At 38.5% G+C, this 131199-nt stretch overlaps 3 protein-coding genes across 3 annotated transcripts; 1 reads left to right on the top strand and 2 right to left on the bottom strand.

The window, feature by feature from the left end:
- The first annotated feature begins 38274 nt into the window (after positions 1-38274).
- On the top strand, positions 38275-63430 carry tgm3l.3.L (transglutaminase 3 like, gene 3 L homeolog). The gene is made up of 13 exons (XM_041576937.1): positions 38275-38314; positions 47561-47734; positions 48143-48391; positions 48480-48598; positions 50595-50723; positions 51458-51635; positions 52762-52897; positions 53385-53488; positions 55202-55444; positions 58699-58992; positions 60272-60432; positions 61637-61770; positions 62654-63430. The coding sequence occupies exons 1-13, from the start codon at positions 38308-38310 to the stop codon at positions 62832-62834; spliced, it is 2109 nt and encodes a 702-aa protein (XP_041432871.1). The 5' UTR covers positions 38275-38307; the 3' UTR covers positions 62835-63430.
- A 6984-nt stretch (positions 63431-70414) lies between these two features.
- LOC108701794 (protein-glutamine gamma-glutamyltransferase E) lies at positions 70415-91545 on the bottom strand. The gene is made up of 13 exons (XM_041576397.1): positions 91470-91545; positions 85008-85196; positions 83562-83777; positions 82850-82968; positions 82245-82373; positions 80922-81096; positions 78277-78412; positions 76745-76848; positions 75011-75253; positions 73743-74033; positions 72763-72920; positions 71606-71739; positions 70415-70742 (listed from the first exon to the last, which is right to left on the bottom strand). The coding sequence occupies exons 1-13, from the start codon at positions 91477-91479 to the stop codon at positions 70565-70567; spliced, it is 2082 nt and encodes a 693-aa protein (XP_041432331.1). The 5' UTR covers positions 91480-91545; the 3' UTR covers positions 70415-70564.
- A 9223-nt stretch (positions 91546-100768) lies between these two features.
- tgm3l.1.L (transglutaminase 3 like, gene 1 L homeolog) lies at positions 100769-114436 on the bottom strand. The gene is made up of 13 exons (XM_018235184.2): positions 114289-114436; positions 112879-113058; positions 112552-112794; positions 111119-111237; positions 110044-110172; positions 109562-109739; positions 109193-109328; positions 107949-108052; positions 106047-106286; positions 104711-105001; positions 102894-103054; positions 102243-102379; positions 100769-101221 (listed from the first exon to the last, which is right to left on the bottom strand). The coding sequence occupies exons 1-13, from the start codon at positions 114296-114298 to the stop codon at positions 101071-101073; spliced, it is 2079 nt and encodes a 692-aa protein (XP_018090673.1). The 5' UTR covers positions 114299-114436; the 3' UTR covers positions 100769-101070.
- Positions 114437-131199: the final 16763 nt, after the last annotated feature.

The following is a 131199-nucleotide window of genomic DNA, read 5'->3' as shown; positions in this document are numbered from 1 at the left end:
TTATGATAAGCTCACAGAACTTGGACAGAAGTCTCAATGTATATTTTTATTTGCCACTAAGTAATATATATATATATATATATATAGGCAGTGATTCAACGGCACTCACCACTCCAAAGTTAAGGCTGGGTGCTAACCAGAGTATAATAACAAATTGGCAGTCATGAAAGCACTCACAGCAGTTTTCTTCAATACTTAGTTAAAAGTTCTTTATTCCACGTTCTTATCTACGCGTTTCAACCCACACAGGGCCGTCATCAGGATCCTGATGACGGCCCTGTGTGGGTTGAAACGCGTAGATAAGAACGTGGAATAAAGAACTTTTAACTAAGTATTGAAGAAAACTGCTGTGAGTGCTTTCATGACTGCCAATTTATATATATATATATATATATATATATATATATATATATATATATATATATATATATATATATATATATATATATATATATATATATATATATTATATATACTGGGGTTTGCAAATAATGCAAAACTATACTGGCCAAATAATTCCATATAGAATGTGCCATCCATGCCGTGAGATCTGGACAAACTGGCAATCTGCGTGTCTAAATGGCGGATGAGATTTTGGGGATTATTTATGAAAATACGAAAATATTTGAGTATTTTCTAAAAACGACTCCAACCAAATTGGGACCCCTCCCATTGACCTCTACATGAACTTGGCAAGTCTGAGTTGGAGTACTTTTTCATTCGAAATTTCAACACACTCGGGGTTTGATAAACTCCCAAAAATACGATTTTTTTTCCACTATAAATTTGGAATTTATAGTTAAAAAAAATCTCGGATTTTTCAAGTTTTTGCCATTCAGACTTTAATAAATAAATAATGTTAATAAGTGTAAGTGTCTGCGCCAAAGACATAAAAATATGCAGCCACTTATACGCTTAAAGGAGAAGGAATAGCATTTTACAATTGGGGTGCAAAAAGTGACTATTTTTACTTTTTCTAGCGAGCACCACGGAGATATCCTCTTCTTGCTTCATCGGTTTTCAAATTTCCGGGGGCAAACGTATGCGCAGTAATATCTGGCTTTTTCGTTAAAGTCCAGCTTTCCGCTTTACTGCGCATGCGCAACTGCGTAAAGACCTGAAGAAGCAGGAAGAGGGTCTCTCCATGGTGGTCCTTTGAATTAACTTTTAGTATGATGTAGAGCGAGAGTGATATGCTGAGAGAATTTCCAACTGGTTTTCATTTTTTATTATTTGTGGTTTTTGAGTTATTTAGCTTTTTTATTCAGCAGCTCTCCAGTTTGCAATTTCAGCAATCTGGTTCTAGGGTTCAAATTACCCTAGCAACAACAAATTGATTTGAATGAGAGACTGGAATATGAATAGGAGAGGGCCTGAACAGAAAGATGAGTAATAAAAAGTAGAGAATAACATATAGGGGCCGATTCATCAAGGGTCGAATATCGAGGGTTAATTAACCCTCGATATTCGACTGTGAACTAAAATCGTTCGACTTCGAATATCGAAGTCGAACGATTTTGCGCAAATCCTGCGATCGATCGATCGAAGGATTTTTCGTTCGATCGAACGATTAAATCCTTCGAATCGAACGATTCGAAGGATTTTAATCCAACGATCGAAGGAAAATCCTTCGATCAAAAAATCACAGGCAAGCCTATGGGGACCTTCCCCATAGGCTAACATTGACTTCGGTAGCTTTTAGCTGCCGAAGTAGGGGGTCGAAGTTTTTTTTAAAGGGAAAGTACTTCGACTATCGAATGGTCGAATAGTCGAACGATTTTTAGTTCGAATCGTTCGAATCGAAGTCGAAGGTCGTAGTCGAAGGTCGAAGTAGCCCATTCGATGGTCGAAGTACCCAAAAAATACTTCGAAATTCGAAGTATTTTTCATTCGAATCCTTCACTCGAGCTGAGTGAATCGGCCCCATAATCTGTAGACTTACAAGGCATTTGTTTTTTAGATGGGGTCAGTGACCCCCGTTTGAAAGTTGGAAATATTCCAAGAAGAAGGCAAATAATTTAATTATTTAAGAAGAAAACATGAACTCCAGTTGAAAAGTTGCTTAGAATCCACCATTCTATAACATACTAAAAGTTAACTTGAAGGTGAACCAGCCCTTTAATGGCACTACATTAGGCAAATCCTTAGGACAGTGATCCCCAACCAGTAGCTCGTGAGCAACATGTTGCTCTTCAACCCATTGGATGTTGCTCTCAGTGGCCTCAAAGCAGGTGCTTATTTTTGAATTCCTGGCTTGGAGGCAAGTTTTGGTTGCACAAAACCAGGTGTACTGCCAAACAGAGCCTCAATGTAGGTTTACAATCTACATAGGGACTACCAAATGGCCAATCACAGCACTTATATGGCACCCCAGGAATATTTTTCATGCTACTGTTGCTCCCAAACTCCTTTTACTTCTGAATGTTGCTCATGAGTTCAAAAGGTTGGGGATTCCTGCCTTAGGAGAAGGACCTTGTAGATAATACACTTGATTTTAGAGAGCAATGTCAGTCAGCAGCTGCAAGACAAACAAGGTTTTGAGCTGTATGAAAATAGGTATAACATAGCAGAATGAGAGGGCACTTATCCTTTACAAAGCACTGGTAAGGCCCCATCTGGAATGTCTGAAAGACCAGCAACATAGGGAAAAGGAGAGGGGTAGCCTAAAGGCCCTACCACCACTCATAACTACAGTTTGTTGAATGCAGGCAGCACTGTATTCATCATGAAACCCCTGTTGTTGTTCCTTTGTAAACTCACAGCAGGAAAAGTGCAAAGTATTGAAAGTGCTTTAAAAATGTTTGCACCCCTCCTGGGAGTAGTTAATGATCTCAAATGTGTTTCCATCTCCTGTATAATATTGATGAACAGTGAACTTTAAGAAGGCTGTATATTTGAATATGATTTACTTGTATGCTTGTTTGGTGTGTGTCATCCCACAAACGTGTGATTGGAGGGCCCATCATGATAATATGTTCCCAGGGCCTATCAAATACAAGCATTCTTGTTACAATCATTTTTTTTATCAAAACTCTGTTACCTCCATAACAGATTGCTGATTCTAAATATTTTCGGTGTGCACGATCATCTGAACATTAATATAAAATACTTTTCCTCAATTAGATAGTATTATTATTATTATATTGTTCCTATTGCTCTTGTAATGTAATTGCACTGATCAGCATTCCAAATATCCGATAATTAATTAACATACCAGACTCAACTATCACTTCATTTTGGTGATCATTTAGCCACAGTCTGCTGTTCTTATGCCAGGGATATGGTCATTTATGTTATGTTTTTTCATTGTTGTCAAATTAAAACAAAAGAATATCCACAAGAGATGACCCTGTTATCCGCCTGTCTGCTTGAATAAAAAATGTAATATTAAAGGGGCACCATGGTTAAAAATAGTTATTCTTCATAACAGTAAAATCATTACAAAATAATTCTCATGGTTCAATGCCCTTTATTCTATGCACCTTGCTACATGTCTTCAATATCATTGCTATACATTCCAGGATGAATCCTCCATTCCTATTATAGTCATCATCTGGCCACACTACCTCATTCCTATTATAGTCATCATCTGGCCACACTACCTCATTCCTCTTATAGCCATCATCTGGACACACTACCTTCTTCCACCAGTGTGTCCCACCTTGCACCTTTCTGTCTTTTCGCTCCTTACCTCTGACTACACCTGAATATATAATTAGAGAATCCCCTATCAGTCTCCTCAAAACTAAAATCAGAGACCACCTCTTTGAGCACTGGCATAACATCTGATTAAATAAGGCAATATAACCAGTCCAACAGTATCCAGAATAATGGTTGGAATAAGACTCCAGCAAATGCCAATAATAGAAACATGCAGCAACACAAATACCATCTGATTAAGTCTTGGTGCTTATGAAGCTATGCTTCAACTGCATTAAGCTGCAGCACTGGCTAGCTTGATTTTGGCTCTGGTTGAGGATCCACCCAGATATACTGAATCTAGTGATCTCTAACTAGATCAACAAAGAATGCAAAGATAGTTGTCAGCTAAAAACACAGGCCAGAAATGGTTGTCTCATCAAATTATTACTGTTGTCAATTTATTCCATTAAGAAAGAAATTTAAAAGCACTGAGAACCACCTTATCTTACTCAGAATTTAATATGAATGAAGAAAAACTACAAGCCAGAGGAGACTAACACTTTTAACACTTTTAAAGTGTTGTAAAGCAGCAATCGAGAAAGCAAAAATAGAAAATGAGGAACTGATGTGGCACATGTGAAAACTAATCCACAAATATATAATAGTAAAAATATATACATTAATAGGACAAGGAAAAGTCTAGTAATCAGTATATCTCCTTGGGTGGGAATACTTCCAGTGTGCTTTGCAGTGCTCTTGAAAAAAATGCTGCGTTAATGAAAAAAATCCCATAAAATAGTGCTCCTCCACTGAGACCAAGACCAGGAACATGTGTATTATCCATAAGTAGTGCTTTTTACTTTTATCAGTGGGCAGAGAAACTTCAACACATGTGCATAACAGTTACAATGCCACTTGAAGGAGAATTCGACCATAAAGTAAAAAAAACCCTACCCCCTACCCTACAAAGACCCACCCTCCCTCCTCCCCCCAGCCTTGCTGCTACCCTGGGCAAATGCCCCAAAGTCTTTACTTACTCTTCGGTGCAGATTCTGTCCAGCGGAGTTCTCCTCCTGGGGGGAGGAGAGAGGAAGGTCTATGTAGGGTAGGGGGTATTTTTTTTTACTTAATGGTTGAATTCTCCTTTAAGGTCTGTTGGTCTAAACCAGGGATCCACAACCTTTCGAACCTCTGAGCAACATTCAGAAGTAAAAGGAGTTGGGGAGCAACTAGGGTTGCCACCTAGCCGGTATTTTGCCAGCATGGCCGCTAAAAATTATGGTTGATCCCAATATTATTAATAGGGAAATAAGACAAAAATATAGGAAGGCCGGTATTTTTTTCCAGAAAAGGTGGCAACCCTATGAGCAACACTAGCATGAAAAATGTTTTTGGGTTGCCAGATAAATACTGTGATTGGTCATTTAGTAGCCCCTATGTGGATTGTCAACCTACATTGAGGCTCTGTTGGCAATGCACCTGGTTTTAATACAACCAAAACTTGCCTCCAAGCCAGGAATTCAAAAAAGCACCTGCTTTGAGGCCACTGGGAGCTACAATCTAGGGATTGGAGAGCAACATGTTGTTCACAAGCTACTGGTTGGGGATCACTGGTCTAAACTAAGGCCTTTTGCTCTTGGTAATGTTGTTGTACATGGATGACCCATTGATCAGAGTGTGGTTGTTAATGGTAATTTCTCTTCTTGGAGTACAGTTCTTAGTGGGGTCCCACAAGGTACACTTTATTTAATTTGTTCATAAGTGGCTTGAGGAGGGAATTGTAAGCAATGTATCTGTTTTTGCAGATGACACAAAACTACAAAGGCCACTTAATTTCATCCAGGTGGCTAAATAGCAGATTAGATTCAATCTGATAAATATAAGGTTATGCGTCCACTTCTACCCTAATTGGGAGTAAGTTAGACAAAACCATGATATAGAAGTGCCTTGGAGTACTTGTGGATAATACATTTACCTGCCAGTCTGCAGCAGAAAGGGCCAGCAATATGTTGAGCTGTTTTCAAAGGGCTATACATTAAAAGGAGGATAGAGTAATTCTACCTTTATAAAATTATTGAATTTGCTGTGCACTTTTGGTCTCCAGTGTTAAAAGAGATGTTACTGGAATAGAGAGAGAGTCCAAAAAAGAGCAACTCAGCTGATAAGAGGAATGGAAGGTCTCGGTTATAAAGAAACACCATCTTTAATGTTTCAATGCTTATTTAGGGGACATGATAGGCTATTTGCCCCTGATAAAACAATGAAACCTATTCCTAGCCATCTAAAAGTTGCATGTGCTAATCATCAGTGTGACATAAGCCTAAAGCTTATTACAATTTTCTAATTATCATAAAATAATCTTCCCACAGACTAGCAATCAATCAAATACAGATTACAATGATAATGTATATATTTAAGTCTATAAGGAGTATGTAAACAAAGAAATTAAAAGCAGGGTGTCTAGCCTTCACTGACCTGCTGCTATAGATCAAACTAACCTGCACTTGGAAGTTGTCTATGAACAATATACTTCCATGATTTGCACACAAAAAGAAAAAAATATGATTTTAAGCACAATATTTCATCCCAAATTCTACAAAGAAAAAGATATGTTAGTATCATACTTTGGCCAAAATATGTAAGCTCAGGTGGCACTTTTAAGGATCTTCATTTTATTTATTTATTTTAAGTCCTACACTGACAGTTGGTGTACTACACTTGATGCTTCATTTAAAATGATTAAAATCAATGCAATGACATTGTATAAATCAGAAGTAAAATTATATACAGTTGCTCCAGAGCGCAAGTAAGCAAAACCCCAGCTATAGTGATGGGCGAATTTGCAGCGTTTCGCTACGGCGAAAAATGTGCGAAACGGCGCCTAGTTTTTGACACCACGTCCGTTTTTGATGCTGGCATCCATTTTTTTGACGAAAATGCGCCAACGCCCAAAAACTGACAAATTTTCGGCAGTGAATTTTTGCGGCCATTTCGGAATTTATTCACCGGCGGCAAATCGAGCAAATAAATTAGCCCATCACTACCCAGCTATGTAGGTTACACCTATGAGAGAATACATATATCAAAGGTCGACTGGAAGCTAAAGGCAATATTAGGCTATAATAAGTACACAGAACAAAGAAGGAAATATGTGTGTCACTCCCTAAGCCCAGTACCTGAGCACCCAAAACACTTTTTTTGCTGGTCTGTGAATTTGTGATTCGGTATCCAGTTACCTTCACGGCAATCAGGAACTCAACCAGGAAATCAATTACATGGCCAGTTAGCTTGCTGACAGTAATGGAGCTGAATACTGCATGATACTCTCCCAGCATGTGTCTACAGACTAATACATGACTGTCACACTAACTGCATAGTCTGACTGATCTGCACAGTGGGTCCTTTGTTTATATAAATTGGAATGGTGTGGAATAATTCATGACCCAAGGTGGGAGAATTCAGGGCTATACAGTATTATAAATAATAAGAATACCAGACTATTGCTTGGACTGCAGCCAAAGGTTAATGATGATGACAGCTCTATATAGATTTTACAGGTGTACAATACTTATTCTAGAACATGTAATTAGCTAAATCTTTTCTTAAACATGAGTCATAAATTTGTGTCCCAGTTTAAACAGGGGCTTTGAACAGGGAAGGCTTTTGCTATCTGTGCAATTGGGGGCACAACTGGAAAGAGCAAGTGGTGCCGTGTGGACCATGTAGACTGAAAGGTCGGGGGATAGGGGTTGGGTGTGTAGACCCAGCAGTAGTTGACGTGCAGACCAATTAGTGGGAGGGTTAAGTGTGTGCATGCAGCATTAAGGTAGGGCGCTAGGCAAAATAGTATTGTCTTGGGCAGCAAAGCTATTTGGCCCAGCTCTGGCTGTGAAGCTTGAACCCTGAGATGGGACCTTTGGATGGGTCATTTTCTTTGATAATGTATAATGCTAAAGGCCTACGAACCACTGCCTTCTGCACCTTTTATGGGTGTGCACTAAATTCACTCTGTAATGGACCATATCCAATATGGTCTACATGTCAAAAGGGTTGGCCTGCCTTTGTATGGTGCCACTGCTTGACTGCCCAGTTAATGAAGTCACCACTGACCACCCTTCATTTTTAACCTGCCCTCTGTCCTCGTGACCTCCTTCCTACATGTGTCCTATCTCCCCTGTCTTCCCATTTATGCCCCACTTCCACCCACCTGGTTTCAAGGGGCTTCTTCGGGAAGTGCTGCTTCTGGACTGCCTAGTTAAAGAAGAGGTATTCAGCAATGACCATCCATTCTTAAGTAAACTGCTCCCCCTCCCCATCATCTCCAGGTGACCCCTTCCTACCTGTGTCCTTTCTCCCCTGTCTTCTCATTCATGTCCCCTCCCACTCATCTGGTTCCATGGGGCTTCTTTATGTGCATAAAATATTCTTTCAGTTAGTATTTCCAGGTAAAGGGGCTGCAATATTGTTTTCCACCATAAAAAGAACTGGATGAGTGCTGTGAAAAATCCCATTAAGCAAAATGGAAACTCCCTTGTACAGCTATAAATGAAAATATGTTGCAATGGGAAGTAAAACACACTGCATTAGCTATGGTCTTACTCGCTATGGCAAAATAATCTAAACATATCCAGAAGAATTTAGCTTTTGAAGGGATGGGCTAGCCTGACAATACTGCGGGAAGAGCAAGGTGGAGAAGGATTTGAGTGTTAGTGCAAGAGGATGAAAGAGGAGTACTGTGGCTATGAAGCTTAGGCGGGTATAATTGAGGGGTGGAATTGGAAATAAGGATTATGATAGACGAGCTGAGAGTGTAATTAAAAAAATGTATGCTGTTATTTATGCTGAATTAATCTCCAGCAATACTTCAAGTCACTTATGCAAGCTGCTCAGAGTAATGGGATAAGGGGGGATAAGGGGTGGTAAGTAAATTTGAAGAATTTCTCGATGTACTTCTCAATCAACAAAAATATCCAAAAGTTACTTTTAAAAAACTTCAACAGGTTCATCATCATCATCATCATGTCAAACCACAATAGAAATGGAGATCACATGCATCCATTAATTTCAAAGAGGCTGTAAAATCTCAAGTATTTCTAAAATCTTTATAACAAAAAGCACAGACAAGTTTTAGGTTGTAACGTTTTTCATTCTTATGTGTGCAATACATTTGATAAATCATGATTTGAAATCAAACTATACTGTATTTACTATGGCACGGTGACTGGAAAAAAAAAAACTTAGGGCAAGGTATGTCTCTTTCACAATGACACAGCAGATGGGGAGAATTATAAAATAAAAAATCCATTACAGGTGATGAAATGAATGAACCCTAGCAAGGGGAGAGGCGGCGCATGAACAGTTGTAGGGAAGCAGGGCCTTTATCAAGGTCCTTGATAAAGGCTCTAATTAGGGCCGAAATGTTGGATACACAAGCATGAATGAAAATTAAATATTTCACCAATTTTGGCAGTAGCGGAACTAGGTGGTGCGGGGCCCGGGTGAACGCAAGTGCACAGACATATACAATATTTTAAATAATATGTCATTACAGGTATGGAATCTATTATCAGGAATTCCCAGGACCTGGACTTTTCCAGATAAGTGGGTCTTTCCATACTTGGAATCACCATTCATGCATCAAGTGCAAGGTACTGTTTTATTATTACAGAGAAAAAGGAAAACAATTTGAAAACATTTTTGATTATTTTGTTAAATAGAGTCTATAGGGCAAATTTACTAAAGGGCGAAAGGAGATAAGACTGTAGCACTACTACGCACTAATGCCAGGCAAATTTCCGCTCTGGCGAATGGACATAACTACGCAACTTCACTAAGATGCGGATTTTACTGAACGTTACCTCTTGCGCCAGACTTGCCTTCGCCACCTCAGACCAGGCGAAGTGCAATAGAGTAGATGGGAGTTCCTCAAAAAAGTCCCAAAAAACGCTGGCGATTTTTCCGTTTTTCAGGGTGATAGGCTGCAAAAGATCTTACATTTTTTTTAGGGTACCCGGCTTCCCCCCTACATTTCCTAACATATGGCACATAAACTATACACTGGGCTCATGTGTAGGGCAATATACCAACTTTATTTTACTTTATTAAGGTTTCCCGGGCTTGTGTAGTGTAATGTATTGGCTGCAACATCATTGCCTCTGATGAAGTGATTTGATCACGAAACGCGTTAGGCCTGGACTGATAATTTTAATGTAAGTGCACACTATAGATTTGTATTAATTAAATTCCTATCATTTGAGCTTTGGCTCTGTTGTCCGACTGATTTCCCAGCCTGCAGCGCCAGCTCTCACACTATCAGCTCCAGCCGTAGTCGGGAGAACAGGAGCCTGTGAGGAACAAAGCGGAGGTGCCAAAGTAGTGGAACACGAGGACGCCGATTAGGTTATTAAAACAACAGCAAGCAGGACTTTGTTACCTGTAACAGAAGTGCAGAGAGGCGGAATCACTAAGAACATCAGAGCCGGCTATAACTACATGCGATGAGACACCAGAGATCCTGTAAGTAAAGATTGAGCAGGGACCGGGTGTTAAAAGTACATAGTAGCGCACATTGGTCTCTCTCTCTTTATATCTTTATTTGAGGTGAAGTACGGAGGTGTTTCGGTGCGTCTGAAAAAAGAACAGACTACAGCCTACCTGCCTCCTATAACACGCAAATATAGGAGATATCTACGGCACACTTTAAATTACAAGTTATTTTCCCTGCGAAGAGCATTCGGATGGTGGTAGATTATTTAATATAGGAAGAGCATACCAATTGTACTGGCTGCAACATATACGTCCATTCAGCTTTAACTTCCCACCATATGCAAATTAGCCAACTCTAGCGCAACTTCTTTGCTTTGCTTGCCGAATTAACGCAAGCGAAACTTCGCCATCGTTCGGCGCCCTGGATGCAAATTCGCATTTAAGTGAATTAGCGTTGTCCTGGCGAATTTTCGTCTGGCGAAGTGTGGCGATATGAGCGAAGCCGTCGCTGGCGAATTTCCGGATGGTTAGTGAATTTGCCCCTATGAGAGATAGCCTTTCTGTAATTGGGAGTTCTCTTGATAATGGGTTTCTGGATAAGGGATCCCATTACCTGCAAATACAATTGTAAAAATCTGTTTCCTGGTTACCAGGCCCCAACTACAAATCAGTACTCTAAATGAATACATTTCAGGGAGAGAGACAGGACACAGAAAGACAAATGAAACAGTAAACATATAATTAACATTATTATTGAAATCGTTTGTCATTTTGACAAGGAATTTCTATGGGTAATTAACAAAAAAAAAGTAGATAAAAAGACAGGACACTTGTGTATGATGAATTGCTTTCATTTTGTAATATTATAAATACTTACTCCTATATTAAACAGACACGTTTGTCTGGATATGTGACAAAATAATTACTGAGGCATTAACTATTTAGACAAGTAAAACATAATCATTTATTGAAGAGGAACTGAATGCCCTTGATTTTATTTCTAAGGGAGGTTCTCAGAAATATTAAACACTTTATATTTTGTCTTTTGCCAAAAGCAGTGGCGTTCTCTTAGAATGTAGAGTGATATTCTGATACAGTTTGCAGTTGGTTTTCATTTTTGTATTATTTGTGTTTTTTTATTACTTAGCTTTTTATTCAGCAGCTCTCTAGTTTACATTGTCAGCAATCTGGTTGCTAGGGTCCAAATTACTCTAGTAACAATGTTTTGATTTGAATAAGAGACTGGAATATGAATAGGAGAGGCCTGAATAGAATGATAATTAATAAAAAGTAGCAATAACAATAAATGTTTAGCTTTACAAAGTATTTGTGTTGAGATGAGGGTCAGTGACCCCCCCAACTGAAATTTGGAAAGAGTCAGAAGGCAAATAATAATAAAAAAAAACTATTAAAAAATTAAAAATGCAGCCCAATTGAAAAGATACTTACAATTGACTATTCTATAACAAGGGGCTGATTTATCAAGGGTCGAATTGGAAAGTCAAAATTCTATTTTTCTAGTTATTTTATGGTCAAAACTATCAAATTAAACTAGTGAGTTATTCAATTTTGAGTTTTTAAAAAAGTTTGAATTCATTTTTTCTTGATTTATCATACTCTGGCCCTTTAAGAACTCAAATTTGACTATTCTCCACCTAAAACCTGTCAAATTGCTGTTTAAGTCAATGGGAGCGTTCCGGGGATCAATTTTGAGTTGTTTGCAGCAACCTGAGAAAAAAAAAGCAAATCAAGTTTTAAAATTCCAATTAATTTTCAGTCGATTCTATTAATCCGAGTTTTAAAAATTAGATTTTATTAACACATTGGTCGAATTTCAAATTCATGGGAGTTTATGGGAGTTTTAAAAAACTCACATGAATTCGAAATTTGACCCTTGATAAATGTGCCTTTAAAAGTTAACTTTAATGAAAAAAAAAAGCCTGACAGCAGAAACAAGGATATGATGCAAGATGATATAAGTATAGAGGTATAGCATGCATTGCTATAATGAATATACTCTGGTTATTTGTGAATTACCTGATTATTGATATTTCTGGCCAGATTCTGTTCTGGGTATTTCAATTTGACTTCTGCCTTTACTGATTCTGCCTTCTGATTGGCCCTTCATTAAAGCCTATATCTATCCAGATCTCTTGGATCACTGCTCTTGGCTTATAGGTAGGCCAAGACAGTGGGGAATATATATATATATGTGACCGTATTCCTTGTAAAATTGCAAAAAATCCCATTTACAAACAACTTGGGGAATAATAATATATGGGCAGTAAATACTAAATAATTTGCACACTGGTAACTACAGCCCCTGCCTGGACTTTAATTGGCCATACCTGGGCAGATATAAGCTGCTGATTGGGCCCCTTCCGACCGAATTTGAATTTTTTGAGATTTATTATAAAGCCTGATGCTGAAAAAAGCCCAAATCCGGAAATCCGCCAACTCAGACCTGCCGAGGTTGTGTATAAATCAATGGCAGAGGTCCCTAACCAATTTTGAAGTTTCTGTGGTTTTGGCATTAGCCCAAAAATCCGAAGATTTTTGGTTTTTCGGGCAAAATCGATTTTATCAGGTTTTTACCCAAACAGATTAAATCAAGATTTTTTAATAATAAATACGGTAAAATTGGGTATGGGAGTTTGGGTGTGTTTTTTTTAATTTAAAAAATGAGATAAATTCAAATTTTAGTAAATAACTACCAATGCCGGAACACATCAGACAGGTTATTGTAGAAGTTCTACAAGGTATAAGTTTTTTTTAAAATTAATTATATTAATTTTGTCTCTGTTTACAGTACAATACAGCAATGAATTCCTTGGAAAAGATGCATGTCAAACACAGTCACCTCCTCTATGATCTGCTGAACCAAGGAGTGATATATATATATTCACTCATCGATATAAAACTTCAGAGCAGGTATGAATACAGACACTCCACCCTACATATTAAAAATGATTGGTCTCTCACTCAATACTAGCATGCAGACACAGAGCCCTATAAAATATGTACAAATATATAAATACAAAACACACAATGTACTCCTTCCTTGCATACAAAATTAATCAACATAAATCAAGTTCAACCTCTCCCAATGAACCTCAGTGTTCATATATACACATCCTTATACCTCACTCACATATATAAACTATATACACCAACACTTATACTAAACTAGCTGTAGATCTTAATATCACAATAGGGGTGGCCTCTGGTTCTTTTCTATGGGGAAAAAAGATTCCCCAACTAATTATCTATAATACCCTCTAATGTACTTATTGTAAATATTAATTGTGTCTCTTTGCAAGTACCTTTTCTCCAGAGAAAACAACCAAAACTGTAACAGTCTACTCTAATAGTTTAAATCTTCCATCCCTTTTTCCATTCCACCATTGTGTGGTTGTTTGCTCTAGGTCACGGAACTGTAAAAATGTAGCAGGTAATACTACATGACCCCTGCCTAGTAGTAAAACATACTTTATCTCTTAGTCATTAACGTCTTAAAGAATTGGTTGACCTTTAAATTTATAGTAATAGTATGGTGAAGGCATGGGGTCCTTTAGTAACATTGGGCAAATTTTCACCTGGGCAATAACCCATGACAACTAATCAGATGATTGCTTTCAGTGCTCATCCTGCAGCTGGCCGAAAAACACTGTATTGCAATTGGTCACCTAGAATACCTTTTCTCATGATTGGACACACCTGCTTATGAAGTTCAAGGCTTAACAAACTAATCCAACCAATATGATGTTGCCAGTAATCAGTATTGAGCAGTTACATACATTCAAATTAGCAAAATTACAAGGGTACCCAAATATTTGCACAGCCAGTTTTTCACATTTGATTTCATTTCATACAACTGAATACTTCGTCACTAAAAAATCTTTGTTCAGAAAACACCCCAGTACTCAGATGTTCCTGGGAAATGAAAGACATACCACTGTTATCTTTTTTGTTGAAAGTGGAATAAATTATTATGCAGGCTGAGAGGGGTTCCCAAACGTTTTCATATGACTGTGTATATCTATCTATCTATCTATCTATCTATCTATCTATCTATCTATCTATCTATCTATCTATCTATATATATATATATACTGTATATATAGTAGGATGTCTTCCAACTATACTTATGTCTTACAACTTTGAATTCAATTTTAATAACAAACATATGATTCCATGGTCGGTTGTCCCCCCCCCCCCTTTTTAATTTTGTTCTCCACCCTCTTTGAACCCCAGGTCAAATAGTATACTCATTGGCTTTAATAATTTATTTATGTTCAAAAGAATCCTGTGCCACAATTATGAAGGCAGAGATTGTATTGTAAATATATACAGTAATATACTGTATATAAATAATGCATTGTTACTATGAGGAAGGGCAGTGTAATTGATTACATTTTCATGAAACTTGATGGGTAAATAGCAATTGATTTATACTAATTAAAACTTTCCATTGATAGTAAAATACAATGAAATCAATTCAAATGAAAATGGACAAGAGTCCACATGTCAGTGGTTGGTCTGGTGTTATGGGGCTTGGAAAATCTGCTAAGTATATAGTGGTGTATAAGTATCTAACACCAGCTATACTAGAAACATTGCTTCCTATGTTACGAGGTAGTTGTCAAGCTTAAATATGACATTAACAAAGAAGGTAGAACTGTTGTACATTATGTTTTGGATTTTTGTACCAGCCCAAGGCAACCACGGCCCTTTATCAGTGAATATCTGTGCCTCCAAGCCTCCAAAGATGCCCCAGTAGCTCCCCATCTTCTTTTCTGCTGATTCACTGCACATGCTCTGTGTTGCTGTCACTTAGGGAATGACTTACAATATATTGTATATATATAGAATATAAATTTCACAATACAAGGCTGGTTAGTAATTAATGCAGATTCTCATTACATGACTACATAGGTAGATTTGCATCACTAACCAGCGGAGTTGCGCTAGTGCAGGCTTCGCCACACTTCGCCAGGGCACGCTAATTCACTAAAATCCGAAGTTGCGCTCAGGGAAGCGAACGGTAGCGAAGTTGCGCTAGCGTTAATTCATCAAGGAAAGCGAGGTTAGGCTAGCGATGCCTAATTTGCATACGGCGCCAAGTTAAAGTACAATGGACATATATGTAGCAGCAAATACATTACACTACACAAGCCTGGGAAAGCTTCATAAGATAAAATAGAGTTATTATATTGCCCTATACATGTGCCCACTGTATAGTTAAGGTGCCATATGTTAGGAAATGTAGGGGGGAAGGAGGGTACCCTCAAAAAAAATTATGATCTTTTTCAGCCTATCACCCTCAAAAAAGGAAAAGACGCCAGCGTTTTTTGGGACTTAGAAAAAATTTCAACTTTTTTTGAAGCAAGCCCTATCCACTCTATTGCACTTCACCTGGTCTGAGGTGGCGAAGGCAAGTTTGGCGCAAGAGGTAACGTTCAGTAAAATGCGCAAGTTAGTGAATTAGCGTACCTATAAATGAGCCCCTAAAAGTTACCCATAGGTCATATAGAAGTTCCTAAATCTGACTGTTTTGTCAAACTGACTGTCCCTTCTCAACATGTCAGAGTTTCTAATCCCAACCGGCATCCTGCTGCACAAATATGGCAGCCCCCTCATAGAGGAACATAGGGGATCAGATAGGTTATGTACTAGCATTGGGAAAATACTTTTATGGCAAAATTATAAATATCATGCTAAGACAATGTTATTAAAGATGTATAAAAGGTTTCATTTCTGGTGTCCGTATCTCTTTAAGTCTCTGATGCCAAGTTCAGACCTATGTAATATAACATATTCAGGATGCAATGAGCTGTCGATGAAAGAAACCAAACATACTTGGAGCCAGGTTTCACTTTGAAACTCCAGTTCTACCTTCTGTTGTACATACATGTAAGTGAATACAGCATGCTAAAATGTTTGCATGCAATATAACTACTAACTTGACTCATTTATCAGCAATAACTGTCTGAATAATACTGTAAATCATCCACTGCATTGTTACGTTTATGTGATGAAAAGGTGACCAAAAGGCGAAATACAAGAAAACCATCAGTGTCTCTGATATGGTGCCAAATCCAGTACTGACCCACCCATAGAGCTCAGTTTAGCCAACCCGTCAATGCCGTGTGCTGAATGGCTGCTATGAGTTTCAAGACTATTCCCATTTGGGTCAGATTCAGATCAATGAGAAAATGTTATTTTATTGTTTATCATCAAATTGAATCTGGCCCTTTGTCTGCTATATATTTTAGATGAATCCGTGATTTTTATAGCACAACATCAAATCAACTACATTATATATATTACTCTCACTGCAGATCCTAATCTCAAGTATCTGACAATTTGAAAGCTGGTAAAATAAGTATAATGTATAGCTCATAGGAAGGCATTGCAATACCAGTACCTTTTCAAGTGAAATAAAAAAAAAAAAAAAAATACAAGTGATACCCGCACTCCGTCACCTGATCCACTTTCCAGGTGCTTGGTCAAAACGATATATAAATGAGTTTTGCAAAGGACCAGCACACTGTTTTCTCAAATATCCAAAGTGTTTTTCTTTTTCACATCACAGTGCCTCCAAATTTTCGGCCCGCCTAGGGCCTTTAACAAGGATAAAGTCCTTGGGGCGAATTCACTAAGCGCCGAAGCGCCGAACGCTAGCGTTAATTCGCTAGCATTTGGCATTTTCAGTACTCCGCAAATTCACTAACGAACGCTGGCATAATTTCGCTAGTGTAACTTCGCACCCTTACGCCTGGCGAATTTGCGCAACGAACGAAACTACGCAAATTCACTAACATGCGCATTGTTCTTTACGCCACCTTTTACGCTAGACTTCCTTCGCCACCTCAGACCAGGCGATAGGGATTGCTTCAAAAAAAGTCAAAATTTTTTCTAAGTCACAAAAAACGCTTGCGTGTTTTCTACATTATGGGTGATAGGCTGAAAAAGTTCGAAAAAATTTTTGGGGCTCCCCTCCTTCCCCCCTACATTTCCTGACTCATGGCAACTTACCTAGACAGTGGGCACATGTGTAGGGCAAAATAAAATTTTTATTTGATGTTTTGAAGGTTTTCTAGGCATTTGTAGTGCTGATACGTATTCCTCCATTGAAATTTGAATTTGGCGCCGTATGCAAGCGAAACTTCGCTTCGCTTGACGAATTAACGCTAGCGCAACTTCGCAAACTTACGTTACACCTGTGCGCAACTTCGGATTTTAGTGAATTTGCGGAGCGCTTGCGAAACTACGCCTGGCGAAGTGTGGCGAAGTGCGGCGAAGCGCGGCAAAGTTGCGCCTGGCGCAACTACGAATCTTAGTGAATTTGCCCCCTTGTATCTATCTATCTCTATATATATATATCTATATCTATCTATATATACTGTAAGTAATGATTTGAGTAGTGATGGGCGAATTTGCGCCGTTTTGCTTCGCCGAAAAATTTGTGAATTTTGCATGAAATTCGCGAAACGGCGAAAAGTTTGCGAAACGGCGCCGGCGTCTCGTTTTTGACGCCAGCGTCCGTTTTTTGACGCCGGCGTCCGTTTTTGACGAATTTTTGCTGCAAATTTTTGCGGGCGTTTCGCGAATTTATTCGCTGGCGGCGAATCGCGCAAATTCGCACCTGGCGAATAAATTCGCCCATCACTAGATTTCAGTACTTGAACATGGATGTAAAAGAGCTTAATTGAATTTGACGGAATCTGAACTCCACTATGAAAGAGGCAACTAGGGGTCGTTCACTTTAGTTTTTTAAGTTTGCATTTTAAACATTTAACAATGGTGGTAAATGGTGAGAAAATAAGTAGAGGGAAGATATGAAAGTATTAGAGAGAAGGGACCAAATGGGCCATTTTACAATTATACATTCACAAAAAAGATTTAGGCAGGGCCGAAACTAGGGGTAGGCAGAAGAGGCAACTGCCTAGGGCGCAAAATTAGGGGGGTGCAATAACAGCGGAGTGCTGGGCAGCTGCCTCTAAAATTGTCTTCTGCCTACCCCTAGTCCACACAGTCCCCTTCCTTCCCTCCTGACACCCTCCCCTCTGTTGCTGTTCCTCCCTCCCTCGCTCTTCCCCCCTCCCCCCCTCCCCCCTCCCCCCCTCATTCGGTCGCTCACCCCTCTCCTACGCACAGGGACGGGGCTTGCCGGATGGTTTGTCTAGGGTGTCCTGCCCTGGATTTAGGGCGTTGTGAAAGGACACCCATGGGCCCCATTTCACTTCAAATTTTTGTGGACAATTGCTTGTGAGGTAGATCAGCTTCTGGTTAGTAAGGGAGCTTCAAGTTTCTCCAGAAAGGAAGAGATGGAGGTAGATTTTCATGGTAGATGCAGGGTTTTTTAGTATAATAAAGAAGCTGGAGATAGCTAGCATGGTGATTGAGTCCCAGGTCCTCTGCCACTCCTAGCAGGCAATTAGAAACTCTATTTGACAGTTTGAGAAGGCACAGTCAGGTTGGCAAAACAGATTTAGGAATTTCAACATGACCTATAGGTAACTTTTTAGAGGCCCATTTATTATACCTCAGTTTTTTTCAAGTCAAGGTTTTTAGGAGGAAAACTTGAATTTTTGGTGAAAAAAAAACCATGAATTTTTATAGATTTATCATACCCCAAAACTGCTAAAAATCCAAATCTGAAAATACGCTCAAAACCTGTCGAGGTCATGTAGAAGTCAGTGGCAGATGTCCCTGAAGTTGTTTCTTGACATCGTGCTCTTCGATGGATAATCTGAAAAATTCAGAGTTTTCATCCTATAATCCGAAAAAATTTAGTGTACACAGCCAAAACTCAATTCTTTTGAGTTTTCTGAGCATCAATCGTTCGATTGAAATTGACTTTGCTGAGACGTATTGTCACTCTGTTTTTTTCAAGAAAAATTATTTATAAATGAGTTCAAATCGTGGTTGGATTTGTTTTCATTAAAAAATTAGATAAATTCGAGTTTTAATAAATGTGCCCCCTTATGTACATTAATATTTTGAAGATTGCTTTTTAGTGTCAGTGTCATTTTAAGAAAGCAGTGCGCAAAGTGCAAAAATAGGCTGCATTTGGCTTCCATCTGACCTGGGGTCACACAAGTGTTGGGCCGACCCACCTACTTTGCACCCAAATCACTCCGTACCATCTGATGCCATTGCCCCACTCACACAATATCATCCCTCCTCCTCCTTAAATGCTAGCTGGGAGGTTTTGGACAAAAAAAGCAGCAACCACTAGTGATGGGCGAATTTGGTGCATTTCGCTTCGCTGAAAAATTCGCGAATTTCCTGCGAAATTCACGAAACGGGGAAAAATTAGAGAAGCGCCACAGACGTCTCGTTTTTGATGCTGGTGTCAGTTTTTTTACGCCAGTGCAAATTCGTTTTCACAAATTTATTTGCCTGCTTCGAATCGCAGGAATTGGCAGCTAATTCACGCCTGGCGAATAAATTCGCCCATCACTAGCAACCATAGGTGCAAGTGCCTATTAGATGAGCACGGAGGGGTGCATACTTGTGCCTGTAGCACTTTAGCATTCTAGTACTAAATATAAATGGCCCTACTGTCTAATTTGCATTATAGGATTGATCAATTGGGACACTGGAGGTGTCAACCTCACCTTTTTAAATGTACACTGCATTCTATACCTTCATACACTTGATATATATGTCCTAGAACACTTTGGTAGCATTCAATAAACACTTACTAAACTTGCTAGCCAATCTATTGATTTCCACTTTTCCAGTAAAGGCGAGTGCTAATGTCTTATCGAGGCTTGATGCAAATGGCCTGGCCAAGGCAGAGTGGCTGATCTTCTATCTTTTGATATTTGTCAGGGGTCAAGATGATGCCTAAGGAGGCCGAATGAAATCCAAATACAGCTGATACCTGATCCTGACCTCTGAGTGTGGGCTACAATATAGGGTCTGAAAGCAGCAAATCTGTATTTTGGTTCTAAAAAGCTTATAGAAATACATTTTACTTATAGTAGGATATTGCTTTGATTTTACTTGGCAAACAAAGTTATTAACTCAAATTAATTTTCGATAATGGTTTTTTCCACCACGTAAATCACTGTTCACTGCTTTGTGAACCTGCAGGTGTGGCCTCTGCACCGTGACAATGAATAATTATTAATAAGAGCTATAATAATTATCATACATGTAAAAGCACATCATTAAATCAATACAAAAAGCACATATCATTATATCAATTAGAATACTCCTATACTATTTTGAGATCAATTACTTAGCCCAGAATTATCCATGGAAAATCATATAATCAATCGGTTGATGTACTGTATACATGGTTACATGTGTATAGCAGTGTAATAGAGCAGCTAATTTGAGTTTGTGTTTGCGTGTCACGTGACTTTTTGAGACCTTTCATGCAGTTGCTCTCATTAAACTGCTAGATATTGGGGGGTTTCACTAGATTTCCATGCCTTAAGTTAGAGAACCCAGTTACTTTAGAAAAAATGAATACTTTGTGCCAAATACTAGAAATAAAATACCTTGTCCTGATGGCCTTCCGGCTGAGTGATACAGGTCAAATTTATTGTCTTATATTCTAAATATGTTCAATAAGGCAGCCAAGCATGATATAATTCGTCCATCTCTATATTCTTAACTCTAAACATTAAGGGGTAGATTTATCAAGGGTCGAATTTTGAAGTTAAAAATACTTCGAAATTCGACCATCGAATTAAAATACTTTGAATTCGAATATCGTATTCTAACTTTTTTCATCGAATTTGTGTATTCTGCGGTCGAAGTAAAATTGTTTGATCGAATGATTAAATACTTCGAATCTAATGATTCGAAGATTTGTAACGTACGATTGAACGATTATACTTCGACCGCAGAATACACAAATTATATGAAAAAAACTTAAAAAAAACTTAGAAAAATGCTGTAGATGGTCCCCATAGGCTAACATAGCACTTCGGCAGGTTTAATTTGGCAAAGTATTTTTTTTAAAGAGACAGTACTTCGATTATCAAATGGTCGAATATTCAAACTATTTTACTTGGAATCTAATTCGAAGTCGTAGTATCCTATTCGATGGTCGAAGTATCCAAAAAATTACTTCGAATTTCGAATTTTTTTACTTCGAAAATTCCCTCGAATTCACTTCGACCCTTGATAAATCTGCCCCTATGTGTATATTGTTAAGTAAAACTGATGCTAAAATACTGGCAAAAGCTTTGGCTAATCGACTGCATCATAACATCTACAGTGCGACCAGACCTGTTTTTATACCTAACAAATCTAAGGAGGCTATTAACTATAATACATATAATTCATGATAATACTGGATCACATATTATAATGTCATTGGATAACACTAAGGTTTTTGACATTATTGAATGGCCTTTTCTATGGGATATTATTAAATATTTTGACCAAAATTCTTGTCCTGGGCATAGCTAATATATGCAGCTCCAGCCGCACAGGAATGGGCCAATAATTCCATATCTCCACCTTTTCAGCTGTACAGGAGCACTGGCAAAGGGGTTTCTTTGTCCCCATTATTTTTTAAGATGGCAATTGAGCCATTAGTAATAGTACATAGACATGCAAATAATGTACAATACTTTGGATTGGATTCCAGATTAATGATAAATTGGGCCAAATCCATTATGGTACTTATTGACACTATTGCTCTACACTTTAGATCAGTAAGTAATATACTACCCTGTCTTAATCAGATTAAACAATAAGGGATAAATATGACTTATTTTCTGACAAAAAACTCAGATCCTATGCTGGCTGATTTTGTTTCGATGTTGACATCCTGGAGGGAACTGCCACTGACTTTGTGGGGAAGGATTAAGTTATTTCAAATGAGTTTTCTTCCTAAATATTTGTGCTTTTGTCTAAATTCATTGGGCCTTTTTATTTTTGCAGGGTCAGTGGTTCCATACTCTCCTTTCTATGGTCAGGTAAACAACCCAGTGTAATGACTCACCCTGGTGGTCTAGTGGGCTGGTGGGGACGCCCGCTGGGTGGTGCTGCTGCTGCCTCTTCCTTGCCGGTTTCTCCTATGGCAGCACGTCGAGCACTTCCGGGGTTTTACACGCCACGCGCATTGTGACATCATCGCATTGTGGCGTGAACTTTGAATATTTAAAGAGGCCTTGGGCTGGAGATCATTGCCCGTTGTCAGGTCTAACTTGTTGTGTATCTGGTGCGATTTCTGTCTGTTTGATTCCAGTTTTTATCCTTGCCTGCCTGACTATTCTGAATTCTGCCAATCCTGACCTTTCCCTGCCTAAATATTGTGAACTTCACCTTGCTTGAACTCCGCCTGTATCAACCACTGCCTGTCTGACCTTGCTTGAACTTCGCCTGTATTGTCCCGGCTTGACGATTTTCGTCTATTCCCTGAACTGATGCCTTCTGCAAAAAAAATTGGAAACGCATTTGCCCATTTGCTAATTCACTTGCTTTCCTCCTCTCAAAGATAAGACCTGGTGGCATCTGAGTAGCTGATGGCTCCTCCCGAGGTCAAAGGCGGCTGCTACAGGCGGAAGATTGAGTCGTGACCAGGGAGCTTAGCACTTGTTCTGAATTAAGGGAGCCGTATGTGACCAGTGTCGGACTGGGACACCAGGGGCCCACCCAAAAACCTTTGACTAGGGGCCCACCAATTAATCTTAGACCAGGGGCCCACTCTTATCTAATTAATCTATTATTCCATCTATTTAGCCACTTTGTTCTCAAAGAAATAGGGAATGGCCATGAAATAGGCCAAATGTCTAGCAGCATGAGGACCACTGACACCTGGGCCCACTGGGACTTTTCCTGCTATCCCGGTGGGCTATTCCGACACTGTATGTGACACCCTGCCTGTCCTGGAAATCACTTACAGCGCTGTTGGATTGTGGAGGACTGAGCCTTTCCAATTTATGGATATATTAAATAGTGATGCAACACATATTCATGTTGGTTTGTCCGTAACCTTGAAAGATCCCAATGTTCAGTGCGATAGTTCTGCACTGGCTGTTGCCATCAGCAGCCCTGCTATTGGATGAATCCAAATGCTGTTGAAAAAGGCCGAATCCTTTCAAATTTTGACGAATCCTTGCAAATTAGGGATGGGAAGGGGAAAATATATTTTCAGGATCAGAACCAGTGCTCTTTAGGACAAAAAAGATCAAGTACACTTTACTTAAAATGTTTGTTTCCATTTACAGCACTGCTTATCTGATACAGAGTATACAGCCCCCCCGTCCGTCCGTCTTGTTCCAATCAATGGTATAAAAAGATGTTAATTAATAGTGAATGGAGGGCACACCAAATCTTTAAGTAATCAGAGGTGCAAGAACAAATGTTACCACTACTTAACGTAACCTATAACAATGTACTTTATCCGTATGTTCGTACACTCAAAACAGACACAATTTAGAGAATAAGAGTGGTTCAAAAAAATTTGGTTTTTACTTTTATGCAGAAAAAAATATTTTACATGAGCAACGCCATAAGACACATGGCATAATTTATACAATATTAAAAACAGCATACGATATCAACCACCCATTGATTATACATAGCAAGCAAGATATCAACAAGGAGCGGATACACCTACCAGCAAAATGAGAATGGCCCCTAAAAAAAAATAAAAAGATGTTAAAACATTCCAAAGTTAGGCACTGAAGTTGGACAGTAAGGCCTGGGTTGCAGCTGGTGTTCTACATCCCTCAGTCATATAGAAGGGTTGGGTCAGGACTCTCCTTTCTCAGCAAAGTCAGTGGTTGCTATGGGTTACAAGAACAGAAGCAATTGCCATTGTTAAATCACCCATGAGAAGCCCAGAGCTGCAGTTTTAACATGTCATGGGCTTTATGGAAAGACCTAATAGTTTCACTATGTAAACTATGAAAGTGTTACTGAAGTCACAACTTGGGAATCTTACACTGCAGCTCTCCTAGGATTAGTCAGCCCTCAAGTATGCCTTTAAAAGTACGTGTAGCTTAATTGTTACATAGGCTCACACTAAAAGCAATGTCCTATAAAAGATGAATCACAATTCTTCAGCCCCGGCTTCCACATCTCATATACCAAGCAAATATTCTGCAGTTGCATCTCATGTGCCTTTATATTTGATCCATTATGCAACAAGGGGCGTGTGTCAGCTTGTGGGTTTCCTCAAATGTCACATACATTTCAAGAATGCAGAGTAGAACATTCTTGTGTACATTTTGTATCTAATTTGGTAACTGAATTGGTTCTTCGGTGCATTATCTTGCCAACAGAGGACATTATAGACAAATAGCAGGGTTATTTTTTCCCCACAGAAAAGATCAAATAACAAGAGACCACCCATTTAGACTTGAGTAATAGCAAGGCGCGAATTCCCGTGATTCACGAAACTGCCGCGAAAATTCGCCGGCTTAATAAAAAAGGTCTGTTTTTTTGGACGCCGGCACATTTGCGCCAGCGTATTTGCACTGGCGTCTAAAAAACGGATGCCGGTGTCAAAAATGAGACGCTTTTTTGGCTAAACGAAACGCCCCAAATTCGCCTATCACTATTGAGTAACTGAAATTTCACTTGAAGCAGTGCTTATATATATATAAGTCCAGCAATGAAAGGAAGCACTCACGGCATAAAGGTTTTTTTTTGGAAGTCCTTTACTAAATCATATAAACATCTACGCGTTTCAGTACCTCAGGGGACTGTCATCAGGTACCGAAACGCGTAGATGTTTATATGGTTTAGTAAAGGACTTCTTAAAAAAAACCTTTATGCCGTGAGTGCTTCCTTTCATTGCTGGACTTTATATTAAATTTGGCTAGCACCCGGTGAAATTGTCTAATGGCGGAGGTGAGTGCCGGTAACCAATGGTTCTATATATATCTAAACAAAAAACACAAGAGGACTTCACCCCCAAAAGCCAGGTAATAAGATACTTACTTGGTAATATTGAATATAATTATAATGGCGATGTTTATTAGTAAACCATGCCAACACATACATATTAAAAACACATTAAAATCCTAGACTCCTGTAAGAAGAGGGACCCTCCCTTCTGTGACACAAACAATTATATTACAAAGTAATAATGTTATCACATTACTGTAAATAAATGTTGTTAATATTGAACAAAAAAAATTCCAAAATGTAATACAATATCCGCAAAATATTGTCACTCCTACTTGTAAGCTTGATTTATGTATGTTGAAAAGGTTTCAAGGAGAGATACATCAGCTGCAGACTAATTATATATGCACCATAGTGATTAAAGGGAGCAAACAGATTTTTTTATATTCAGTTTTGAAATCTGACATGGGGCTAGACATATTGTCAATTTCCCAGCTGCCTCCAAGGCCAACGGAGCGGGGGCAGTGGGGACTTAACATTGCAGGGGGTTTAGTTCTCCTTTAAAGGGGGAAGCACTGTGATGTAATATTGGCTATTGTGGTAACCCAAATTCAATGTGTAAATCCGATAAAGGTTAAATAACTACATTACTTTACACTCTTCTACAAAAAGTCTTTTAACAAAATAAAAATCATATTAGTAAATAATCTAATATCCAGATAATCTAATATCCAGATTCTATTAGGTAACATAATAGTGTGAGTTATAGGACACAAAAACACCAAAAAAAACCACTTTGATAGTTAATTTAACAATTGCTGCTATCCTTATTTTTGGACGAAGTAATTTCCGTGCAAATAAATATAAATCTTTATTTGCTGAAAAGCGATCAGTTGATTTGGAGGGCACAAAAGGAAAACCCCTTTTTTTGAAATGTATTAATAAATAATAAATTGTGACATATTAAATAAATTATTAATTTACAATTGTTCTAACTACCATTGTGATGTGTGTCATATTATGGTAATTTAAGTAATGACACCCTCTAATATAGCCAATTATCTTTGCTCAGTTATTTTAGCAGTTTATAAGAAGCTACTAGTGATGGGCGAATTTGTGGCGTTTCGCTTCACAGAAATTTTTTTCGTTTTTCATGGCACTGGCGTCTCGTTTTTTTGACTCTGCAAATTTTCGCAAATTTGCCCATCACTAGGAGCTACTGTACTTCCATTCAAGTCTGGAATTTCAACAAGTATGCAAAATTGCACCATACTGTATGCACACTATGGGATTCCAGAGGCACCATGTCTTTTGGACTCAATGCAAAAATAGATCCGTGCCTATGGCAATAGAGAAATCAGGAGCTCATAAAGTGTAGTAATTTCAACCACTTAAATCAACCCCAGGGGGTTATTTACTAAAATCCGAATTTATCTCATAATTGAAATAAAAAAAGCTCAATCAAACTCCCATGCTCAATTTTGCCTTATTTATTAATAAAATAATGCTAATAAATCAGATTGGGTAAAAACCCAAAAACATTTGGATGCAGATCAGGTGTAAATTGCATCTATCATTTGAGATTAGGGGATGAGTGACCATCGCAGCTCTCCTTCCAAACTGTGCTTACATCTGATTTCCTAGCTGCAAGGCTGGTGCACATATTGATACAAACTACTGTGAGAACCCTAGAGCTATGGGAAGGTTGAGGGTGGCAGTAGTTCCAGGATTACCCAGTATACATTGCCGCCGTTACATGCCATTTATCAGAAGAGACAGGGTGGACACAATGGCAAGGGAAGTGCAACATATTTGGATGGCAGTACATTAATGTATTGCATTAATATGAGCTTTCCATTGCATGCTTTTTAAAGGAGAATTCAACCCCCCATATAATCAAACCCACTACCCCCTACCCTACATAGTCCTTCCTGCTCCTGCCCGCACAGGTGATAACTCCAGTCACTGCCCCTAATCCTGTAATAACCCCTCGTTGCAGAGTAAGCGCAGCGGAGCTCACAGGCGCCATCTTCTTCTCTTTGATAATCTTCTGGTCTTCCTCCTTCCTGTACTTTCAGCACGTGCGCAGTTGTCTGGAACCGGAAGATTGATGATACGGCACTTACTTTCCGAAGATTACTGAAGAGAAGAAGATGGCACCCATGGGCTTCGCTGTGTTTACTCTGTAACGAGGGGTAATTACATGATATGGGGCAATTACTGGAGTTATCACCTGTGCGGGTGGGAGCAGGGAGGGGGGGGACTTTATAGGGTAGGGGGTAGTGGGTTTTATTATATGGGGGTTTAATTCTCCTTTAAAGTAGCCATTTAACCTAGAAATAGCAGGACACATTGGGGGTCATTAATCAGCACTGGGCAAATTTGCCCATGGGCAGTAACCCATAGCAACCAATCAAATTGCTGCATTCATTGTTGTACTTGCAGCTGGCTTCAAAAAGCTAATCACTGATTGGCTGCTATAGGTAACTGCCCATGGGCAAATTTGCCCAGTGTTGGTAAATGAGCCCCACTGTATTCATTATTTAACCATAGAGGTGAACTAGTGGCCAAAACAAAGATCCATTTTGTTTCTGAGTGTAGCAGTCTTTTCATAATATCAGCACCTCTCTGATCAGGGGTGACCTCGTATAGTAAACAAGTCTTAACTACAGTCTCTGATTAGTTCATGTTCCTGTGCGCGTTCGTGTAGTGTCCTACTTGTCCAACATATTGTTTACCACATCTTCCACATAAGATAAACGACATACCGGTATAACAATTACTGAATTGTTTCATTTTAAAACATTTATTGGTGGAGTGAGAGTAAAAAGTATCTCCCACTGTAAAAAAAGTACAGGTTATACACCTACTGGGCCCACATTTAAAGGAACCTTTCTGTTCCAACCAAGTAGGTTTTTTACAACTACTAATTCTACTAGAGTGCATTCCTCAGAGTTCTGGATTTTCTAGAAACAAAACGGCATCCTTTCTGTACAATCTCTTCAAGTATGGGATCGGTATTGCATTTTACTTGATCATTTTAACTAGTTCCTTATATTGGGAGCTGTATGTTAGTATTAGTGATGGGCAAATTTATTCATGAGGCACGAATTTGCGGTGAATTCCCGCGGTGAATAAATTCGCGAATCCGCAGCGAAAATTTGCCGGCGTCCAAAAAATGGACACTGGCGTCAGAAACGAGACGCTGGTGTCGTTTCGTGAATTTTTTGCCGTTTCATGAATTTCGCAGGAAATTCGCCAATTTTTTGGCAAAGCAAAATGCCCCAAATTCGCCCATCACTAGTTAGTATACAGGTGGTGAGATGAGAAGAGGTGGTCTGACTGTATCTAATGGTAGATGCATAATTTTTTTCACCAGATCTATATTTAGTAAATAATGCATCTCATGGACGATGTAGGGCTCTACTAAAGGCTTTGGTCAGTACAGACATTATGTAACCCCGTGACAAGATCCTGTCTTAAGAATTGGGCTTACAGTATATTGCGAAATAAATGAAGGGGATGAGAAGATGATGTCTTCAATATGGTACATTCCGTATTCTGGGAATTATATTTTTCAAATGTAGCCAACTCCCAGAGATGCACTAAATTTGTCATTCTTGGATTTGGTCAAACACTTTTCTTGAATACCAGCCAATTCATGTTTCAAATTTGAGACCCCCCCCCCACAAAAAAATATATATATTTTTCAGTTGTAAGTCACATGATTTTAGAAGTTCAGATTTGGGTTGGCCAAGCACATTAGATTTTGCAAAATCCAAATGTTGATCAATGTGGGAGGATAAGTATGAAATGTCATACAATGTATTAATATTTCAACATTTGTTTTAATTATAATGCTGATTTAAGAAACAATTAATATTTCAGCACAAGAAATGAGAATAGGAACCTCTCACATTAAGACAGTGGGCCTGTGTTTTGCCTCACTGTACAGACAGGAACTAATAGTTATGTTAATAATGAGTGCTCTTACCTTCCATATATTAAGTTCCTGTCAGCACAATGTAATACAGAATAAAACATCACATGGGCTGATTGCGCTTACATTAGACAAGCTGAAATTACATTTAGAACCATACCCATCAATTTGTCAAGGTACAAGCCCACGTTGCTATCAGCTATGTGTTGCCATTGACCTCATTCCTACCCACATGAAGCAATGTCAACCTCTCTTTTGTGTCAATAAAACTAAGTATCTTAAATAATACTTTACTGCAAATAATATATAGATACATATTTTTCCAATGTCCTCTATTGTCACTGTAATGTCACTATTATTTGTAATATCAGAAATACTGTTTGTACAGTCCTCTTAGGTCTCCAGGTATCCTTGCATAAGGGGGGTTATTTACTAAACTCTGAATGCAAAAATCACGAAAAATGTGTGATTTCTTTTTTTATAAAATTGGACTTTTAAAAATTAATCACAATTTTTTCGGAATTTATTAAACCCCAAGGATGGGAAAAGTCTGAATATGAAAATCCGGCATCTCAGACCTGTCGAGGTTGCATATAAGTCAATGGGAGAATTCCCAATGATTTTTTTGTTGTGTGCTGGGTTTTTGGCAATACCCTGAAGTTTTCGGAGTTTTCTGGTAAAATTCTGAGTTTTCGGTGAGAAATCCAAAAAAATTGTGAAAATTGGATGAAAAATCCAAAAAAATCGTGAAAATCTCATTTTTCACGATTTTTTCCCTGCAAACAAAATTTTTGGGAAAGTCTATTAATAAATAAGCCCAAAAAACCCGTGCGGATTTGGTCGGAGTTTTATTCTGAAAATATTGAGATAAATTCAGACTTTGATAAATAACCCCCAAGGTGTCTGCCCATCTGTCCCTTCATGGAGTCTCTGTCTCTACATGAAGGAGCAGATTTATCAAGGGTTGAAGTGAAAATTCAAAGTAAAAAAATTCAAATTTCAAGCTATTTTTGTGTTCTTCGAGTATCGAATAGGCCAAAATTCGATTCGAATTTGAAAAAAATTTGAATATTGAAATGTATTATGTACTGTCTCTTTAAAACTTAAACGTCGACCATTCGCCATCTAAAACCTGCTGAATTGCTGTTTTAGCCTATGGGGACCTCCTATAACCTATTTGGAGTAATTTGGTGGGCAAATACGTTGTTTCTAATTCGATCGAATGCGCTAAAGCTTTGATTCAAACGGTTCGAATACAGCCTATTCACCCAAAGTTAAAACAAGATTCTTTATTAAATTGGTCTTTTTTTATTTGAATTTCGAAGGTATGGGAGTTCATTTACTTCAAAATGCGACCCTTGATAAATCTGCCCCAAAGTCTCTGTCTATCTGTCCCTACATTTGGTCTCTGTCCATCTGTCCCTACACGAGTTCAAACCTAGAGTAGAACTGTAAAATGTAATCAGCCTTCAAATGTGATTTTCCTGATCACATAGTCCTATAGTCTCATTCCATATTATAGCTAGATCCATTTGATGTACCTTTGCACCCCCTACTTGTAGTTAAGAACATTACAGCCATTTCCTTATGCGTTACTACTTCTTTTTAAGTGTGGTTACTCAAGCTTTTGCAAGTCACACAGTTCCAAAATCCTGGCCACTTGTCCTATATCTAGTGGCCTATTTACTAAAACTCAAATCTCATTCTTTTTCTTAAAACAAAGTTAGAAGCCAAAAAAAAAAACACTACAATAAAATTGAGCGTCAATACGAATCATGCGATTGACTCTCCTAATACTCAACTCAATTAAATTTTATTGAATTGTCTCTGACTTTATCGGATTATCGGACGAAAACAGGACTTTATCGGATTATCCAGCTCAGATCACGATGTCAAGAAACAACTTCAGGGACATCTGCCATTTACTTCTACGTGACATCGACAGGATGGCGTATTTTTGGATTCGAATTATTAGCAGCTTTGGAGTATAATAAATGTGTAAATATTCAAGTTTTTATTTGTACCACAAAAAAAATTCGAAATATTCCTCTAAAAAAACTCGACCAGAAAAATCGATTTTTAATAAATGGCCGTACTAATGTATAGATGCTTATGTGAGACGGGTTTCTGGATAACAGATCCCATACCTGCTAAAAAAAAATTATTTAAACATTAAGGGGCAGATTTATCAAGGGTCGAATTTCAAAGTAAAGAATACTTTGAAATTCGACCATCGAATTAAAATACTTCGAATTTGAATATATAAATTCAAACTTTTTTCATTGAATTTGGGTATTCTGTGCTCAAAGTAAAATCGTTCGATCTAACGATTAAATCCTTTGAATCGAACGATTCGAATGATTTTAACGTACGATCGAACGATTTTACTTCGACTTCAAAAAACTTGCTGTAAAATGCTGTAAAAGGTCACCATAGGCTAACATAACACTTCTCCAGGTTTAATTTGGTGAAGTATTGAAGTCGAAGTTTTTTTAAAGAGACAGTACTTCGATTATCGTAAGGTGGAATATTCAAAGTATTTTACTTCGAATCGAATTCGAAGTCGAAGTCGTAGTATCCTATTCGATGGTCGAAGTATCCAAAAAATTACTTTGAGTTTCAATTTTTTTTTACTTCGAAAATTCCATCGAATTTTCTTCGACCCTTGATAAATCTGCCCCTAAATGAATCCAATAGTATTATTTTATCTCCAAAAAGGATTAATTATATCTTAGGTGGCATCAAGTATAATGCACTGTTTTATTATTACAGAGAAAAAGGAAATAATAAAAATTTCAATTATTTGCTTAACACGGAGTCTATATGTGAGACGAGTTTCTGAACAACGGACCTCATACCTGTATATTTAAACATCAGTTATTTTTAGATTATGAGGGTCTGCAATGAAACATTGTGCTACAACAGCAGGCGCAGGTGTGGGCGCATGTTTGGGCAGCATGCTGTACTAATTTAATTTGCCACCATTACCTGTATCACATCTGCTGAACGTTGCACTGTGGTGTAAAGAGGCCATGTTAGTGTACCAAACTGACCATAAGTATCAGTGCAAGAGAGTAAGGATCAGGGAATTTCTGACATGCAATACGATGGAAGAAATGGGATTGATAGGGAAGGTATATCAGGTGTAAATGGTGTTCAGATCATACAGCAAATACTTACTGGAGGTCATCTCCGGCACACCCTGTTCTCTTGTGCTCAGCTAGGGTAGGGGAGTCATCATTATTTAGCTCTATGGCGCCAAAGTATTAGGATGGCACAACATATCAATCCAACGTGGGCAGCTTCCCTGCTTTTATCCAGTCAAAACACAATGTTTTGTAGCCCCCTTCATCTGGGATAGCTATGTTGTGCATAACTAGATGTTACTGGGCCCGCAACAAATTAATTTTAGGGCCCCCCAACACATACAGAGGTTGTCCTGTTTAACCAATATATGTTGAAATTGATTAATTAGGGCTTCATAGGACCCCATTAGTCTCCATTAGATTGGTTTTTAGAAACAGTTTATTTTTCTCAAGTTATTTAGTACGTCAATATAGTGATGATGTTCAACAGGAAATTTACTGTACAATTTATTCTCAAAATGACCTTCATAGTTCTGCATACAATTACACTACAATATGATAAATTAATCAATTCTAGGGATGCACCGAATCCACTTTTTTGGATTTGGCCGAACCCCCAAATCCTTTGCGAAAAATTCGGCCGAATACCGAACCGAAACCGAAGGGGAAAACATTTTTAATTCCTTGTTTTGTGACAAAAAGTCACGTGATTTCCCTTGCCGTCCCAATTTGCATATGCAAATTAGGATTCAGATTCGGTTCGGCCAGGCAGAAGGATTTGACCGAGGAGTGGGAAGGAATAGGGAATGTCTGAATCCGAATCCTGCTGAAAATCCCGAACCGAATCCTGGATTCGGTACATCCCTAATCAATTCTAAACATAGAATCTTTTAATGGTTGAAATTAGTGATGGGCGAATTTCTCCTGTTTTGCTTCGTCGAAAAATTCGCAAATTTCCCGCAAAATTCTGGAAGCGGCGAAAAATTGTGAAATCGGAACATTCACGAAAAAATTGTGAAATTCGAACGGTTTCACTAAAAAATCGTGACAAAGAAATCATGACATTTGAAGGTTTTCACAAAAAAATGGTGACATTTGAAGGTTTTCACAAAAAAATCATGAAAATCAAAATTTTCACGAAAAATCATGAAAATCAGAAATTGACGCCGGCGAATTTTCACAGGTGAATTTTTCACAGGAGACTTGCGAATTTATTTGCTGCAAATTCGCTATGTATATCATTTTGAATAAATGTATGAATAAATAAAGATCTAATACAAAATATATTTGAATACCATTATCATAACAAAATTTAATTTCAAGGTGACATGCAGCTATAATTCATCATGCTGTAGGGGCAGCCTTATACAGTTGGGCAAAAATATTAGAATGGTGCAACTTGCTTTCCGATACTTCTGCAAGTAACTCTTATAATCGTTTTGGTAAAACTGTATGCATAATGGCCTTTATTAAATCTAGCTCAAAGTACTTACCAGCACACCCAGACCCTGAGAACTATGGTTCCACGTTGTGCTCAATGTCTCCTGAAGGATTGGCAGGCACCCTCCAATTTGTAGCAAGTAGATTGGAAACCGGCACAACAAGGTTGTTACAAGGTTTATTGTTGACCAAAAAAAATACCCTTGAAAACTCAAATGTTTCGTGGAAAACTTGACCTTTGATAAATAACCCCCTAAAAGTTAACCTGAAGGTGAACTGCCGCTTTAAAATGTAAAGCTAAACATGCAATTAAATGTTTCATCACAGAAGATGGGGTGGTTCTCCTAAATGCCACTTTCTGATTATGTTCTAATTCAGCTTCCACCAGAGACTGGGTGTAACGTTTCTGTGCCGCTCAGTATTTTCTGGCCCCACCCTAGACATTAGAGAGATATTTAAATAAGATGTAATTTAGCAACTAGGTTGTCATCCTCTTTGTTCTGTTTCTGTAACCTTTTCCTTTCTGACAGTCAAGCTCATGGCATTACATGGCCAAACCTATTTTAAATATATGACCATCTCTTCTCAAACCAAGTATATTATATGATGATGGTCCTCCCTTTGCTTCTTTAACAGCCTCTACTCTTCTTTAGATTTTGGAACATTGTTGATGGGTTTTGCTACCCTTCAGCCATTGTAATGGGTCATCCCTCAGGTGTTCAGTTGGGTTACAGATCAGCGCTTATGTTTTCCCACTGCATCTCAGTAAAGTCCTTCTGTAGAGACCTTGCTTTGTGCATTGGGCATTAAAACAGGACAGAGCAGTCCCCAAAGTCCTATGTAAAAACCTCTACACCACCACTTGCCATTGCATTTGGTGTTGCTTGCTTCTGATGACCCACATGCTACCTACAAATATGGCTTGTGATGACATTGCTTCTGGCAACAGTTTGAAAGAATGTTCTAACTGAGGTCATTTTAGAAGAAGATATGTTTTTCTACTTCTGGCTAAAAATGTGTCCTGAAAGTTTATCCAGAAAGCTCTAAATTATGGGAAGGCCGTAGACTCCATTTTAATCAAGTAATTCAAATTTGATTTCCTTTTTCTCTGTAATAATAATAAAACAGTTGATCCCAACTAAGACACAATTAATGCTTATTGGAGGCAAACCAATCCTTTTGGGTTTATTTAATGTTTAAATTATTTTTTTTTTTAGCAGAGTTAAGGTATGGAGATTTCGTAAAGATTTGAAAAACAAAAGTCCTGAGCATCTTAGATAACATGTCCCATACCAGTTGTATATAACATAGGAGCTCATTCTGGTAACAGTAATACATTGTAACATAGTAATATAGTAAGTTGAAAAAAACACACGTTCATCAAGTTCAACCTTTTAAGTCTGTATATAACTGCCAGTTGATGCAGAGGAAGGCAAAAAAAACCCATCTGAAGCCTTGTACTATGAGCTATCTTCCATAACCCTGTATTCCCTCACTTGCTAAAAAGTCATTGAACCCCTTCTCTAATCAAATGTATCAGCCAGTAAAACTGATTCAGGGAGAGAATTCCACATCTTCACAGCCCTCACTTCTGAATATTTAGATGAAACCTCCTATCTTCTAATCGGAATGAGTGTAGAGTCAAACTACCCTTCCTTGGGTCAGATATTGCTCCTCTTTGATAAGGAGAGCACTGAATCTAAAGAATCCACCTTGTTAACATGGAATATTACTTTCTAATTGATACGGAACACCACCTGCCATTCATCTGCTGACTGGAGAAGTACTTCACTGTTGTGTATCTTATGTTGTGTAATGTAGAAATGTTATAAGGATTGACTCAAAGGATCAGATTACAAATATCCTTGTTAGTTATAGGTGAATCTGACCTGTTTCGCTTTGCCGAAAATTTGTGAAACGGCAAAAATTCACCAAAATGCATTGAAGTCTATGGGCGACAACATTTTTTTTTTTGACGCGTGACAATTTTTTCACATATTGGTGTCTATGGGCATCATTTTTGCAGCGAAACTTGGCAAAATATTTTGCTCATCACTGCTTGTGACGTTTGAATGATTTTTAAGTCACTATGCACTGTGGAAATGAGTGTTCAAATTAAAGTTTTTTTTAAAGATACCAAACAATTAGAGACAGAATAGTGCACAGGAGTTTTGTGACTGCTGGAAACTTACAATTAGTGATGTTGTGGTTAATGAAGAGAAACTTTAGAGGTGTGGTGCCAATGCATGGAGATGAGGTCAATTATATTATCCTGGGATCCCTTATCCAGAAGCTCGTTCTACAGAAAGCTCCGAATTATGGAAAGCCTGTCTCCCATAGACCCCATTTTATCCAAACAAGTCAAATTTTTGTTATAATATATTCAATTCTGTAATAATAAAACAGTACCTTGTACTTGATCCAAACTAAGATATAATTATTTGAAAAACCCCAAGTCCTGAGCAGGTCCCATACCTATACTTAAGCATTATATTTAATAGAAGGCAATTTAAGACAATTTATAAAGCTTTGCGAACCCACATATATTTATTGGCACTGCTATATTAAGTATGGTTATAGTGCCAATAACTATTTTATTCAGTTCATTACTCATAGTAAACTTTCTTTTAAATAATATAGCCTGAGACGTTGATCTTGATTCACTCAGTGGGATTTACATACAGAACAGATTATTGTCATTGCAATAGGCTTGAAATATAATCAACAACCTAAACATTCTTTGGTTTTCCTAAGAAGATCTTGAACTTACCCCACATTTTTTTTATTACACCCCGGACTAGGTGTAAAAGGTGGCCATTGACACACAAATCCTATCATACAAATTGAGGATTCATACGATTTTCGGATCGTGTGTGGCGTGTGCCGACATATTTTGTCCTTTTTCATTTTTTGTTTATTTTGTGCCCCTGAGGAAGGTCTAAACGCATTGGGCTCACTTTATTATTTGATTTTTTATATTATTTTTGCCAAATTTTTTCCTTTTTTTCTTTTTTGTAATAAATTTATTTGCTTTTCAAATTGGGTGTGCTATCCATTATTTTTGTATTTGTAATTCATATGGAGACCCTTATGGGGAGTCACCTATGGATCAGCACCCTGTAGTTTAACTTTAGGGTGTGCACCTTCTACCTTTAATTTGGACATATTTCGTCCGGCGGATCCCGCCGGAGCCCATGGCACATCGTAATCGGATCGTTCGGCCATACGGCCGAACAATCAGATTACCCCCGATATAGCCATGCTCGTTAATGGCATATCGGGGAAAGATCCGCTCATTTGACGATGTTGCCAAACGAGTTGATCTTTGCGTCTATGGCCACCTTAAGGTAGTACAGAGAGGGCATTGGCCTTGGGTCTTCACATCTATGAGGCATGGAAAGGCACTTTCCATAATTTGGATCACCATACTTTTATGTAATTTGTGGCTGTACATATTGTATGTTCTAAAACAAAATATACAGGATACTCAATGATCTTAGAGCATGGTAATAGGTGGCATTTTTACATTCCTTTTTTAAAAAAAACCTGCAGCCAAGCATAAATACGTGCAAAATGAACCCCTTTTAAAGATAATGGCATATGCACTATAGCAATTCCCACGGGAAGCTTGTGAGCCAACATTCGCCACGCAATGCTAGCATTTGCATTATTTAGCAGAAACACCAATACGCCAAGGAAACTCCATACTATTGAACTATATGGGATCTGCAGGTTTGGAAATAAACTTTGCTGAAATACGCCACATATTTTCGATATGGTGGCCAAACTCTCACAAGATGGATTGCGCATATATGTATTTACGGCGTTGTCTGCTCCTGCAGTAATTATGTTGCGTATTGAAGATTTCACAAAAGTCTTCAGAGTGGAATTTTGGGGAATGACAAAAAACAGAAATGCATGTTGGGAAAAGGAAACTATATGCTGAAAACGCCATAAAACGCTTCATTGGCGTATTTATGCTCGACCGCACATTTTTAAATACACAATGTAAAAACGCCATGTGTGACCTTACCCTTACAGAGATCATTAACATTTCACAGCTCCAGCAGAATTCTGCACTGAAATCCGGTTCTCAAAAGAGCAAACAGATTTTTTTTTTATTTAATTCATATTTTAATTTTTTATTTATTTTAATTTTGAAATCAGACATGGGGATAGACTTATTGTTAGTTTCCCAGCTGCCCCAGTCATGTGACTTGTGCTCTCATAAACATCAGTCACTCTTTACTGCTGTACTTGAAGTTGGAGTGATATCACCCCCACTTTCTCCCCCCAGCACCCCCCCATCAGTAGAACAATGGGAACGTAACAAGATAGCAGCTCCCAAACACAAGATATAAGAACATCACTCAATAGTAAAAAACCAAGTCCCACTGCGACACATTCAGTTACATTGAATAGCCTGCTAGAGAGCAGTTCCATCCTAAAGTGCTGGCTCTTTCTGAAAGCACATGACCAGGCAAAATGACCTGAGATGGAGTCTACACACCAATACTACAAATAAAAAATAAACTTGTTGGTTCAGGAATCAAATGTTATATGGTAGGGTGCATTATTTGCAGTGTAAACAGTGTAATTTAGAAATAAAACTTCACCATAAAATCATGACAGAATCCCTTTAACTTTACATTTTGACACTGACTTTCCTTCTTCAGCAATATCTGCTTTCTGTGCTGTATATTCTGTAGATGAGATGAGTGCACATTGCAAGTGTGTATATTTAGCCTCACCCAACTCATTTAAATTGTAATTGAACTAAATAGGAGGAGAAAATGAAATGAGTCTTATAAATGGAACATGAAATATTGGTTACTGTCATTCACAGGACTTTTCTGAATCACAGGAACAAGATAGGAAGCAATGGCAGGTTGGTATTCACTGAGTGTGTGGGTAATGAAAGCCACAGAAGGTGGATGTACACTGGGTATAATATGGATTTAATAGAAGTGAGGAAAGTCAGTTTACAGTGAGAGTATGTGTAATGAAGGCAATGCAAGTCAATGTACAGTAAACATATGGGAAACTCAAGCCAGGGCATATGGTTGTATGGTGGGCGTATGGAAATGAAATCTGTTGCACAGTATATATGTGGGTAATGCAAGCTCATGCTCATGAGGATTATGGGTAATGGATGCAAAGGCATGCAACTGTACTGTATGGGAATGAAAGCATTGGCATGTGGTTATGAATTCGCTTATGGGTAATAAAAACCATAATCCTAAATGGCAGTCACACAACAGTTCGAGACTTTTATTGAGAGCTCAACAAAGGTTTAGGGGACAATTCACTTCAAGCACAAGTTGTCACACAAGGCAGTCATGTTTGCAGTATTGATACTCTTCTACAAGCAGCAAGGGTACCAAATAGAGCACCAGTACCATAAAAGTAATCTATACGATTTATAACTGCATAAGTAAGTCTTTATAGCATCAAGCTCATGAGAAGCAATGTACTGTATTCTGTAGGCAACTCTTTAAAGAGGGTTGTTATGAGATGGACAAAGGATGGACCCCATAAATAGACATCGCCAATAGTTCCAGTGTTTTTTTGAATATCAGAAAAATATGATTACTCCAAAAATGATATTGATCCAATCCTTGGTGATCATGGAATTTGCTTTCAAGCCAACATTTATTTAGCATACTATATTTATGAAATTTAGTTTACACATATTTAATTGTTTCTTGATTCCAAGAGCATTATCTTCAGCACCTGAGAGAGACTGAGGGCCCTTTTATGAGTGCACTTTTTTGTCTCACTAAAATGGACGCAGTCGTTGTGCAACTTGATGTCATCCAAAGCCACTGCTAGTTGGTATTGTCGCCAGTGTGTGCATCCTCAGCAGCTTGGGCTTAAAATCATGTGCAGATGTAATTTTGACACCAAGTAGCAGAAATTAGGTCATAGGGGCATTAGCACCAAAACACAAGTGCAATTACACAAATTTATATGCACAGACCACAATTACATTTGAAGCAGATCCAACTTGAGGACAAAACAAGGCAAATTGCATCCTAGTAAAACACTGCATAGTAACTCACATATGTTTTAGTGATGTGTGCGTTGACCCAAAACCCGTGGTAACCTGTGGGTTCACCACCGGTTGGGCGGGTTGACCAACGGTTGGGCAGGTTTGGGTTGTAATTTGGACAACCAATGTGGGTTAGGGTTAGAGGTGTGGGTCAGAGTGGAAAGAACACTCCTCCACTGCTCCCAAAGATTCCATGTTTCGGAAGCAGAATTGTGCACAGAAATAGTGCATGGTGAGATGACAAGGATGGTGGATGGTTGTGTTGGTACTGCATTATACTATTCTACTTGATTGCTTTATTTGAAGTTTCTTAGGTACTAGACTACAGCAGACAGAGGAGCAGGCTGGGTTTTAAAGTACAGCCAAAACAATTTATAATTATATCCCAACTATAGACAGGTTTAGCTTCCTATAGCATCCAGGTAGTATTTACTGATCACAAGCATCTTGGTTTGTTAGTGGTTACGGCAGGTGAGCATGCTTTGTGGCTTTTATTTCACATGAAATAAAATGGAAAAAATACTGTGTTGCTTAATACATCTGATCTGTTGATGATTTTGGAAATCTGTGTTTATTCATAGTCATGCCAGAATTCTGGATTCAAAGCATTCACTTTAATGTTACTTGCTCAAAAGTATTTCAGGTAAAAAGTGTACAGGTACGGGATCTGTTATCCCGAAGTCCATTATCCAGAAATCTCTGAAGTACAGAAAGGCCCTCTCCCATGGATTCCATTGTATTCAAATAATCCAATTTTTTAAAAATGATTTCCCTTTTCTCTGTAATAATAACACAATATCTTGTCTTTGATACCAACTAAGATATAAATTGGAAGCAAAACCAGCCTGTTGGGTTTATTTAATGTTTACATGATTTTCCAAATTACGGAAAGATCCATTTTCCAGAAACGACCAGGTCCCGAGCATTCTAGATAACAGGTTCCATACCTGTACCATGAGCCAGCCAAATAGTTATAACTGTTGATATGAAGCATAACAAGAATGGTGTTACCATTTATTGACTAAGATGTTTTTGTTTCTTGAGTATGGTAATTTGGGGGGTGTGGCTGTAAAATGACTATGATCAAAATTGCTATTGCCATACTATGAGGGGCGGGTTCATTGTGTCACTGCAACTTGAGCACACATTTTAATTTCAATGTTTTTTATTGGGCAATTTTTAAATTTTACAACACAGACTTTGCATAAAAGTCAATATATATATAATGTACATAGCCTTGTTTACTTAAATGCTTAATAACATATACGGCATTTTAACATAACATAGTTAAAGATACAGTATTTCTTGTATAAAGAAAGAAACTAGGCCTAGGTTTATATAAAGCAAATTGTCTCCTTGCAGGCCTTTTCGAACCATAAAAACTAAGAAGTCCAAGTAGAATATAATAATCAAAAATAAAACATTGTAATAGTCTTTAAGCTAAAGTATCATCTCAGAATACATTTCACTCTATTTCCGGTATCACCTTCTTTGTATCAATCCTTATATAAAGTATTCCAGAGAAATAAATTTAAGTTTTAAGTGAACCAGAGCTTTTTCTTATACTTATTTTGTGAATTACCCAAAGTGACATACAATACAAAAAAAAAAAAAAGGACTACATCTACAACTAAACTACACTAAAACTACACTTAATTTGCTGTAAACCATATTTGTTGCATTAGTAACTTATAACACAACCATTGTGAGAAAGTATCTTCTTCTTTCTAGCAGTATCATCCAGAGTCGGCGAATATACATGCATACATATGTAAGAGGATAGTAGATAGAACAACTAACCAATTAAATCTATGAATAATTTTGTTTCAGGATAAACCAATGACCACATTCTAATTTTAGCCATAAATGAATCTAGAGATCCAATTTTTGTTGCCCACGCCTTTTCTGCAGAAAGATTAAATTCTACCCTTTTTATTATCTCCTCAATTTTTGGGATATAATTCAGTTTCCAATTTTCTGCTAATAGGATTCTAGTGGAGACATAAACATGGTTATGAATAAATCTTTCTCTTGGTGGTAAGTCAATGACTTTCAGGTGTAACAAAGCCATGTGAGGAGGAATATGAGATAGGTTAACTGGAAGTCTTTTTAGTATGTTCTCCACTTCCTTCCACATGTCCTGAATCTTAGGACACTCCCAAAACACATGTTCCAGTGTTCCTTCCATACCACAGTCTCTCCAGCATAGTGGGGAAGCACTGGGGTCAAACCTGGTGATCTTGTCTGGGGTCATATACCACCTCCATAACATTTTAAGCAGATTCTCATGGTGAGAGACACAGCGGGACGACCTTTTTAATGTCCTCATAGCAAGTTCCCAATCCTCTTGTGTTATATCTTCTTTAAGATATTCCTGCCATCTATCTAATTGCTTATGGGGTATTCCTTTTGGATTATTTAGTAATGTTCGGTAAAAGAGAGCAGTACCTTTCAGGTGTGAATTCTCAGGTGATAATAACTTTTTTATCTGAGGGGGAAGTTTAATTGATATAGGATTGTGCGTTTTAAAGTATTTTTGGATTTTGTTGTATTTATGTACATCTGAACTAGGTAGACCATATTGCCGAACAAGTTCATCAAAAGGCCTAAGCTCCGAGTCCTGGAATAATTTATCAACTGAGCTAAGTCCCAGTTCAGTCCAGTTATCTAAAGAGACTTTTTTCATTACATACATTAAGTTATTTAAAGGAACCGAGACTTCAGATGCCAGTGGTTCATCTGAGCACTTCTTAACTAATTCTTGCCATGTTTTTATAGTATTAGCTATTACTGTATTTGAAACTTTAGTATTAGTCTTCCATGTTAGTTTTGTTTCTAGTAGATTCTTATAAGGAACACTAGGGTTGTGTCTCTGCTCCAACTCAATCCACTGTTTGCTCAACTCACCTGTCCAAATCCCTCTGGACTGTTCCAGGACTGTAGCTTTGTAATATAGTTCTAGGTTTGGTACTCCAAAACCCAGATTAGAGGCATGTAGTGTCAGAACTTTGTAAGAAAACCTAGGGGCCTTGTTAAAAAGAACAAATTTGTTAAGTAAATTTTGTAATGGGGGAAAAAATCTTGGGGGTACTTTGATGGGGAGATTCCTAAATAGATATAAGCACACATTTTAAAGGGATTCTGTCATAAATTTTATGGTGTAATTTTTATTGCTAAATTACACTGTTTACACTGCAAATAACTACCATATAAAATGTAATTCACAACAAGTATATATTTTTTTAGTTGTAATATTGGTGTGTAGGCAGCCATCTCAGGTCATTTTGCCTGGTCATGTGCTTTCAGAAAGAGCCAGTGCTGCACTATGGAACTGCTTTCTGACAGGCTATTGTTTCTCCTACTGAATGTAACTAAATGGGGTCACAGTGGTACTTGGGTTTACTATTGAGGGGCTGTTCTGAGATCTACCAGGGAGCTGTTATCTGGTTACCTTCCCATTGTTCTTTTGTTTGGCTGCTGGGGGGGGGAGGGAGGGGTGATGTCACTCCATCTTGCAGTACAGCAGAAAAATTGACTGAAGTTTATCATAGCACAAGTATCATGACTGGGGGCACCTGGAAAACTGATGATATGTATAGCTTCCATGTCAGATTTCAAAATTAAATATAAAAAAAATCTGTTTGCTCTTTTGAAAAACGGATTTCAGTGCAGAAGTCTGCTGGAGCAGCACTATTAACTGATGCATTTTGAAAAAAACATATTTTTTCACGTCAGTATTTAGAACCAGAGGCGAGCCAGGCCGGCCGGGTGCCGGAGGCAACCCAGCCAGCTTGCCCCGCTCCTTCTCCTGTGGCTCCGGTGTCATTGCACGTGCTTTAGTGCGCATGCACATTGGCGTTGTGCACATATGTGCTTGGTAGTGGAGCGTGCAAGCTTGGTGGAAGGTGCGTCCAGTCTAGTGGTAAGCAGAAGAGGTAGCTGACCAGTACCCCTTAATCATTGCTGCCTCATCTGCCTGCCTCTAGTTTCGGCCCTGTTTTGAACAGACTAAAATGCATCACAATTATTTTTTGAATCATTCCTTCCGTGGTGGTGGGTTGACTGTATTGCCAATATCACTGTACATTGAGTTGTTGCTCAATGTATTTAAATGTTCTTAATTGATTACCATATATATATTTTTTGTATCACGGGTTCCGTATGGTTGACAAAGGGGCATGGCCCGAAATGTTGCACTTCCGCACAGATACTAAAAGCAAGGGTTTCCCTGCAAGCAAATGCCTTGAGGATCTCTGTTCAAAACGCTATACAGGAGGCTGCTGAATCCTCCATTACTGAGCACCAGACTGCACTCTTCAAAGGGTTATTGATGGTGTGGGTCTGCTCTAACCTGCTCTACTTTCCATGACAATATCCCTTTAAGCACTGGCAACTGTCACATGTATACTTAGGTTTTGTAGCTCTGTGGTGTATCAAGTAGGGAAATAGGTACACATTCAGCCCTTAATATTTCAATTAGTCAAACCCAAAGGGGAAAAACTTTACTGGTATTTTAGCTATATAACTTTCTACTCTATTAAAGTTAATTATGCTTCCTTTGCAATGTTTTTCTCTGTATTCACCTACTTTGACTACTAAAGAATTACTGGGTGGGGAACTGTTACCAATCAGGTTGATAAGCCCCAAGTTACACTAGATATCAGAAAACAAGATGTCTGTTTAAAAATAACAAACCATAAAATGAGAGGAGAAAACAAAGTATGTGATATAGTAAGACAACAGTGTACAACACATTTTATAGTCACCAAATGTCAATCAGTTAAATGAAAACTCACTGTAACAGAAATATCATAGCTAAAAAAATACCCCCCTTTTTGATGCAAGCTCATTCAATTGGGCTTTAAAATGGTGCATAAGCACTAAACTACATGTAAAACTCTTTCCAGAGAATCTTCTGCCAAGGAAAGCACAGGCACTAGGACTATTGACCCCAGGGTACTAATATAGCTTAGCTTTGTGCCAAACCACTTTACTTAAGTTTCCAGGATTCTTTGAGGTCTGTCATGGTGCCAATAGATTGGTTAATTGCTAATGTGGTGCCATTATTCAAAATAAAGATCTGTCTCTCAGTCTGAAAACTGTAGGCATAATAAGGGATAAAATAGTATTAGGAGTTTGTGTCAGCATGGTTTAATGCACAAGAGAGTTTGCTAGACATATTTAATTGCTTTCTATGAGAACATGAGCAGAAGTCTAGACATTGGGGTGGCAGTGGATGTGAGGTTAAAAAACCTCATTAAGCAGTAAAGAGGGCCCTGCTCAAAAGTGCTTAGGAACATTTTCTAATTGGACCAATATGTTAATGGAGTACCACAGGGGTCTGTCCATGTCCTTATTAATGACCCTGTGGGCATTGTAGCTACTGTCTCAAGTACTGTCTCTATTTTTGCCAATGATACTACATTGTAGATGTTGCCACTTTGCAGAGCGATTTGACTTGATTGAAAAACTGGGCAGATTAGGTTCAATGTTCATACATGCAAGGTTATACAATTCAGTAGAAAAAAGATGAATTTGAGTACAATACATGGTAGTGTGTTGGAGGTATCCTTAAATATGAAGGACTTGAGTATTTTTGCACATAAATATATATTGTTTATATATGGAATGGTTGAACTTTCAAGTCAAGTTAACTGTGTAACTATAATTTTAAGGCCTAAAAATTCATAAACAGGTTTAGTTGTTTTTTCTTAAAATATTTTGTAAATGTAAATAGTTTATTAGTGTGCTCTCGCAAACTAACTTTTTTATGGGACAAACAACTCAGCCAAGCATTTGCACATACCAAAATCTCTGACTCATCATGGAATAAGCAAATTACTATTTATAAATCAGTCTCTAATTAACAACATTTTTACAATAGGTAAACAGTAAGGTTGAAAATAGAATATGAAATATCCCTGATGAATTAACAGATGAGTAACACCATGAGGGCTATAGATCATAGAATTTATTCCCCTTTAACTTATTAAAGGAAATCTAAAAAAACTCAAAATGCTTCTCAAAGAGCCAGCAAACGGTAAAACCACTATAATAGAGAATTCATATAAAATTTTAAAGTTTTCAAGTTTAGTTCAACTATGGACCTCCCTATAAGCATTAAAAGTTGTTTTCTGCTGGTCAAAATGTTTTTTCCCCAGTGTCACAAATATTACTCCAGGAGGTATGTGTTGACTCACGCAAATATTGCTGTATCACCTTATTAATACACATTATATTACCATTGCTAAAAGCTTATTCTATATAAAGTACAATATGTCACAACACAGGCTATAGGGCAGGGCAGCATTTTGTGCTTATGAATACTGGTATCACAGTCATTGGTCACAAATTCATTCCAGTTGTTTTAATGAATATTGCCCTGTCATTCAATCACATGCAACCTCTCAGTCCTTCAGATTGCATTATTAGTAACAATTATTTATATAATGCCAATAGATTCCCTATCATGTTCACACAAATTTACCAAGAGTCACTTAACCTGTCTGCATGTTTTGAGTGTTGGTGGAAACCATAGAACCTGATCACTATGCATGCATTAATAGGCCAGCGTTTTCAACATTTTTTCAAGACATGTTTAAAATACGTATATACTCGAGTATAAGCCGTCCCGAGTATAAGCCGAGGTACCTAATTTTACCTCCAAAAACTGGGAAAGCTTATTGACTCGAGTATAAGCCAAGGGTGAGAAAGGCAGCAGCTTCTGGTAAGTTTCAATCAAAAAATTGAGGGTTTCTGCTCCCATTGGAGTTGCCGGCGTCTCATTTTTGGATGCCGACGACCATTCTTGGATGCCGGCGAATATTCTTGGAGACTATTCTTGGATGCCAGCGACTATTCTTGGACGCCGGTGACTATTCTTAGACGCCGGCGACTATTCTTAGACGCCGGCGACTATTCTTAGACGCCGGTGACCGTTTTTCCGTTTGACCCGAGTATAAGCTGATGTAGAGTTTTTCAGCCTATTTTGGGGGCTGGAAAACTCGGCTGATACTTGAGTATATACGGTTAGCTTTATAAGCTAAAATCTAGTTTCTGGATACTGTCGTCACATAACCAAATCCCATTTCAATTGTTACAGAAGCTTAAATAGTGCTGTGTTATTTCAGACCCACCATAATCCTTGCTGGGAGAACTGAAGTGTTTTTCCATTCCACACCTCTTTTCTAATAACATTAATTAGGTTGGTTTGGGAGGGCTCACCAGTATTCCTGAGCAGCCCTGTTTAGAGTCACTAGGGTCTGTGCTCTGCAACTTAAATAAATCACTTGAAAAGACTGCTCTCCAGTGAACCTTTTTTCCCATATGATACGTTCTTCTGGAAGTGGCGAAACCAGATCACGGTTGGATTGAGCAACTAACAACACTACACATGGTTTGTGGATTCAAATATTTATTATTTTTATCACTAGGGTCTGGCATAGTGTGTTTCACATTCATTTGATTTGAAACCAAGTGCAAGAGGAGAAGGGAGATTTCAGTGCCCTACCAGTCTCTGAAAGCACATCGGTGGTGATGCCTTGTTTTCTATACTGTTCAGCTCTTTCCTCTTCTATTCTCTAGATTGGAGGTCCCCAACTTTTTATACTTGTGAACCACATTCAAATGTAAAAATGTAAAAAGAGTCAGGGAGCAACACAAGCATGAAATTAGTTCCGGGAGGGTTCCAAATAAGGGATGTGGTTGGCTATTTGGTGCCTCTAATATGGCTGGTGGACTATAGGATGTTCTGTTTGGCAGTACACCTAGTTTTTATGCAAGTAAACCTTGTCTTCAAGCCAAGAATTCAAAAATAAGCACCTTCTTTGAGGCCACTTGGAGCAACATATTGCTGTTTGGAGAACCCTCCCCAAACCATTAAGTTAAAGGGTAATTTGGTTCCTAAGCCATATGATATATTCTTATCGCGGTTCACCTAAGATTGATGGACACTTTCTCGCCTGTGGTACTATATTTTACTTCTAGCAGTTTTGCTACCAGTATAGTTCATTTTTAGAGAAGCAACATTTATGGGTTGTAACACAAGAGAAGAAAAATGTTCTCAAAAAAACTTTTTTTTAGACCCGCAGGTCATCGCCTGTGACTGGTATTATACAGTCAATGAAAAGGCCCATCATACAGATGTCTATGAGAGTGATGATCTGGTGCTCAGGAGAGGACAACCTTTCAAGCTCACACTCATCCTCAACAGACCTCTACAACCAGAGGAAAATATTTTTTTTACCATTGAAACAGGTAACGCCTACCAATAGTCACTTACAATGCAGAACATAGTGTGCAAAATGCAGTCAACCCCTTTGCATACTGAAGGCCCCCTGTATTTTGTTTCAGAGCACAGAGACTTGAAGCTAGCCCTTGAATAGATGTTCACCTACATTAGGTAGCACTCTATCCAAGAGGGATGGGCAGGGTGAAACATGTAGTAATCAATTATGCCTGTCCCCTAACTTGCACATCATTTTGGCACACAAGTTAGGGAGCTGCAGCCCACAACAGGGATGTGTTCTTACCACCTGCCCTATGACAATATTGATTTGGGCCTAAAAATGCTCCATAAATAACAGCCCAGTGCTATTGTTAATGCATAATATTGTAGCATCATCATAACATGTTACAAGATGGTTTTCTTATCTCTCAAAAAAGGTCCATCCCCATCTGAGACTTCGAAAACAAAAGTTGTGTTCCCATTGTTTAGGGCCGAAATTCAACAATCGTGGGGAGCCATTTTGACAGGCCTAAAGTCAACGTCAATAACAGTGACCATCAACAGTCATCCGGATGCTGTGATTGGGCGCTATTTTCTAAGCGTAGCCATTCTAGGCCGGGGATCAAGCAAGCAACCTCCACAGTCAATTGGGGCATTTAATCTTCTCTTCAATCCATGGTTACAAGGTAGAGTCCCACAATCATGAAACAAATATGTTAAGGTGAAGCTGGATGATATATGCAATATCACTTTACTTCTCCTTAAATATTTCAGGGGATGCGGTGTTCATGGCTGAAGAGGATCAGCGACAGGAATACGTTATTAATGAACAGGGAGTTATCTTCCAAGGAAGTGATGAAGACATTACATCTATTAACTGGGAATATAATCAGGTGCCTTTATAAATATTGTGCAAAGAGTAAAAGATTCTGTTCTACAAAACATATATTAAGACTGCTAAGTTAAAAGGTCTAATTTACCATCAATAAGTTCTAATCACTTTGAATTTGCAGCAGAAGTCCAGTGCAATGTGTGCTCTTTAGCTTGCACCTCTTACTCCATTGTTAGTTCATGTGTGCAGAACAGAATCTGTAAGATGTGCCATATGCCCCATACCTATTAATGACATGCAGGTTAGGGGTGTATAAGGCGACACCCATGTGTTACCCCTTATATAGAATTGCCAGCACACCATGCATGATTGAAAGCAGATTGTTGTATCTATACCAGACTAGCAAACATAGTACTGTGTGACTGTGGAAAAGTGCATTGTTGGCAAAATACAATACATGAACCTGTTTGTGCCCTTTGCACCGTGTGTCCCATTTTTCAGTCAATTTTTTTATTTAAAGAAGAACTAAACACTAAAAATTAATATGGCTAGAAATGTCTTATTTTATATATTAAACATATGGAACCAGCCTAAAGGTTCAGCATCTTTATATTAGTAATCATCCAGGCCTTCAAAATTGTCACATCTTGGATATTTTTAGGAGTGTCAGTGACTAGCACATGCTCAGTGGGCTCTGAAGCTAAGCTTAGCGGTCGCCGAAAATCATCAAGCAGAAAATAAGGTTGGCCTGTAATCAAAGCTGATGCTACAGGGATGATTATTAAATTCTGATGCTGATTGTGCTGGTTTCTGAGCTATAATGCCTTATATTGTGGCATTGATATTCTATATATTTAGTATATTGTTAATCGGACCATAAGCTCAGTAAATCACAGCAGCCCAGAGCACGTGCAGTAAATTTAGCAGAAAAGAAGACGGGGAGATACTGGGGGCATCTTTGGGGGCACAGATCTATACTTCTAAAGAGCTGTCGTTGCCTTGTGCTGGTACAGAAGCCCAGAACATAATGTATAACATTTCTAGCTACTTCTTTAGTTAAGCTTTAGTTCTCCTTTAAGGCACCTTAAACATTTAAGGGGTTAATTACAGATCCATATCACCATGTTTTTTTTACTGATAATGCAGCTTTTCCGCCACTATTGCAGTGTCATCATGGTCATGTGGGGAGCTGGGTACAATACAAGACAATAGCACTTGAATTTTACTCAAATTGGGTGCAAGTTGCAGTTAAAATTTTGGTAGTGGGGATAGCATCACTTAATGAATTAAAACAGCATTAGCATATGTTTTTTGGGTGAAGTATGTGCCTATTCAAGCAACACCCCAAGGAACCATGACATTGCTGCCATATTCAAAGTGCCAGTAGATTTAATTTTGCCCAGAGTCATTAGATTCACTTGTACTTGACTCCACAGTGGGGGCAGGTGCAGCTATATAAACACAAGCAGCATGTTTAATAAATAACCTCATTAAACGTAATAATTTGCATGCATTTTAACTCGACCACACATGAGCCCTTATCATAAAGTATAAGGTTGTGGCTTATTGTGGTCATTATTACTCTGCATATATTCTTGACTTGACTCAATAGCACATAATTATTTAGTATAAAAATAATCATTCACAGATCATCTCTGAAATTACCAACATACTTCACACAGACCTCCGTTGAGGCAAGAAATATGGCTGCCTCCTCTCATAGTCATGAATGCAAATCTGTAGCAAAGATGTTGGGGCATGTATTGAACTATGTTCCTAAATCAAATACCAGGCTGATGCAGGAGCCTCAAAATACTAATTAAACGCTAGATAAATTATAGTGGCATGATCTGTATATATGCAATTCTATTTCACACAAAATTATGTTCTATTTTCATCTTTAGTAAGTAGTGTCTCTTGTAATTAGATTTGATGACTGCACCTAGACAATTAGCTGGGTTGCAACCACATGGCCTGTATGATTGATTGTATTATTGTTGAGGAATCCCTCATGTATTTTAAGACACTCAAGTCTCTCTCTCTTCTCCAAACTGTAGTTTGAAAAAGACATACTTGATATTTGCTTGATTATACTTGACCGAAGCTCAAGCTATAAAAGAGACCCTGCGCTGGATGTGTCAAAGAGGAATGACCCACTCTACGTGTGCAGAGTTCTCAGTGCTATGGTGAGTTGAGGTATTCATTTTACAGAGGAGCTGAAAAGACTAACTTATTTCTCCTGCTGCTACCTAACCTGCACGTCCAAATAATGTGCAAAGTTATGGGACTTAGGTTTATGTGCCTATAGGTGGCCATACACTTTAAGATCCACTTGTTTGGCAAGGTTGCTAAACTAGAGGATCTTTTAGTGATATTCCCACCAAAGGGTGAAATCGAGCTAGTCTGATCGTTCACCCATAGGGCCAAACGATCAGATTACAATGAAGGGAATTGGCGCCAACGGGACGCATCAACTAGTCTATGTGGTCCTCGATGTCAGCATAAAATCAAACCAGCCCAATCGATATCTGGCAGATTCTTGGCGAGTTATCGGTCAGGGAGGACTGCCAGAAAGCCCCATACACGAGCATATAAACTGCCGAATCTGTCTAAATGACCTGAATTGGCATCTTAAATCTGCCCGTGTATGGTCAAGATGCGAATCTGTCTAAATGACCCGAATTGGCAGCTTAAATCTGCCCGTGTATGGTCTAGGGGCTAGTCACAGGTCTCTGTCCCCCGAAATGGCATATGGCTATTTTGCACAGTGCACTCTTCTTTGTAAACAATTCCTTTTCTGTACATGATTCTTCATCTTTTAATTCTATTTTATCTGGATTATATATATGATTTTATTCAGAACTATTTTAGCACAATATCATCAAAACCATTTGTTGCATTTTTTTTTTTTTTTTGCTAGTTGAATAGTAAGGATGACGATGGTGTCCTGGAGGAGAACTGGAGTGATGACTATAAGAACGGGGTGAGCCCATTCAGTTGGAATGGCAGTATCAACATTCTGAAAAGCTGGTATTACAGTAAATTCAAACCTGTAAAGTATGGTCAGTGCTGGGTATATGCAGGAGTGCTTTGCACAGGTGAGAATTTTCTATTTTATTACAGGTCTTGGAATATATTGTTGTAACTATATGGTAAACGAGACTACCAGTAAAACCGAATTACCATGAGCTTTACAAATATTTGCCCAGATCAAACTCTCTGTCCCAGGAGTGAGTCCTCACTTGTATTGGAGGCAGGGTATATGTTAAAGTGTAATCTCTCAGTATTTCACAAAAGTGGGTGCCAGTGGTTCTTATAACTTAACCAGAATTTGTTTATTGAGAACAATCCATAAAGGAGATCACAGAGGCACACAAATGTCAATATTATAGGTCATGTTATATTCTCTTCTCTAGGAACTCTTCTGAGTGAAACACTGGTAGAACTATCTGGCCTATAATATAAGGCCCACAAACTGGTTCACTATTCTAGGCAACAATGCCACCAGGGACTTAGCCCTTTAACTCTCCTTAGTGGAGCTCAAAACTGCTCTGCTAAACAGACATGAGCTAACTGTCTGTCCTACAGAGACCTATAACAGAAGATAGCTCACTACTCACTAGATCCTGCACTTTCTACTCTTGACTCCCATCCCCTTATCAGGGTATTTCCAGCAAAAATCCCTTTGAACCACGTGGTTTCTAAATATATATCTTTACACACTGTCAATTTGTGGTTAAATTAGGGAACTCTAGAGGTTATGATTTGACCAAGGAAAATGAGACTATATCCTTTATAAACTATGGGACCTCGTAGTGGCCAAACATTAGGGAACTGCACAATGAAAAATGGGAAATATCTACCAGCCCCCTACATAGTTTTATATGCAAGTGTTTAGATCTGTATAGGTATGTGTATATACAATGTGTGCACTGGGGGTCATTTGGAAGAGTTGAACTTGATGGACTATGGTCTTTTTTTAAACTCAAATGAACTAGGTAAGATGGTATTATTGGGGAATTTAAATTGAGCAAGTATGTTATCCCAGGAGACCACACTGGCTCTCTATCACTTAACTCTTTACTGGTTTGCCAGGAACATCAATGGTTTTTCAGTAATAGCTGTACAATTTGTGGATTGTAAAGGATAAAGTTGGCTATTTATTGAAAGCCATAGCATGTAGATGCCAATAGTAGGTTACTCATATGTGCTTTCCTATGCTAGTACTACGAAGCTTGGGGATTCCAACCAGGGTCGTCACACACTTCAACTCAGGCCAAGACAAGAATGGGAATCTGTTCATTGATTTACAATACAAAAGCCAAGGAAGTAGACAAAATGATCAAGAGGACCAGCTCTGGTAAAGGATTGTTTCTTATCAAAAGTCACAATGCTGGAGTAACTTAATTTGGGTAAAATAAAAAAGACAACAAATGACATTTAATAATTGCACCCCACTAACATAACTTTTGCCTATACTAGGGGTCAATAGAAATGTGGAAATTGAGCTGATGCTCCCCTAGAAAAAATGTTACTCCCTTTTCTGGACAAACTAGTAAATGTGCTGCATAAGTCATATAAGCAACACCTTCTAATTTCAGCCTTTTTCTTTTACCCTACTTTCTTCTATCTTGCCCTTTCATTTCCAAACTCATTATTTTAAAAAGGGCATCTAATCAATCTATCATCTATTATTTGTAATTTGTGGCAGTGACAGTTTACTATATGTACTGTAGTTCTCTAGAACTAATAACTTTTAATGATCCCCTTTACTCTCTCACATAATTCTAATGTGCTGAATCTCTACACATGGAACCCTTATCTAAAAGATTTCTCCTTTTCTACAGGAATTTCCATGTTTGGAATGAGGCCTATTTCAAACGCAGAGATGTAGGGAAATTGTATAATGGGTGGCAGGTGATAGATTCAACTCCCCTTAAAAGGAGCGACGGTAAAGGAATACAACATATTCAATAGAGTGATATGTACAGTCTGTCTATGTTGACAATTGGATCCTGAAATGTATCCATGATTAATATGGGATATATCCATGAGATACTGTGTGTGTGTGTGTGTGTGTATATATCAGTCAATCTAGGACCGGTGCACTCGGCAAATGTGCCTACAAATGCCTGTGTGCTGGTTCAAAACAATAATATTTATAATTAAAAAAGAAACCGCACCAAACAGGACTTAACATAGTGTCAAAAAATCAAAAATGTATTTTCAACGTTTCGGCTCTACTTCTTGAGCCGTCTTCAGGAATTCCTGAAGACAGCTCAAGAAGTAGAGCCGAAACGTTGAAAATAAATTTTAGATTTTTTGACACTATGGTGCAGTTTTATCAAGGGTCGAATTTCGAAGTAAAAAATACTTGGAAATTCGACCATCCAATTGAAATACTTCAAATTCGAATATCGAATTCAAACTTTTTTCATCAAATTTGGGTATTCTGCGGTCGAAGTAAAATCGTTTGTTCAAATGATTAAATCCTTTGAATTGAACGATTTGAATGATTTTATCGTACGATATTACTTCGACTTCAAAAAACTTAGAAAAATGCTGTAGAAGGTCCCCATAGGCTAACATAGCACTTCGGCAGGTTTAATTTGGCGAAGTATTGAAGTCGAAGTTTTTTTTAAAGAGACAGTACTTTGATTATCGAATGGTCGAATATTCAAATTATTTAACTTCGAATCGAATTTGAAGTTGAAGTCGTAGTATCCTATTTGATGGTCGAAGTATCCAAAAAATTACTTCGAATTTCTAATTTTTTTACTTTGAAAATTCTCTCTAATTCACATCGACCCTTGATAAATCTGCCCCTATGTAAAGTCCTGTTTGGTGCATTATTTTTTGGTGATGTGTGTATATATATATATATATATATATATATATATATATATATATATATATATATATATATATATATATATATATATATATAAAATTACCAATTAGAAAGCACTCATGGCGAATCGCTCACATCAGCCTTAGAGTAAATTTGCATATTTTATTTTAATCACTCATTAAGATATATCAACGCGACGTCTTCAGGATAGTAAAACGGAAGTGAGATACTCATTTAACACCCACACCACCAATTGTCGTGAAAATCACCTCTTACATCATCCACCAAGTGTTCAAAAAACCACATACATGAAAATTAATTAAAAACTATCTGCAAAAAATCTTTACCTAACACACAGCTCCTCAATTGGCTTCGTACGGCGCTCACTCTGCGCTTCTCAGGTACAAGAGCGTAGAACCTTTATCCGCTAATTGCCTAGACATACCGCCTGTGATCTCTACAGTATATATCTAAATATGGAGTCATTGTAGCAAATGCTTTAGAGATCGCAATATTGTATCATCATTTGTGATCAAAATCGGAAGTGACTTCCAGTTCACTATTCAGACAATTGTACTCAAGACTTCAGATCTTATTAGTTTATAATTTAAATTTAGTCTCTATCCAGTCAGTCTTTCGTTGTAAAATATACATGGATAGCAATTATTTTGTTTTCTATTTCTATATATATCTATATTTATAATTTTATACCCATTTTTTAAATTCTGTTCTCTGTTATTAGTTACTTATATATATTAGTATATAATTTTTTTAATTTTTTTTATACATCTTTTTTTTTTTTTGATGTGCCAGGAATGTATCAATGTGGCCCAGCTCCTCTAACTGCCATCAAAGAAGGGGATATCAATCTCAACTATGATGTAAAATACATGTTTGCATCAGTCAATGCCGATGTTGCCTGCTGGATCCACTACATTAATGGGACAAAGAAACAGGTTTCCAACAACCGCAAAGAGACTGGCAAATTTATCAGTACAAAGGCTGTAGGGAGTAACGACAGAATGGACGTCACACATAATTACAAATATGCCACAGGTAGCCAAATTCATTTTCATTCTATACAGGTATAGAACCCGTTATCCAAAATTCTCAGGACCTGGGGTATTCAGGATAAGGGATCTTTCCTGGGTTTGGACTGGGCTGGCGGGACACCGGGAAAAAACCTGGTAGGCCCCTGGCTCTTTTGGGCCCAGCCAGCCCAGATCCGCACCCAGATGTGAAATTTACAGGCTCCGTCCTGCTGCACGGAAAACACAGCGCGCGTGGACGCCTGCGCACATGACGGCAGTGCGGTGGGGGGGGCAGATGGATCTGGAGGGGGACCCTGGACATCAGCCCGGTGGGCCCTCCAGTCTGACCCTGGATCTTTCCATAATTTGTATCAATATTATTAAGCATTCAGCATCAGCAGGTATAGCAAGGCAAGATTGCCTCCAGTGCTCCTGTCCAAAGCACCAAAAATACAATAGTAATATGAAGAAGATGGTGGAAGCAGGACAGCAGTATTATTCTGCAAAATTGAATTTATTGACAGGGCAAGCCAGAAACATGTAGTGGTTGCACTATGAATAAATGATCTTTGCAGCGTAATACTGCTGTCCTGCTTCCTCCATATTTCCATAATTTTGGTTTCCATACCCTAAGTCTGCTAAACATCATTTAAACATTAAATAAACCAAACAGGAATGTTTTGACTCCAATAAGGATTAATTATATCTTAGTTGGGATCAAGTACAAGCTACTGTTTTTGAGTAAAAGGAAATTTTTAAAAAAAATGAATGGTTTAATTAGAATGGAGTCTAAGGGAATTCCCAGGACACATCCTACCTGACAAGTGGCAAAACAGCAACTAAAAGAAATCCACACAATGTGCTGTTTTAATCTTGTCTGCTCATTAAATGTGTAAAAGGAAAGGAAGCCCTTAAATTTAGTACTATCAATGGTTGAATTAAGGGAAAAGTAAAATCTTGGAGATCATTTTAGCATAATGTAGTATGTAGATTGGTCTACTTTTTTATATTTTGTTAAGTTTGACTTTAAATTGTGACACCTGAAAACCTGAAATCTAAAATGCAATCTGATTGCTAGTCAGGGATGCCTAGTGAATTATACCATTGGAATTATGTAATAAAAGGTGCTAGTTTGCCTAGGGGCAGTAACCCATATCAACCAAAAAGTAGGGAGCATGTAGGGATCACACATTTATGAGCAAACACCTTATTGGTTAATATATGGTTATATGGTTATATGGTTAATGCTGCATCTGCATCAAAATGAATGCCTTTTATTACATATGGGGGCAAAATGACTCATTTAACATAGGTTCAATGTGAAAACTGCTAGACGCAAAGTTGAGCACATACTGATGCCATTTACAAAGGTGTTTGTACCAATAAATGCTCCTATCAACTTGCAGCCCGTGACAATAAGCATGTCCAGTCTGCTCACATCTGACGTTAGTGAATTCTGGAACTACCAACATCCTGGTGGTAATTCCAAGTTCTCAGGTAGTGTGCAAGGCCACCTCTAACTAGCATCGGGTCAATCAAATGCTAATGGAATCAGTTCTTAAAAAATTATTAAGATATATAGTTTGAGGCATTTATTTACTTACTATTTTATTATAAAAACTGACACATGGCACAATTGTAGGGAAACCATGGCAATTTGTGTCCATTTTTTGTGTTTTCTACATTGCACTTTCGTTTATAAATGAGTCCTATTATTTTTAGATATACAGGTATAGGATTCATTACCCGGAAACCCGTTATCCAGAAAGCTCTGAATTATGGAAAGGCCATCTTCCCATAGACTCCATTTTATCCAATTTTTTAAAAATGATTTCCTTTTTTTCTGTAATAATAAGTACCTTGTACTTGATCCCAACTAAGATATAATTAATCTTTGTTGGAAGCAAAACCAGCCTATTGTGTTTATTTAATGTTTACAAGATTCTCTACTAGACTTAAGGTATGATCCAAATTACAGAAAGATCCATTATCTTGAAAGCCCCAGGTCCTGAGCATTCTGGATAACAGGTGTCATACCTGTAATTAATATATATTTATGTTGTTTTTTTACACATTCGTATGCAGTCCTTCTTCTGTTTACCAGTCAGTCAAACAACTGCCTGGTTGGTAGGGTATATTAAAACAAAATTAATTCTGAACCACAGGACTGAAAAAAAAGTTCAATTAATAAGCACAATACAAAAAAAGACAATAATGGTTTCTTTTAGAATGTTCCTTTCTATAGTACACAATTTAAATCTTTTTAATACTTATAATACTTTAAATGGGTGATTCGCCTTTAAGTTAACTTTAAGTATGCTATAGAATGTCCTATTTCAATTGGTTTTAATTTTTTGAATCATTTTCAATTTTTTAGTCTTCCTCTCTTGACAGCTTTCAAATGGGGGACACTGACCATGAGTGCCAAAAAAATTTGACTTTGAGGCTACAAGTTCAACGTTAGTTACTTTTTTTTTTTTGCTTATTGCAGTCTTATTCTGGTTGTTGGAGAAAATAAAACCCTACCAACCACATAGCTGCTGAAACACCAAACAGGAGAGCTGCTAAACAAAATGCTAAATAACTGGAAAACCATAAAAGAAATTGAAGATCAATTGCAAATTATCTTAGAATATCAATGTCTACATCACACTAAGGGGTTTATTTATCAAGGTCCGAATTTATCTCAATATCGGCTGCTACAAACTCCGATCTAACCCGCTCGGGTTTTTAACGCTTATTAATTATTACATTTTAGCGAAAATTTGCTTTGCGGGAAAAGCTCAGATTTTCAAGATTTTTTGTGAATTTTCCCAGAAATCTCAGAATTTTTCAGAGTTTTACCAGAAAGCTCCGAAAACATCGTGAAATTGCCCGAAACCCCAGACACAACCAAAAATCAATGGGACTGTTCCCATTGACTTTTATGCAACCTCGACAGGTTTGAGATGCCGAGTTTTTATATTCTGGTCTCGGGGTTTAATAAATTCTGAAAAATTAGTGATTTTTTTAAAAGTCAGATTTTATAAAAAAAAATCACTAGTTTTTCGGATTTCGGGGAATTTCGGGTTTTCGGAGCTTAGTAAATAACCCCCTAAAAGTTAATTTGAAGGTGAACAACCTTTTTAATAAGACAACACCTGAAAACAACAGGTATAAATATCCTATTTCAGTGAAATTGCATCTATAATCTAATGTCTTTATAATATTAGGGTTCTATGATGTTTAGCGTCAAAAGTTATTGGTCTTGCACATTAACTACAGCTGCTTTCCCATCAGGATCTGAAAAGGAAATACAAATCTTTGAAAAGGCTCTGAAACTGACCATAGCTCCCTTCATGGGAAGAACCAGGGAAAAGCCACAAGGGGAAAAGATATTATCTGGACGATGTACAGTGGACCAAACCTCTACCTTTGGCCAGGATATTAATTTTATACTAAACCTTAAAAACCTGACCACTAAGAGTATTAAAGTAAGTGTGTACATAAACGCTTCAGCAATTCTCTACACTGGAAGACACAGACATACGATCTGGACAGATGAAAAGTCTCTCATCCTAGATCCTGATTTAGGTATGTCCAGGCAAGGCATTGTAAACTGTTGGTATCATCATGAAGCTGGCAATAGTCCCTTGACTCATGTTTCTCAGGGTCATAGTCTGCCCTTGCTACCTGAACAGCTATAGGTTTCCTACTAATCTATATCAGAAGTCTCACTTCCTTTCAAAGTGTTCACTCTCCTTCTCTCACAAAGCCTCCAGTACTACCATCCCATGGAAAGGTACTCGTCTGCTTATCCCTTCAATTCTCTGCATTGTCTACATACAGTATACAAACTTCTCCCAGCTGTCTCACTATGCCCTATAGGTTTCCTACTAACCTAACTAACACCTGAACGCTCCGTCGCTATCTGGAGCACAATTGCCCAGGGTGCTAACCCCAATCTCTACATGCTTGTCAGGGTCATAGGCTGCCCTTGCCACTTGAACAGATATCTAACCACCTCTTGGGTGTTTCTGACCCATTGAACTTCTACTTACCCTAGTCCTAGCCAGTGTCCGACTGGCCCACTGGAATACCAGGAAAAGTCCCGGTGGGCCCAGGTGTCAGTGGCCCTCATGCTACTAAACATTTGGCCTATGTCATGGCCATTCCCTATTTATATGAGAACAAAGAGGCTAAATAAATGGAATAATAGATTATAGTATGTAAAGACAAGAGACATGGGGGTAAATTTATCAAAGAGTGAAGTTCCGCCACTAAAGTGAAATTCCGCAGCTAACAATTAATTTCTATGGGATTTTGAAAGGCATATTTATCAATGGGTGAAGTGAAAGTTCACCCTTTGATAAATACGCCTTTAAAAATCCCATAGAAATGAATGGAAAGTGGCGGAATTTCACTCTAGTGGCGGAACTTAACTTCACTCTTTGATAAATATACCCCTAGAAGAATAGAAATTGGGTGAGGAGAGGAAGAATAATAGTACTGAGAGTGGGCCCCTGGTCTAATGTTTTTTCGGTGGGCTCCTGGTCTAAGGTTTTTGGGTGGGCCCCTGGTGTCCCAGTTTGACACTGGTCCTAGGCAAGTGCCCCCTCCCTTTTCCTTCTACTAACCCAGTTGTCTGTACTGCCATCAGTTCTTCTTAGGCCAAAAGAGGTCCATTTTATAGGCTCCTGAAGGGAGCCACTTGCTGGATGGCTAACATATTGCCCAACTATTTACATTGGAATAAAAATATATTTCACCTTCTTACAGCCTATAGTGCTAGCTGTCCTAAAACACTAGCTGCACTCAGTAGAATGCATATACATTAAAATGTTTTAATCCTGTATCTCAATTCTTTTTATAGAAAAACGCTTTTCAGTTCCAATCACTTATGGGCAGTATGGGAAGCTCCTGATCGACAATGGTGTGATACGCATGACCGCCCTATGTGTGGTAGAGGGGACAGAAGAAAGGATTTTGGTGGAAAGGAATGTCTCATTGGTTATGCCCCCAGTTAGCATGACGGTAAAGAGTGTGACATTTTAACTTGATCTGTATAACAGTCAATCTAATCAACAAACAAAACTGTAGTGTTCAGATTCCTCAAACTGATATTGACCACTGACCATTTTAAATTTTAACCGATACAATTTTATTGCCAGCATCCAATGTCCAGGGGCGCCACTTTATTATGCCAAAAATGCTGTATTTTTGCAGCTGAGAATACAGCACAACTCTTGATCACAAATTAGGGAGACCAGGACTCCAATATTCGTCAATAACAAGTTATTTTAGTTCACCATCTCACTGTGAGTGCAATGTTTCAGTCCCAACACAAGTGAATTTATGTCCACAAGTGCACTCAGGCCTGGATTTGTGGGAAGGCCACCTAGGCCCGGGCCTAGGGCGGCAGGATTTTAGGGGGGCGGCATGCTGCCCAACCACACCCACATTGGTTCAAAAACACTGGGGATGCACACGAGATACAATCTCCATGAAAATTTGCACAAATAAAGGGGAGGGGACAGGGGCGACAAATGGCAGTGGGCCTAGGGGCTTCCGCTATGTAAATCCGGCCCTGAGTGCAGTAAGCAACTTGTGCTTCTCCCCGCAGTGAAAACACTTTCATTAAACATACTTGCATCAAAATAGGCTTTGTACACCCGTATAGTTGCACTAGGTGCCTTCTGTGTCGAATTGGGCGCTGCTGTTGGGGTGCTGGAGTTACTGCCATCTCCTAACAGGCAGTAGTTCAAGTCAAGGGGTCCTTTTGTACCCTGTGTCACTAGGCACAGCACTATTGGGTGCAGAAATTATGCCAGGCAAAGAGAGAGAGAGAGAGAGAGGTGCACACCACAGACAAAACAGTTGTTTCACCTGGGTGAATGCCACTCATAGGACTTGCTGAATCAATCTTTCAAAGGTTTATTTTGCTCAATGTTTCGATCCCCCGCAGGGACCTTCATCAGTTTTATAAAATCTTGAAAACTACGGAAAAATTACCCAGCATGGATATAAAAGAGGAATGATTTTAAAAAGGGAAATAACATCCACCATTAATGCAATTATAATAGGTGATTCCTATGTATGCAAGAATCATAAAGCATTAAATATAAATCTTGAAACTGTTCGGCATTCAGAAAAATAAATGCCCCTAGTAAATACTCATGTCTATTTTCATGACAATCAGGGATATGTTTAAAATATATATCTGTATATTTTATTTTAGCTTCCTGAAAAGGCCACCATAAACCAAGAATTCAATGCAAATATTGTGATTGCCAACCCTTTGTCCGAAACCATGAACTCCTGCATTTTATGGGTTGAAGGATATGGTCTTACTGACAAAATACTCCAGAAAGAGTAAGTGCCTCAAAATGTTTAATGCAATGGAGTATATATATAGGGAAATAATGGTGACAATGCTCTTAAAGTATCCAAAAATGCTCACACACACAATACTGTATATATGACTGGTGTTTATCTCTATCTCTACTATACTGTTTAAATATTTTATCTTTTAAAAGGAAATGATATTCTTTCCGTAGAAAGAATAATAGCATTATTAAAGATACGTTCCCATCAATTTTGATAGGAATTTGTCAGTACAGGTATGGGATCTGTTATCCGAAAACCCTTTATTTGTAAAGATCTGAATTACGGAAAGGCCATCTCCCATTAATTATATTTTAATCAAATAATTACATTTTTTTAAAAATTATTTCCTTTCTCACTATAATAATAAAACAGTAGCTTGCACTTGATCCCAACTAACATATAATTAATCCTTATTGATGGCAATTCATTAATATAATAATAATTATTGTTTAATTAAAATGTCAGTGTTTTTTAGGTAGACTTGGGGTAGGACTCCACGAGTGATTTTGTCGCAATCCGACGCACTGCGACAAAATGCTGCAGCACGCAGCGTCTGCATCCGACAGTCGGATCGCGTCGGATCAACAATGCGACACCATGCGACAATCCTTATTTTTGTCACATGCGACAATTCGCTTGCGTTTTCTGCGTCGGATTGCGACAAAATCGCTAGTGGAGTCCTACCCTTAAGGTATGGAGAAACAAAATACAGAAAGACCCCTTATCTGAGCATTCTGGATAAAAGGTCCCATCGCCACCAAATGGCAATGAGATTTTCTGACAATTTAAATGTTTTGCAAAATTCTACATACAGTACAGCTGAACATAATGATATGTTGCCAATACTATCAAATGCTTCTATTTCCAGGGTCCCATCACTGAAACCTGGACAATCAAGTGATAATAATTTTGTGATCACCCCTACAAAGACAGGCGTTCGGACATTGCTTGTGAACTTTTCCTGCGACAAGATACAAAGCATGAAAGGATCTAGTAAAATCCTCATAACTGACAGTCAGGAAGTCTTTGGCAGTCCCGTACCTACTTGAAACCTCCCTTAAAAGTATATTTACGTTATTGATTTTAAATGATCTTTTACGTCAAGTGAACCAAATGTACTTTGTTGTCTCTCATATGTCGCTTTATTAGTTACTGCAATACTCTTACTGTCCCAAACTCCTACTTTCACCTGTGTACAACTACGGAATTCCAACAGCCTCTACCACCATTCTAGTTTAGTAACTACCACTACGCAAAATTAATTCCCAATAGCCTCTTGGAATATAAGACAACTCATGCATGTAGGCTTTAGAATATACTGACATAAGGGTCCTATATCGGGTCAGGTACATGAGGGTACCTGCAGAATACCCACAAGTGGTCAGGTTTTGGGCAGAAAGAACACAATTCACTGAACAAGCAGGTGGTCTGTCAGTACCCTGCTTCTGTACCCGGGCCGATTGCAGGCTTTTATTGCTCCCACCTCCCAAAATTAAAAGTAACTTTTTTCCCCTGACCTAGCTGATCCTCTTCCGGAGTGATGTCATGTCTGCCCACTATGTGATGTCACTTCCGGTTTGCATGGATTCCAAGTCGGGTTAAAGTTTCAGGTAGGTTCAAGTAACTGGGACAGGGCCATTGACTGGGTTGGGTTGTGAGTTAGCGGATCCGAGTTGGGCAAGAATCTGCTCACCCAAATAGATTGAAAATAAACACTATAGTTCCCCGGTAATGATCCCACGATTCAAAGATGTCCACAGGAGCTCACCATCTTGCTAGTTTATCTTTTTTGAGTGTCAGTGGCACTGCACATGCTCAGTGTGCTCTGGGCTGCTGTTGAGAACCTTTGTCTGTCATGTAATCTGATGCTACGGGGCTAATTAACAGTTTCTGGTTTCTATGCAAACTTTAAAAGTAAATTCGAATTGCATTGTGACTTTTATATTCTATATATACAGTAATTTGTGATTTGGGCCTAAACTTGGGTAACAGACAGCAGCACAGAGTTCATGTGATGTGAATCAGCATAAGACAAGATGGGAAACTATTAGGGGTGTATTCTGAACCACAGATTTTGCATTGCTAAAGAACCCTAAAGCAACCCTTGGACCCTTAGGAGAAAATATTTTAGAGATTCTTAAAAAATGACACACCTACTGCCTGTTCTTATTGTGACTCATGGGGGGGGGGGGGAATTACAGTAACAAAGCTTGACCCTGTATTGTAGGACACTTTGTCCTGATACTGCTATTATCTACCTCTTTTGAACAAACTAATTGTGATTTGTAACCTGTTAATACATTATAACAACTTTGTCATTGCTGTTATTATCCTTTAATTAAAAGATACCCAACAGTGTTAATCATGTACAGCAATGTTAATCATCATGCAGAGGGCGCTGCCCAGGGAGCTGATCATCAATATGTATAAAGAAAAAAAAGGAACATTGGGGCAAATTCACTACAGGGTGCATTTTCGCCAGCGAACGCTTGGTCACACTTTGCGCTGCTTCACCAAGGTGTAAATTCGTTAGCACTACGCTAATTCACTAAAATGCAAAGTTCCATCTTAGCAGCCGACGTTTCACTAGCTAATTCTGCCTAGAGAAACTTCGTTAGTACTTTTGAACTTAGGTCAATTTGAATAGGGCGGGTACATGTAGGTCATATATATGTCTTTATTAGAGATGTTTAAAATGGTTAAAATGCTTGAAGTGGCCACTTATTCTTATAAATATCCGAGGGAGCAAAATAAAGACAAAAGAGATCCTCTAATGCCCTAGACATGAGCCCACCCTAAAACAAATGTGACATGCCCCTCAAATGGTTAAAATTTAAAATATAGCTAGGGTTTTTTACAATTTTTATTCTGGCATACAGGATATGATGTCACTGACATAAGATTGCGCAGGATGTAACTTCATATTATCAGTTCGCCTGGTTTAAACTGAAGAAGGAAACTCTGGTGAAAGAGGTAACGTTCTGTGAAATTCACACTTTTTGCGGAGTAATGATTGTTGGCCTGAGCGAAAATTCGCCTGGCGATAGGGCGCGAAGCTGCGTTGGCAACAATTTGCTAACAAATAGTCTCTCAAAGCCACCACAACCTGGGGCAACATCTCGCCTTCCATCTGCACTTGTGTGAAGAACTTGGTCCTCAGGCTCATGGCCATGGATATCTATCTGTACAATCCTTTCAGATGTGTTACTATCGTATTGCATCCAGAATGACCCTGTACACAAGAAAGTGCACACCTGTGGTATACAGAGCTTTCAGCACAGAGTTGTGTTGTGTGAAGGGACTCGTAAGGCTATTTTCAAGCATGATTGGGCCAAAGTCATCAACAAGTCCTGTTTTCCTATACAGGTATAGGATCCTTTATCAGGAAACACTGAATTAAAGGAAGGTCGTCTCCCAAAGACTCCATTTTAATTAAATCATTTAAATGTTTTAAAATTGTTTTCTTTTCTCTGTAGCAACGAAACAGCACCTTGTACTTGATAATGAATCCTTATTGGAGGCAAAACAATCCTATTGAGTTTTATCAATGTTTAATAGATTTTATATCAGGCTTAAGGCAGGGGTGTCCAAACTTTTTGCAACGAGAGCCAGATTTGGTGAGGTGAAAATGTGTGGAGGCCGACCGTTCAGCCTGACATCCATTCCAAGGTCATTCACTCGTACACGGCGTTTAGGAAGTGGAGTCTGTTTGGATTTATTCTCAGCGCCTCATTTAAGCAAGCTATCACGTAGCCGTAGCTACGTAAGAGTTGGGCACATTAATGAAATGATCTGCCACTTGATCTATAGTGCTGCCTGGGTGTTAGTAATAGAAATGTAATGGCACTTCAGTCAGTACGTCTATTGCACCTTCAGCCCTAAAGAAGTATGTGAGAGCGGCACGTTACTCTGTTCCAGTACGTGTCTATTACTAGCACCTTCAGCACACAGACAGCGGTATAGACCAAGTGGCAGATTATTTCCCTAATGTGCCCAAATATTACTGCTACGGCTACACGATTCCAGATTGCACTGTGCTGGTGGGCCACATTATTATTAATTTCATGACAGAGGCTGCAGGCCGGTGTAAATTTGAAAACGGGCCGCAATTGGCCTGCGGGATGACTTTGGATATGCCTGGTTTAAAGTATGAAGATAAAAATACTGAAAAATCCAGAAAACCCCAGGTCCCGAAAATTCTGTATAACAGGTATGTGCTTCTATCATATAGAGAATGGGAATAAATATTTAAAACGAGCATAAATTGCTCTGTGAGTAATAAACACCAGGAATATTCTCCTGAAACAAATGGGCCTTAGTGAAAATGATAGATGTTGGAGGTGTGAGAAGGATCAAGGGTCATTACTTCACTTGTCGGTAACATGCTCGGTACTGACAAATTTTTGGAACTCAATCTTAGCTATTTGTGAGGAACAGGAGTGTTGGCTTCATCATGGTGCCCAGCAAATATCATACTATTTTTTTGGGTTAGGTAAAATAGGAAGGAAAAATAGAGATATTTTATTACAGTTGATAATAGCTGCTAAGTCTCTTATACCTTTACACTGGAGAGATAAAAACCCTCCCACGGTTGAAAATTGGGTAGCTGTTGTTACAGAGATAAGTCAGATGGAAGAACTTCCAGCATGGATAGATGATAATTATGTAGAATACCTGGAAGTTTGGTCAAGATGGTTTAGATATTTAGAAGGAAAAAAAAAAGAGAGAGCAACAATAATCCAACCATTGGCAAAAATAGGATGTGTTCACATAATCATTATGTAGATGATATGCTAATACCCGAATAAGGGAAACAATATCTGGAAATTAATCTGGACGTTCTACAGCCCACTTAGATAATTAAAGAATTGTTGAAATTTTAAGTAAACAAGGTAAATATAGGAACAAACTATACTTGTTTGTACTATTTGTTGTTCTGATGCACGGCATAGATAAACAAGTACCCCAGAAATGAAGATAATACGGTTAGAGAAATGTATGTATCTATTTGCCTGCATTATATATCTTCATCTTTTTTTTATTGACATGTATTGGACAAAGAAATGTTCTTTTTTTTATGTATGTATTGTTAAAAAAAAAAAAAGGTAAATAAAGACTTAAAAAAAACCAAAAAACAGGTCTGTACCAAACGTATAAAATACGTTATAAAAAGTGTTGTAGTAATGCTAGGCCTGAGAGATGATATTTAGAAATGTAATTTCTTGGCAAAGCCAGCAAGTAGTCCACCGTTTATATAACAAATTCTATTTAATTAGAGTATTTAAATAATAAAAAGTATTATATATATATTATTATATATAAATATATATTTAGTTAGTGATGGGTGAATTTATTCGCCAGGCGCGAATTGGCAGCATTCTGCGTTCCTGACCTCCCCCCCGACCAATAGAAGGATTGGTGGTGCGCCAGCGAATAAATTCACGAAACGCCTGTGATAATTCGCCCGAAAAAATTTGCCGGCGTCGAAAAAACCGGCTGCCGGCGTAAAAAAGAGCCGCCGGCGTCAAAAAAACGGGCACTGGCATCAAAAACGGGTGCCAGCATCAAAAACAAGACGCCGGCGCCGTTTTGCGAATTTTCCACAGTTTCGCAAATTGCGCGCAAAATTCGTCCATCACTATATATAGTACAATAGTAGCATTTAATTTGGGAAGAAAGGCCTCATCCTTATGTTACTTATGGGGCCCAGAGGCCATTTTTGTATTCGATTCTAGGGAACTATTTTTTTGCCTTTACATATGGCACCAGCACATGGATTGTTAATGATATCGGTGTAACTCACTGAACCAGAAACTTCCACTTATAGAGATGCACTGCATACTAATAATAATACAGATGACAGAAAAGCTGCAGAACCCAGGCTGCCTCCCTGACATTCTGCGCTCCTGACCTCTTCCCCCCCTCCCCGACCAATAAAAGGATTGGTGGTACGCACTGGTCGGGGGGTAGATGGAAGAGGGTTGCGGCTGACGTGGGGGGCCCTGGAAGTTGCGGAGACGGGGGGCAGCCCTGGTGAGCCTGGACCCCAGTCCAAAACTGGCCATTAGTGTTTTGGTGAAACAAATTCTGGTCTTTGGGTTTAGTGAAGTAAACTTACCTCCTTATCCAATTTCCCCTTAGACTACGATTGAGTTTTTCTGTGCTAATCTATGAGATAAGTTTTTCTCTTGCAATGGAATCTGGCCAATATTTCCTTAAATGTATGACTCTCATGCCAAAATAAAATGCTGCACAAAAATAAGGTGCATTTTGTTTTTCTTATTTAAGGATATAGTCCAAGCTTTACCAATATATAATGCATGCGACTCAATCTGCAGGTGTGGGGCCTCGCATACGTTGGAGGTAGGGTGTTGCTGAACTATACTTCTCAGGTATGCATCAATAAATGGCTCCAGTAATTCTTGAATTTAACAATAAAGGATTTGTCAGCTGGATTCACATAGGAGTCTTTGAAAGAAACAAGGCACAGGAAATAGGTTACAACCACTCTGCATATACAGGTATGGAAATGCGTTAACTGGAAACCCCTTATCCAAAAAACCCAGAATTATGGAAAGGCCATCTCCCATAGACTCCATTTTATCCACATAATCCAAATCCATTAACTGGAAACCCGTTATCCAGAAAGCTCTGAATTATGGAAAGGCCATCTCCTAAAGACTCAATTTTTTCTAAATAATCAAATTTCTTTTTCCCCTTTTTCTCTGTAGTAATAAAACAGGACATTAGACTTGATCCAAACTAAGTTATAATTAATCCTTATTGGAAGCAAAACCAGCATATTGAGTTTATATAATGTTTACATGGTTTTCTAGTAGATTTAAGGTATAAAGATCCAAATTATGGAAAGACCCATTATCTGGAAAACCCAGGTCCTGAGCATTCTGGATAACAAGTCTCTTACCTGTACTCAAAAATAGGTTCAAGCATTTAGTGCTTTATCCCTCAGAGGTCGGTTAACAATGGATTATTTTAACTCAATAGTGGCTCTCTCAGCTTTCAGGATTATCCTCAAGTGGAACATACTTGACTTACCCAAGGCTCCAGTCTTATTCCACTCACCTGCCTGGAGGAATTCAGGAAGAAAAGACCCAGAGAATGAGTGTGCTTTTCCTTTTATATACGAAAGAACAGTGACATCTACTGGAGAATATTTTAATACAGAAAAGGGAAACTATCTACCAGCTATGAGTAAAGGTGGCCATAGACGTAGAGATACGCTTGTTTGACGATGTTGCAGACTATCGGGCTAAACCCAGCGCAGACCACAATATCTTCAAATTAGGATAGAGACATCTCCCATTGACTTATAAATTACCTCAACAAGTTTGATATGCCGGTTTTTGAATTTGGGATTTTTGCAACATTGGGGTATAATAATAAATTTGAGGGATTGAGGAGTTGTTTCCCCAAAAAGCCTGACCAGAATGATTTGAGTTTTAGTAAATAACCCCTTTTGTGTTTAGTGGAGATATTACAATTCTGACTACTAGAGCTTTTGGTTTGAAGAAGATGCTCTAACCAACTAAATTTTGGTAAATTGGAGGAAATGAGCTTTGAAATTTTATAGCACTATATGCTTGTGTGGGATTTTTTTTTTCCAGAATTGACGCCAGCGTCAATTTTAATGCCCGCGGATTGACACCAGCACAAATTCTTCATCCATTTCAGGGATCTCCAGGGCGAACAATATGGATTCATTCACCTCTCATCCTATTAAAAAAAGGGTTTCATCTCATATTTCCCCTCCATCCTTAGGATGAGCCCCCTATCCAGTGGGAAGTCTCACAGTATGGTAACCAGACAATACTAATGGAATAGGAAACCTCCAAATTAGGAGAATGCAGTCTCTCCTAGACTTGATGATGATGATTTCCTTTTTTTCTGTAATAATAGAGCAGTACCTTTTACTTGATGGTAACTAAGCTGAATGAATCCACATTGGTGGCATAACAATAAAAATGCACTGTATTGGTAGTTAATAAAAACAAATAGCTGTAAAACTGAAAAAAAAAATTCTGTAAATTGCAAAGTGCTTAGAAAAGTGTCCTGAGCAATTTTAATTTTTTTTAAAGGTTTATGTATCCTTATAAGGATAATATAGTAGCTAATGCCCTTTGTTCCACAGTCAACACAAGGATTGCTGTATCGCTATACACATCAAACTTAGATTGTAATATGTTCAAACAACTTACTGTAGATTGTAATTTTTTTTTTTTTGCATAACTGATGCACATTGCATCTGGCAGAGAGAAAGTTTTTTCTACTAAAACGTATATAGTTGAGCAGTGGATCATACCAGTAGTGATGGGTGAATTTATTTGCCAACTGCAAATTCCCGCAATTCACCACCGGCAAATAAATTCCCGAATCTGCCGCGAAAATGAAAATTCGCCAGAGTTAAAGAAAAATGGACGCCGGCGTCCGTTTTTTTGGACACCGGCGCAATTTCGTCAAAAACGAGACGCTGGCGTAGTTTCATCATTTCGCGAATTCAGCGGGAAATTCACTAATTTTTCAGCGAAGCACCCAAAATTAGCCCATTACTACATACCAGCCCAGTAACATCTGGATGATTATCTTTGCAATAAATGAGTAGCACACTGAATTTGTGTTGAAAAGTGCCCAAAAGTTTTTTTTTATTGGCTCACAGTGGCCTACAGACAACTTTTTGGACCTCACAGGGCCCTTTATCAAGTCTACACCTGGATGGAACTACGTGGATATTAGTGCACCTTCTCTTTCCTTAAAAGCACAGCTAGACACAACATGCACGCAGACGCCTGGAGGAACTCTGCACATTGATGCTGAGATGGCCCTTTATATCTTTGAACTTGTCACACGTGAGAATGACCAGTAGCTCCTTCTCACCAACCATGTAGGGAATAAACTCAATTTTAACACTGGTCTTCTGGCCTGGTTCCAATTGGCCCATGCTATGGGGAGATGAAAAAAAATTTAATATTAGACCAATACAATTTAAATACGTTAGTGAATTATTGCCCCACAAGGCCTATAACCATGCATAGCACTTCTTAGGCCTAGAAAAGTGGCCTCATTGGGGGTCATTTATAAACTTCGCGCAAAGCAGATTGATTCGCAAAGTAAATATATTTGCTCTGTGCAGAGCTTTTTAAATTTGTAAAAAATTGCAAATTTGCGGTTATTTATGCGCACACTCTGCGACTGAATTACTTTGGTGCCGAAAAAAATATTCGCAAAACAGTTTTGCAAAGTGCGAATTTAAGTTGCTGTCAACGCTATTTTCGGGCACAACAACCTCGCACATTGGGTGCGCTCACACAAACTCCCGTCTCATTTGCGCACCATTTTCGAAAATGTATTCGCAATGCGAATTCGCAAAGACTAACGTTCAGGAAAAAACATGGGCAATACAACCAATTGTGAAAAAAAGTGTGCAGCACAAACTGTATAAATGACCCCCATTATTTATATTTATCTATATATATATAGATATACAGATGATACTCAAAGGCAGCGTTCCGTGTGCAATTTCAACCCATTTGACGTCCCTTTATTTCATCCGGGACAATTTAAGACCATTAGAGCACGATGTCTCATTGGTGAGCCAGTGTTGAATGAAATAAAGTAGAAGTGCTGTACAAATCCATACATTTATAAGATATAGATAGAGATATCTAAACTGGTATTAATGCTGGAAACAAAAACATGATAAAGCTGTACATATTTTCTGATGAGTCAATAATAATTGCTCCCTGTGACCCTCTCGACAGAAAGTCAGAATGGAATTGCCTTAAAACTTCAGTTTTATACTTACTTTTTTTCGACAACATCTTTTGTTAAACCGCTGCCTTCAGCCTTAAAAACACAACCTGTGACAGGTGTTGATAGAGGGTTCATAAATGTGACTTCTACCACCATTGGACTGTCTAATATAGCTGTTTTAAGTGCCTGGTGGGTACAAGGAAGAAAGGGATAATAGACATGTATTATAAGTTTTAACCCCCCCTTCAACTGCAGTTTAGTGTAAATCACTCCTTTATGTCCCTTGAATAGTGACGGTGAATTTATTCGGCAGGTGTGAATTCCCGCGATTCGCCGTCGGCAAATAAATTCACGAAACCGCCGGGAAAATTCGCCGGCGTCCAAAAAAATGGACGCCGGCATCTGAAACGAGACGCCAGGGCCGTTTGGCAAATTGTTCGCCATTTAGCGGGAAATTCGCAAATTTTTCGGCAAAGCAAAACGCCCCAAATTCGCCCACCCTTGAAGCTAACTATGTACCCAGAGCTACAGGTTTAATAGTACTGTTAGAGCTTAATAATTCAGAGCCATATATCCAAACATGCAGATCACAAAAGATATTGGAACATGGCTTATCAATAGTCTCTTATGTATACTGTATGCGTGGCCGGTGCAGATTTTATATTATAAATATAATTGGTGGACTAAAAAGGAGCTATGCAATGAAAGTTTTTTTTCTTGTTGAGTAAGAAGTGAGAACAAGAGGACTCCATGTGAAGATCAGTTTTGACCGCCATTGTTTGTAATGCAAAGCAAATCTTTTGCCACTATGTGACAATAAGTCCATTGTTATATTTTTTGCATTCTTTCCATAAGGATAATGGCACATGTAATATTCTCACTATATTTTCCTGTTCTTTGGGTAAAGCTACACACCTTTATAAAAATCCTTTTTATGGAGATTGCCAGTATTTGGTTGAATGTAGCATAATGCACACACATTGATCTAATGCTCTACTACCAGGATGGAAAACATGGGTATTTTAATATTTTTATATATTTTAGCCTTGTAACCATCAAACATCCCACAGTGTATTGTATAGACCTCAAAAAGGCTAATGTTTATCTATCACTGAATCCATTGGGCCTGGACTTTAGCAGGACAAGGAGACATTGATGGAGTCTTGTTGCAGAACTTTGATAGAATGTTTCTTTCCATGCTGATCTTACCTTGATTTGTAGAGGTGGATTCAATAGGACAATATTCGTTTCCACAAATGTTTCTGCCATATTTTCGACCTTGTACACAGCAGTAATGTGGATCATCTTATCACTGGTCAGTTGCTTGTCATACTGAGAATATTTGATCTGTAGTGGCACACCCTTTTCTGGAGAGAGATTGAGAGAGATAATATATAAACTCTAAAGAAAATAAGTGTTCTGAATGGGACTCCATTTTATTTGCACAATATGGTAGTATTTAGTCATGCCAAAGGGCCCGTGTAAAAACGGGCAGTGGTAGATATAGCTAACCTGAAAGAGCAGCAATTTCAAAGTTGTAAGTATCTGCTGCATCATATTTGTCATCTTGAGCCCCTGACTCCCATTACTTGCAGACTGGTCCTAATGACTATATGACAATGATCATTATTAACAAAGTAGATCTGGTGCCCAATATAGTGAGACACCCTATACAAGTAGTATATATATGATTGGTTGATAATTATCAAGAATTCAGAAGAAATAGAAGCTTGAAATGGGTGATAAACCCGTGCAAGTCAAGAGCTACATAAGATGATAAGACTAGACAACCTCAAGGATGAAAAGTCTCTAGACATCCCCAGTGCGCAGCATATAATAACCTTTGTAAATATACATACCCATAGAGCCAAACAACAATTTGGGATTGACTCATGCAGCCTTCAATTAATCATATTTATTGGTGCTGTTGTACCATTGAACATGTGCCCATTCCTTTGCCCATATTTATTAGATACATGTCATAATCAAAGTTAATCAAAGTTCCTATACTAGTGAGATATAGTCAAAACTAAAATATATTGAAATGTAGGTTTCATTGCTTAGGTCATTTAGTTAGATGCCCATTCAGTTGTGTGTAAATGAGAATTTACAAATTCTTTTCTCTCTAAGGTGTTTCTGTACTATATATTATAGAATAAAATGTCAGGTCTTGAGGTTTTTGAAATTACCTTCATTTGGCCCTAGCTGTACAGCTTCAGAATTGTTAAGTATTGGCCGTCTCACGATGTTGTTGTACACGATAGCTGCTGCACTCAGGTTTACAGTAACAGCTTTGTTATCCGAGGTCATGTTCGTTAGCGTTAAAGTCACATTGATATCTTCTCCAACTGTAGGCGTTCCAGAAACAGTTATCTTCCCAGTAACCTGTGGGGCAGGTGGTGTGGACATTAGAGCTTCGAATTGAGCACCTCTTATCTTCCTCCGGGCCTTTGAATAAATCTCTCGCTCTTTAGATGAACCTACAACAAAAATTGCAGGTTATTTAATGCAAGAGTAAGATTCAACCAAGTATCAACCGCTAGTCCTATGGGACAAGGTAAAAATAAGACTTTTAGCAATGAATGTCTTGTAAGAATATGTTGCCACTGTGGAGAATCTAAAATTTGCAAAGCCGTGGAAAACATAAGTTAATGGGAAATGACATTACAGTTCAGGTGTTCTTAACTCTGCAATAGCGTATACACTGGCATACTTTGTTACAGGAGCTTCTTTCCACTATACTCCAACCAGGGTCGGATGGGCCGGCTGGACACCGGAAAAAAAAACGGTAGGCCCCGGCCCAGACCCTCTACCCTGATCAATAATATGCAGAGTTCGCACAAGCACGCCACGTATCTCCATTTGTGTATGCGAGCAGGGGCCCCCAGAAGTTAGAACCTGGTGGGCCCACAATCCTCCATTCAGACCCTGACTGCAACTGTGCTTCATAGGAAATATAGGCTCCAATATTGCCAATTTCTTACAACCAGTGCCGATCAGATACTTAAACAGACAGGGGGAAGGCTGGGGAGGGCTGTAAACCAATTGGTTGATATCGAAGGCAATGGCTACACAATAATGATTCCATGTTTTTTTTTCTGGTGCAAAAACCCATGTTTTTTTCAGCAAAACAAAATTTGTGGCAAAAGTAAGTTTTTACAGCATAAAAACCAGCATTTTTCCCCCCAGCGAAACAGAACACGTCTAAATTCCAGTGTGGATTCACAAAAACTTTCACTGTTAAAAAGCTAAAAACTGTACCAGGTAAAAAAGTTCTCTCATCCCTAGTTGCCACAATATGAATACTAGCAATAACAGTAATGCTTATTATAGGCTTCTTAGTGACCTATATATACAGTAATTATATATGGCTGATTGCACACATCTTAAACCAACGGATCTACTGTATCTCCTATGCTCTAGCAACTTATTTAGCCCCACCCCATCCATACTTTACCTTCCTGATACTTGTAATCCAGTGATATATCTTTCAATGCTTTTTGACCTACAGCCTTGGTGCAGATCAGCTGGCCAACATAGTTTTCACGTGTTGGTCCTTTTGTGACCCTTCCATTGTTTTGCTCAATGAAAATGATGACATCGGCATTCACTTCTGCAAATACAAAGGGTGTATCGAACTTCATGTCCACTTCTCCTTCTTTAACTGCTCGTTGTGACGTGGGCCCAAGCTGGTAAAGTCCTAAGAATACAAAACCAAATACTGTATTTATTAATATGACTATACAACAAACTCTGTAAATAAGTGAAGCTCCCTAGAGCTTAATAGTGATGGGCGATTTTATTCGCCAGGCACAAATTTGCAGCCAATTCATGAAACGGGCGCGAAAATTCGTTGGTGAAAATTCAAAAAATGGACGCCGGCGTCAAAAATGAGACGTTGGCGCCGTTTCGCAAATTTTTCCCCGTTTCCCGAATTTCGCTGGAAATTCGTGAACTTTTTGGCGAACCGGCGCAAAATCGCCCATCACTAGAGCTTAATACTTCTGCTGCTTACAGGTTACATAACCACTAACACATGCCTAACACTAACACATGCCTAAAACTGTACATATTCATTTCAGATATGCTAAGGAGAACACCTCTTAAGTAAGGAAACGGGCGATGCTTTCATCGTATGTGACCTGACGTGGTTATATCTTTTAGATTTGTCAATAAACACAGGTGAGATTTATGTACATCTGGTTTATGAATGAAGCAGAGAAAGGAGAGAGTTGGGCACTCCATGATATATTGTTTGCCTAAGGAATGTCATTGTTAGCCATAAAATGTATATAATTTGTCTTCATAGCCATGGGGTTCAAATTTGGCCACTTCACAACCAACTGTCTCTTTGCATAAGCAATAATGTTCTGATAAGAGACTTAAGAAGTAATTTACGGACACACACTAGTGCTGGTGCTCTTAAATGGATGCAATGGAGAACAGATATTGACTCATTAGGCACTTCCACATGGTTGCCATTGTGTCCAACCTGCAGTTTCTGATCAATGGTGCACAACTAAGCCTATTGATGCTGAAGAATTCTGGAGTTATCCCTACCATGGTGGTAATTCCTGGGTTCCCATAGTAGGCTGTTCAACAGGCTCTTTTAGCAAAATGATAAGGCAGGAAGTTTTTAAACAATCATATATTGTATCACACACCTACTGAAATTTTGGGTGGCACAGAACCCCTTCCTCAAGGTCAATCAATACAGATGGTTTACAAACTAGCAATATGAAGAAAGGCTGGCCAAGTTACACTGGCCACTGCTTATAAAGATTTAAGGTAGGCAATTGCCTCTAATTTCCATTGTGTACCTTTCTAAAATCTTCATATTAACCACAAATGGCAGTACCCCATCGGTAAGGGCATTTATTGGTAGACTCTGTAGAAACCTTCTCCAGTAGTTTGGTCCTGTTTTTTCTTCCCCAGTTTAAAAGAAGCTCAGTCACTTATTTGGAGGATGGTTGTTAAATGGTTTACTTTATAAAGCAACCATTTTTGCTACTGCAAATAATTCATGGCTTCATCTTTTAGACCACACCCCTAAGCCCATGATAAAATGCAGTCTAAAACGGCTAATATCTCAGTTTGAGTTTACATCCCCATTAAATGCTAAACATGCATGTTTTTGTTTAGTTCGCTTTTTTTTTCTCATTGCATTCGGGCTTTAGAAATCAATATTTACCATCACTCTTTTCCTGTGGCGTTGAATCCCAAACCTGCCATCCACTATAGAAATTTCCCAGATCTGACCGAAGGTACCAGCTTTCATTCCAGCAATGGAAATTCCTGTTTCGTGTGGAACAGTGGCACAGCTGATTTAGAAATTAATATTTCAGTTCATAGAAGTATTTCTTTAACACCTTGACACAACATAATTGCCCTGAGTGGTTTTAACACCTATGCTCAAACAGCTTGTTGAATGAAAATGCCAGTTTAAAAGCTGTCGGGTCGCTAGTTCTGATAATTTGCTATTTGATTTTTATTTCAATAACATAATATAAATTGTAGCCTTTGCTACTGTTACACCCTTCTGTAAGAAAAAATGTTTCTGGGTTTCATGGGTCAACACTAGGAGGCCTATTTATTAAAGGTCAATTTTTGAAACCACGAAAACATTAATTTTCATGAATGTCAGTCATTTATCAAAAGATCTAAACTGAAAAAGCATGAACAGGAAACGTTGCAGATAAGTTGAGAAAACCACAAAGTTTTTGACTTGTTGCACAATAACTATGACTTTTACTTATTGTTGCAAAAAAGCCAGCATCAAAAACACCAGAAACTTCTAAAATAACAAATCAAAGAAAGATATTCCAGTTGTAAAAGGGACATCTGCCATTTACTTCTTCATGATTTTGACTGGTTGAAGCTAGAGTATTTTCGGATTCGGAATTGTCTCAGCTTTGTCACATGATAAATCCCAGAAAGATTTTTTTTCACAATTTTTTTCGATTTTTGGCATCAAAAAGACCAACCAAAAAAAGTGACAGTTTAGTAAATTGGCCTCTAATGGACCAATTTATCACAATTCAAACTTGTGTACTTTTAAATGTTATTTTTCTACTTCGAATAGGCTGGCAATTTAAAAAAAAAATGTGAATGTTTGCTTATGTATTAAAAATATATAAAAACTAAAAAAATTTATGAATTAACTCAAATTTATATTTTATTAATTTACACGTATTTATTCATTCCTTTTTGTTGGGTCGACAAGCTAAAACAAAATTGGATAAATATTTTACATTTTGCACAGGACAGCTCTTATTGACATGACAAGCTTTCAGAAGTTTTTTTTTTTCTCTACTCCAAAATTCATGCTCAAATTCATAACTTTAAGTGGAAAAAAATATGAACGTTGATAAATAGTGATGGGTGAATTTATTCGCCAGGCGTGAATTTGTGGCAAATTTGCGTGATTCGCCGCCAACAAATAAATTCTCAAAACGCCTACGAAAATTCACCAAAAAAAAAAAAACGGGCGCCAGCGTCAAAAACGAGCCGGCGCTGTTTCATGAACTTTTTGCCGTTTCACGAATTTCACGCGAAATTCGCGAATTTTCCGAAGAAAAATAGCGCAAATTCGCCCATCACTATTGATAAATAACCCCCTAAATAGGTAACACCATGGAACTGCAGTAGATGAGCTCCCCCACCAGGGCAGCCCATAGCTAATAACAGGCATTTAATGATCATTCCAAGTCTTTATATATTTACCAGATACTGTCTTCGCTCCTTGACAATGATTCTCCCATGGAGTTGTAATATAGTTCAATGCTGAGGTTGTGATCTGTGTCATGTGCAGAGTTGTAGTTAGTAATCACCCGGCAGGGTAATCCCAGGCATCTGCTGACTTAAAAAAATATATTTGTATTTTGTTATTGTGTTAATGCATTATCTGACTTCTAAAAGCCATTGTCCTATTACACAAACCAAATACCTACAACATTAGGTTACATTAGCCAATGAATGGACATGGACACAGTGAGAACTTCTAGGTTGCCTATGTGCAATTTTTTCAATGTTTTAACATTTTCTATGTTCTGCAAAAGCTGAGTTTGACTTTTACTTGTTTTATAATATCAATAATAATGGTAAAGCTTGTTTGGTGTGTATGATCTTACATATGGGTTTACATTTACATGTAGACTATTTTGTGTAGGGCGTTTGATTTACATAGACAAGCTATGGTAACATTCATTTTTGCACTGGGTTCAAACACCATCATTTAGGCAATTACCTGACCTTATCCACTGTTTCCTTCTGTTGAAGCCAATATAAGCTATGCTAACTTTCTAGAACACTTGAGAAAGGGGTCATTGTGTTGTGAAACATGTCATGTCAATAAATCGATTGTGGTGCAGCAGCAAACTGCATCTGTTTTTTTCAACGATTATCTGTTTTTTCGTGAGTAGTGGTGTTCTTGTGGTTGACCACAGAGGATGAGTTAAGCTGTCTTAATTTTGTGAGATATCATGTTGAGAGACAGTTCTCCATTGAACTATATTGAAAGTCAGGATTCAATACAATTATATTTTAGTGGGGGCTCACAGCCTGACTGGGACATACAGTATGAAAATTATATCCAGCCTAAGGTCCCCAAGATGGACAACCCTATAAATAAGTTCTTCAAGATTACTCACCACCTGGGCCTTGTGCTTAATTCATTCGATTTTTAAATATGTTCAATTCTTGTCTACTAATTTAAGAATGTCATAGTTCCTCAAACTTGGAGATCATTTTTCATAATTTTTAATGTCCATTTGGCCTTTCAGCTATTTTTCAAACCCTGGAATAGTGTGTTGGGAAAGGGTATGGATAGTTTCCTGTGTCTGTTCATAGCACTTCCTCTAGTACAGGGATCCCCAACCTTTTGAACCCGTGAGCAACTTTCAGAAGTACTGTAAGTTGGGGAGCAACACTAGCATGAAAAATGTTCCTGGGGTGCCAAATAAGGGCTGTGATTGGCAATTTAGTAGCCCCTATGTGGAGTGTCAACCTACATTGAGGCTATGTTTGGCAGTGCACACGGTTTTTATGCAGCCAAAACTTGCCTCCAAGCCCGGGAATTCAAAAATAAGAACCTCTTTTTGTCACGGTCGGCACCCTACACCAGAACAGATGCCAAGCACCCTGGTCACGGCTCGACTTCACCAGTTAAGTGACCGCCTTTGGCGTCGGGAGGAGCCCTCGGCTTACTCAGATGCCACCTGGACTTAATGAGAGGTGCAAGGCATAAGTTCTGGCAGGCAATGGGGCACAACTGTTTACAAGGGTACTAGAAGATAGGAAGCCACCAGGAACAGGCAGGCCGGGCCAGCACAAGCAGTAAGAATAGTCCGACAGGCCGAAATCAGGATGGAGAGCGTAGAATCTTCGATAGACAGGCTAGGTTTCAGGATAGGAGAGATCAACGTAGTAGTAGGCAGGCAAAAGTCAGGATTGGAGAAGTCAGCAAAGTTTCAGTCAGGCAAGGGTCAAACACAGTAGATCAGGTCAGGAATCAAGATAATAACACCCAGGAACAAGCAAATTGAACCTAACAACGGGCAACTTGCTTAAATCTAAATTCCCCTTAAATACATTTGAATTTGGTGCCATTGCACGCTGACGTCACACACCAGCATCACTGCGCCTTTAAATAATGCACGCGCGCGGCGCGCGTGCCCTAGAGGAACCGGCAGAGGAAGAAAGCAGCACAGCGGGTGTCCACGCCGAGGACGCGGCTTGGACCCCGCTGCCGCTAGACCACCAGGGTAAGTTCCTTACACTTTTGAGGCCACAGGGAGCAACATCCAAGGAGTTGGAGAACAACATGTTACTTACAAGCTACTGGTTGGGGATCACTGCTCTAGTAGAATGCTTGCTCATTGCTTTCATTGTCTATGATTAAGTATAAATATAAATACTGAAATGTATTTGAAGTTCTCCTAGCCCCCTATGTACAAGTTCTAAAGGTTTTTATATAAACTGCAATAAATTCTGTGACATATCAAGCAAAATCATGGAGGTGCCTCTATACGTCATTGCTTTCCTCCCACATTGTTATAAGTGTTAATATCCTGTACATCTACAGTTCTCCTAACTTCTCTCTTCCCCTATGTAATATATAATTTTGTATGCTAGAAGCTTCAACACAGAGTTTTCTAAGATGCTTTGGCCCCTGTGCATTTATTTTGTTAGTAATGATCTTGTTTTTCAAGGTATAATTTGAGTTTTATACGACTGTGAATATTTGTGATGTGCAGGTATTATCATTTATTTACTGTATTTTGCATGTTGCTTCCCTCTTTTTAGTAATAAGGGAAACTATTGAAGAAATGTGAGCGTTAATCGCATTATATTAATTGTTGTTTTAATACCTGTGCAGGAGACTCCAGCAAACACCCAACATTGTCCATATTTCACTGGTCGCCTTTGGCCAAACCAGCTTCTCAAGATTGGGGTGCTTCCAGTCCAAGAGTTGGGATCTGTTCCATCAGAATATTCTCCACTCCAGTTACCTTCTACAACTCCATTGTTATCCATACTATTAAGCTGACAAATGGTTCAAAAGAAATCTACCATTAATATAATGCTTTTTTATTAAAAAAAAAAAAAAAGATTGGTAACAAGAATATACTATATAACTACTCCTTCAAATGAATCTTTCATTGTGATGTTGATATTGTCTTCACCAAAACGTTTCTTTTTTTATTACTTAATTGGGGTTAAAGGGATACTGTCATGGGTATTTTTTTTTTTTTCAAAACACATCAGTTAATAGTGCTGCTCCAGCAGAATTCTGCACTGAAATCCATTTCTCAAAAGAGTTTTTTATATTCAATTTTGAAATCTGACATGGGGCTAGACATTTTGTCAATTTCCCAGCTGCCCCTGGTCATGTGACTTGTGCCTGCACTTTAGGAGAGAAATGCTTTCTAGCAGGCTGCTGTTTTTCCTTCTCAATGTAACTGAATTTGTCTCAATGGGTTTTTACTATTGAGTGTTGTTCTTAGATCTACCAGGCAGCTGTTATCTTGTGTTAGGGAGCTGCTATCTGGTTACCTTCCCATTGTTCTTTTGTTTGGCTATTGGGGGGGGGGGAAGGGAGGGATGATATCACTCCAACTTGCAGTACAGCAGTAAAGAGTGACTAAAGTTTATCAGGTCATGGAACTCCAAGGTAACTTCTAATATCCTCATATTTTGCAACTGGGGGTACTTTATTTATAATAATACACAAATTTCAGTGAGTCTTGTGACATCAGAACTCACCGTTTATAACTGATGACATCAGAACTCACTGTTTATAAGGATATCATTTACAGGATATTAATGGCTTTTGTGTATTATATATATATATATATGTATGTATGTATATATATATATATATATATATATATATATATATATATATATATATATATATCTTACAGCAGTGTCAGTCAACAAAGTTATTGTCCCATATTAAAAATTTTCCTGAAGCACCTTTTTAGTACTGTTTGCCAGGACCATTTTTATTATTTTGTTCTCTTAGAAAGAATGGCCAGGTTGGAATTGTTATTGACTCTAGACTTGGCCTATGAGACAATTGCAATATTGTTTTGCCTCAAAAATGACCTTTTACCAGATCAGCATACCCTTAGGGCACAACATTAACCAAAAAAATTTAATTTGCAAAGGACCATTTTTTGGAGACTTACTATAGAGCTCAAGACCCTGCAAACATGGATCGGATTGTTGCGCTTTCGTACATCTTCTGTTGCGTTACGCTGAAAACTCTGGGTTGAATCCAGGAGACTAAGGCTTATATTTAGTATATTGTCTTGAAACTGAAAGCAGAAAACATGTACAATAAATTTTACCTCAAATTATTTACAATTTTTCATTGAGGAACAGTATTTTTTAAATTGTTGCAATATTTTCCTGTGCAGTTTTTTTTACAGAGAGGGGTACTGCTCCCCAACTTTTCTTCTGAGAGACTCAGCCTCTCTGCTCTTTTTAGCATTATACAGCTTTTCCAGTCTTTTTTTGCCCTGTCCCAACTTATAGGCTACCAGACAACATAAAGGCTACCAAATATCCAATCATAGCACTTATTTATCAGTCACCCCCTGGCGCCATATTAATGTTTGTGTTGCTCCCCAACTCACTTTAAATTTAAATGTGGTTCACTGGTAAATGAGGTTGGGGATCCCCACTCTAGAGTTAGAAATGTATTTAATAACAAAATTATTTTCCCCATCCCTTGGGCGAGAGACAATAACAACTGATTCTTAAGCATAATATCTGTGTTTTGTTACGTTACCTGACCAAAGTTCCAGAATGTGTATTGGGGATAGCTTGGAGTCCCCATGTAGATGAGGCCAACTTCTGATAGAACATATTCTTGTCTTTCTGCCTGATCAGATAGGTAAACAACATCACCTTAAATGTGAAAAAAATGGGAAGGAGAAACCATTACGTCCAGGATGGAAGTAATTCCAGGATTCCTTTGCGTCAGTATGATGTCATGTGAGTAATTCATCAGAGTAGGTTGGGTGGGTTCATTGCACATACGCACAAGTGCAAGGAACATGTACAAGTATCTTTTATGAATGGCGTTAATGTGCTTACAATGTTGTGGTCATTTTAAAGCACCACACTTGCAGTTGTGTTCATAAATGAGCCTTGAACATTTGCACTTGTTTTATTTAGTGCATAAACATTCAACAATCAGTCACATTACCGTTGTCTTCTACAAATGAAGCCCAGAACCATTCACTGAGCTTGAATAATGGGTTGGAAAAATAGAATTCTATTCAAAAGAAAATCAATTGCAGTAATCAGTGGAATACTAGACTGTCGTTACTTTTATAGAGGCACCTAAAAAAATTTTTGAGTGACTTTATATACACCAGACTGTAGGGTGTATCTAAGTCCTCAGGCTGAAAGCAAACCACATCTGTTCTGGAATAAATGATTCAGTTATAATTTGCTGTGTAAATAAAATATAAAATGTATGCGATATCTTACATTACCTTTTGCCCATGGGTTGAAGAGGAGTACGATGGAAGCCAAATTCGACTGCCCTTCGCTTGTATGTATTGATAGAATATACCGACCAATTATAGCATTGGATGGCGTAAAGACATTTAAAGTGACTGAGTTACGACCAGTTTCCACTCTCTGAGCTCCCCAACTGTTGACTGCTGGGGATCTGGAATCGTAGAAATTAAACTCGAGGAGAGGCGTACCTGACATCATAGAAGAAACTTGTTGAATTTATCAGTTTTCATGGCATCTACTCAAGCAAGTCTAGTGATTGGTTTGTAAAGGGCACAGGTTAGCCATATACCATAGCTCATACTGTATATACATCTAATAAGGTTTATAGGATTCTTGGATAGCTGATATCGGGGTGGTTCACCTTTTAGTATGTTATAGAATGGCAGAATGTTTTCATAGGTCTTCATTATTATTTTTTTTTATAGTTTTTTAATTATTTGCCTTCTTCATCTGACTCTTTTCAAATAGGGGTCAATGACCCCATCTAAAAACAAATGTCCTGCAAAGCTACAAATGTTTTGTTACTTCTAATTGTGGTTACTCATATTTCTTTGTAGGTCCTCTCCTATTTATATGTATGGCTACCGTGCCAGACGACTGAAATTGTAAACCGGAGAGCTGCTGAATAAAAAGCTAAATAACTCAAAAACCACAAATAATCAAAAAACTGAAAAACAATTTCAAATTGTCTCAGAATATCTCTCTCTACGTCATACATAGGGGCACATTTACTTAGCTTGAGTGAAGGAATAGAATAAAAAATACTTCGAATTTCGAAGTATTTTTATGGCTACTTCGACCTTCGACTACAACTTCGACTTCGAATTGAACGATTCAAAGTAAAAATCGTTTGACTATTCGACCATTCGATAGTCAAAGTACTGTCTCTTTAAAAAAAATTTCAACCTCCTACTTCGCCACCTAAAACCTACCGAGCATCAATGTTAGCCTATGGGGAAGGACCCCATAGGCTTTCTAGGCAATTTCTGATCTAATGTATTAAATTAAATTCATTAAATTCATTTGTTCGATTCGAAGGATTTAATCGTTCGATCGAAGGATTTAATTGTTCGATCAAAGGATTTAATCGTTTATTACGATTATTCCTTCGATCGATCGAATAGCGCTAAATCCTTCGACTTTGATATTCGAAGTCGAAGGATTTAACTTCGAGGGTCGAATATTGAGGGTTAATTAACCCTCAATATTCGACCCTCGAAGTTAAATCCTTCGACTTCGAATATCGAAGTCGAAGGATTTAGCGCTATTCGTTCCATTAGTAAATGTGCCCCTTAAAGTTAACTCAAAAGTGAACAACTGTTGGTAAAAGCTCACCTGAGCATAATTCAATATTTAAAAGGTCAGAAACTGTAAACTATCATTGTTTCGCGAGATTGCGTACGTGTATTCAAATTTACTTGCGTTAGTTGTGATAAGACCAGCGGTGAACTGCAGACGGTCCTCAACTCTCACTGATGTGTTGAAATTTAGCACCAGGCGGACTGGTTGTCCCCTGCGAACAATTAGCTCCCTGCTCATGTAGGCGCCAGTATTGTGAGCTGATTTGTTAGCATCAAGTTGAAGATCTGCGCTAAGAACTTTAAAACCTGCAAGAGAAGAAACAATATTAACAGCCATAGAAAACAGCAACTCGTCTTCATTCTTTAGTCAAGGGGTGTTTTAGGTAACATAAATCCTTATCTGCAAATGGGGGTACATTAAGGGGCCGATTTATCAAGGGTCAAATTTCGAGGGGTTAAAACCCTCGAAATTCGACCATCGAATTGAAATGCTTTGAATTCGAATATCGAATTCAAAGGATTTAGCGCTAAAATATCATTCGATCGATCGAATAAAAACGATTAAATCCTTCGAATCAAACGATTCGAACGATTTTTATCGATCAATCGAACGATTTTTATTCAATGCCAAAGACTTTACAAAAATGCACTGGAAGGTCCCCATAGGCCATATAGCAATTCGGTAGCTTTAATTTGGCGAAGTATTGAAATCGAAGGGTTTTTAAAGAGACAGTACTTCGACTAGCGAATGGTCGAATATTCAAAAGATTTTGACTTTGAAGCGAAGTCAAAGTAAATTCGAAGTTATAGTATCCTATTCAATTCACTCGAGCTTAGTAAATCTGCCCCTTAATCATTTGAAGCATAGGTGTATTTATTAATGTGTGACTCTTTTAATGCACAAAAGGTTTGACGCAAACAGAGACTGTTGTAAAAAAAAAAAATTTAATATAAGCATCTTCTCACTCAGGTTGGAGACTTTAAAGGGGATGTATGGTCAAACATGATAATCCCCCTTTGCCTTTGGGGAATGAATGAGCCTTTTTCAAATTGTAAACTATTATTTTTATGAGCAGGTTTTGTGTTCAATCAATCCCCCCACATATCTGCTCATTTCAGCAGCGTTCAAAACCTTCACGGCCCGTGGCCGTCTTCTTTGCTGCTTGGCCCGCCTGCCTCTTCTGCTAGTCCCGCCTGCCTACCAATGAAAAACGAGTAGGCAGTCAAGCAACGGTGTTAGTGACCAGCGCTTGATAGTGAGGGGCACACACATCGAGCAGGCGTCTTTAAACAAGACTGTCTACTCGGCAGGCCAAGCACTGCTCTCCATTCATTTATGTGGGATTTTAAAATAGTATTTATCAATGTGTAAAAGTTAAAGTTCACCCTTTGATAAATATGCCTTTAAAAATGCTGTAGAAATGAATGGGGGAGTGCTGTGATCTCCTACTTCACTCTTTGATAAATATGCCCCTATAAATATGCGAAGTACACAGAGTTTATATAAGGACATTGAGCTTAAGTGCTGTGTGGTAAGAGGCACAGTAGGAATGAGATCCCCGCCCGGTAGTGCTTTGTGAGGCATACCCTCTTTATCTTAAAGATCATTTACAAACCCTAGGAGCACAAGTGCAAAAGTACACACTGTAGTGCCCATTTACAGAGCACTTGTGGCTCCAGGGTCAAGCAGCGCCAAGGGTTACAGATCAGCCCTTTTCTTACAGCCTGCCTAAGTGCCTCTGTCATTAACACAATGTTAATATGGTCTCTGCAAACTGAAACAGGGCATAGAGGCCTGCAGCTATTTGCACAAAGTGAGGCCTTTTTTTGCACTATGTTCATTGCTCTCTACATGCAGGATTTGCGCTGGAGTCAGTTATTTTATTGGATTTTGTTCGTTCTGGAGTAGGATATTCCATCCATCATTGGGGCAGATTTGCTAAGGAACGAAGTGGCTAACACTAGCGACAATTCCTTAGCGTGAGCACCCGCAGGGTCATCGCCAATTTACTAACAGGTGCAGACAACAATTCACTAACAAAACAGACCGTCGCTAGCGGTCATTCGTACTCTATCGCCTGGTGACTTTTCGATCTGGTGAACGGACGTTACTCTGCAAATTCACTAAAATTGCCTTCACTACCTCAGACCAGACGAAGTGCTATAAAGCTACTGTAGATCTTCCTCAATATTCTGTCATTTACATCATATCCTGTGTGCCGAAAATGCATTAAAGTTCAAAACGCTGGCAACTTTTCTTTTTTTAAGCTAAATTGGCTGCAAAAGTCCTAACTTACTTTTTGGGTAACTAGTTTTCTCCAGACATTTCATAACATATGGAACATTCATTTTACACTGGGCTCATGTGTAGGGCATTATATTAACTCTTGTCTTTATTAAGGTTCCCTGGACATGTGTAATTTAAACCAGTAATAAACCATTTGCACCAACATTTATAATAAAGACATCCATACTTTAAATTTCCTGCCCTATGCAAATTGACCTAAGCGCAAGATCACTAGCGAAGTTTCGCTAGGCACAAATGAATACTAGCGCATCTTCTCTATGAAATGCTTGCACAGCTGAAGTAACGGTAGCGAAAAGTCGCCAGCGTTCGACGCCCGGGACGAACTTCTTAGTGAATAAGTGTATTCGTAGCGTATTTGAGCCTGGCGAAGTGGTGTGATGGATGCGAAGCTTACACTGGTGAAAATTTGCCCATTATTGGATTTGCCCCATTGACTCCATACTACATCTGCTAGGAAAGGAAGCCCCCCCCAAAAAAATATGTGTTAGACCAATCAAAATCTGAGCGTGGATGAGATAAACCCTATACACCTGATTGGTCTATAATCAGGTCAAATGGAACAATGGGCATACAAGGGGCTACACAATATATGACCCCCTTCCTATTGTTCCCATATTTTATGCATCTATAAGTATGCCAAAATATTCTTTTTTATTATAAGGTATACTTTATATGGAAGCAGGTCAGTAAATTCTATAACATCATAAAGTTTTCATGATTCGTAATTTGAGTTGTAAAAGTCCACTCTAACTTATAATATTAACTTATTTCCTCTTTCTATTTCTGCATTCCAGTCCATACAGTACCTGTCACGTATGATAGAACCCAAAAGTAATGCCAAGGCTCTGGTCACGGCTCACGCTTCTGCCTATAACAGCCGCCTTTTGCTTCGAGAGGAGCCCTCCGTTACTCTGGTGCCGCCAGGGCTTAATGTAAGAGAACCAGGGCGAGAGTCCTGGGCAGACAAGGGAACCGTAACGTGATAGGAAGGAGAGAGAACAGGAAGCGTGGTCGAGGGACAGCCAGAGCTCAATACCAATCAGACAGTATGGAATCTGGAGCCGTAGTCGAGGAGACAGGTTGAAGTCAAAACTAATCAGTAACACAGTAACACAGTACAAAGACAGGATCCAAAAGAATGGTCAGTAACAGACAAAGGTCAGTACAGGCAGGGAACTAGCAGAAGTCAGGGACAGGTAAGAATCAAAGAACAGATAATAAGACTTGAAGCGCATCCAGGAAATAGGCCTACACTGGGCAAAGAGTAATTGGCAGCGGCCCCTTTAAAGGAGAGTTCAATCCTAAACTTAAAAAAACCCTACCCCCCTACCCTACATAGACCCCCTCCCTCCTCCCCCAAGCCTAAGGGGCAGATTTATCAAAGGTCAAGGTGAATTTTCTAATTAAAAAAATTTGATTTTTTAGCTATTTTTGTGTACTTCGACCAGGGAATAGTCCAAATTCGATTTCAATTTGAAACACATTAAAAAATTAGAACATTGAAATCTATCATGTACTGTCTTCGACCATTCGCCATCTAAAACGTGGGGAATTAGTGTTTTAGCCTATGGGGGACCTCCTAGAACCTATTTGGAGTCAATTGGTGGACTTTGAAAAATCAAAGGTTTTTTGGGGGAAAAACTTGCGAATGCGATATTCCTTCGATTCATACGATTCAAATCGAAAAACTGACCTATTCGACCAAAAAAAAAAGTAGAATTTCTACGTTTTTTTTCAATTCGAAATTCGACCCTTGATTAGGGATGTAGCGAACGGCGGAAAAAATGTTCGCGAACATATTCGCGAACTTGCGTCCAAAAATGAGAACGGTTCGCGAACGTCGCGAACCCCATAGACTTCAATGGGAAGCCGAATTTTAAAAGCTAGAAAAGACATTTCTGGCCAGAAAAATGATTTTAAAGTTGTTTAAAGGGTGCAACGACCTGGACAGTGGCATGCCAGAGGGGGATCAAGGGCAAAAATGTATCTGAAAAATACATTGTTGACACAGCGCTGCGTTTTGTGCTGTAAAGGGCAGAAATCACACTACGTCACTCAGGTGATGTTTCTGGACACGGAATGTGAAAAAGCTCACACAGCTAGGTGGCACTTGGTTAAAGACTGGGCAAACAATGCCTGCAAGGGCAACGTATACAGTAGTGGATACGGAATATATTATTGCTGCTGTAAAAACATCACTCAGGTGATGTTTACGGACACGGAATTATTATTGTTATTTAGACAGAATGTGAAAAAGCTCACACAGCTAGGTGGCACTTGCATACCTCCCAACTGTCCCTCTTTTGACCACTCAACCCCCTGTCCCTCTTTTGTACTGGAAAGTCCCTCTTTTCTCTGCACTGAACAGCCAGAAAAAAAACAGTTTCTAACTTAATTGGCTTTTGGCAGAGAGCTCAGAACAGCTAACAGGTGCAAATAAGATACTTTGTAACAATTTTGACTCTGGTTGGTGCTGGTAGTGGTGAACTACTAGGAGGAGCAGCACACCAGTCCCACTCCTCAACACAGCTAGACTAATAGCACTGGGCTCTTATAGTAGCAAAGTAAAAAAACAAAAAAGAAAATAAAAGCAGTCCTTACAAGGACTATTGGGTTATTACAGCAGTCAGCAGATGAGATCAGAAGCAGTGCCCACAGCAGCTACATACAGAGCACTGCAGTAGAAGGTAGATTACTAGTCAGCAAAGCTAACTAACCTAAACTCACTGTCCCTCAAATCCCTGCAGAGTTCTGTCCCTACAATACAGAGCAGTATCAAGTAGATTACTAGCCAGCAAAGTTACTATCAACTGTCCCTCAAATCACTAAACAGCTCTCTCCCTACACTAGCTCTTGCAAGCACACACAGGCAGAATGAAAAAATGCTGCAGGGCTTCAGTTTATATATGGAAGGGGAGTGGTCCAGGGGGTGTGGGGGTGGTCCAGGAGGGAGAGCTTCCTGATTGGCTGCCATGTATCTGCTGGTCTGGGGTGAGATGGCAAAAATAAGCGCCAGCTAAGGCGAACCCAAATTGGCGAACGTCGCGCGACGTTCGCGAACATTCGGCGGACGCGAACAGCCGATGTTCGCGCGAATTAGTTAGCGGGCGAACAGTCCGCGCCATCCCTACCCTTGATAAATCTGCCCCTAAGTGTTACCCCGGGCAAATGCCCCTAATGTTTTACTTACCCCTCGGTGCAGATTCAGGCATCGGAGTTCACGGGCAGCATCTTCTTTTCTTCGCATATCTTCGGAATGAGATGGCGGCGCATGCGCAGTCAGAGCAATTTTTTGTTTCGCAACAACTGCGCATGCGGCGAAACTCACAAAAATTGCCGAAGCATCATTACGAAGACTACTGAAGCGGCTGAAGATTGGGCCCGTGAACTAGGGGCATTTGCCCGGGGTAACACTTAGGCTGGGGGGTGGTGGGAGGGGGGTCTATGTAGGGTAGGGGATTTTTAAGTTTAGGGTTGAATCCTCCTTTAAATATTTGAACTTCATGCCAACCATGACGTCAAAACCTATAAGCAGTGCACGTCAGTGTGCAGAAGAGGAGGTGACAGCTGGAGGCAGAGAGCTTGGTGGGTGTCCCTGCTGCCCCACTAGACCACCAGGTACCCATATATTACCACTCAGTGTTAGTTTCATAATTCAAAACCATGGATGCTGTTCATGTGATACACTCTCCATAATAACCCAAAGCTGTAACACCTTTCTATGGGGGGTTATGTAATAAAAGTCACTAAGTTTGCCCAGGAGCAGTAAACCATAGCAATGAATCAACTGGAAGCATTGACTGGTCACTTAGTGGCTTTTATTACATATGGTGGTATGTCATGATACAACACTTGGGAATAGCCCTGGTTAATGGTTAGAATATCCCTGAAACAAAGAATGGTTGAAACATTATTGTTGAGGAATAAATTATAGGGATGTAAATGTATGTTTTTTTGCTGACACATTTTAAGTTAATGAAAAAAAAACAACTCCCAATAAACTGAAATGTTACCTTCGTGCATATGTATTACAGGCTGCTTTATTTTGTGGTTTATTTGTGCTGATTAAAATCTCTACCCTCCTATCGAGCCCTAGTACTGATTTCAGCTGTCAGCAAGAATACTCCTAAAAAACAGGAGGGGGGGGTAAGGACTCAGTAGTTGGCCATGTTCTCCCTCGGGTCTATTTTCTGAAGTAGCCATTATTAAAAAGTTCTATTAGAAATCAAAAAGTAACACTTGTTAAGGTTTTGTGCCCATATCTCACTCACCTGCCATCATGGCTGAGCTCTTTCTGCTTCTCTTCTCAGATTTTGTGGTTACAAGGTTTTTTTTTTTATATAGGGATGCAACTTGTGCTTTAGTTTTAATTGCACAATACATAAAAAAAGATCTGGGAGGATCCCTGCTATTTTATTGACAGCCTGGCTGAGTTTGTGCTGAGGATGATCCTTGCACACGGCAATGGGTGAGGTTATTAGTTTGGTATTTAGTCTCAAACCTTTGTGTAGGCAATGCTTATTCCAGATGGTAGATGTATATACAGGTATGGGATCCATTATCTGGAAACCCATTATCCAGATGCAGAATTACGGAAAAGCTGTCTCCCATAGACTCCATTATAATAAAATAATCAGAATTTTAAAAAATCATTTCCCTTTTCTCTGTAATAATAAAACAGTAGCCTATACTTGATCCCAACTCAGATATAATTCATCCTTATTAGAAGCAAAACCAGCCTATTGGGTTTATTTCATGTTTAAATGATTTTCTAGGAGACTTAAGGTATAAAGATCCAAATTATGGAAATATCCGTTATCTGAAAAACCCGACCATTCTGGATAACAGGTCCCATACCTGTATATATACAGCTGCACTGCTTGACTCCTGACAAAGGTCCCTCTGGGGGACCGAAACATTGAGCAAAACAAATCTTTGGAAGATTGATTCAGCAAATCCTGTGAGTGCCGTTCTTCTGCATTGCTTATATATATATATATATATATATATACAGTATATATATACAGTATATATATATATATATATATATATATATATATATATATATATATATATATATATATATACATACAATAATTAAAGTGTTAGATGTGTATTATTTTTTCATAGTTAAGTTTCTTAGTTACTGTAATTTGCGTTAAAAAAAAGTCCATCAAAAGTTCACCTCCTTTCAAATGAACCCGAGTGCACACATAGCTACATATTTAAGTTTGGACTTACATAATTACATTTAGAGTTAAATAGTTACGTTGGGAGTTACATAGTTACGTTGGGAATGATGTAACTCCCAATTTAACTTTCACTTCGCTTGCTGCAGTAACACTAGCGCTACTTTACCAGCGTTCGGCGCCCTGGACGCAACTTCGGATTTTCGTGAATTAGCATTGTCCTGGCGAATCCACGCCTGGGGAAGTGTTGCGATTTGATCGAAGCCGTTCCTGGCGAATTTTCAGAGGTTAGTGAATTTGCCCCAAACAGTGATTCATGACTATGAAGATTCTAATTGATCCAGGTCATGGTATATCTGGTATAAGTAATTCTAGAGCAACTGGAATACAATTACTTATACAGGTATGGGACCTGTTATCAAGAATGCTGGGGACCTGGGGTTTTTCAGATAACAGATCTTTCTGTCATTTGGATCTTCATACCTTAAGTCTACTAGAAAATCATGTAAACATGAAATAAACCCAATAGGCTGGTTTTGCTTCCAATGAGAATTAATTATATCTTAGTTTGGCTCAAGTACAAGCTACTGTATTATTATTACAGAGAAAAAGGAAATCATTTTTAAATATTTGGATCTTTTGGATATAATGGAGTCTATGGGAGTTGGCCATTCCGTAATTCAGAGCTTTCTGGATAATGGGTTTCCAGATAACGGATCCTTCCTATACCTGTACTAGATAAACAGTGATACAGTTTAAAAGTAGTGCATATGGGGAATTACTTTGCAAGGATGGTCACTGTGGAACAGTTAGTAAAAGGTGGAGTTTGGTAAGCCACAAACGCAAAGATCCGATATTAAGAATCAACGTACGATCGGACTTTCCCATCTCCCGACCTGCCACTAACCATTCAGATCAAAGTCTTACCTTTCAGATCAAATAAGTAGTTAAAGAACAGGTCAGCCGATTTTCTGCCCCTGACAGCAATCGTATGATAGTTATGTCCGACAAAACCTAGTGTACAGTCTCCCTCTGAAAATTGTACGATGGATGATGGATGACAGCCTGCATCCTCCAAACCCCACAATTCCCTGCACACCTGATTTCAATAAGGAACGGAACATCCCAGTGCAATGCATTTTGGGTTATGTAGTTCCTGCATGCTGTCTGTAAGCTGTGAAGTTGTTCAATATGACTATGAAGATTTTCATTCATCCAGGTCATGGTATATCTAATATAAATCAAAAAACAACTGGACTTGAGTAATCAATGAAGACATTTCAGATGTCACCTCTCTGAAGAGTTACAATGTGCCATTGTGATTGGATTAGTGGAAGAGTTTATATGTTATATGTTTCTCACACCAGTCAGTTGAACTGAAGAAGCTGCTCGGATGAGTAGTGAAACTTCTTCAATAATTACTCAGCAAGTCCAGTTGTTTTTTGAATTACTTATATTAGATCATTTGTAATATTAGTTTTTAGTCCCTCCTTCCCTGCCAGGATTTCAAATGATACAGAAAGAGAAGAACTGTTAAACAGCTGTATTTCTGCATAGAAGATGGCATTTATTCATACTTTTTGAAGAAACAGTTATCTTTGATGGGTATATTAGGGGTTTCTGTGTTACGTGGGCCTCTTTATCAAATTTGGTGATTCTGTTCCGGTTGGCACAGTTCTTTACATTATAAAGATACCACGTTAACAAAAAACAAGCAAAATTATAATGCAGACCACATGCTCCAAGTATTACCTCCACCCCAGTTAAATAAAGGTGGATAGTTTATATGCTTTTAAGCCTGAGTTCAAATTCTCTGAGACCTTTTGCATTTGTTTGATGGAAAGAGAACAACTCTTACTCTGAACTCCAAGAGTGGATGCCTTCTTTCTTCTGTATCTTCTAAAAACTAGCATGAGATGCAGATTTCTGGTGGGCAGCCCTGCCCTCACTGCTGGTGCTACCTAACATGTGTGCAGCAATGATGCACAACCTTGGGGGTGAGTAGGAAGCAATACAGAGATCCTTATGAATACAGCACTGTATCCATCTATAAAGTGCTGCTCCATCCTGTACACTCCAGCTCCAGCTGTCCAGGATGCAAAATGTGAAAAATGCAGTGAGCCTGCTTGTAGCCCTCATATCTTTTGAATTGTGGAGCATAATGGGAACAAAACTGCTTTATCCATTCCCCATTACACAACATCGCATCCATGGATTCTGCCCTCTGATTGAAGATCATCACACATCAGTGTGTTCTTAATTTGGTCATATAATATATTGACTAATAGCAACATGTGGAAAGAATGTAACATTTTAGTGGAACCAAATAGTCATATTTTAAATCCAAATATTCAGAATTCAGTGCAATTTAAAACTATTCCCACCTAGAGTCTTGCTGTGGGTCGGGAATACGTGGGTACCCACAAACAATATCCAGATAAGGGTATACAGTAGATTTGGGTTGCTGATCTTATATGTAGTTTTTGAAACATTTTTTTTCTGCTCCCACCCACTTCTGATCACATCCATTCCGATTTGCAGCAACATCACTTCCTGTTTAATGGTGGTCAGGCAGTTGCTGGTCGGGTAGCGGTTCCAAACAAGTAAAAATGTGGATTGCAGGTACAAGTTTTCAAAAAAATCGGTTCTGCACGTGATTTTACCTCACCTACATTTTTCTCTTGGGAATGGAGAAATTATAGCTGTGGACTGTGCATCTTCAATTCCAGTTTGTCTTCTTTGGAATGGTTGACTTTATAAATATTGTGAAATACAAAGGTCTAAGGGTTCAGTCACACGCCCTCACAATGGGATATATGCCAGTCTTGGCTAATTACTCCCTTATAATTACACAGGTGCCAGTAGAGTGATGCACTGGGAAACCAATCTGACTGTAGTGAGATGGAATGTTCAGTCACCAAATATCTATTAAGTTTTTACTTTACCTAATGATTTCACACCCAAAACTCTGTGTCCCTTTCCTAGTATCCTCAACATTCCTAAATTCTCTGTTAAGAGCCTAATAGGGGATTTTTAACAATTAGTCACCTACCAGCTGACTGCACGTGGGTTGTCAATAGGGATATATTCAATTATTTAGAACTGTGTGTATCTTGGCATTTCTATATTTATATGTAATGTGGCATCTTCTCTCCTCCCCCATTATTATTCAAACTGTTCCCTGCTAGATAGTGGCCAATGACCATTATAGCCAGACTCTGTCAAGTGTTAGAGATGCCCAAAATAGATTAAAGCAAAATATAAATTAAGACTAATCACAACTCCCTCTATCTTCCACTAGATAGTATATGTACTTAAAATTCAAATGTACAACGAATTTTGAATAATATAGAAGTTCATCTTCAGCATTCATTTTCTGACTCCTTCTTCAGTCTTTCTCTGCATGGAACTTGTTGAAGTTCGCAAAGTACATCTTTGGATACAAATGATCATGTTTTCTTTATTCACAGTAGCACCTGCAGCAATTCCCTAAACTGTATTTGCAACTGCATTTAAAGGAATAGTTCAATGCAAAAATAAAAACTGGGTAAATAGATAGTCTGTGGAAAAATAATAATATAGTTAGTTAGCTATAAATGTAATGTATAAAGGCTGGAGTGACCAGATTTCTTATATAACAAAACAGAACACAACTTGCTGCTTGTCATCTCTCCAACTCTGTTAGTCAGCAACTTTAAGGGCGGCCACATGGGAAATAACTGTTCAATGAGTTTGCAATTAATCCTTAGCATGCAGCTCAGATTCAAAAGCAAACACTTAACCCATGTGGCGCCCTTCAAGTCACTGGTTACTGTGCTGATGTACAACATAATAGAAAATATATTTTTTAAATATATATTTTATAACAACCCTTCTCCCCATTGCTTTCGTTGCACCACATACACCTTCTTGTGATCCTGGGCAGAAAGTGGCCCGTGGTGCAAGACCTACAAGGACTGGTCCCACTGGGAGCATAGGGCGGACAGAGTATGGCACACACAGGGAATATAGGGCAGTCAGAGTATGGCACACACAGGGAACATAGGGCGGACAGAGTATGGCACACACAGGGAACATAGGGCAGACAGAGTATGGCACACACAGGGAACATAGGGCGGACAGAGTATGGCACACACAGGGAACATAGGGCGGACAGAGTATGGCACACACAGGGAACATAGGGCGGACAGAGTATGGCACACACAGGGAACATAGGGCAGTCAGAGTATGGCACACACAGGGAACATAGGGCGGGCAAAGTATGGCACACACCGGGAGCATAGGGCGGACAGAGTATGGCACACACAGGGAACATAGGGCGGACAGAGTATGGCACACACAGGGAACATAGGGCAGTCAGAGTATGGCACACACAGGGAACATAGGGCGGGCAAAGTATGGCACACACCGGGAGCATAGGGCAGACAGAGTATGGCATACAAGGGGAGCATAGGGCAGACAGAGTATGGCACACAAGGTGAGCACATAAGATGAACAGTTCATGCTGTGCTACAGTGACACAATGTTGGTGTCCCTCCAGCAGTTTATCTTAGGTGTGAACAGGTGAATAATGTGGGCACTTTCAGTCTGGGTCTGAGGTGTGAATTGGTGAATAAGGTGGGCATTTAGTCTGGGTCTGTGGTGTGAACAGTACAAGGCTTTAGGGGTGTAAACAATAGAGGGTTAGGGATGTGAACAATGCCGGTGGGATTAATGTCTGAATTTGCGGGTCATGGGCTGAATGAGACCCGCTGGCTAGTCCTGCACTAAAAGATCTCCCTCACCTAGTTATGTCAATTCCCATTCGGCAATATATCTTTATCTCCTCTATTCAACCGTCCCCATAACAAAGAACGTATGTGCCTAACACTCCCCCTTGTCTGTTGGGCCCTAGCTATGAGCCTTTTTTGCCTGCCCCTAGTTCTGGCCCTGCCCAGGTTTGTGTGGTTTATAAAGAAGCCCAGGATATTGGGTAAGTGATTAAGAAATTGGCACCTCCCAGTGATTTTAGCTTTCTTTGTGTGATCAAAGCCAGACCGAGGAGCCATCAACTGGATGAGGACAGTGACACAACAATCACAAGAGCATAATTACTATTCAAATTTTACCTTTGTGATACTGATATGTGGCCAAACAGATAGGGAAGTAACATGATACACATATACAAATGTTTGTAGTTGGATTTAGTGGTTATATAATGAGCAAATGCCTTTGTAATGCCTTTGCAACCAGCAAATACTAAAATGTGACTGTGTTGTTAATCTTTATCTTATTATTTACTGTACTGTACTTTATCAGTCTGGGAGTGATTTGTTTGGCTGCTACTATATATTTTATATATGAACACATATTTTTTATTCATATATGCTAGTAGAAGATTCACACTTGCATCTTTGCAGGCCTACACGTGAACTTCAATACGCACATTTTAAAATAAATGTCAGGGCACCTCTGCAGTGTAAGTTAAACCCCTTTTTCGAATTGGAGCATCACACTAGGTGCCCAAGATTGGGTAGATCTTCAGAAAATAGACGTAAGGTAACACTTCTGCCATTGATGATAGGGGAATACAAGGTTAAAACTGGGTTGAATGAGACAAGGGGCATAGTCCAAATTTAATTTGAAGCAGCATAGGTGGTTCTTCATAGTAAGGACAGCGAGAATGTGGAATGCCCTGCCACGTGATGTTGTGATGGCAGTTTCTGTTAATGAGAGGAGAAGGAAAGCTACCAAAGCATTTTATTGTCAATAGATTAGCCACAATAGTGTAAGCCATAACGCTCTATTTATTCTGTAAAATGCTTTACCATACCTGAGTAAACAGCTCTAGAAGCTGCCATATTAGTTTGGTGTGACATCACTACCTGCCTGAGTCTCTCACTGCTCGTAGCTCAGATTACAGAGGGGAGGTGGGAGGAAGGAGGAGGAGACAGGAGCAAACTGAGCATGCTCAAGCCTGTGCCCTTGAGGTTTAAGATGAAGGCAGGAAGTCTGATACAGAAGCCCATGTGTACACAATAGAAGGAAAGAAATGCAGTTTCTTTTGACAGAGGACTCAGAGCAGCATTACTTTGAGGGTTTACTGGTATATTTAAATACACCTTTGTGATAAAGTTTTAACCTTTCCTTCTCCTTTAAGATAATTTCTTAGACAAGCATAATATGCAAAGCTATAGTGATACAAAATCTACAATTTATATAGATATTGGTATACTGTATATAGTTTATATACATGAGTGCATGGAGGGGTCAGTATAAACATGTGTATATATGTGCACAGTCAGTCACTCCCCTCCCAGTCTGTTTTTGCTTTCATAGTAACGGACTAGTGTCAGTTCGTCTTTCAGGTATAACATACATAAATACGTGCAGGTATAGTGTATAGTATAGCGTCATTCTAAACAATCTAAATATTCACTGTCAATCAGAGACTGCTTAATAATGTTACAAATATAGGAGAAAAGAGGGTTGCACAGAGAGAAACAAATGATAGAGAGTTTTATAAAAAGTTAAATCAGGAAATGCAAAGGGAGAAAATGTAAGTGGCTGTATAGAAACCAGTGCTAAGCTAATAGAGAGGGGTTTCTATTAGATAATATAGTCTAATGATCCTTGAACTGGCTCCACCAGAGCCTTAAAGCAACCCTGAACTTTGATGTTAATCTGATGCAACTTTGATGTTGATACCACTGTACTCTCAATGTATATATTCTTTGGGTCACCATAACACATCACATGTTGGCAAGGTCATTATAGGTCAAGGTTTTTATGAGACACATTCACCCTCACTGTGGTGATGTACAGTACAACATAATAGAAAATATATTCTTTAAATGTTTATTTTATAACAATCCTTCTCCCCATTGCTTTCGTTACACCACATACACCTTGTGATCCTGGGCCAGTGGTGCAAGACCTACAAGGGCTGGGCCCACCTGGATTTCTCCCCATGTCCCATAATTGAACCCGGCCCTATCCTAACCTCTTGACATTATTCAAGGGGGTAGTCACTGAATTCTGCACTCCGCAATGTGATAATGTTTTTTTCTGCACATGCTGAACGCAGTGTGCAAAAAGATAGCCGGTTGCAGGGGTTTTTTTTTTTGCTCTTTGCATACTTATGCAAATGACCCCTCATTTCCTTAAAAAGGGACAACAAATCTAAATAACTGGGAAAAAAAAGCTACATCATGATGCCATAAAATATGTTTGGTCAATTTATTGAAATTATCCAATCCATAAACCTCCAGATGTCTCATTTCTCCCCTAGATAATCGTGAGACATATTTAGAGGTATCACTAGGCTGATCCCCTCTCAAAATATTATTTCTAAGTTCTTTAAATGCTTCTCTAAGGGAATTATTTTGAATTTTAGATCTTTGTGAGGTTTTTTTTTATACTTCGCATGAACTGACACCTCAAATATTTTCTGGATTAAGAAAAAAAACTCAGATGGAAAAAACTCGAATCAGAGAATTCTGGGTGAACAATCACAAAAATTCGAATTAAAAAACTGGAATCGTTTGGATTAATCGAGTTTTCAAGCAAAACCCACCTAAAAAAAAAAAACTTTAACATCTTGAAGGCTATTAACATCTTTGATTGGTTCAAGGGACCTCTTCCACTGCCTTCTACATTACCTCAACAGGTTTCAGCTGGATTATTTTCAGATTCTAGCTATTTCCAGCTTCGGGGAAAATAAAACTTCCAGTTTTTTTTACAAAAACCCCAAAAATTGTAATTTTTTTTAAAAAAACTTGAATGTTTCAGGAAAACATAACTCGACCTTTGATAAATCTGCCCCTTAATCTTAATCAATCTTTTTAACCCACATAGTGAAAAGCACTTCTACATTTCATTATACCTGTCCTTGTTTAATACATTTTATGGTGCCTTTATCCTCATTACAATTTTCTTTGTATTTTTTTGTCCTATAGGAGCCCCATTTGTTTGCATGTTACAAGTTCTCCATGTTTTCTAAATATTCTTTTGGGATAACTCTAATTTGTTTGTTGAACTCTGTGAAACAGAAACTTGAGTGAATCTGAGTCAAAGGTAGCAGGACAATGATCAAATTATTTGCTGGAGTAACATATTTCAGTGGATACACTGTTATTCATAGATACAGAGTAGCTGAAGTTGACATATCCTTCATGTGCAGAAGTTATTAATGCCTAACTTAAAGCTAAATGGCAAAAACTCAATATGAATTCCTTCTTGACTCCAAAATAACCATGAAACAAGATGCTAGAGGGATCATTTACATCACCCCAAGTGGTAGAACACTTGCATCTCAGGGTCTGCTGTAAAACCAATGAATGCATAGTACATCTCTGTCCTCTGTAAAGATCAGACCAGTAAATAAGGTACAACATAATTTATTGTGGTCTCAGGAAGATAATTTATTGTGGTCTCAGGAAGATACTACAGAGTAACCCTATTCCCCAATGTTCATTGCTTTACAGAGAATTTCTGCAGTGCATCTTAGGTACATGTTCCACCTACAAGTACCTGCCATACAACAGCAACCCAACAGTTTGTATTTAATCAATTTCCAAGTAAAAAAAAAGGGGGCATTTACAGAACACAAGAAATTGCTGATATGGGAATACAATGTAAGGTGGTTTTGCACAAGGTTGCTCTGCAGATTTTTCTGATCACAAATCCAAATTCAATGAGCCTTTCAGAATGCAGACACCATGATGGTTGCACTTCCCTTAATATTCTGAATCTTATTACAGGAGAAATTCACTTCCAACTGCAATTTCCCTCGCTTTGTTGGCACGCAGATGAGTCTTACAGAACCTGAGCGAAGAGGGTTGATGTTGCCCATGCTGAAAGCAGGAAATTACAATAAATACATAGGCAGATGTACAACCATAAACAGGTAGAAAAAAACACATACAGTATGTAGTATGCCGAAATCCGGACATCTCCCATAGAGTCTATTCTGGATAATAAATGCCATATTTATATCATTCATAGGATGTTTAAAAGCATTAAAAAATGTTGTTTTAGAAGAAAGACCAGGTACTTGGTATTAAGCTGGATATGCAGCTCAGCATCTCTCAGAGGACATAAAATGACCTATGTGGGGTAAAAAAGTGCAGCTGAGACTGTAATAGCACCAAGCCATGCAAGGACGTGGGCATAGGGTAGGACTGGAACACATACAACTCCTTTAGGGAGTGAGGCAAGTTCCACAGAATTTCTATGTTAGCCAGCCTGCACTTAATGAATGATGCCAGGGTTGGGCACTGCTACTGCTGGTCACTGAACATGCGGTTATAGCTGTGATGGTTTACAACTGGGCAGTCTCAGTGATCCTCTATTTGTATAAAAAGACTAACAATTTGGAATTCTTGGCAGTCAACTTTGTAAGCCAGTAAGGGAACAGCCCCTACATTTAGAACAGGGTTTGATTCTCAGCTTCCAGAAGGAGCAATCACATTACAATCTGGGTGGGTCATCATAGGGACCAATTGTGATAGGGACAATCACAGTTAATACTGCTGGGCCATTTGGTGAGCATGCCAAGTTTAGATTAAGTATATGTTCCAGACAGTACACATTTCTTAAAGGGGGACTTGGGGCCAACCATGTGTATTCTTTTACTTATCACACAGATGGTCCTTGCTTTTTTTGTCTTCGCAGTGGGGGACTGAAATGCAGGACCAACGTTTATCAGTTAAAATACATTTGGTGCAACAGTTAGGAGGGGGTATTGGGAGACAATTAAACAATAACAATTAAAAGTTGTTTTATCACAGTGAGTTATTTTTTTTATATTGCTTTTATGTGTTTTTCTTACATAAATGATATAAACAGGTATTGCATTAATTGCATGATACTCACTATGCCTGTGCAGGTCCATCTGGCAGTAACCCAGCTCCTTCAGCCATCATGACACAGTTTGTCAGCACCTCGTTCAAGGAATTTTGGAAGGAAAGCTGTACATTCAGAGGCCGGTTGAGTTGTGGTACGCCATAAATCTAGAATAAAGTCCAGCAATGCAATATTACCATTCCCTGACATACCAAAATAACAAATATTGGGACTATAGTATAGTACATAGCATACTAGATTATACTAGAAAATGAATTAAATGAATACAAATGATATATATATATATATTCATTATATTAATAACATTGGCATCGTGTAGTACAGTTTGAATACTGCACACAATGCCAATCACTACCACAAGGGGTACAACCCAAATGTTTTGCCACATTTAACCCAGTGGCAAATGGGGGTCATTTTTTTTTTAAGGGGATTATGTTTTTTATATATAAACACCTGTAAGCCGCACCCATGAAAGATACTGTGTGTAATTACACCCTGCTGCTGGTGTGTTTTGAAACTGCAGCAAAAGCTTCACTTTTTGCATTGGAAGGTGAAAGGATGGGCATTATTTCTAGAGCAGCTGTAAGGCACAAAATACTGCCTTTTGCATTAAAACACACCCAAAGCACCTGGACTGACAACCTGTAGGCTATTACATACCTTTATATCTATGGTTGGTTCTTTAATTACAATGTTCTGAGCTGCAAACCTAAACTGCTTGGACTGGAGATCTGTAGTTAGCACAGTCGCTCGAATGCTGTTATCAGATCTTACGAATTGCTGGTACTGAAAGGGATGGATCTGGAAATACCCATCAGTGGCTGGAAACACATAGTCAAACGTAAACTCAAGACATTGTTAGGTAAATCATATTCACATTGAACATTCCAACAAGGTCAACGTCAAGTACAGGTATGGGACCTCTTATGATAATGCTTGGGACCTAAGGTTTTCTGGATAAGGGATCTTTCATTTGTCCTGAAGTCTACTAAAATCATTTAACCAAAAATTAAATCCAATAGAATTGTTTTGCCTCCAATAAGGATTAATTATACAGTATTTTAGCTGGGGTCAAGTAAAAAGTACTGCTTTATTATTACAGAGACAAATCATTTCAAATACAGGTATGGGACCTGTTATCCATACTGCTGGGGGCCTGGGTTTTTTTGGATAATGGATCTTTCCATAATTTGGATCTTCATACCTTAAGTCTTCTAGAAAATCATGTAAACATGAAATAAACGCAATAGGCTGGTTTTAGCTTCCAATAAGGATTAACTACTGTATATCATAGTCTGGATTAAGTACAAGCTATTTTAAGCATGTGTGTTATCCCAAATAAGTGCTACCACTTTGGTACTAAACATGCGAAGATATTCGTCTTTTACTTTACTATAGACAGCAGGCATTAATATCTCCTGTCCCAATATCGTTTAGAAATGTTTTGTTTTCTTGGAATTGATAAGTACATTGCAAAAAAAAACTATTTCACAAATTTGGAGGAGAAACAGATTATGATCCAAAGCAGAAGCTGTTTATTAACCTTCACCCTAGTAATTAAAGTATTTTCAGATGATTTCAACATGTTATTCTTCTTAATAGTGTCTGTTGTGGCATTGCAAACTATTGCATTCCTTTTTTTCCTTCATAAATTATTCAGCTATTTCCCATGTACACATAACCAACAAATGCCCTGTTTCAATTTCAATATTTGAATAATGCTACAGAGCACTCATGTCTGATCACTTCCAATATAACTTAATATGTGTTTATAATTAAGCTTGATTTATAAAGACATATTTTCCATCAAGACCTTTAAGCATCCTCTAACAGATGAGTATTTCATCATTTTAGTAGAATTGTATTATATGTTACTTTATGCTGTTTCTCCCAATTGGCATTCTCATACCCAGAATCATATACAAATGTATTGTGTAACTATTATATTAGATTAAAGCATGAGAGTTACAGTGCACTCCATGCCAATCAAATTCAATGGCCCTAGTGCTACCATGATAGCAATCTTGAGAAAACAAAATGAAATGGGGCTTAAATGTTGAAATAAAGTTAGTCAATGTTTCCAAAGGGACAAAATACACTCTTTAAAATGTTGTTTCAATATTTATTAAATTCCGTAAGTGCTGCGTAAGTTTACTTTTCTTTTTTTATTATTATTATATATATATATATATATACTTTTGTACTGCTAATGAATGTCCATTGGGTGATCAAATTATTGGGTACTAGAGGTTGGGTTTATCCAACAACCGATACACCGATTTATAATTTAGGATGCTATCACTTCTGTGGAATTGTACTTCCGTTACTCACTGCACAGCACAAAAGAGACCTTAACAATGACACTATTTTGTCATACTAATTAAGTAAATATAATTGCTCAGGGTTCTATGGGCTGCATTGTGATTCCATCAAGAGTTAATAAATGAGTAGAATTCAATGGGATCATGACTGCTTACCTTGGTTTGGGAAAACTTCCACATCGAATTTGTTTTTCCAGAACTGATTTAAGGGTGTCCCGTTATGCTGAATTGTTTGAGCACTCATATTTACTGATAGTTTCTTAGGTGCAAAGCTTTTATTATAAATCTTACAATAGAGTACGATGGGTTGCCCTATCGTTGGTGACTCCGCTAATTTCAACAACACTTCAAAGTCCAAAGCCATCCCTGATTCTCTTGCTGAGAATGGCCTCTTTGACTTCACAGAGTTGGCTGCTTTTGCAAAGATAGAGCGTTCCTGCGGTGATCCTATAAAGAAGAGGAAAACTAAAATTAGTAAATGTATGGGACCTGTTATCCAGAATTCTTGGAACTTGTTAACCAGAATTCATATTCCTGTGTATTCCTGTAGAAGCCTATTTATCAACAGTGTAATTTATGTGTTTTTAGAAACCACAAATAAACTCACTTTCTCTTAAACCATGAATGCCATCGAATTTACTAAAATATCCCAACATACAGTAACAAGTACGAATGAAAAACAAGCTGAATGGTGAGCTAAGAAATACAAATACCTAAAACCTCTAAAAATTTGTTTCGGACATTTACTAGAAAATAAACCCCAGAAAATATCTAAAAATCTTAACGGTTAAAAAAAAGCTCAGCGCAGCTCACATTGACTTCTATAGGACCTCAAATATTTTTATGTGTTTTTCGTGGTTAAATAAATTTACATTTTTTTAGAGAGTTTTAAAGAAATATAGGAAACCACAATTTTTTTTAGAGATTCATAAAAAAAATAGAAATTGGATTGTTAGTAAATAGGCCTACTAAAAATTAATTAAAGCATTAAATAAATCCAAAAGCATCGTTTTTACTCCAATAAGGATTAATTATATCCTAGTTAGGATCAATTACAATGTACTGTTTTACTATTACTGAGTAAAAGGACATTTTTAAAAATAAGAATTATTTCATTACAATGGAGTCTCCAAATCTAAAAAATAAATAAATAAACCCAATAGGATTGTTTTGCTACCAATATGGATTCATGCAGCTTAGCAGTTTACAATTAGAAAAGAGAAGATGACTTGAGTAAAAAGTATTCACTATCATGAAGAAGCAGATGACTTACAAGGAGAGAATCTGGTACCAAGATGGAGCTGATGATTTGAGAAGGATAGAATTCTATATTGGTATAAAATTGTCAATTGAAGCGTACAGAGTAATACTTTAACAGAATGGCGATTTACTGTTGATAATACAGTAGTATAAGATTATAATAAGGAACATACAAAATAAATGAAATACAACTTCCAAAGTATAATGTTCAAAATTACTATTTCAAATTTACCTTCTGCATATTTGTAATGACTTGTAACATCTTCTCTGTCATTGTTCCCAACACGTTTGGTGGTGAAATTCTTGCCAATCGCAATGGTGTCTACCTGTCCTTGTTTTACTCCATTCTCATTTACCACCCAATGCACAACATCCCCGTTGACCTCGGCATACACAAAGGGAACATCATAATTGACATCCAAGTCACCTTCTTTCACTGCTTTTACAGGAGCGGGCCCACAGCAGTAAGTTCCTAAAATCAAATGACAAAGCTGTATAGATAAACCAGAAGGAGTTGTAATCTACCCTTATCTATTACAATCCTTCTCACACTGCTATAACACATCTGAGTTTCTGTGACACTCCGGGACCTCACTCCTACTAGAAGGGCACATATACACCAGTATGTTTAGAGCATTCCACATTCAGGGCAATGTCACATAGGACTGTTTAGGCACATTTTTAAGTTGCCCAAAAAATGTTTGTGGTAGCCTTGGCAGGTGCTGGCACAGCACTTATTAGGCTACTGTTAATGGTTTATTTATATTTCCATTTAAGGACTATAAAAATCACCTTTTCTATAATAAGGTGCCTTGTAGAATATTTCAGACGGTGAGGGAAGGAGTTGAAGATATTTAAAGTTGCATCTGAAAAGGCACCTTCTTCTCTGCAGCACCCTAGGCAGCAAGTTGTGTTCTCTTTCATAATTTTTTTGTTGTGTTGCTAAGTACATGGGTAAAGGCATTGCCAACTTTTATTCAGGTATGTCCCCACAATGGTTTTGGCCAGCTAAAGGATAGGCCAGAGTAGGGAGGGGGTGCATGTTCCTAACAAATGGTTAGAGGAGGACAATGTGCTCCAGAATTAGTTATAAAGTAACTCACCAAACAGTGAAGGTTGTCCAGGTGCACCAGCCCCAGACCCCCAGCTTCAGGGAGCGGTACAGCAGAAGATAAAGAAGCAGGGCTGACCGGCTCTCATACGGATCCACAAGACCAGAGATATTCAGTTAAAAAATTAATTTACTGGTAGAAAAGTTAAAATTATAGCTCCATCTCCATCCACCCAAGATGGAGCTATAATTTTAACTTTTCTACCAATAAATTTATTTTTTAACTGAATATCTCTGGTCTTGTGGATCCGTATGAGTGCCGGTCAGCCCTGCTTCTTTAGTTCAGTAATACCGCTTGGGCTGTCAAGGTTCCCAAGTTTATAAAAGGGGAAGCCCACATGTGCTCATCATCTTTTGCTCCCCACTGGCTGGAGGAGGTGGTGTTCTGAAGGGCCTGTGACTGAGGTCGGTTCCAGTAGGTGAAGCAAGTGCAAAGATAGATTTGTAATAGCTCACTCTAGGAGTGAGAGGCAGGATTATGGTAGTAGAGGAGTCAAAGGCTCCAATAAGGAGACCAGTTGGGTTAGTACATTGCAGTGTCTTTGCTGCCAGTATAGGGACTCAAGTGGTCAGGTGCAGAAATAGAGAGATTCCTGGAGAAATACACCTCTGTGAGCTTTGTCTAGCACTGAGGATTGTTTCACTAAGTGAAAACTCTGGGGTTTTGTGATCCATTTGTTTTTAAAGAACCAATGGTACCCAAGTTATTTGAAATATCTGTTTTGTGGTGAGATACAGTGTGGTTAACCCTTCCTCCAACAGTAAAGCAAAAGCCCACTTGAGAGGAGAGTCGCATGTAAGACATCCCCAAACATGAGTTGCTGATAATTAAGACCAATTGGGTTGAATCTCAGGCATATCACTTGGGGGAACTGAAATCTTAGGTACCCCATGTCCAAAAACTATTCATATTTGAAAGGGAACACATAAAACAGTAGATGATTAAGGCTGCACTGCTAATTTTAACTTTGAAGACTAATACACCTATTTTCCTTATTAATGGTCACTGGGATTCTTTGGTACCTCCACTTATCTCCTGTGGGGTGGCATCCACTACCTGCCAGCCATCGTACCCTGAACGGAGATCCTTTCTTGCCATCCAGCACTCATTCCAAACATGAAAGTTCCTTGGAAGAAGAAATTCTTGATTACAGCCATAAAGCAAAATGTAAGTAGTGTTCAAATGACAAATTAAATTGAAGACTCTTTATTCATACCAGTTATGCTGAATTCCAACTGAGTTTCAATTAGGTGATTGTCAAAGTATAGCCAGGGTTTGGGAATCACACACTTATAGGCAGATTAACTGCAAGTTGCATTTTCTTGAAAAATGGTCTTGCTGCCCAAAACATGTAGTGTGGACAATAATAAATGCAACTTGCAGTTAATCTGCCTATAGTGTGTGATTCCCAAACCCTGGATATACATTGATATATAAAGAGGAGGCCAGTGACGGAGCCTCCAGGGAATCACTTCAACTGACCACAAAAAATACCGGCTGATTGAGTGTAAAACTAATATTTGTTTCTTTTGTTATTCCTGGATGCACTTCTTTTCTCTAGTTTGCTTATTTTTAGGTTGCCGAGTTTCTGAGCTAGAAGAGGATCGGTTTGTGTTGCTCGGTGGAAGAACCCCGGGCCGGTGCAGTTTTCTGCTGATAGGAGCACCAGCCCGGGGTTTCATGTAAGTATATACTGTACAATCACTTGGGGTGCCTAATATTTGGTGCACAAAGACTTTGCCTTTAATCTGGTCCAGACAGCCTTCCACCCTGACACATATGTAAACTGTGTACTGGACAATTTTGATTAGGTTAAAAAGCCCAGCAGCACAACAATGCTCACGTCTGCCTCTTTTCCATGTATACAAGGTACTCATGGCTATAAGAACCATGTACCATGCTGCCTGTAATGAGAGCAACACACCCTTGGCTTCGTCTGCTTTTTACCAGTTCAGAAATGGTCTAAAAGGGAAAAGTGATTCTGTTTAGACAACCAATATCTGGAGGATGTCTAGTAAACATAAGAGTGCCAGAAATATCCAGATTACTATAACAATGTTCAACCAGGCATTTTCAGATTCTTGATACATTTTAGCATGATTAGCCTATAATTATAAAAATGGTTCTTAAAAAATGGTTAGATAGTTTTTGGGGTGGTGGGTGTCTAATGAATCACATACTTGCTTAGAAATTATCATATACTTGGCTATAAAATGCTGCCTAGGGCTCCGATCTTTGCATGCTTTTCGCTTGATCATTTTCCTACCAGATTGTGTCCCCTTGGGTCTCTAGCTGTTTCCCAGTTTCATCATAATATTCATCCACAGTCAAAGTGCAATTGGTATCATGGGCAGAGTCATAGTTTGTCACTGGACGTGTTGGGATGCCCAAGAACCTCATCACTGAGGAGAAAATGAGAAGTATTAAAATTAAAGGAAAATATAATGCATTTCTTACAAATTCCAGGCACTCTCACTGGGCAAGGTCTTGCGCCACAATTTACAATGCAGCACCCAGCTGCTTCCGTATTACTCTCCCATTGTATTACCCACTCCCATTGTTTAGTGTTAGGACACATGGGAGCATTTTCGACCTGAGATTTATTGATGTGTTTATGGCTGAATACAATGCTTACCTGTGCACAGTACTCCAGCAAAGACCCAGCATTGGCCATATTTAACAGGCCTGCACCCACTTGCATGCCATTGCCGTAGTATAGCAACACTACCATTCCATGAGCTTGGCTCAACTCCTCCTCGAAATAAATCATCCCAAGAGGACTCGACCACACCACAGTCATCATTAGAATTGATCTGCACATGATAAAGGGGCAATACAAATGTAAATCATTCGAGATATTCATTCATTAGCTAAAAAGCCACATAAGGAGTTGTAAAATTTTGTAGTATAGAAATAAAGTATATTACAAGTTCTTAATATAGTGACCAAACAACAACTGATTTATTCCTTTGTTAGTCCTCTTAACCACTGATTCTCCAATGATTATGGAGGTTGTTTATAGTGTAATGCTCATAAAATCTCATTTCTCTTGCACTTATGGAATTGACATATAACTTTCTTTAAAAACCAGAAATGAATCAGTTGATAGTAGCTTACCATGGCAGAAACAACTCTGCAGATATATATTGGATCTCCTCTTTTGGAACAATCTGTGGCAGGGTCCTTTAAACAATTTGGGTTCATGTCAAGGATCCTGAGGCAAACCTCCCCAATTCCATCTTCAAACTGATATAGTAAGGTTTGTGAATCAATAGGAACAAGTGAGAAATTTCAAATTATACATATAATTAGCTTAAATGAGATCATACAGAAGTTTGCAAAAACTTCTATTGCTGTAGACTGACGGGTGAAATGAAATAATGTTTAATTGAAACTAAAGGGGGTTAGCGGTGGGGAAATGGTAGAAAGCATTGTAGTACAAAAAATGGGGGAAATTCAAAGATTTGAGGAATTGAAAATAGACTCTTCAACTGATTTTCAGAGCTATACCCAAAAGTGGCTCTATTGGTTACAGTTCCTTGATTCAGACTCATACAAACAATTATGTCCCGTGTGAGCATAGCTCGCTTTTTGGTTTAGATATTACAGGCCTGACTGGCTTGTCTATGCCATGCAGTATTTAAAAATAATATACACACTCTAGGAGCCTTGGGAGTGTACGTACCACATGACTGCCGCAAACCAGATAAAGTTGACGATACCCAGGTTAGTAGTTTGACTCTCACGTAGCACCCAGTTGGGCTAGGCAATCCCTCTACCCCCCCCTTCCACTCACCTCTCAGAGCTTGCTCTTTAACCCCCTAATTCCCTACCCCCCTTCTTTACTTCTATTCCTTATCAGCTTCCCCTCCCTACACTTTATGTTCATTTTCTCTTTTCTATCCTCTATCCATCTTCCCCATTATGCATAATGTGGAATGCAACTACGAATGGAACAAGGCCTCAAAATACAAGAGCAAGAATGGTGGAAACAGAGCATATTCTCGAAATGTGACATGCCACGTGTATTTCAGAATCTACAGTTTTGTTACTAGTCCCAAACAATGTACCCCTATTGCATACCTGGCCTGGTCCGGCGATATTCACTGTATCATGATCAGCATTCCTGTTATGCATACTTGAAAATGAATAAAAATATTATTTTAAAAAAAAAAAGAAAGCATTGTAGTACCTGACCATAATTCCAGGGTATGTTTTTAATAAAGTCTTTGGTCCCTTGATACATAGTGCCATGTTCATTCATCACATACTCCTGTCTTAATGCTTCATCATTTAGAAAGACATCATCCTCTGTAATTCAAAGCACATCAATAAAGCGAACAATAAATATTTCTCACTGCAATGATAAACAATGGGCAACATCATTAATTCTCTAACCAGGGAGAGTTTTAGGGCAGTCAAATGTTTAACCACTAGAGGAGAAACCTTTCCTTCTTCATCCTCATTAGAAATTGCTGAAAATGCCTGTATTGTTTATTGAATAGCAGGGGTTATAGTTCAATGCATGTTGGTAGGCATTAAGGGGTCAATAAAGTAAAAGCTGCAGAGTCTCTCTGGGAACCCATAGAATCCATAAATAAAAGTCTTGCCACCTAAAACGTGGCACAAAACTTGCCTTTTATATTTTGCAAAAAGCACAATAGAGCAAAAACCCCTCTGAACAGCAGTAGGGAAGGGTCAATGGACATCATACTAAGGCTTGATTTATCACTTTTTAAGACATTTTATAGATGATAATAATGCATGCTGAGGACAAACATCCCCAATAAACGAATGTATTTCAAAGCGCTGAAACACAATGTAATGAATTGTTGCATCGATATGTTTTGATAATGTGTCAACTAGATAACAATTTACTGGTAGTCATGAAACTGGAAAAATATCAAATTGCTTGGAAACCTTATGGAGTGCTTGACTGTGTAAGAACTGCTCATACGTCTATTTACTTTGATGTATGCATTTATAGCAAAGAGACTTGACCTGTACATGAATTAGGAGGAACATGCAGGTTGTGTTGCTATTCGAATACTAATATTTACATTTAATTCTTAATAAAAGGAGCAGGTACAACATTTAAATTGTTATACTATTCTAATTATATTTACACATCAAGCAACACACCCATGAGACTTGTCTAATGTTTGTTTATTATGCCATTCCAAAATACAGCATATTCTTGTCAATAAACAACATGGTCAAGATCATTGGCTTAGGTACGTGGCATATATATTTTTTTTAACCACAAATGGCTTGCTGGCTTGACACAACTTTAAATGATTATGTTTTAAATAGCCTTTTGTTCTGCGGTACTTTTCCAGTGATTATACTATATTATCAGTCACATCATTCATGTTCTAAGTCCCTATCACATTGACACACACTATGGTCAATGATCAATCAGGAGCCAATTAAACTGTCTGTATGTTTTGCACCATGAAAGGTCGAGAAATGTAAACTGGCTTCATATTGGCTGATCAATAACATTTTTCTGAAACCAATTGGCTAATTAAAAAGGCCTTTCTTAATATCCTTTCTCAAGCATCCCATATTGACTATACAATGGGTTTGAGCACTGTTGAATTCATCTTTAAAATAGCTGCTTACCTGGGCACCACGGATTGAAAAGTAAAACGAAGTTTCCCAAGTTATGAGAGACAGGCATTCCCCTGTACGTTCCTTCAAGTAAAAGACTATATCGCCCAATGATGGCGGTTGCCGATGTTTGTATTTTGACTGATAAAACGCCATTATTTTCACCTTCCACCTCTGCACTCCAAGATCTGTTGTCTCTGAGCTTGGACACGGGGAAGTAGATTTGTGTGCCACTTTGTGGTGATGGATAAGGTCCTGCAAAAAGCCAACATACAGAAAAAAAGTAAGGGAGATGTTGTATGATAGAAAATGAAAGGGTTCTGCATTGACCAGACCCACCTATTTGTGCGATAAGGTTCAGATTTTCAAGCGCTGCATCTTGTCCCCAATAACGAAACTGCAACTTTAAGGTGAAGGTCTGCCCTCTCCGAAGAACAAGTCCAATCCCCCTGATTCCTTGTGTTCTGTGCTCATGAGCATTCTTTAATAAATCAAAGTCAACTCCAGAAAGTTCAGGTGCTGTTAAAAAATATTAATGTGTTAAGGAAACAATGGTGTGTCAAACATCTGTTTACAGCATTTGACATTATGATTCACTCATGCTATGGTAGGTGGGAACGTTGCAATATTATTGAACTGCAATTATAAATCATCAACTACCTAGGTGTGACTCCATATTCAAATGCAATCATCCTTGCCCTATGAGAAAATTAACTTGCCAGTGTAATTTATTTGTATAGTGCCTGTTCTCTCTCCCCAGTAAAAACAGAACACAACACTTCATATGGCAGATTCACAAGCATGTGGGGCTGCTCTAACAGTTGGGGGGGGGGGGTCTGAGGTAAAAGGGTGAACACTCATTTTCTGTTCTGGATAATCCTGGAATTGCAGAAATATGACCCTTACAGTAGTGTTATTGCTAAAGAGGCCCCAAACTGATTTTGAACTGGGGTTCTTAAACCCATGTTTTTAAATTAAATATAAACCCTACAAGTACTGTGATCAATAGTCTGCCCACATATACTGTCCAAAACCTGAGATGATCGTCTTTCTATAGAATCACCATTTAGCTCCAATCGGCTCAAGATTCAACTCATTTTACATAAAAAATGGTTAAAACTGTATGGAACTTTTAAGCCCGTGACTAAGGGCACAAAACACAAAGGTAAACAGGACACAAACACGTAGGGACATTCTTGAGATGGCAATTTTAATGTAATTTCTTTTATTTGACTCTCTCTGACCTTTGTGGGTCTATAAGCCCATGTTGTTGCCATTTCTGGATGTCTGCTCCTTAAACTGAGGGTCTGGGGCTAGAGCACTTGGACCACCTCTTCTACTCGGTAAGGGTTTACACAGTTGGTCCTTTATGTGCCCTTTGTTATTTTTTGGTGTGGGATTCCTTCTAAGTTGTGCCATGTTACAGTATTTATTCAACATTGTCAATCTAGAAAAATACTTCCCCAATAATTATCAAGATATATAAATGTTTTTTACAATATAAATAATAGGTGAAAGACGATGAAACAATGATGACTTTTCTCCAAAGTTAATATTCCACAGTTCTTACAACCAAATAACATTGTACAGTGTATAGTCTTTATCATGAACTCACATTTTGTCTTTCATTGACAACAATTCTCAGAAGCTAGCTTATAACATGAAACTAAAGCTCTAATGAACAAAATCCCTGAAGTTCCAGTTTAGGCAGTTACAGCAGGTAGTTTAGCTGAAGGTCCAGGTACTTACGGAAAGTCATGATGTAAGTTCTTTCCCTGTTTTCTAGAGCTCTGCTGCGTATGGGTTTGGCAGGCACAAGTACATCTCACAGATGAAGCAAATCTCACACCGTTGCTGAACTCCTAATCCACAAGACCTCCTCCCTTTTCTCTGCCCAGATCTTTTGCTGACTGATTACAAAAAATTCAAGGCAATATGCAGTACTTTGCTAGTCCATCTGGATCAGTCATATCATACAGTAACTGTCCCCCATCCTTCTTGAGCATTGGGACATTATCCTGTCTGTTTATGGGCATATTTGGGTCACTTCTACTGATTGTTGTCCTTAAATGAAGTGCTGTATACCAAGTTACACATATAATGAAGGAGAGCACTTTCCACATGATTTTCAGCCTTTGTTAATCACCATAGTGAAATTATATGATCAATATGTGGTATATTAGACCTATGACACTGCACAATACACTCCCCAAAACAACTTTTGGCCCCTTTTTAAAGGTACATAATAACTGTCAGAGACAAACTGATACAGTGAGTAATGAGGACTTAGAATCATCAGTAGCTTGGTCAAAATCATTGGGCATGTTTCTTTGCAAATGTTAGCCCTCGTGCATGTTTCTTTAATTTAGTCAGTGTTACAAATTCTGCACAATGTAACAATTATTTAACAAAAAAGTGAAGAGGGATAGGCCACATTCCAGGGCTACTTTGGAGTCCTGCAGCAAGACTTCTTCAGTAGGGCCCTTTCAAGCAGAGGCAATGGCTGGGAAGAAAGCCAAGGACAAATCTCAATGCCAGTTCTCAGCTGCAGCTGCCACTAAGGAATCTGCCCCAGGCATACAGATACTGTGTTCAGAACACAAATATCAATCATTGTTCCGTACAAACAGCTAGGTTAGACAACAAAGGCATCTGATATTTACCGGCAGGAAGGTGTGATATGTATTTTTCACTTTTTTAAAGAAGTTGACAACTTTGGTTTTTCTGAAGGATTGATCCTAAGGCGTCTGATGCCATTTACCCACCAAGTGGGGGAGGGGGAGACAGACCAACTATGATGAACTATGATGGTCTGATAGTGTCAGGAACTCCCTTGGTTCAAACCAGGGGGCAGATTTACTAAAGGGCAAAGTGACTAACGCTGGCGACAATTCGTCAGCGTTACTGCTTTCAGACACTTTGCCGATTTACTAACGGCCCCACAGGCATAACTTCACTAACGAAAGAGACAGACGCTAGTGCTCATTCACACTCAGCCGAATTTTCGCTCTCGCGAATGGACGTTACTCCCAAATTCACTAGGATGCCGATTTTACTGAACGTTACCTCTTTCGCCAGACTTGCCTTCGCCAGTTCAGACCAGGTGAAGTGCATTGGAGTGCATAGATCTTCCTCAGTCTTCTGTTAATTAAATCATATTTTTAGTGGGAAAAGTTTCTAAGTCCCAAAAAACGCTGACGTCTTTTCTTTTTTTCAGAGTGATAGCCTGCAAAAATTTTTTTCTGGATAACCGAGTTCCCCCATACATTTTCTAACATATGGAACATAAACTATACAGTGGGCTCATGTGTAGGGCATTATAACAACTCTATTTTATTTATTAAGGTTCCCTGGATTTGTGTAGTGTAATGTATTTGCTGCAACATATACGGCCATTCAACTTTATAATTTCCCGCTGTATGCAAACTAACCTGAGCGAAGACCTCTAACGAAGTTTCGCTAGGCATAATTGAACGCTAGTGCATCTTCGCTTTGATTGCCGAAGTAATGCTAGTGAAAATTCGACAGCGTCCAGTGCCCTGGACATAACTTCGCTAGTGTTGTCTGAGTGAATTTTCTCATGCCGAAGTGTACCTGTGGGTGCGAAGCCGTCGCTGGCAAATTTTCACAGGTTAGTAAATTTCCACCCAGGGGCCTGTTGTATTCCTGCCACTGCTCCGCTACTCCGACTTGAGCAACAAGAGGAAGTGTGGCGGTAGCCTGACCCTGAAAGAATAACTTCTGTGTTATTGCCTAAATCTTCCAGGATCCACACCCCCTGTCCGGCTGCAGGCAATAACTCGTTAAAGGGCTATTTAAGCCTGGTGCCCCCATGCTGGATCATTTGGGCAACCTGCCTTTTTTCAGCCTTATGTTATGTCCTGTGACCCTGTTTCTGTCCCCTCTGGTTCTGACTCCCCAGTTTGACCTTGGCCTGTTTCTAGACTCCTCAAGACCTCTGCCTGTCTCAAACTTTGGCCTGCTCCTGGTTATGTTTGTCTGCACCTGCCTTTGACCTCTAGCCTGTTTTAGAGGACTTGTTTTCTGCCTGCCCTCATTTGTGCTTATCTACAGAAATGTGGACGTTTTTTCTGTATTCAACTGCATAGTTACTAATTATCAGCAATATTCTTAACAGATAAAACTCTTTGCCCCTTCCTAGCCCAAGGTGACGTACATGCCCAACAGATATGACCATGGGGTGTTCAACCTGAGAAGCTACATTGTCAGCCATGAGGAAGGAGAGTGCTAGACTCATCATTACAGTATTCATCTATTTAACATACAAAACATACACCTTTCAGTAAAAATGTTATTTTTTCTTTTACATTATACCTGTGTGCACAGGAAGGTAAGTCTTGGGCTTTATTTCCAGCTGGGGAGAGGAAGGGACCATTGTAATTTATAGACTTTGTACAGTGCTTTTTACATTCTTGAGGACTGCACACAAATATTTTTAGCACAGGGGTGTTGTTTACCCTAAGGCCAATTCTGATACCCACATGGTTGAACGCCAAACTGTCCAAGCTAATTTATGTGACATTCATGGTCACCTGATGGAGAACTTGGGGGTTGTTAGGAGTGGTACTGTATGAGAGCTGTTTGGAATGTAAGAGGTTTCAGATGATGTCAGTCTCCAGTTAGTCTTTAAAAGAGCATTGTATTTTATGGGTTTTTTTTTTTTACAAAGGATGGATCACTGCAATAATTTCACACTAAAAAATAACTCTCAATTCACGCGCACATACATCTAATAACAATTATGATTTGTGCTGCATGCTAAACACATATGCACAACAATGGGCATTGCTCCAGAATGCATTGCTCCAGAATTCAGTGTTGTCACACGCAGCAATTCTGGTCATATTATTGTCCAAGTGTTCTGTGGCTCTGCTGGTGCCAAAAATCACTTTACCACAGACACTCGCTAGCTGGGCTATTGTTGCTCAAATTGGTCCAGGCCATTGTTATTGAAACGATTAGGGGGCAAATGCTCTGAATGTCCTGTCTATCATCACTATCATCATGGTAGAAGAAATCACACTAAAAATTGCAAAATTGCTGGATGGTACATGGTTTTTAAAGGAAGGTTTAGGTATTAGGATCAACCACTGGTAGTGTTTTGGTAGACAATTCTTATAACAACTTAGTCCTTGAAACTGGTTTGGCGTGTTGTGCGAAACACCTTCATGGTGATTGTGTAATTCCTCTTCAGGAAGTGATGAGGTGTCATGGATAATTAAATATGATACCGGATCCAGAAGATATTGAAAAAAAAAAACTCCAGTGATGCTTATAATTTGTTTCACAATTTTCATAGAAAAATCTTGCAGTAAACCCATAAAAATCTGAGCCTTAATGTCTTTCCAATCAAGCAAGGTGAATCAGCATTGGTATAACATGTCAAAGCAATACTCCTCATAGCTTAAATAACAAATGGTGCAACTATATACTCATATTAATGTCTTATAATTATAAATGCTCCACACACTCCCCAGCTTATACTGTGTGTCCCGGCCCAAGATATAGAAGCAGATAGTATGCCTTTAATTATTTGAAATCTATGTTAATAGGATAATTAAGGTTCTATTTTGTAAGCTTAACATTATAGTATTCTAGTTTTTTCAAAACATACAGATATGGAACCTTTTATACAGAATGCTCAGGACCTGGCGTTTTTCAGATAAAGGGTTTTTCCATACTTTGGATCTCCCAACAAGATTGTTTTTACTCCAATAAGATTTAATGATATCTTAGCTAGGATCAAGTACAAGGTACTGTTTTATTATTAGAGAGAAAAAGGAAATTTTTAAAATTATTTGATTAAAATGAAGTCTATGAGAGATGGCTCCTGCAATTCAGCGCTATCTGGATAATGGGTTTCCAGATAACAGATGCCATGCCCATAGTTAGAAATAATCAATTTACTGAGGTTGATGTAGAGGTAGTAGTTGAATAAAAACAGTTTTTTGTCCTATTAACAGCTGTCACATTGAATGCAAAATTCCAAACAACTCCGTGCAGTAGTGGCAACAATGTGTTGCAAGGTATAGAGGTAGAAGAATTCATTGTTCATCGTATAGAGGTGGTGATAGACTACACGGTTCAAGACTGGTTTATGGCTTGGTCATAGCAACTAACATAGGCTTTATTAGATTTATTAATCAGAAGGACCAGAGACCGAAATTAAATGCAGTATTTTTCTACAAACTGCAACTGCTTAATAAGAACACCGGAAGGCTGACAAATAGATTGGAGAGCAACAGGTCGTGTGAGTTGTGTGTAACTCTGCAAGTTAATGAGCCAGTGCAGGAGGAGGGAAGTTCAGTGTTTGAGTAGCTGTGCACTCTGGGAACAGTAGTACACAGGGTGTGTATTAGCTAAACAATTTACCAGGCTATACATAGGGCTGCCACTTCACACCTTTAAAACCGACCACATATTGAGTCCATATTCTGCATGGCTAGTCAGCAATTCATGTGGATGCATGCTGCATGGCTGCACATAAATCAGTTCAGACTGCTTCATTTCTAGTCATACACAGGGGAATCTGATAACTAAGCATTAAAAGGATTTAACCAAAAGAAGAACAGAAACCAAGCCAGGTCATTCACAGATGAACACGGTACCATCGGAGTAAACAAATTCATTGCAGACAAGCCAATTTAAGGAGCACCCTTACTAACACAAATAAAACCTGTTTGCTCTGGCAGAAAGCAGCTCAGGTCCAGCCCTATAAAAAGCCTCTCGCGACACCTGATTGGTGCAAAGGACAGCAGGAATTAACCTTCCCTTACCCTTGCTGGATAGGGGAGCCTCAGAAACCCCAAAAGGTTTGGAGAACATTCAAATAAGGATCTGGAGTGATTTGAAGCAAGGGACAAAGCAAATGTGACAGTGGCACAGCAGAATGTATACAGTAGCTCCAAGTTATTTTAGGATTATAGAAAACTACAGATGGAGCAAAAGGTTTTGCAGTGAATCCTGGGTAATGGTTTAAAGCATGCAGTGCAAGGCTCACACTAGATCTCCCAATGAATGATGATAAATACTGTGGAATGATTTTGATGAACAGTATAACTATATAGCTACAGGTATGGGGCCTGTTATCCAGAATTGGACCTGGGGTTTTATGGATAATGGATCTTTCTCTGATTTAGAGCTTCATATCTTAAGTGTACTAGAAAATCATGTACATATTAAAAAAACATAATAGGCTGGTGTTGCTTCCAATAAGGAATAATTACATCTTAGTTTGGATGAAGTATATGCTACTATTATATCATTACAGAGAAAAAAAAAAATATTATTTGATTATAATGGAGTCTATGGGAGACGGCCTTTCCGTAATTCGAAGCATTCTGGATAATGGGTTTCCAGATAGTGGATCCCATACCTGTACTAGGAGATTATTATCATGTATTTATATAGATTCCCATAATCTCACTTAGACCCCATACAAGAGCTCATTAGAATACACATCTGTTATGCTACTATTTGTTCCTATGTACATGGATCTCTGTACTAGTGATTCTACCAGTGGGGGTTTTTACAAGCCTTGGTCGGTTTAAATAATACTGAGTTCCAGACCCTAACTGTCTATTGCATCTTGAGCAACTTAGAAATGACTTCTATCCGTGCTCTTACCCTCATGATCCAATATGTTTTCAACAATAGTGTGAAAGGAAGTTGAAAGACAAATGGACCACCCCTTCCTTTAGGTAGGGCTCTACTCACAGCTATGGTCTTTCTTCTTTCCAGTGTATGTATCGCCTACAACAGAATGGAAGAGGGAAAACTAGTGCACTAATATGATTTTATATATTTGTGCTTTTCACAACAAAATGTATAGTTCTAAAGATATAAAACCTCTGGTGAGGAAAAAGAAACAAAAAAGGTGGTAGTGATAGATAGAAGGTAGATTAATGACTTTGTAACTCACATGGGGGCAGATTCACTAAAGAGCTAAGTGGCAAACGCTGCCGACAATTCGCTAGCATTGCCGCCCGCATGGACATCGCCAATTTACAAACGGACGCTGGCGGCAATTAGATAGGCGCTAGCGCTCATTCATACTCTATCGGCAGGCGACAATTCGCTCTGGGGAATGAAGGTTACTCCGTAAATTCAGTAAATTGCCAGCTCAGACCAGGTGAAGTGCAATGGAGTGCATAGATCTTCCTCAATCTTCTGTCACTTACATCATATTCTGAGTGGAAAAAGCATAAAAGTTCAAAAAAAAAATTTTTTGTGTGACCGGGTTCCCACATACATTTTCTAAAATATTAACATTAACAGTGGGCTCATGTGTAGGGCATTATTACAACTCTATTTTCTTTATTAAGGTTCCCTGGACTTGTGTACTTAACAGTGGAAATGTAATGTATTTGCTGCGACATATAACATAAACAAGTCCATTCAACTTTAAATTTCCCACCGTATGCAAATGAACCTGTGCGCAAGACCTCTAGCGAATTTGCACTAGGCAGAAATTAATGCAAGTGCATCTTCACTTTGAATAGTTCGCATTGCTGAAGTAACGCCAGCAAAAAGTCGGTAGTGTTCGGTGCCCACGATGAAACTCCGCATTTTAGTGAATTAGCGTTGTTTGAGCGAATTTTCACCTGTATCGGTAGGTGCGAAGCGGTCGCTGGTGACTAAACGCCGGTTAGTGAATCTGCCTCATGGACATGTACTTTTACTTACTGTAGCTACAAATGTCAAAAACTATTTATCTTGATTCTGAAATATTTAGGAGCAAAACAATGCACCGATCTTAAGTTATTGTTCCCTATTGAAGATTAAAATAACGAATCTGCCACACATACAGGTATGGGACCTGTTATCCAGCATGCTCGGGACCTCTGATAATGGATCTTTCTGTAATTTGGATTTTCATACCTTAAGTCTACTAGAAAATCAAGTAAATGTTAAATGAACCCAATAGTCTGGTTTTGCTTCCAATAAGGATTAATTATATCTTAGCTGGGATGGACTGTTTTATTATTACAGAGAAAAAGGAAATATTTTACACATTTGGCTTATTTCCATAAAATGTATTCTATGGGAGATGACCCTTCATTAATCCAGAGCTTTCTGGATAATGGGTTTCTGGAAAACAGATCCCATACCTGTAATATACTTTAGCGTTAGGCTGGATCATATGAGAGTGGGCCACTACTTGAATGCTCCACAAATGCATTTTTTAATTGTCAGCAGCAAATTTAGGTCCCACAAAGAGGAGGCAAGGTTTACCTGTCAATTACATTTAGAATGGGTTTTGTGCAATCCTCATTGTCAGATACTCACACACCCTAGTGACACCCATACAAACGCACTGACATCATGCTTTGTCCCACACACCCAGCAGCAAATATTTACATTGATCAGCATTCCAGTTCTGATTTGTGTTCCTGATATACACAAATATATGTAAACTCAGCAGCCTCCTGACACAGCATGTCACTCATACTTGCTCACAGCTTAGGGCTCAGAGGTACACGGATTTATTTTTTTTTTCCCTTTGATGGGAAATATCATTGAGGCTTCCTGTTGCAAAAAACATAGTAGAAAATATGGTAAAATTCTTCCTAAAATCTTATTTCTCTGGTGTCAGTATTTGGTTGCCTTGATTAAACCAAATATACTTAACTAAACAAGAGGGCTCATTTACTAGAGGAACAGGGTGAAATGATGCCATGTTATTACCCACAATGCAGTGTTTTCTCCCATATTTCCAGCATCATTGCGGGGAGAAATTTTAGGGATTGCCAATCGGCTGGGATTGGTTATTGGGTGGACTGGCAGATGGGTCTGTTTTTCAGTAAACTGGTCTTTATGCCTCCAAGTCAAAAATTCAAAAATAAGCTCCTGCTTTGAGGCCACTGGGAGCAACATCCAAGGTGTTGGTGAGAAACATGTTCCTCAGGAGCCACTGGTTAGGGATCACAGCCTTAGGGGGTAGAGATTAGTTGCCTCGTGATCCCCCTTCCCTACGACTGCTGATGCTACCCCAAACCCCCATATAAATCTACTCCTCACTCTGGTCTGTCTTGGGGTCAGGCAGTAGAATGTTTATCTTAGAGTCGGACTGAAAAACCTACTGCCATTCTAAAGTTCACCCCTTAGGTGTTGGATAGTGATGGGCAAATAAAATTGGCAGACACGATTTTGCGGTAAACTTCCACGTTTCGCCACAAGCAAATTAATTTGTGAAACTGTGGCGACAAAATATGCGTGAAAAATCTGCCGCGTCAAAATAAATTTGTTGCAAATAAAAATTATTGCATGTCAATATTATTTGGACGCCCATTGACTTTAATGCATTTGGACCAAATAGTCAAAATTGATGCGCATCGAAATTATTTTGACACCCATTGACTTTAATGGTTTTCGCAAATTTTGTGGTAAATGGCACAGATTCGCCCATCACTAGTGTTGGATCCACTCCTTAATGTTTAATCTGCAAAAGTATGATATTTATGTGAACAATAAGCATCTTTTATTATGGGCAAAACCTTCATTAATAGTGATGGGCGAATTTCTCCTGTTTCACTTTGCCGAAAATTTGGCGAATTTCCCGCAAAATTCGGGAAACGGCGAACAAATTTGCGAAAAATCGTGAAATCAGAAATTTCAGGAAAAAATCATGAACTTCGGATGTTTTACTAAAAATCGTGAAATTTGAAGGTTTTGACTAAAAAAAATTATGAAATTTGAAGGATTTCACTAAAAAATAATGAAATTTGAAGGTTTTCACAAAAAAATCATGAAAATCAGGCATTTTCACAAAAATCGTGAATCGTGAAAGCCAGAAATTGTTGCTGGCGAATTTTCACTGGTGAATTTTCACAGGAGATTTGCGGATTTGTTCGCCGGCGGCGAAACACAGTAATTCGCCACAAATTTGTGCCAGGCGAATTTATTCGCCCATCACTATTCATTAACTAGCATGTCCAGGAAGAAGTTGCACACTTCACATATAAGCTGGGGTTAAATAAACAGTTATAAGGCATTTAGAACATCTAAAACAAAATGAAGACTGTACAAATGCAGAGCCCTAGTATCTGCTTTATTAAAGAGATACTGTCATGGAAAAACATGTTTTTTCCAAAACACATCAGTTAATAGTGCTACTCCACCAGAATTCTGCACTGAAATACATTTCTCAAAAGAGCAAACAGATTTTTTTATATTCAATTTTGAAATCTGACATGGGGCTAGACATTTTGTCAGTTTCCCAGCTGCCCCAGTCATGTGACGTGTGCCTGCACTTTAGGATGGAACTACTTTCTGGCAGGCTGTTATTTCTCCTACTTTATTTAACTGAATTAGTCTCAGTGGGACTTGGCTTCTACTATTAAGTGCTGTTCTTAGATCTTCCGGGCAGCTGTTATCTTGTGTTAGGGAGCTGCTATCTTGTTACCTTCCCATTGTTCTGGTGTTAGGCTGCTGGGGGGGAGGGGTGATATCACTCCAACTTGTAGTACAGCAGTTAAGAGTGATTGAAGTTTATCAGAGCACAAGTCACATGAATGGGGGCAGCTTAGAAATTGACAATATGTCTAACCCCATGTCAGATTTCAAAATTGAATATAAAAAAATGTGTTTGCTCTTTTGAAAAATGTATTTCAGTGCAGAATTCTGCTGGAGCAGCACTATTAACTGATGCGTTTTGGAAAAAAAAACATATTTTCCCATGACAGTATCCCTTTAAGTAGTCAATGTGGGATGAGAAGCCTTTAATGGTTCTGAGGTTTCACACAGATCGACTGTACAGAATTAGCATGTATACGTAAGTGTGGCCATCTTGTGGCAAATGAGAACATAACACTGGTCCCTCACAATTTATATATCAGTACCTTTCTATATACCTCTTTGGTTGTTTTGCTTTAATATCACTTGGATTTACAATGAGAATTTAGCAATCCTATTTTTGAACAGGTTGTGGATGATTGATATGGATCATTAATGCTGTCCAATTGACAAACAATGATGAAGGTCCTCTTATATTTCTTGTCCACTACTGATGAGCAAATGTTTTCACTTGGTATGGATTTGCGGCAAAATCCGCTGTTTTGCCTGCTGAATTTTTTTTCATACATCTGAGGTGCATCCTGCATTTTTTGTGACTTTAAAAAAAGAGGTAAACATAATTATAATTATACTCTAACACACACTGAACACCACCTCATCTTGTACATTGCAATGCCAAAGTCCTGGGTTTAATTCAGAGTTAGCTTTTGCGTGTATGTTGATAGGAACGATGTGAAATATATCTATTTTATTTTGGGACATTAGACTAAAGCTGACCATAGACAAAAAAGATCCAATCGTACGAATCGAGGACCGTGTGTGTAGAGTCCCGACATTTTTCGTCCGGCGGAGATCGGTCGTTTGGTCTTTCGGACAGGTTAAAAGCTTTCTGTCGGCTGTCGATAATATCTCTGCGTGTATTGTCAATCGTACGATTTTCAGAGGGAGACTGTCACTAACTTTGGTCAGACATAACTATCAGACGATTGCTGTCAGGGGCAGAACATCGACTCATCTGTTCGTTTGTACTTTATTTGATTGGAATGCTTAGTGGCAGGTCGGGAGATGGAGAAGTCCGATCGTACGATGATTCCTACGATCGGATCTTTGCTTCTATTGCCAGCTTAAGGTCTAGATCAGCTTTGTCAAACCAGATCAGACTATATCTGTTGATGACTGACCCTGTTCTCCCGATAGTATCTAGCTTCCTATAGGTATATTGGCTATTTCAGTGATCAAACTAATAATGGAAATAAAAGAACACTGTCCTAAAAAATAAAGTATATATATCCTTTTTTGCATAATATACAAACCCTGTGTAGTAATTGAGCACTGAACTTAACTGTATTGAATATTTGAATATTAGCCTGCAATCATCCTTGTATGTCTGTGAATGAATCACTGCTATTATTTAAGAATGAATCACATAAATGAATCAGTAGGACATAAACTATAGATAATCACTAAGGGCAGTGGAGTGCCTTATAACTGATATACCTCTCTGTATCATTTTTCACTATGTATTTGTTTCAGTCATTTGTCCCACATTTTTAAATATTCTATTGGCAGATTTTATAAATTAAGTAAAAAAATCTCTTACCAAAAGATCACCAGAAAACTCTTTAGATGTAAGCATCCTCTTCAGATAGACCAACAGGTTATATAAAAGAGTTACAGAGTAAACCAAACTTTACCGACATGGGTCTTGCTTTATTAATGTTATCGCTTAAGAGTCTAACCCATTAAAGGTGTCCACACACTAGGGTTACCATCCATGGTGTATTGGGGGAATAATACCTCTTGTTGTATGGCTGAAAAAACTCTCTAGCTCACACTGCTATTACAGGGAGACTCTGAACAGGTTAGTGATTAATATTAATTAACACAGTCACAGTTATAAAATCTCTACTCTACTTTGCTCAGGTAGCCCTCCTGGCACATAGATGTCCGGCACAGGATGACACACACCTCAAAGAACAACCTAACTATTCATTAATACTGAAACTTTGGCTCTGAGCTTTATTATTTCTCAGTGAAGCCTCCACTTCTTGGCTAGCTGTCTACTCCTAGCTTTCACCAACTAAGGAGAGCTCAACAGAAGCTGCCCTAACACTAGCCAAATGATTGTGGATAATCAGGCTCTCACTTTGAGCAATCACTTTGGTTAATGGTTCCTCTGGCCCTTGACATCATTACTGTGCTTTTGAAACCCCTTACTTCTCACAGACTTCTGTCTATGGTCTGTGTAAATGACCCCTAAAAGTGTAGTATTTCTACTATTCTATTATTCTTGTTTTTGTTGTAGTCCTCCTTTAAACCTATTCCCAAAAATACTAGATTCTCTCTATTTTGTATGGCCCAAGTGTATGCAAGATGTTGCAGACAATTTGTTATTATTCCAGAAATATTCATTCCCCATTGCACCATGGTGAAACCATTTACAAGGGATATATTTTTTGCTGGAATTAATACTTACAGACCTCTTTGGTTCATTCTTTGCCCATTATACTGATCATGACATACAGATGACAAAGAAATCCCCGTTATCTGTCCACATTATCCAAGTAAAACTTGAAAGGGCTGTACCAAAAAATGAAAAAACTCAGTATGGATGCTGCAAATATTATGTGATTGCTTTTGAGTTATTTTCAAACTCTTTTTACCTTATTGCAAAAACACCTTGATCTCAAGTTTTCTATTCAAGACAAAAGAATTATCAAACAACATCAATGTGCATGGAGGCTTAAGATCCCAGGGTATTACTGACCCGGAGTAAGGACTAAAGTGTTGAGATAGGGATGATAGGAATTCCCCTAGTCTGCCACTGGAAGATATCCTGAAAACTGGGCAATACCTCTCACACGCTGCCAACTCACTCTCTGCTGTATATTCCCTAGCCTGTGGGGATTCAGCCTATACGTGCTGTGAGTATATGCTTCCTTTATGCTGCTGTGTATATTCTATGCTCCATTGTGGATCAATGTGCTGAATGATCTATGTGCTATTGTTCAATAAAAACAGTTCTATGTTCAACCATTAAAGAACTACTGGCACCCATCATTGTGCTATCGCACCCAGTTACAGTTACACTACACCCAGCTCATTTGTGGTATCAGCCCACAAAGGAAAGTAGCTATAACTGCTAAATACAAAGCAGTTTACTATAGCGCTACATTAGTATGAAAGAGGAATACTTTAGATATATAATTACTGCTTATTTGAGGCAAAACAATCCTTTAAAATGTAATATTAAACTTGTTTTTTTACTAGACTTATGTTATGGTTATGCAAATAAGATCCCTTATTCAGAAAACACCAGATCCCAATTCTGGTCTTATACCTGTACCAAAACAGTTAATGTAGTGTCTAAAATCACCAATAGAGTTCCTTGTATAAAGGCATTGTAATAAGTGACTGTAAATGTTAGATACATCTACTATTCAACCACAATTGTTTAAATTATTCCTAGTGATTTTGTGACACAACCTGACCTACCATTTGTTTTGTTTGTTTTTTTTGTTACACGGTTAATTTGAGTTTTAAAAAAAGCACTTCATCGACCCCTTTAAATTCTTGCAGAACCTAACTAACAAACAATCTGTGTTACAATCAGACAGGCTGATATGGGGAGGCAACTTCAATCTCACTTTTAACTCAACGTTGGATAATTCCAAAAGGCATCTAGTCCCTTACCAAATAAAACTTCCAAAAAAGTTGAACAGCTTTTACAAACCAATGGTCTACTAGATACCTGGAGAGAAATTCAGGAAAGCCAGCGTGACTACAGCTTTTGCTCACACCCCCATAATAGCTATTCCAGGATCAACTACATTTTAACCAAAACTAAATATGCAGCAGCATTACAGAACTCCCAGATTTTACAATGCGCATGGTCCGACCACGACATGGTTCAAACTGATCAAACACTCCAGATACCATCCACTAACCGCCCAACAATTAAATGACAGACTACTAGCAGATCTAGAATGCATAAAATATATATCCCAAGAGATGAAAAATTATTTTAAAGAAAACACAAAACCAGGAACAACCTCACCTTGGACATGGGTAACACATAAGGCATAAATCAGAGGCTGCTTAATCCAATATGCCTCTCGCAAAAAAGAGAATGGCACTTCAACGCCAACTTGAGACTGAATTAACAAGTTTAGAGCAAACAAACAGGGCAAACCCTACCACTAAAATGTGACAGAAAAAAAGAGGCAGAAATTGAGAACATGCAAGATAGAAAAGGCTGAGGAAGCCATGCGCAAAACGAACCACAAATTTTACCTCTATGCAAATAAGCCTGATAAAATGTTGGCTAACCTTTTGCGCAATCAAAATTGCGTAAACAAGCAGTTTATAAGATAAGAACCATGGATGGTAAGATATCCTCTAATCCAGATTGAATAGCCAAAACGTTTGCTACATATTATCAGAAATTATACACTGCTATGAAAAGCGGGGAAAAAAGAGACACTAGTATCTTACCTAAACAAATATGCACCTAACCCAATTAGCCCATAAATTAAACAAATGTTAGACAATGCAATAACCTGTCAAGAAATAGAAGATACCATCAAGCATCTAAAAAGAGGAAAGGCTCCAGGGTCGGATGGATATACCAGCCTCTACTACAAAAAATTTCAGACTCAACTTATCCCCCAACTCTTCCAAGTTTTCAAACATATCACTTTAGGGCTACCTTTACCTCCAGAAATGAACAAGGCAAAAATTTCTGTGATCCCAAAACCCAACCAAGATCCATTATCTACCAAGAACTTTCGACCAATCTCCCTACTAAATGTAGATATAAAAATCTTAGCAACTATAATGGCTGCAAGATTGAACAGAGTTTTAGCCACAACAATTCACAGAGATCAAATTGGGTAAATCCCATCACGTCAAGCACCAGATAACATAAGAAAAATTCTCAACTTAGACCAAACCGGTAAATACAAAACCCCCATGTGCTTGCTCGCTTTGGATATAGAAAAAGCGGTTGACATGCTGAGCTGGCCTTATCTATTTTCAATAATCGACAAGATGGAACTAGGAACCAATATAAGCAAGACCTACTACCATAACCAAAGAGCTCAAATCAATCTACCTACAACTTCTTCGCCTGATACAAGGAGATTTATCATGTCACAAGACAAGGATGCCCGCTTTCTCCAGTATTCTTTGCTCTTGCCATGGATCCGCTAGCCAGAGCCATCAGACAAAATGTCGACATTAAAGGAGAAGGAAAGGTTTGACATGGTAATGTATTCAAAATGTTTACCCCACATGTGCCTCCTGAACCGCTATATTTCCGCTTCTGCATTGCCATCCATTACTTAGTAATCTGCCTCGCAAGCTCTACCTTTCTTCATGCGTTAGCCGGCGCCATTTTAGAAGCGCCGACGTCACTTCCCCCGCGGCTGCCCCACACTGCGCATGCGCCAATTTTTTTCCCCCTCTTCACTTGACCCCGCGCGTCATCAACGCTCAGCGCTCAGCAGTACTACAGAGAGGAACTGCGCATGATCCAGGTCGTGAGTCGCAATGGGAAGATAGGCATGCTGGGAAAAACGCTTCTCCTACTCTACACTATCAGAGGAAACGGATCAACAGAGCTGCTACAAGAAAGCACACAGAGGTAAATGTAACACACCAGCAGACTTTTAGTAACACGGCTGCTTTTTTAAAGATAATTCATGTTTGGGCTTTACAGGTCCTTTAAGGGCATAACATTGAAAGGAATACAAACTTTTGACTTACAAGTTAATCTTACCAGCCCTCTTATATCACTTCCAAACTTTACCAAAATCCTATTGGATTTTGCAAAAATATCAGGCTTAAATATCAACAGGGAAAAATCCAAAATGCTACCCTGCAACATACCTCCCTACACAGTAAAACTGCTAGAACTTAATTTTGGCTTTACAATACAAAAAGATTGCCTCAAATATTTGGGAATAAAATTGACAACACATCTAACCAAACCAACTTTCCCCCGCTGATAAAGTCTCTCCAACAAGATCTTCTAAAATGGGACAGACATAAAATCTCATGGATAGGCAGAATCCACTGCATAAAGATGGTGCTCCTACCAAAAATATTTTACCTATTCCGAACCCTGCTTTACCAATCCCTTCAGGAGATCTCCATAAACTACAACTTAACATCAACAATTTCATTTGGAACTCCAAACATCCCCGAATATCAAAACAGATAATGTACTTGTCCAAAGCAAATGGAGGAATGGCAGTCCGAAACCTTATCAAATACTTCTGGGCAGCATGGATCGTGCAACTAGCCCCAGCTCACACTATCCATCTAGCACCATTATGGGCGCAAATCGAAAATGACCTGATTTACCCAAAGCAACTCCACCAAACTATTAGGCTACCAAAAATACCTACTCAACGCTTCACCTTTTATACAAGAATCAATCAAACTTTGGACAAAACTAAGAACAAAACATAAATTAATCTCATCCTCGTCACCCTTGTGTCCTATATTGAATAATCCTGATTTCCAGCCGGGACTCTATCAACGATCCTTTACATGGTAGATCAACAATGGTATAACCACGCCCTCACCAACTATGGAAAATTAATGACTTTACCTCAACTTCAGGAAAAATACCACCTACAGTGTCGGACTGGGATGCCAGGGGCCCGCCAGACAACCTTAGACCATGGGCCCACTTTCCAAACTCCTCTCCTCACTCAACCTCTTTATTCTCCTAGTCTTTTATATCTTCTACTCTATTCTTCCATTATTAAGAATTTGCCCATAAATAAATAGGGAATGACTATGAAATAGGCTAAATGGGTTAGAAGCAAGAGGGCCCACTGACACTTGGGCCCACCGGGAGTTTTCCTGGTATCCCGGTGGGCCAGTCCAACACTGACCACCTACCTCAAGAAGAAACATATAGAGTAAGTCAAATCTTACACTATGGCAGCCAAAACACAAAGCACTTGCGAAAACAAAATGGTTACAGCATCCAGCTTTGAAAAGTTTTGTATGCAATCACCACTAGCACCTAGTTTGATCAGTCTTCTCTACAAGTTGATGATTCATCCTGACAAACATAACCTGAAACTCCCCTATACGCAAAAATGGGAAGCA

This window comes from Xenopus laevis, chromosome 9_10L (assembly GCF_017654675.1).
Source record: "Xenopus laevis strain J_2021 chromosome 9_10L, Xenopus_laevis_v10.1, whole genome shotgun sequence".
Taxonomy (NCBI): domain Eukaryota; kingdom Metazoa; phylum Chordata; class Amphibia; order Anura; family Pipidae; genus Xenopus; species Xenopus laevis.
This window is presented reverse-complemented; position numbering and strand designations above follow the sequence as displayed.

Coding starts and splice junctions, on each gene's coding strand:
- tgm3l.3.L (XM_041576937.1), top strand. Junction 58,993..60,271: donor CATCCTAGATCCTGATTTAG/GTATGTCCAGGC, acceptor TTCTTTTTATAG/AAAAACGCTTTTCAGTTCCA. Junction 60,433..61,636: donor TGCCCCCAGTTAGCATGACG/GTAAAGAGTGTG, acceptor ATTTTATTTTAG/CTTCCTGAAAAGGCCACCAT.
- LOC108701794 (XM_041576397.1), bottom strand. Junction 81,097..82,244: donor GCAGGGTCTTGAGCTCTATA/GTAAGTCTCCAA, acceptor ACCATTTGTCAG/CTTAATAGTATGGATAACAA. Junction 71,740..72,762: donor ATCCACCTCTACAAATCAAG/GTAAGATCAGCA, acceptor TGTACCCACCAG/GCACTTAAAACAGCTATATT.
- tgm3l.1.L (XM_018235184.2), bottom strand. Junction 109,329..109,561: donor TGCTGGAGTACTGTGCACAG/GTAAGCATTGTA, acceptor TTTTCTCCTCAG/TGATGAGGTTCTTGGGCATC. Junction 106,287..107,948: donor CCCACAGGAGATAAGTGGAG/GTACCAAAGAAT, acceptor ATTTGATTTTAG/GAACTTACTGCTGTGGGCCC.